Genomic DNA, 144,179 nt, shown 5'->3' on the forward strand with positions numbered 1-144,179 from the left:
CCGAGTCAACACAACTTTTCCAACACAGCTATCCCGGCCATGTATAGCTATGTTCGCGAAAAGGTTGCTGACTCGCTGAGCCATTCAGTGAGCAGACATGTACGTTTAACCACAGACATCTGGAGCTGTAATTACTGGCAAGGGCAGTATATGTCCATTACTGCTCAGTGGGTAAATGTAATATGGCCGGCGGACCCCCAGCAACTTGCCCAGGGAAGGGCGATGACACCACCCCTTTGTCACAGCAGGGTTCCTGTGTCGCGGTCCTCCTCTACCTCCTCCAGTAGGTCCAAAAACTCCTCAACCGCCAGTGTTCCTCCCTTGTACCACATGGGCGTAGCACGGAGGTGTCAAGCTGTGCTGCACCTAGCCTGCCTGGGTGAAAGGAGACACACAGGGGAAGAGCTGCACTGCCTGCTTGAGACGGAAATCCTCTCGTGGCTGACTCCACACCATCTTAAAGTTGGGACGGTGGTGAGTGACAATGGGAGCAACATTCTCTCACATTACCTCCTCTCGAGGAGGTATGAGGCATGCCCCGTGTATGGCACATGTTTTAAACCTAATAGATACACACTTTCTAAAGTCTTCATCCCATTTACAGACTGTGCTGTCAATGGCTCGAAAGCTGTATAACCATTTCAGCCATTCAAGTCGCTCTCACAACATCCTCCTCGACCTGCAGAGGAGAAATGGTCTGCCCAACCATTGTCTCAATTACGATGTAGCCACGTGGTGGAACTCCACCCTCCACATGCTGGACATCTATGAGCAGAGGAAGGCCTTGACTGATTTCCTCTTGATGCAGGCGGACACGGCGACTCCCCTGTGTAACCTGGAGCTCGGGCAGTGGCAGCTAATGCGTGACACCTGCGGCTCGCTACAACCCCTTGAGGAGGCCACCTTTCTGGTCAGTGGGCAAGACACAGGAACGAGCGCCATCATACCAATGCTTCATGTACTGGAGCTGATGCTGATGTGACTCAGTGGCGAGGGGGAAGAGGTCTTGCCACTGTCGCAGAATGGGTCGCTGGAGAAAGACTTGGCGGAAGAGGAGGAGGAGGAGGACCTGAACGCACAGGAACTCTTAGAGGAGACAGGTGGAGGAGAAGGAGATAAGCCTTCCTGCCAGACCAGAGGGGGGCCAGAGGAGGATATGCAGGGCTATGAGGAGGATGAGGAGGATGGAGGCAGTACCCATTGGCAGTATGCTGTGGAGACGGAGGCGGGGACTCCTTCCCACTCCCTGGTGGAAATGGCTAAGCGCTTGTTGATATGCTTTCGAGCTGACCCACGCTTGCAAAGGATTAATCAACGAGACGAGTTCTGGCTGGCCACACTACTGGACCCACGGTATCGCAACAAGCTGAGTGAACTCATTCACCCTTCCCAATGGGAGAAAAAAAATGAATTATTATAGAGAGGATCTGGGTGCACAGTTAGTGGCAGCCTTTGGAATGCGGCGCTCTCATTCACGCCATTCCCACCAGGGCCACACCAGCAGCTGCCTCCTTCACATCCTCCTCTAGCAGCTTGGGTTGCATGAGCAGCGGCACCAGTCTGAGCCTGATGTCCATGATGCACGCTTTCATGCAGCCACAGGCCGGGGTAACAGGAGCACCCGCACAGCAGCAGGACATGGCGGCACACCTCAAACTGCAAGTCCAAGGGTTTTTGTACTGTCACCTAACGTGCCGGAACCCCTGGACTACTGGGTGGGAAAATTAGATGTCTGGCCACAACTCGCTGAATTTGCTTTGGACATACTCTCCTGTCCGGCCAGCAGTGTGTCATCCGAGTGAGTTTTCAGCGCAGCAGGTCATATTGTCAGTCCCAGGAGAAACAGATTGTCCTATGATAGTGTGGAATGTCTGACTTTCATCAAAACGCCACATGGATAGATAAGGACTTTGTCACACCTGCTCCTGATACCACAGAGTAGGATTTGGTCGTGTTGTCACCAAGATTTAGGACCTTTTCTGCATCTATTATGGTCTATATGTGAACTAGACCTTACTGGTAATTCCACCATTCCTGCTGCCCTGCTATCTCTCGCCTGTCCATGGACCTCATTATTCTGCTTCTGCTGCTCATGTCACCCCATTACAACTTCTACTCCTGCCCTGGCCTCCATATTTGCTACTGCTGGGCCTTCACTGGCCTCCATATTGGCTACTGCTGGGCCTTCATTGGCCTCCATATTGTCTACTGCTGGGCCTTCACTGGCCTCCATATTGGCTACTGCTGGGCCTTAACTGGCATTCAGGTTGACTACTGGTGTGCCTGCCCTTGCCTCCATGTTGGCTACTGCTGGGCCTTAACTGGCATCCAGTTGACTACTGGTGTGCCTGCCCTTGCCTCCTTGTTGGCAACTGCTGGGCCTTCACTGGCCTCCATATTGGCTGCTACTGGGCCTTCACTAGCCTCCATATTGGCTACTGCTGGGCCTTCACTGGCCTCAATGTTGGCTCCTGGCGCTCCTGCCCTGGCCTCCATGTTTTCTACTGCCGCTCCTGCCCTGGCCTCCATGTTGGCTACTGCCGCTCCTGCCCTGGCTTCCATCTTGGCTACTGCTGGGCCTTCACTGGCCTCCATATTGGCTACTGCTGGGCCTTCACTGGCCTCCATATTGGCTACTGCTGGGCCTTCACTGGCCTCCATGTTGGCTACTGCTAAGCCTTAACTGGCATCCAGGTTGACTACTGGTGTGCCTGCCCTTGCCTCCATGTTGGCTACTGCTGGGCCTTAACTGGCATCCAGGTTAACAACTGGTGTGCCTGCCCTTGCCTCCTTGTTGGCTACTGCTGGGCCTTCACTGGCATCCATGTTGACTACTGCTGTGCCTGCCCTTGCCTCCATGTTGACTACTGCTGCTCCTGTACTGGCCTCCATGTTGGCTACTGTTGCTCCTGCCTTGCCTCCATATTGGCTACTGTTACTCCTGCCTGGCCTCCATGTTGACTACTGTTGCTCCTGCCCTTGGCTCAATGTTGGCTACTGCTGGACCTTAACTGGCATCCATGTTGACTACTGCTGTGCCTGCCCTTGCCTCCTTGTTGGCTACTGCTAAGCCTTAACTGGCATCCAGGTTGACTACTGGTGTGCCTGCCCTTGCCTCCATGTTGGCTACTGCTGGGCCTTAACTGGCATCCAGGTTGACTACTGGTGTGCCTTCCCTTGCCTCCATGTTGACTACTGCTGGGCCTTAACTGGCATCCAGGTTGACTACTGGTGTGCCTGCCCTTGCCTCCTTATTGGCTACTGCTGGGCCTTCACTGGCATCCATGTTGACTACTGCTGTGCCTGCCCTTGCCTCCATGTTGACTAATGCTGCTCCTGTACTGGCCTCCATGTTGGCTACTGTTGCTCCTGCCTGGCTTCCATGTTGACTACTGTTGCTCCTGCCCTTGGCTCCATGTTGGCTACTGCTGGGCCTTAACTGGCCTCCATGTTGACTACTGTTGCTGATGCCTGTACTCCATGTTAACTACTGCTGCTCCGGTACTGGCCTTAAATGACTATTGCTGGACCTCCACTGGCCTCCAATGACTACTGCTGCCCCTTCACTGCATTTGTGACTTTTTTCCTGCATAGACCCTGTAATGGTGAATTTCCTGCATAGACCCTGTAATGGTGAATATTGAAGTCTAAAAAAAAAATTGACTTTGAGATATCAAAAAGATAATGATGTTACTGACATGTAGAGCCCTAAATGTAACCAAATACATTTCCCCCGTAACATATAGATGCTTTAAACTATGAAATCTGAAGAAATCCGAAACTTGGTTGAACCGAACCTTCCGAAAAAAATCCGGAAGTCTGGTCGGAACGAACTTTTGAAAAGTTCACTCATCTCTATCTGAGAGCACAAGTCTCAATAAAACGAAAGCTGCTATATTCTATAGCAGGGGTAGGGAACGTTGGCTCTCCAGCTGTTGAAAAACTACAACTCCCATCATGCCTGGACAGCCAACAGCTGGAGAGCCCAGGTTCCCTACCTCTGCTATAGAATATAGCAGCTTTCATTTAATTGAGACCAGTGCTCTCAGGCCACATGTTGTAATCTGGCGGATCGGTCTCTTTTACGGAGGTTATCTGCTGCGTCATGTACACTGCTATTTTGCGGAGTCTGAATACTTAATTGCCATCTATTATTGCATCCAATCGAGCTGAATAAGTTGAAAAGAGCTAAGTTTTTGCTTGTCTTCTCTGACTATTGGAAGAGTGTATGATTTCTACAAATTTTATGTAGTAGCAGTTATAAAGTATTGATTCGGTGCCTCTGCATGGTTCTTTGGGCATTGACCTTTGTTATCTTCCTGCTAGATACATTGATGGGTGTTGCTGTGTTTGGAATAGACAATGAATTGACCAATCAATGACCCTGTCATTCCCTAGCTATTGGAAAAGTGTACGATCAGAGCCGCAGGATAAGCCCATCTAACCTGGGGTAGTGAGCCTTGTACATCATTGATCTAGGTGCACATGGATGAATCGGATAGAATTGAATTTTGATATCATCCTGTTCGGTAAGCTGAGAGTGCTGCTTTGTTTCACCGGCTGTGATTCCTGATCACCTGGTAACCTCACCTCCCAACAATCCAATAAATAAAGACATTGACTGCTCGCAGCTGGGCTGATTGGTCACAGCCGCCTTTTATTAAGAAATCAACTTAGAATTTCCTACAGCTTTACAGTTTCTAATAGATTCTAAAAAGCTACAATGTTAAAGGGGTAGTTTACAAAAAAAAAAATTTTTCCTTCAAATCAACTGGTCTCAGAAAGTGCCAGAGATTTGTAACTTACATCTATTAAATAAAAATCTCCAGACTTCCAGTACTTATCAGCTGCTGTATGCCTCACAAGAAGTTCTATTATTTCCAGTCTGGACAGCAGGAGAGGTTTTCTATGGGGATTTGCTACTGCTCTGGACAGTTCCTGTCATGGAGAGAGGAGGCAGCAGAGAGCACTGTGACAGACTGGAGAGAATACATCACTTCCTACAGGACATACAGCAGCTGATAAGTACTGGAAGACTGGAGATTTTTTTTTAATAGAAGTAAATTACAATTACAATTCTCTGGCACTTTCCAGCACCAGTTGATTTGAAAGAAAAAAAAATTGCGTCCAACCCCTTTAACTTTTTAGTACCGACACAGGCAAATTACTTAAAGGGAACATGTCAGGATAAAAATGCTTTCTAAGGTATCGGCATCATGTTATAGAGCAAAAGAAGCAGATTGATATATATCTTTATGGAAAAGGATTTGGTATATCTTGTAATTTATTCATTGAAATCTCTGATCTTTCCATGCTGAGGAGTCCAGTGAGTGATCCTATCATTGAGTGACACCGCCCACTGGACTCCTTAAAACAGGATGATCAGGGATTTTAATCACCAAGTTTCAAGTTATACTGAGTCTTTTCCTACAAAGATATATATCAATCTGCTCAGTTCTTTCTGCTCTTTCATATGGTAGTGAATCGCGATAGATTAGATGGCATTCTCTTGGCGACAGATTCCCTTTAAAACAACATGTGGCATCCCATGGTTCTAGGTTGTGCAGTGACTGGAGGCTGTTTCAGCATTACTGAGATGATGGGGATAGTAGTTCCCTGTTGTCATGTTTGAGTTCTTTATGGTCACAGTGGATTGGTTTATCCGCTACAACCAAGTTTATGCTCCTGTTCTGTTGTCCTGCTATTTGTTAAAGGGGTACTCTGGCGAAAAGCTTTTTCCCAGTAATTGAAACACATTACAAAGTTATATAACTTTATAATATGCCTCAATCACCTATCTGCCCCCCCCCCCCCCCTTCCTTACTTTTCTCCCCTCAATCAACCACCAGGAATTTTGTGACAATGACATCATCAAGAGGGAGGCGGGTCTAAGCCCTGTTAGGCCAGCCTCCCTTTGTCAGATGACTCAGGTTGCTCAGCTTAATTGGCTGAACAAGCTGTAGGCCATCTAACAGTTCTACAGAGTCAGTTAGACATCACAGGAGACAAAGTGCATCATGGGAAAGCCCAAACCAGGAAGTAAAGAAAAAAGGAAGACACCAACTGGAGCTTCAGTTCAGTTTTTTTTTTTAATCAGCACCGGAGTTGTCCTTTAATCCTCTGTTGTGTGTCTGTCCTGTGTCTATTTTGCCCAATTATTAAGAGCAGGTGGCAGCAAAGAGCAGCCTATTGTGAAATTTGATTGGAAGAAGGAAGTAGGGTTAGAGAACAGAGTGACAATATAGTGTGAGAGTGAGAAGGTAGACAGGGAACGTGCAGTGGGCACAAAAAGTTGTTGCAGAGGGACCCATTGTGAGTGTGTAGCAAGCAGAGTCCTGTTAAGAGCTGTAGGCCCTGGGTGTGCAAGAGTGCATGTGTGTTATAGTGCTGACCTATGATTGGCAGATCAAAAAGAGAAGAGCCACCATTCTAAGTGATCCTGTTCTGGTACTGTGTCACGGTCAAGACAGTCATGTGTTAGGAGCATGTGTGCTGCAGAGAGTGGTATTATAAGAGCAGTAGCCATTCTAAGGACTTTGAAGCATTCTGCACTTTGAGCAGTTATACCTTCCACCCCCCACATGTTGTTTAGTTCTTGGAGCTGAGCCAGCTGCAATAGGTGGAAGTGGGAACTGTAAGGGAGTCCTGGGGTCCGGGAAGATGGCAGTCCACAACCTCTGTCCCTTCCTACTTGCCCCCCAGGCTAACCCTAGGGCAGCAACTGGGCGATAGTCCCTAGCCTAACTGGGAATACGGGGTGGTAGACAGCACTGGAGCTGCTGCTAATTGCTAATATTCTAGATTCTGACCTCATATTACAGCCAAGGCTTGTGAGACATAGCTTATATCCTTGGGGATTCCATAATATACAGCAGGCCTTTAAACACTGGGATCTATAGAGGTGGCCCTGTGATGACCTACTACACCAGGTCATATGGATGTCAGGCATAGCCCCCTTCAGATGGGCGTTCTGCATGCTGGATGTTCCTGATTTCTGGTTGGACCATTGCACCAACTTTGCATTATTGTATTGTACAAAATTTAATAAAAAAGTTACTTTGCAACACTGTATTCTGCTTCTGCTCTTTTTCAAACTTTTTACAGAGAATTTTTTTTTTAACGGTATACAACTCTATGACACTAACCTAGCTCATTAAACAACAAGAAACAGCAATAACCAGGTTAAGGGGGCACAGCCTGGACAGCTGAGGACATCGAGCAGTATTTACCCCTACTGACAGTCCTGTCAGCCAGGAATAAATGGGCACAACCTTTGTATAGTGTGAGCAGAGTACATCATTTAGCTGCTACTGGCTTTGGTGGAGAGACTCATTGGCGGTGGTATTCTGGGCCTAAAATAAGCACTGCCAGACAATACTTATAATGGGGAATAAACTGCATCCTATAATGGCCTTCGAAGGAGTTTAAAACAGCATGATCCATATTCCATAAAATACTCACATACAAGCATAGTCTCTGGAGACAGCAAAATGACCATTAAGTAAGGGAAGGTGATACGAGTAAAAAAAAACTATGGTAGTGTTCCATTAACCTTTCTTATGCGAGTAATGCAGAAGGTAAAAAAATATATATATATATATATTTTTTTTTTTATAACTGAACAACTGGACTGCTGTTATGGGAATTGTAAATCATCATGCTGAAAAATCCCTTTTAGTGTATGAGGGCAGTGAGAACACGGGGACGTGAGTCTGCTTGACCAAGCAGCACGTGTTATTCAGCATTCCTGTCTTTATCGTGGAACACACCGATCCAAATACTGAACAGTTTGTGCTGCTTTTCAATGAGCCAGGGAAAAAGAGAGGAAAAAAAATATAGAGATGACAATGAAATCATTTCTTGTGGCTCTTTGCTTGTTCTGTAAGACTTAACAGGTCATAACATTGACCCTCTCTCTGACCCGGTGTCTTTCAGCTCATTGACAAGCGATAACAAAGTCAATGTCTCAGCAGAGCTGGGTTAATGACACGATTGCTATACCCGCTGCAGAAGTCCACCGTGTACAATGGAAAATCATCCTTCTTTCTTGGTCCACATCATAAGTGATTGTAAAGCATACAGTATACAAACAATATGTATAATCAAAGAGCCTTCTGGACCTTTGTTCTATTTTTATGGAGTAAAAGTTCATGTTAGTTTTAAAGAAATCTATAAAACTAAAAGACTTTCACCAAAACATCCACCTCAAAGCTCCAACCTTTCTGTGGTTAGAAATTAAAGGGAACCTGGCACCCGGGGCAGAGCACGCCCGACCCTCCGGTAGAGCCCCCTATACTAACCCGCTCCAATGGGTAAGCACTGATTTCTTTCCTATGGACGTCATAATCATCTTTTCTTATTTATATATTGAGCGCACATACCGTCAGGCGGATATTTCTCCGGGGCAGGACCAGCTTTAGGAGTGGGACCGGCAGAAGCAGGTAAGTATCTGGGCTCTACTTGGCAGTAGAGCGGGCTCTGCCCTGGGTGCTGGGCTAACAGGTTCCCTTAGACGACCCAGGGCGTAACTATACGTCCTGGGTGTTTCTCCGGCTATGAAGCTCCGGAGCGCGCTTCATAGCAGGTGGGGTCATTAACCCCTTAAACGCTGCGGTGTTTAAGCGTAAGTGACAGGGGGAGTCACTTACCGATCGCAGTCACAATGCGGGGGTCCCGATCGTTAAAACGGACCGCCGTAGGTCTCTCACCTGCCTCCGTGCGGTCCGATCGGCGATCTGCTGCACTAAGCCTGCACAGGTAGGCTCAATGAGCAGATCGCCGATAACACTGATCAATGCTATGCCTATGGCATAGCAATGATCAGTGTAAAAATCAAAGTACTGGATGTAAAAGTCACCCAAAGGGACTTCAAATGTGTAAAAAAAAAAAAAAAAGTTAAAAACACTATCACACTACCCCAAAACCCCTCCCCCAATAAAAGTCTAAATCCCCCTCTTTCCCATTATATAAATAAAACATATAAAAATAAATAAATAAATAAACATATAATATACCGTAGCGTGCGTAATTGTCCGATCTATTAAAATATAACAAGCGTCATTGCGAACGGTAAACGGTGTACACGAAAAGAGGGAAAAAGTGCGCGGATTACCGATTTTATGTTACATTATATATAAAAAAAATTAATAAAAAGTGATCAAAACGTCCGATCTTCCCAAATATGGTATTAATAAAAACTAGACATCATGGCGGAAAAAAATGACACCCCATACAGCCTCATAGGTGAAAAAATAAAACTGTTATAAGCGTCACAATAGGGCTATTTTATTTATAAATAATTGCCAAAAAAAAGGATTTCATTTAAAAAAAAAATATATATATATATATAACATTAGAGAATCTGTGGGCCACCCAAACAATCCAGCGATCACCTGGGGAGCCCCCCTCCCCCCTGCAGCTCCCCATGCCCCCCCCCCCCCCCCCCCCCCCCCGCTCGCTTGCTCCTTCTAATCGCCCTGTGTAAATGGGGCTTTAGTATTTGGATAGAGGTTAAGTGTTAGATAACCCCCTTAAAAGACAGATCAAGATTATTTTGGAGCTCCGTATCCTTTTCCCCCTTCAAAAGGCTATTTATAAAATTAACCCTACAGCACCTTTGAGCATAGCCACTGTGCTTAATCACTCATAATACGGATTACCTATCACTTGGAGTTAGCAAATCTTGCTTATATTCACATCCATCAACATAAACCTCATACCAATGGCATTGCTATTAAGACAGAACACAAATTCTTCAAACTCCTTAATGGTCCTCACCATAAAACAAAGGCATGATCAATACATTTTGCTCAGAGAAGGTTATGATGGGGACTTTTTTTTAAATCTTTCTGAAAATACAACACATAAGAAATAGAAACCTGGAAACAGGTATGCATATATTTGGGTTCCTTAGGGCATCTGTGCTTTTATTAGCTGAATAAGTTAGCAAAAAATAAAAAAATGTGTTTTAAGGCTATGTTCAAACTAAGGGATCATCGAAAAAAGGAGGCAGTCTGTTAATATTGACAGACTGATCGTAACATAACGATCATAATCATAGATGTAGGACGGCACCTTCCCGCAGTGGGAACATAACCTAAACATAAGTTGAGAAGGGGAATCATCACATACTGTAGGTCTGAGAGAAGCACTTAGTTTTTGCAGCCATCAAACCCCAGTGAAGCGAATGTACCACTAGGTACATTACATTAACCCCTAGACGACCTTGAGGGTACAAGTACGCCATGGAAGTCTGTCCCCAGACGACCATGGGTGTACCTGTTTGCTCTGACCTATGAAGCGCGTTTCGGAGCGGAGCAGCGAGCAGCCGGCACCTCATCGTTAATGACAGGCTGCAGCGACCGTGCTGCAGCGTCATTAACCCCTAAACGGCGTGACCGCGGCTCTTAAGTGTAAGTGACAGGGGAATTCCCCTGTCAATTAACGATCGGAACCCCCGATCGGAACCGGACCACCAGAGGTCTCTCAGGCAGGCTCAATGAGCAGAACACCTATCACACTGATCAAGGCTATGCCTATGGCACAGCAATTATCAGTATATGAAATGAAACGAATGTATGTAAAAGTCCCCCAAAGAGACTTAAAATGTGTAAAAAAAAAAAAAAAAAGTAAAAAACATTTTTACACTACCCCAAAGTCCCTCCCCAAATAAAAGTTTAAATCATCCCCCTTTCCCATTACATAAGTAAAACATATAAAAAATAAATAAACATAATCTACCGTAGCATGCGTAATTGTCCGATCTATTAAAATATAACAAGCGTCATCACTAACGGCGAACGGTGTAAAAGAAAAGAGCGAAAAAAGTGCCAGGTTTTTTGTTACATTATATATAAAAAAAAGTTCATAAAAAGTGATAAAAACGTCCGATCTTCACAAATATGGTTTTACTAAAAAATAGAGATCATGGTGGAAAAAAATGACACCCCATAAAATAAAACTGTTATAAGTGTCACAATAGGCCCATTTTATTAATAATTAATTGCAAAAAAAAAAAAGGATTATATTAAAAAAAATATATATATAACATTAGAGAATCTGTGTAAACCTGCATGTGATTGTGTCGGACTGACCTATAGAATAATAGTATCATGTCGCTTTTACCGTATAGTGCATTACGTAGACACAGGAACCCCCCAAACGTTACCACTTTTTTTTTACGATTTCACCAATTTATATCTTCAGAAATAATAATTTTTGGATTCCATCATACATGTTACGGTAGAATGAAAGACGCCATTACAAAGTACAACTACTCCTGTAAAAAAAAACAAGCCCCCACATGGCCCTGTAGATAGAAAACTGAAAGTGCTAGAGCTCTTAGAAGGGGAGGAGGAAAAAACGAAAACGCAAAAATCTAAATTTGCATGGTCCACTGGGTCATTTTGGGCTTGGTCCTCAAAGGGTTAACAGATCATGCCCCTGCATGGGGATGCCAGGGGCGCTGTCCTTTTTTTGAACCACCGCCAGTTCCCGAGTACGGCACCACTCTATTCCCAAGCACCGGCCCTCCCCAGATGATCTACCCTCTCCCCGTGATGCGGCCCCATTGATTCTTATGGAGCCGCGTCACAGAGGGGAGGGGGTTTCATTACACAAGAGGCCTTTGCAACTGGGGCCTGCTATCTAAGTGCCATTATGCAGCCATTTTGGTATACATTGCCTGTCAGCATAAAGCTAACAAGTACAATACTCTACTACAGTACAAATTATAGCATATAGAATGAGATAATAGTTAAAAAGAAAGAAAACCTGAGCAATAAGGCCCAAATTGGCTTTGTCACTAAGGAGTTAAGTTCTATTGGATGTGAGTTAGAACATTCTCTATCTTTGTCTGACCCAGATTTTCAACTCCAGCGGAACTAGTTTTTTCCATTGAGGATTTTGGCCCAGATTGATATAAAATCTGTGTGTAAAATAGAAACTGGTGTAAACTGCCCATAGCAACCAATCACACCGTAGCGTTCCCTTCTGGTAAAATGAAAGCTGAACATTGATTGGTTGTTATGGGCAATTTACACTAGTTTTTTGTGCGCATTGAGGAATTTAAAAGAATCTGCATGAAGGGGTTGTCCAGGCTTAAAAAACATGGCTGCTTACTTGCTGTCCTCAGTTTGAGTGTGGTTTTGCAGATCAGTTCCATTGAAGTGAATAAAGCTAAATTGCAATACCAAATAAATCATAGCTGATTGCACTGAAAGAGCCTGTTCTTGTGTTAGGTGTCTGTAATTCGGGCAACATGAAGCTCCTGACAGGTTACCTTTAAACTAAGTTGGCTGGCAAAAATTATGTTCTAAGTTTGGCATTTGCACACAGATATAGTGTAAAGATGGAAACAAGTATTTCCATGAAAAAATGGGCTTCGTTGTGGCATTATATATCACCATCAGCTCTTCCCTTGTGGACACCACCATCATTTCTTATATTGGGGACACCACCATCACTTCTTATCTTGAGGACACCACAGTCATTTCTTATCTTGGGGACACCGCCGTCATTGCTTATCTTTGGGACACCACCGTCATTGCTTATCTTGGGGACACCACTATAAGTTCTTATCTTGGGAACATCACCTTCATTCCTCATCTTGGGGAAACCACCATCACTTGTTATCTTGGGGACACCACCATCATTCCTTATCTTAGGGACATCACTGTAATTTCTTATCTTGGGAACACCACCATAAGTTCTTATCTTGGGGACATCACCGTCATTCCTTATCTTGGGGTCACCACCACCAGATCTTATCTTGGGGAGACCACCATCAGTTCTTATCTTTGGGACACCACTGTCAGTTCTTATCTTGGGGACACAACCATCATTCCTTATCTTGGAGACACCACCATCACTTCTTATCTTGGGGACTTAACCATCATTCTTAATCTTGGAGACACCACCATCACTTCTTATCTTGGGGACACCACCATCATTCCTTATCTTGGAGACATCATTGTCATTCCTAACCTGGTGGATACCACCGTCATTTCTTATCTTGGGTACACCACCATGATTCCTTATCTTGGTGACATCACCTTCATTCCTTATCTTAGGGGCATCACTGTAATTTCTTATCTTGGGAACACCACCATAAGTTCTTATCTTGGGGACATCACCGTCATTCCTTATCTTGGGGTCACCACCACCAGATCTTATATTGGGGAGACCACCATCAGTTCTTATCTTTGGGACACCACCATCACTTCTTATCTTGGGGACACCACTATCATTCCTTACCTTGGAGACATCATTGTCATTCCTAACCTGGTGGATACCACCGTCATTTCTTATCTAGGGTACACCACCATGATTCCTTATCTTGGTGACATCACCGTCATTCCTTATCTTGGGGAGACCACCATCAGTTCTTATCTTTGGGACACCAACGTCAGTTCTTATCTTGGGGACACAACCATCATTCCTTATCTTGGAGACACCACCATTACTTCTTATCTTGGGGACTTAACCATCATTCTTAATCTTGGAGACACCACCATCACTTCTTATCTTGGGGACACCACCATCATTCCTTATCTTGGAGACATCATTGTCATTCCTAACCTGGTGGATACCACCGTCATTTCTTATCTAGGGTACACCACAATGATTCCTTATCTTGGTGACATCACCCTCATTCCTTATCTTGGGGACACCACCCTCAGTTCTTATCTTTGGGACACCACCCTCAGTTCTTATCTTGGGGACATCCCCATCATTCCTTATCTTGGAGGCATCACTGTCATTCCTTATCTTGGGGACACCACCATCAGCTTTTATCTTGGGGACACCACCATCATTCTTTATCTGGACACCGCTCGCTGTCATGCCTTATTTTCCGCCCCAATGGAAAACAATTATATTTGTTGTTGTATATCCTATTTAAATATTCATAAACTAGAATTTCCATTCGGTTAACAAGAGGTTAGGCAGGGTGATGATGAGTGCAGACTTGGCTCCTCACTGTATTACTAAGGAAGGCTAAGAGGAGCCAGAATTCTGCTGTCAGTCCCTCAGCTGCTGTGGAAAAGTGTATCGCACATCATCTGCTCTACTTATTCGGCTATAGGTTACACTTGGGTACAGCAGGAAATGCCCCTGGCAGTAACTGTAATCCCTTCTGCTTCATCTTACTCTTTTCCATTCTTGCAGGCAATGAAAGGCAAAAGGTCTGCGTCTGACAAATATTATCCATTCTTTTCTTCGATCCAAGGGTGTGCAGATGTGATAGCTTGATGTAAGCCGTGAAGCGGCCGAGGCATCCTTTTTCTGCTCTAAGACAGACCCTGCTGTTCTCGACAGACCCACAGCTGGTTCCCCTCCCACCTCCCTCGTAAAAATAGATTCCCAGGCACAGTCAGTATGGCAAAAGCAGCTGCAGCTATTCACTGTCAGGCTTCATCAATAACCAGAGGTAGCTCTGGGCATCAACAAAGTGAGAGGACTAATGTGGAACACCTACAGTAACCACGTGGACTAGCACTCACCATTTTGCCTAGCGTAGAACATTGTAAATACCATTGTAATCATGATGAAAATCCCGAGGCAGATTTATGAGGATTGTCATAGGCGGGTTCTGGCGACATGTAAACTCTCCCATTATTTTGGGTGATATATGTAACATATTAAAATGTTTCAAAGCTTATGATGAAAATCTCTAATAATACAGCCTTAAATAAAACAGGTACAAATGGTGTAACAGGACATGAGTGCACTCCGATTTTGTAAGAAACCCAACAACATGAATGTCATGGCCACAAAAACACACATGTAAAAATTGCTGTTATTAAATTTTTGTCCCACCATGATCTCACCTTTTGTTGTTATTTTGCTGGGGTGGCAATTGTTACAAAAGTGACAAAAAAATCATCCTACCAAATTGATTGTCAACATTAAATTAACTTCTTAACCTAATGGTGCATTTACACAGAAAGATTTATCTGACAGATTTTGGAAGCCAAAGCCAGGAATGGATTTGAAAAGAAGAGAAATCTCAATCTTTCCTTTATGACCTGTTCCCTGTTTATAGTCTGTTCCTGGCTTTGGCTTCAAAGATCTGACAGATAAATCTTTCTGTGTAAACGCACCAATAGAGAGTCGGGTGTTACTTCATTTTAAACAGAACATGACAAAAAGTCATCAAGTGCAACCAGCTGATATTTCTTTATTCTGGGGCTTAATAGCTTATCATCATCATACTTTATGGCAGGTCACTAGAATATGCTATAATAAAACCTCCTTTGCATTTGCGAGGGAGACACCTTCTTCTGCATGAATGTTCACTTTTTGGCCCTCACCACTGGAATTTTATACTACTGTATGTACCTCTATTGCTGCTGCCTTGGGACTGATTCCGACCCCAGCCCCACCCCCTCTCTTTCTCCTTTTCCCTTCTTGTTCCTCTTCCCCCTCCTTCTCTTCCCCCAAGCTTCCTCTTCCCTTTTTTTACCGTCTTTCCAAATGGACCTTAACCCCTTAAGGACGGGGCCAACTTGCATTTTTGCACTTCCGTTTTTCCCCCCTTGTGCCATAGCACTTGCAATTTTTACATAGAGACCCACATGAGCCCTTATTTTTTGCGCAACTAATTGTAATTTTGCAATGACAGGCTGAATTTTTTCATAAAGTACACTGCGAAACAAAAAAAAAATTCAATGTGTGGTGAAATTGAAAAAACAAACAAACCGCATTTCTTTTATTTAGGGGGTATGTGTTTTTGCACCATTCACCCTGGGGTAAAACTGACTTGTTATATATGTTCCTCAAGTCGTTACGATTAAAACGATATGTAACATGTATAACTTTTATTTTATTTGTTGGCTTGTAAAAAATTCAAACCATTGTTAACAAATACATGTTGCTCCCTTCCCAGGCTTATAGCGCTTTTATTCTTGGGTCTATGGGACTGTGTAAGGTGTCATTTTTTGCGCCATGATGTGTTCTTTCTATTGGTACCTTGACTGCTCATATGCGACTTTTTGATCGCTTTTTGTTACAATTTTTCTGGATTTGATGCGACCAAAAAATGAGCAAATTTGCATTTTGGGATTTTTTTGTGCTGACACCGTACGAGATCAGGAATGTGATTAATTAATAGTTTGGGCGATCTTGCACGCGGCGATAGCAAATATGTTTATTTATTTATTTATGTTTATTTATAACATGGGAAAAGGGGGGTGACTTCTAGTATAAGCACTCTGATCTCTCATTGATCTATGCTGTATATAGTATTACAGCATAGATCGATGAGATAGGCACTGAATTGCTTTCAGCTGCTGCAGCCGAAAGCAACTGTTTGCTGAGTCGGGATCAGCGCCATTACGGCGTAGACCCCGGCAGGTAACTGACATGGAGATCGCTCCTCCGGGACAACGTTCCAGAGGTGGCTGGGCAGGGGAGCCAGTACACATCTCTCTACTTATCCAAGCTCTGAGATCCAAGGAGCCCTTTCCATTAGAGCAGTGAGGGAGTAAGGATCCTAATACACCAATGGGTTATCTGACAGATTTTATTGAGCCAAAGGCGGGAATAAATTTGAAAAGAGGAGAATTTTCAGTCTTTCCTTTGTTACCTGTTCTCTGCTTATAGTCCATTCCTGGCTTTGGCTCAAAAAAATCTGTCAGATAATCTTTTGGTGTAATAGGGCCTAAGTCATCAGCACAGCCACTACTCCTAATACTCCGAATACAAAGAATTGGTCAGGAATAGAGATGAGCGAACCGGGTTCGGGTTCGAGTCGATCCAAACCCGAACGTTCGGTATTTGATTAGCGGTGGCTGCTGAACTTGGATATTGCTCTAAGGTTGCCTAGAAAACATGGATACAGCCAATGACTATATCCATGATTTCCACATAGCCTTAGGGCTTTATCCAACTTCAGCAGCCACCGCTAATCAAATGCTGAAAGTTTGGGTTCGGATCGACTCGAGCATGCTCCAGGTTTGCTCATCTTTAGGCTTGGTTCACACTACATATATTTCAGTCAGTATTGTGGTCCTCATATTGCAACCAAAACCAGGAGTGGATTAAAAACACAGAAAGGATCTGTTCACACAATGTTGAAATTGAGTGGATGGCCGCCATTTAATGGCAAATATTTGCGGTTATTTTAAAACAACGCTGTTATATTGAAATAATGGCCGTTATTTACTGTTATATGGCGGCCATCCACTCAATTTCAACATTGTGTGAACAGAGCCTTTCTGTGTTTTTAATCCACTCCTGGTTTTGGTTGCAATATGAGGACCACAATACTGACTGAAATATATGTAGTGTGAACTCAGCCCTAGTCAGGAACCTAGACAACAGCTGTAAACAGACAGCTCAGAGTGCCTGGCAGGGAGAATACCCCTTCAAAGTGATACTGTCATCACCCTTACTCTTACTTTATTTCATCGATGGAGAGTGTCACCTAGGTAGGGCTTCATGGCAGTTGGATGGAATGAAGAGATTTTAAAGCAGAAAGAAGATGCAGACAAGTGTTATACAGGTATACGTATATCAAATGTGCCACATCTAAGCTTGTGGGTGGTGCGGGGGAACCACACATAGAGTAAAGGGGGGTGACAGTATCACTTTAAATGCAGACTGTATATATCAACCTAAGTATACAGTATAGTATCAACCAAACATTCACCGGAATATTAACTTTTGATCTGGGCAACCTACAGATTTCAGTTATTTAGTTTTATTACTTATTAGGGAAATGTGCCACAAATTGATGTAAGTTTTCAAATGTAATTTAGAAATCATTGAAAAACTGTGCCATTTTAATATGAATGGTGGCAATCTCTGTGCAGCTCTGAGAAATATGTTGGTGCCATATAAGCAACAAGATATAACTACATCTTCATGATTTCTGCAAACATTTTGTATTACCTTTTTTTTGGACACTGACTGCACAGATAAGTTCTTCCGTACACAACACCAATAGATATCAGCATTGCAAATGCATGGGTTTAATAGGGTTCAATAATCCCTGGTATTTTCAGACTCTCAGCACAAACGCTAGCATAGCAAAATTATAATAGCCAAGTGGGTAAAATATTGACATGGCACCTTCACAAAAATCAATTTTACAGTCTGTCGAGGGAAAAATAGCAATGTGTGGCACATGTCCATTGACTATTCCTAATCCTTTCAATAGTTTAGACATATTCTAAAATACAAAATAAACATATTAGATGTCAACAATAATTTTCTGTTTCTAAACAACAAATAATATTTGTGTCAGAGTCAGGCACACTACTGTGTTGTTGCTTAGGATATTAGCCATTAGGGTATGTTCACACTTAGCAAAACAGGCTAAATTCCGCAGCGGAGCTCCCTGTCGCAGAATCCTGCCTGCCTCAGTATCACACAGTGTGTCTATGGAATGGCTCGTGCGTCTCTGCTCCCACCGCTCTACTCCAGAGAACGATGGAAGTGGAGGCATGCCAGACATCGGATAGAGCTACGCCGTGGAGTTCCACCTGTTTTGTTCAGTGTGAATAATCCCTTATAGATTGTATACATTGGTGGATAATCTTTAGTTAACCTAAGTAGCTATATTACATTGATAATGCCCCACAAATTATATCTAATATAATTTTAGCTAAAAGCTAAAGCTAATATCAGGCTCTCCTCCTCCACCGTGATGAGTTTGTCCATAAGATGGCCGACATGGAGGAGCATGTGACCATGCCCCACTCTCCAGTGTCCACTATAGGCATATACAGGCTCAGTAATAGACACTGGGAGGTGGGGCATGGTCACATTACTATAAATACAAACAAATACAATTCATATTGTTACACTATAGCTTGCAAATCTGAACGGTCATTCAGACCTAATGGGCCCAATGCATTAGTACGGAGGATGAATTCCATTATTTTTTTTAACAACAATCGGTGTCTATCCCCTCCAGTCCTGGGGTTATCCATTCACTGCAGTCCCATAAATTTCACTACAGAGATGTCTCTACCATGCTTTTCATGAATATGTTGTATATGTTTCCCGTCCTTATAGAACGTAGATGCTCTGCAAAATGTATATACATTGGTCTTATAGTTTTTCCCACGTAAAATGAGCCACAACCATATATTATCTCACATAATACACCAGATAAGCAGAACTTTCCAGTCTAGAGAGCAGGAAAGGGTTTATATGGGGATTTGCTACTGTTCTGGACAGTTCCTGACATGGACAGAGATGGCAGCAGAGAGCGCTGTGTCAGACTGGAAAGAAAACACCACTTCCTGCAGGACAGACAGCAGCTGATAAGTATTGGAAGACTAGATTTTTTTTAATATAAGTAAATCACAAATCTCTGGCACTTTCTGACACTTTTTTTGTTGTTGAAGTGCCCCTTTAAGGCGTTAAATGTGTTGGTATGCTTTATAGCAGCAGCATAACGGTGATCATATTATTTTCTTAGTTAATGCATGTACGCATCATAGCTGTCGTAATGAGATGAATATGAACAATGAAATCAATATTCTTGCATGCATGATAACCAGAAATGAAATCAATTATATATGCATATTCTTGCAGGTCTAATACCATCCTAATAACGTTTAACAGAGCTTCAGAAAGCCCGGCATACCCCTTAATGGCTATTGCTGGTATAAAATAAAGTACCATATGTTTAAAAGAGGAAAAACATGTTTTTGTGTAGTATTTGTTTGTGCTCCTTATAGAGTAATATATTCAACTAATTAGGCTGTTTGATTCGTGCCTGATTTCAGTTGTGTTAGGTGCGCTTACATATACTGTAGGCTCATTCTCCACATAGGCCAGATGTTACACATAGTGAACAGAATCTCACAAAATACCATTCACACTGCATGGTGTTAGTGCACGCCGAATGCCCGACACCACATGTTGTTGTTGTACCATAGCAATTTTTTTCCAGGTATGTTTGGGGTAGTAGCGGACTTTCTTTTATGCCCCCCTTGACAGGTCTGAATGGGACCTTATTGTTTCTATAAGGATGTTAATAACATTTGCATAGACGCGGAACATCACTTATACAAAAAGATTAAAATAAGGCAACTAAGGATGAGGGGAGATCAACACTCTCTATACAGCAGGGGAAAGATTCTAAGGTTTTCCTCTTTCATATGGGCAGAAAGTGAAGTTAAAGGAGTAGTCTGGTTAAGAAAAGTGTTTTCAAATTAACTGGTGTCAGAAAGATATGTAGATTAATAAATTCTTCTGGTTTAAAATCTCCAGTCTGCGAGTACTTATCAGCTGCTGTATGTCCTGCAGGGAGTGGTGTATTCACTCCAGTTTTACATGGTGCTCTCTGCTGCCACCTCTGTCCTTGACAGGAACTGTTCAAAGCAGGAAAGGTTTTCTATGGGGATTTGCTACTGCTTTGGATAGTTCTTTCATGGATAGAGGTGGCAGCAGAGAGCACTGTGTCAGACTGAAGAGAATGCACAACTTCCTGCAGGACACACGGCAGCTGATAAGACTTGAGATTTTTAAATAGAAGTCAACAACAAATTTGTATATCTTTCTTACATCTGTTAGTTTGAAATCAGTTTTCCCCCTGGACTATCCCTTTAAAGTGAGTGTGTCATCAGAAAATGACTTAAAGTGTCTCTGTCATTTACATTTTTTTTTTTTGGCAGAAATCAATAGTACAGGCGATTTTAAGAAACTTTGTAATGGGTTTATTAGCTGAAAAGGCATTTTTAGCATGAAAAAGCAGTTTGAAGCTCTCCTCCCTGGCTTCATGACTTTCTATGGAGAGGGGAGGGGTGGAGGGAGATGAGGCACCAAAACAGGACAACAAAGAGTTAATTTACAGCTACATCACCGGGCTATCTCATCTGAAGTCAGCACTGACCTCTCTGACCTCTGAATACTGGCTTTCATACAGCTCCCACTGTGTAATCCTTTGTTCTCTGCTCTCTGCTGACGACTAATCTCCCTCCTCCCCCCTCCCCTCTCCATAGATTACACAGGGCACGACTAAAGTAAAAGAGTCGAGATTTCCTGATAATGAGCAGTAAATGAGAGAGAGGAGGGAGGGGGGGAGGGTACCTGGGGAAAGTCTTTTTGAATGTAGAAAATGGTATATTTGTCTAATAAACCCAATTACAAAGTTTCTTAAAATCGCCTGTACTATTGATTTCTGCCAAAAAAACAAACAAACAAAAAAAAAAAACAACATAACAGTGACACTTTAAACATATATATATTTTTGTTAGTAACTTTTTGGGACTTTTCCATCTTACTATCTATTTTGCAGTTTTCAATCTCACCACTGGGTCTAAGACTAAGCTAAGATTTCCTGTTGTGTCTGTGGTTATAAGAGGAGGCTGCCATGAAGTGATCTCTACAGCATTAAAGGGTTTAACCAATGCTAAAAAAACATGGCCACTTTTCCCCCTCTCTTGTCTCCAGTTGGGGTGGGGTTTTGAAACTCAGTTCCATTGAAATAAATGGAGCTTAATTGCAAACTGCCCCTGAACTGGAGACAAGAGAGGGGGGAAAGTGGCCCCTTTATCCAGTGCTACAAAAACATGGCCACTTTTCCCCCTCTCTTGTCTCCAGATTGGGTGAGGTTTGATAATCGGTCCCATTGAAGTAAATGGAGCTTAATTGCAAAGGACACCTGAACAGCAGACAAGAGTGGGGCAAAAGTGGCCCCAGTGTTTTTGTAGCCCGTATAACCCCTTTAGGGTATATTCACACGAACGGGCTCGCAGCGAGATTCTCGCTGCTAGCCCGGCAGGTCCTGGCAGTTCCCATATACTACATACTTGCTGCGGTCTAAACGACCGCAGCGAGTATGTAATTCTGCCGCCCTTAACCCCTTCTGCTCCCGCCCGGCTCCCCCGCTGTAAGCATACTTTACCTGTCCTCGCTGCACGGGTCCGGCGTCCTGCTCTCCCGTCCAGCCAATCAGTGGCTGCGGCTGGGCAACAGACTGATTGGCCGGACGGGAGAGCAGGACGCTGGACCCGTGCAGCAAGGACAGGTAAAGTATGCTTACAGCGGGGGAGCCGGGCGGGAGCAGAAGGGGTTAAGGGCGGCAGAATTACATACTCGCTGCGGTCGTTTAGACCGCAGCAAGTATGTAGTGTATGGGAACTGCCAGGACCTGCCTGTTCGTGTGAATATACCCTTAAAGTGACATTTGACCACCAGTAGATAGAGGTTCAGGCAAAATGGCAGCAACCAAGAACAACTTAAAATATCTGACTCTAATCAGTAAAAGAAAATCTAGGCAACACATTCCCTTTAAGTGTCATTCTTACAAGACTATTCGTAAATGTGCCACGGTGTAGACAACGTAGAACATCAGGACATGCAGAATCTCTGGCGTATATAAAGGACAGCCATGTGTCTTTTTTCAACCGTATTAACTATGTAACTATGTATATCACATATTTTACTTATAAAAAATTCACTCCGTAGGCAAATTCTAAGTGAAGAACAAAAAAAAGTAACATATTCCTACCAATAAGTCACTAATGCGGAATTGTTAACCTCTAAAGCTTTACCTTGAGTATAGGGACAATTAACATGATGCTCAGATGCTGACATTACTGCCTATGTCTCCCCCAAATGTAGTCTCTTCCGTCTGCCAGCTAAAAAATAATCCCCAGCATTAAGGTCCCCTGCAGAGCGAGGATTTTATCTAAGCATCTCCCAGGGTTTGGAAGCGATATCCTCCGTCACACACAGCGTTAGCAAAGTGAATACGCTCACTTAGGTCATTCACTGCTATTTATACCTGTTCCATGTAACTCTTTAAACGGAGGATGCCTCACATTTAAAAGGGTAAAGTATAGGCTGTCATAGAGACAAAAGCCAGAAAACTGCCTATACCTAAGGAATGGCAATCTCTTAAGCCTCCAAAATTAGATCATACACCACCGAATCTCCTATGTGGTAATATATTGCAGATGTAGGGATCGATCTTTAGATTACGTTTATGATGATGAAAGACCCGCTGCAGCATTGGTCGGAATTACTTGCATATAGATAATTCTCTCATATATTCCTATTTTATCCGCTCTGATTATATTATGCATTTCCCTAAGGAATTCTTTTGGAAAATTAAAACTATTTATTTCAGTAATACAGGCACAGACAGAAATAAAAAAAATATATAATATTCTCACAAACCGAGGGTAAAAAGCTCTATATACTAATAGGTTGAAGTTCAGACTAAAAATTTTATTGAAGACCACCATAATTAATGATAAGTTACTATGCCTTCTAGATGAGGTGCTTTTTTTCGAGGAGTCACTATATTTGCCATGGTAAATTGGTAGGGAATATAAGGTTGACTATAGGGCACTGGAAAACACAATTCTGGATGGCACTCTGGAAAAGAGGGTGGTGCACGCAGTAGCACAGTTCAAAAGTAGATCTCGGCACTCACCAATAAATGCTCAAAGGTTTATTCGGAAATTCACATATCCATTACAGCCACAGGACGTTTCGGGGCCAGCCTTTCTCAACTGTTAAGAAAGGCGGACGTTGAAACGTCCTGTGTCTGTAATGAATATGTTAATTTCTGAATAAACCTTTGAGCATTTATTGGTGAGTGCTGAGATCTACTTTTGGACTACAGGGCAATGACTACCCTATCTATACAGTCTAACATTCCTTTTTTAATCATTCCATTTACTTTTGTTATAGGTTATGGTTAAATCCTTATACCAGGAAATGCTACGTACAACTGGTCATTGACTCGTACCATGTATTTAGAACATATCCAATGCGGTACAGATTCCGACCCTATAAATAGTAGTGTAAGTAATATGGTTTATATGGCGTCAGGCTTCATTGAAAGGTTATATTTTAAATTATAAATAACCCCTTTTTTAGGCTAATTATATTCTGCTTGGATCTTGCTACCATTCTGGTCCTAAATATACTATGATGCATAATGGAACATAAGGGCCCAGATTTGTCAAGTTGCTTAAAACTTACACTGCTTGGTTTTTCCAACAGCAACCAATCATAAGTCACGGTATAGCTTAATGATCTGTGGTTAAATGAAACTTGATTGAGTCAGGTGTGATGTTGGTCACTCTATATGCAATATCTATGATATTGTTACATGTGCAATATGGCTGTATAGTATATAGACATTATGGCTAACATTGTACTGTACATGTATGGTTGAAAGTGTTGCAAAGCCATTAGATGCCCTGTGGCACTGATTTGGTTGCATGACAACTACAAATGCCAGATTATTTGCTATTATGCTTATGCCTATGTGCCTAATATATCATCATCATCATGGTAATGTCATAAAAAGGTGGGGCCCTGACTTTTTTCCATAACTAGCCAGATTTAAACTAGGGAGTAACAGCCTGACCTTACCAGGATGAGTAGAGCCATTTACATGGGTCCTCCCCATCCTAATAATGCCAGCCTGTTACTGCCCCAGACAGAAACAGACTAACATTTTTGATGATCTGCCCCTACCAGTATCTGACTCATCTCAGTACCTCAGGTCTTCTTTCTTTAAAAAGAAAGAAAAACAGTTAATACAAAAAAAAAACATGCTTATAGTACCTCTTCCTGGGAAAGTCTGTTGCAGTGCACAGTTGACTGCAAGCCAATGCTGTATACGGGGTGTCGAGCAGGGCAGTTTCTAGGCCATTTTGGCTACAGGGCGACTTTGAAAAAAGTGCCCCCCCCCTTCCTATTGATAACGGCTGATTGAGGTCCAGGAGGGGGGGGAGCTATCAATCACTGCTGAGTGAGGTATAAGGCCTGGGTGAGACACAGACTGCAGAGCGCCCCTATCTGGAACATGTGTCCTGGATTCCTGGGAGGGATGATGCTGACGGACACTTACAGAAGGAACCAGTGAGAAGAGACCTGCTCCCATCCATCCTGTATCAGTCACTACAGCTTCCTTGAATAACAACTACAACTCTCAGAATGCCCTACATTTACAGTATGAAGCTCTTAGGGTATGCTGGGAGTTATAGTTTGTGAGGGGACAACACCTTAAGGTGTCTGTTCATTTGTACTTCAACTTCAGCTGTTGTAGTTGGAGGGTCCCGGGTGCATTGGTTTATTATGCTTTATGCCTGCAAACAGGTGTAAATCATGGCGGAAATCTACACCTGTTTCAGAGCAGGCGCAGGTCCCTCTGAATTTACTAAAGCAGGGTTCACACAGGAGAGATTTATCTGACAGATTTTCTACGCCAAATCTAGGAGTGGATTTGAAAAGAGGAGAAATCTCAATCTTTCCTTTATGACCTGATCTCTGTTTATAGTCTGTTACTGGATTTGGCTTCAAAAATCTTCCAGATAAAATCACTGTGTAAACGCACCCTTAGGGTGCCTAAACACACACTGAATCCGCTGCGGATCCAGTGCCAGTTCATCCCTGAATACATACTTGCAGTTGGATTGCATGTATGTAAGTTAACCCCCCGCCGGCCGGAGCATACATCATCTCCTCCCCGCTCCGGCTTGATTTGGGGGTTCTTGGCTGGATGTCCCATTTAGCCAATCAGTGGCATGCAGTGGGGCAGCGCACTTATTGGAACTCCCAAAGCAAGCCGGAGGGGGGAGGAGATGATGTATGCTCCAGCCGCCCGGGGGTTTACTTACATACTCGCAGCGGGATGTATACTCATAGGGATGAACTGGCACTGGATCCGCAGCAGATTTCCCTGCAAATTTACAGTGTGAAATCTGCTGCGGACCCGGTGTGTGTGAAGACACCCTTAGGCTATGTTCACATGTAGCAAAAGTGGCGAAATGCCACCAGCCTCCCTGTCATAATGACAGTCTATGGGTGGCTCATGCGCCTCCTCTCTTTGCGCTGAAGAATGAACACTTTTGCTATATGTGAACATAGCCTTAGGAAGTTCATTCCCAGATGGCTATATAACAGGACCAGGTGAGCAAACTCCTGCTTGTTTGCTGACTGAATCTTTTGGACGACCATATAAACTACTGTGACTGGTTGCAGATAGCAATGCATTTAAATAGCTGATCGAACGATACAGCAGCCTGGTTGCACAAAACTGCATAATGGGCCATGTAAAGGGTTCCTTCCTATAGTAATATGGGCCTGCACTGTGACTATCACCTCTCTACCTATAGTAATATGGGCCTGTACTGTGACTATCACCTCTCTACCTATAGTAATATGGGCCTGCACTGTGACTATCACCTCTCTACCTATAGTAATATGGGCCTGCGCTGTGACTATCACCTCTCTACCTATAGTAATATGGGCCTGCACTGTGACTATCACCTCTCTACCTATAGTAATATGGGCCTGCACTGTGACTATCACCTCTCTACCTATAGTAATATGGGCCTGCACTGTGACTATCACCTCTCTTCCTATAGTAATATGGGCCTGTACTGTGACTATCACCTCTTTACCTATAGTAATATGGGCCTGCACTGTGACTATAGCCTCTCTACCTATAGTAATATGGGCCTGCACTGTGACTATCACCTCTCTACCTATAGTAATATGGGCCTGCACTGTGACTATCACCTCTCTACCTATAGTAATATGGGCCTGCACTGTGACTATCACCTCTCTACCTATAGTAGTATGGGCCTGCACTGTGACTATCACCTCTCTACCTATAGTAATATGGGCCTGCACTGTGACTATCACCTCTCTACCTATAGTAATATGGGCCTGCACTGTGACTATCACCTCTCTACCTATAGTAATATGGGCCTGCACTGTGACTATCACCTCTCTACCTATAGTAATATGGGCCTGTACTGTGACTATCACCTCTCTACCTATAGTAATATGGGCCTGCACTGTGACTATCACCTCTCTACCTATAGTAATATGGGCCTGCACTGTGACTATCACCTCTCTTCCTATAGTAATATGGGCCTGTACTGTGACTATCACCTCTCTACCTATAGTAATATGGGCCTGCACTGTGACTATCACTTCTCTGGCTCTTTCAGTTTCTCCTCATCAGACACTTATTTATTGCAGCACAGAGATAGGTGTAACCCTTACATTGCCTTCACAGGTAACTGATTCAAGGCAGGGAAAGGGTTAATTTCTCAGCAGTAACTACAAGTGTCTGATAAGGAGAAAGAGGAGACTCCAGAGAATGAAGCTGCCTGTTGCTCCCCCCTCCCATACAGGACAGACACTGAACTGCTGATTCTCTTCAGTGACCGCCCCTCCCAGCCCCCAGCTCAGCTATAATACAAGACAAGAGAGCAGGACTTACACTGATGCTGCTCTTCTGCTGTTTGCCGGCCGGGTCGGGGGAGGAAATGATCGCACATGGGAGCTGCTGCCTGTTTGCTGAATCAGCAGTAGAGCCGCAGGGGAGCGTCAGGAAGTCTGTTCTGCCTCCACTCTCTACTACCCTGCGGTGACAGGCCACAAAGAGAGCCCTCCCAGGAGCCAGGTGCCATGTGTGGGGGCGCACTGAGCTCACTGCCCTGGGCACAGACAATGTCGGCCACTGCTACTAGGTGAGGTGGTGGAGGGCGCCCCCTAGCTGTCAGCGCCCTGTGCAGTAGTCCGCCCTGCACGGTGCTAGAAACGGCCCTGGTGTCGAGATAGGGAATTCTAGTGACAGTAAAAGAGGGATGCATAGGCATCCCTAGTTTGCTTCATACAGTGTGTGACAGGGACTGCATGGGTCAGGCGCAGTTCACCCAGCCTAGGGAATCTACAGTACACAGCGCTACCCAAAGTGCGTATAGATGTGTACAGCGCCTATGCTAAACAGGTCTCACTGACGCATCACAGTAATAAATTGTAGCATCAACGTGACGTTTTTTACACTGGCTACATCTGTATATGCACTGCAGCTAATACTATATAGTTCACGGACAATGACATAATAAGCATCATGTTTGACGCCATCACAGTTGAACTGCATGTGCTCATTCAAATTACAATGGCCTTAGGTCTTTCCTGGACCAGTAACTAGGAACATACAGTGTCACAGACTCAATCTGTGGCCCATGTGAATGGTTGGTATATCTGACCAATCGGCATGGGCAAACTCTTGTAGGATTGAAGTGCCTGCATTTATTGCTGTCTACAAAGTGATTCACTACTTCTAGCTGCCATTTCTCACTTTAAAGGCTGGGTCCACACTACGTATATTTCAGTCAGTATTGTGGTCCTCATATTGCAACCAAAACCAGGAGTGGATTAAAAACACAGAAAGGATCTGTTCACACAATGTTGAAATTGAGTGGATGGCCGCCATATAACAGTAAATAACGGCCATTATTTCAATATAACAACCGTTGTTTTAAAATAACAGCAAATATTTGTCATTAAATGGCGGCCATCCACTCAATTTCAACATTGTGTGAACAGAGCCTTTCTGTGTTTTCAATCCACTCCTGGTTTTGGTTGCAATATGAGGACCACAATACTGACTGAAATATTCGTAGTGTGAACCCAGCCTTTATATGTAAGGACTTGCTTTACTTGTATGTTAGCTTTTTTTTTCTTTTTAAATATTAAATCTTTATTTCTTATTTTGGGTTGACTTTTGACTTTACAACTAATTACTAGTTTTCCAAAGAGTTAGGGTTAGAAAATACAATTGTACCAACAAACAATGTGCACCCTGGAACCAATAATATTCTAACTAGCAGATTGGCTCCTTCTAACTGTGGCTTTCAGTAGAGGCAAAACTGTTTATTCAGCAATGCAGACTACTTGTGTATGGAGTATAAGGCCGGGTTCACACAATGTATAACAGTGGCTGTTCTGTGACACGGCCAGTGAAGTCAGTGACTTTCACTTCTTTTGATTTGGAATGCTGGTGCATTCGGGTGTGCCTGCATTCCAATCAATAGCGGCCACAAAAAACTTGACAGGGGGTAGCCCAGACCATTTCTTACCTTACTGTTCACCTCCCCTCACCCCTTCTGCTGGACCAACCCCCACATCCCCAAATAAGACACGGAAGCCTGCTTGGAAAAAATTGGCCACAGCATCCATTTTATTAACACAAATTAACATACAAAATAAACAATAATATATACCAAATATTAAAACTAACTATAGATATATATATATATATATATATATATATATATAGACATATATACATATCCAACCACAAAATAAGTATTGTTAGATACATATATACATATCCTGAACCTTTAAACGTGCAGGGTCCTTGGGGCTCCAATTTCCCAACCAATCTGCTCCCCCGTCAATTTAACCTCCAGCTACCGGCTCAAAGGCCCCTACCCTCTAAAGAAAGTCCAGCAAATGGCTGAATTAACCATTATCTATAACTCCGCTCCCCGTGACACCACACTGGCAGGAGCCCAGAACTTCCCCTGATGATACCAGTACATCAGAGGATTGCTACCCATGTACCCCCAAGTCAGTATATGAGACCAACCCCAAGGACCTTCCACACCCGCCACCACGAGCATACCTTGAGACCTCAAGTATGTGAGCCCCCCACCAGGGCCCGCTCGATTCCTTCCTGAACCGCCATCGCCCATAAATCAGTCCCCACCGCATTGAGGTGGACACTATCCCCCAGCCAGAAGTTGCCCTGCCCGTCCTCCAAATCCAGATGCCGCACCACCACACCGCCATTTCTGGCTAAAAACCCTCCAATCGCCCTGTTGACTTTAACCCGGGCCTTATTCAAACGTTCAACAGACCGAGCCTTCCTCCAGCACCGCCTCGGCACAATGTCTGACCATACCACACGCACCTGCGGCCACGCAACCCACAAGCGCAGGATATCGTAGCAGATATCCCGGATCAATTCCCTGAAAGGGCGCCCCCCCAAATCATTGCCCCCCACATGCAACACAAGCACGTCGGGGGCCCTATCCAACCCCACATACCGCTGGAAGTCTGGCAACACCTGATTCCACAGCATGCCACCCTTGCCCAACCACCGGAGCACCACCACATTTCTGGGGAAGCCGAGCTGGCGACCATCCGGCCTAACCTCCGCCCTCTGGCTCCCCGAACCACGTATGAATGGCCCAAAATCCACACTAAAAAGGGGGAACCTGTAACGAGAAGAAAAAACAACATGCCCCACGTCACCAAACAAGAAGCGAAGCCCAAACAAACTTAAACCAATTGCGGGCGCACATATGATCTATAACGCCCCGACTCCCAGCGCCCGATGCGCCAAACAACCTCAGCACTGAGGCCCCAGCTCGCTGCCTCTGTCGCCGCCCCAATCCTGAAAGAATGAGGTGCAAACGCAGACCCGTCTAAACCCAAAGAAACCAAAACACTTCCGGAAAACACGCCCCATGGCCACTTCCTTGTCTAACTTTTCTTGAACCACCCGCGGATGCAAATACGCCGATTTCAAATTGCGCAACAAGAAAGGCACCTCATAAGGAGGGGCCGGGATGACAAAACCACAACTAAAACCTTTGAACAACAACAACGCCTTCCCCCTATCCGGGAACCTGTCTAGAAACGGCCGCATCGCGCCCACCCTCACCGGCGTCACCCCCATGACAAGAACCACCGCCACCTCGCCCCTTGCCTTTTCTAAAACATCGCGCCGTGCCGTGTGAGGTTCCCCCACAAGTCCCGCAGACATGTTTGAATTTACAGGCGCCACCATATTTGCACTGGCCCTCGTTAAAGAGCCAGCACAAACCGGACTTGCCGCTCCCCGTTTGCGAGGCCTGCTCGGACGATCCTGCGTAGCCGGCCGAGCCGGCCCTCCCCTGAAAGGGCCGGCCATAACGCGCTGAACCCATCACCCACAACCACAGGCCAATATCTTTCTGATCCCAGCGTATACTGGGCCTGACCGCTTTACGCTGACGAAACTGTTCGTCGTAGCGGAGCCAAAATTGGCCCCTATAAACACGATGAGCTTCTTCAATAGAGTCCAGGTAGCAAAACAAGGCCGAGCAGTTTTGCGGCGCCCTCTCACCGACCACGCTGGCCAAGATTGCAAACGCCTGGAGCCAATTGGAGAAGGTCTGAGGAATAAGACGCCACCGGCGCTTCTCCTCTTCCTCCTTCTTACTCTCAAAACGCTTGCCTTTATCAAGATTGAATTTATCCAACGGGAGAAGGGAGAAAATTTCTCGTCCCGACCAATCTTATCCCTCACCTCCTGCTTCAAGTAGGCCCCCAACGGCCCCTCAAAGCACACGTACACCTCACTGCGTGCCCAATCGTCCATCCGCGCCCAATCCACCTCCCTATCTTTATCCGTCTGCACCGCAACAGCCACACCCCCTGGACCCCCTGCCTCCTCCACTACCGGGCCCCCCCGCCGATATACCCGCATCCGTCCATGCCGCCGGCGACGAAGGACCCCCCACAGGCCCCCTGCCCCCTCCAGCTAAAAACGTCCTGAAGCTACTAAACAAATCTTGCCACATTGCGCTATCGCAGGGCGCACCCCTCTCCCCAACCCCCCCAGAGCCAGCTAGCGCAGGGACCCTATCCCCCACCCCCCCTCTAACCATGTCCGACATAGAAGACACTACAAGCGATAACTCACCAGGCTGCCCGGGCGCTGTGTTCCCGCCAGCCGGAAGTCCAGGATCTCCCTGACGACTGCCTTCACTCATCGCTGCGCCGTCATCCACCTCTCGTGCAGAAGGAGCAGAACGGGCTGGCTGCTGCAGGACCAGAACTGATGTACAGGAGCAGGGGCCCCCGAGCCCCCCGCCACCACGACACTCCTGGGCCCGCTAGGACCCGGCAGCTCCCAGGAAGGGAACGCGACAGCGACAGTGCTGGGGCCAACATCGCTGCGCCCGGCCCGGACCGTGGACCGGCGCGAACCACCGGGGTGTCCCCCTACGGGGGGCGGACGACAGGTTTCTCCCCCGACCAGAACATCGCCAGGGAAGCCAGCCGCAGCCACAGAGACAGGATGATAGGAGGGGGGAGGGGAGCCACGGGCCCGCAGCCTCCCCCGCTCCGCAGAACCCGTCCTGTCCCGGAAGCTGCTGCTGCTGCACCACACTCTCCTCACTGCTCTCTCCTCCCGAGTGTTGTCATGAGGAGAGAGCCAGTTACTTAAATAACCTCTGTCCCCTCGCCAAACCCCTCCCCTAGCAACTCCCGCTCTGCACTCACCAGCTACCACCTTAACCCCCTCATGGCTGGACACCCCGTCATGGCGGCTTACCACTCACGGGGGTCGCGTGCAGCCTTTCTGACTTGTCAATTTTCTATGCAGCCGCATGAAATCCCGGCCAGAGTGTATACAGAGTGTATACACTCTGGCCGAGATTCCTTAGGACACAATGTTATTTTAATTTTCAATAAATAGCAGCTGGTGTTGCAACAGCTGTATTTATTGTAAATTTACCTTGTGTGAACTTAGCCTATGGCTGGGTTCACACTACGTTTTTGCAAAGCATTTTTTTCATCTATTTTTGCGTACGTTAAAAAACTGATGCGTTTTGATACGCTTTCTTTATAATGAGAGTCAATGGAAAAACGGATCAAAATGGATGCACACAAACACATCCATTTTCCATCTGTTTTTTCCATCAGTTTTTTGCAAAAACAGATAAAAAAAAAATGCATTGCAAAAATGTAGTGTGAACCCAGCCTAACCGTGCTAATATAGCCTCTGCTGATAACAATAGCCCTACAGGAAGAAGTAAGGGGTACCTCAGCAGAATGAACTGCGAGTCTGTCTTTGTCATAAAACCAGAGAGGGAAAAAATATGTTGTGAGAATGATCTCTGAGAGCTAGCAATATATATATAGGTGGGTTACTTATATACTGCAGAATCTGTCGAGGTAGTCACGAGCATAAAGGCCCATTCACGGGAGCGGATAATAATCAGTTTTATTCAAATGCAAATGAGTGACCGTGCACAGTAATTGCTTGCAACTGGAGCACGAACGATAGATCCCTATAAGTAATTGTGAGAACATAAAATAATTATTGGTCTTTATGACACTATATGGCTGGTTTCACTCTGCTATATACAGTGTACAGCAGGATACGCATAACACAAGCATTCATAGACCCCCTATATATACAGGCCAAAATTGTGTCATTTTGTCTTCTGTTTGGGATATATGCATTGGCGTCTGCTGAATGGAAGAGTGTGGACCTCTGTGCTATTCTATTGAGCTGGATACAGCAAAGGGACATATATTGTGCAGTATAAGTCCTTTACTATGGGAGCCATTCTATAACAGATGCAACCAAGGGGCAGTGTGAAACTTGAAGAGACCAAGAGGCTCTTAGTTTTATCTGGAGTCCCCTTACTAACATATATGTGTCCTGCATTATCTTTGTGTTAGTGCATACTTATGGTAGAGTCCTCAGACTACGTTACTGCATTAGGTGCTGTGCTTACATTGGTATTGCCAGTACTAGGTACCTTTACGCGTACTTACAGTGTCATGTGCATCATAGCCATCACAGTGTTATGGTTGGTTAATTGATGCATTGTGTGGGTTACACTTTATTTTCTCCAAAAGGAATGAGATATCCCTTGCACTATAATAGCACTGGTGGAAAAATTTATAATGACACGTTCATCTTCAAAAGCGAGGAAGCAGCATCAATAAACCTTTATCTAGCATAGATTCTGGTGTTAAAAAAAAATAGATGTAAGACCTTCTAATATGTGCCCATAAATCCCAATACTTGAGATTGAAATGTATGGCTATGAAATATATGTTCAGGTGCAGGAATTGCAGTTGCAAGACCCCCCATGAGGAAAGGACATCCTCTAAGGATGGTAATAAACCCAGCAGGACAAAGCTGCCACTTCCCTATGTATCCTGCTATAACGCATGGCTATTCTGAGAGGTTTTGGGAAGTCTGCTTCACCCAGCACAGGGACCTGGGACCTCATACTACCCTTATAGGATGGGTATCCTGACACTGTAGGGAATTAGGTGGTCAAATACGGCTAAAAGTGACCCACACCCACCTAGCTGCCACAACACTACCAAAGCTACCCCGGCGAACAACAACCCTGACTGCTTTGCTGCACCACCACTGCTGCTGGGACAGTTACCGGGATAACTATTTGCTGGGAATGCTTTTTAAAATAGGGAGAGTCCTGGTGAGTCCGGACTGTTGGCGACTATGATACAGTATAACTGTAGTCATACATACAATGTATAAGCTGTACATTTCAAGTATATAAGATGTCTGGAATACAGACAGACACAGCATGAAAAAAACGTGCCTGCGAGCAGAAATATGCCCTCCCTTCACCAATTCATAACATCCTACAAGCAGATGCTTTCTTGGCTGCCCATTGATCTGAGCACATAGCTAAAGATGAAAAACAGGGTTAAAGAAAACAGTGGCTTACAAATTCTTCTGATATAACCAACAGGGATTTGTAGGCCTGTAACCTAAAGACATTACTGGCCTGCCGTGCTGAGAAACAGATCCACAATCATAGAGGAAACGCAACGTACAGGAGTCGGACAGTGTCAACTTATATCTTACAGCTATTTCTCAGCAATGATGAATACTACAGGTTACTACATACTCCAACATGGCGTCTTCTGATAAGTAGATGACGCAAATTTTTTTTTTAGAGTTACATTTTTTTGTCAACAAGTGGAACAGATCTATGCAACGGACCCGTAAGAATTTCAATGGAAAGGTGGGACTGCAAGACGAGAATACAAAACAACGAGGCGAGCGGATTTATCAATATATCTTCATATATTCAAAGATATTAAATACTCTTCATACTCTTCCTTTGCATACTAAATAGAAAATCAATGAAAGCACTTAGCAATTCAATTTCCTTATAACAAAAGCAAATACCATTACTTCTTTCAAGAGCCTTATATGAGACTTGTCATAATTAAAGAAGGTCGCATATTATATAGAGAACAATCGTCCCTAATCTCCAGGGATATTGCAAGGTTTTGCCTCTCTCTCAGGAACTTTTGTCCCTGGAAAGGAAGTGTCCTTGTTATCTTCGCGCTGACAAAAGGCATAAAAATATTCGTCTTTTCTATATGTTAAATTTAATTCTTGCCACTCGTATATATGTTCTTTTAGACTTCTTTTTATGTTAATGTGCATTGAGCAGGAGTATTAGAAATACAAACAAGGGTTTTTTTTTTATAATCGTATACATATTGTAGCTTGGAGTGGTTTGTGTGTTTGTCACGCTACATGTTTGCAGTGAGGAGGAATCTGAATGGAGCAGTTGAGTGGTTGGATATGTTGCTCTATTCAGTGTCTGTGAGGCTGATGGAAACAGCCAAGTGCTTTACTCGTCACTTTCCGTCAGCCCCATGGACTTTGCATGAAGTGGCAGTTCCATTCAAAGTCTTTTGGCCGCGGAGACCACAAACGAGCGCCAATCAGGATGATGGCCAATGGTTTGCAGTGCCTTTACACGGCACAAGAAATTGAGAGGCCCGGTTGCACAAACAATCCTTGTATCATTCGTGCAGCCCCTGAAATGTACATATATGTGCTATCAGTGCTGCTAGCGATACAGCATCCGGGTCGTCAATCTTCAGGCAGTCGGCGGTATCTTTAGGCCCTGCCTCCTCCAGAATAATTGACAGAACAAGATACAGCATTAGCTGGACTGGAGGAATGGAAACCTGAGTACTGGATCACAAGCAGCACTGATGGTAAGTATACACCGCTGCTTGTAATCTGGAAACTGACAGTATGGATATTGTATATACATATCTGTGCTGTCAGTTTCCTTTTATCGTTATGGGCTTTACATAACCTTGTTTACACAGGGAGATGTGCGGCCGACAGCAATACATTTTATAACCTGCTCAAAAGACCCAATCAGCCTAGGATCAGATGATCGCTGTCACTTTTACATGAGATGATTATCAGCTATAGGAACTTTTCTATTAACGCTCCTGGCCAATAATCGACTCGTGTAAAAGACCCTTTACTGAGGGATCCAAAGAGATTCGCTTTCTGCCCGAGCTGCGGTGACATTTTTAAGTCCGGCGCAGAAAACGTTGGACTTAATAAATGTCCCCCATAGGGTAGATTTATCAAACATGGTGTAAAGTGAGACTGGCTCAGTTGCCCCTAGCAACCAATCAGATTCCACCTTTCATTTTCCAAAGAGTCTGTAAGGAATGAAAGGTGGAATCTGATTGATTGCTAGGGGCAACTGAGCCAGTTTCACTTTACACCATGTTTGATAAATCTCCCCCATAGAGGACATTTATCATTGTGTTTGCATAACTTTTTTTTATTTGGCTAATAAAGAGATTTTGTGCACTTCATAAATATCTGTGCAAGACTCATTAAGGGTTTGCACTATTTTACATCAGTTTCCAATGCCTGCACCTTTTTTCATTGTTTGCAAGGGGGAAGGGGGGTTGGTCTATTAGCCACGCTGTTTTAGGCTAGGTTCACACTGTTTTTTCAATTAGTTTTTTTTTTCCATCCGTTCTTTGCAAAATGAATACGAAAAAAGGAAGCGTCTGTGTGCCTCTGTGTTGATCTGTTTTTCCATAATAACTTCCATAATAATAATAAAAAAAAACGGATTAAAAATGCATCCATTTTTTAGCGTACACAAAAAACGTAATTGACCGCATTTTTGTGTACGCTAAATAATGCGTTTTTTTGTTTGCAAAAAAGGATGCAAAAAACGCAGTGTGAACCCAGCCTTAGGCATAAATTGTGCAACATGTATCAAGGCACTTGTGTCTAATGATGATTTTTGTGCAACAAGCATACAATTTTGTGCAACCCATAAAAATTTCCTCCTGCTCAAAAAAAATAGTCCAGATGATGCACCGATAAAAGAAAAAAAAAAAAAAAAAAAGATCTACGCACTTTTCAACAAATTAGAGAAAAAGTGAGAAAACCAGTGAAGTGATAACATTATGACATGGAGGGATATAGTCTGGCCTAGGCTATTTTACACCCACTGGTATAGAATATATCCCCTGGAGTATACTGTAGCCTGCGCTAGAACTGAGAAAAACAGTGACATGATAACTTGGAGGGATATAGTCTGGCCTAGACTGTTTTTCAACACCAAATATAGAGTTTATCCCCCTGGGTATATTGTGGCCTGGCCTAGACTGTCCCCAGGTTTATAGTATGGCCTAGGCTATATTACACACCTGGATATGAAAATATATCCCCTGAGGTATACTGTGGCCTGAGCCAGAGGTGAAAAAAGTAACAGTGAAGTAGTAACATTATGGCCCGGAAAGATATAGCATGGCCTAAGCTTTTTTTACACCCCCAGGTATAGAGTTTATCCCCTGGGGTATATTGTGGCCTGGGCTACACTGTCCCCAGGTTTATAGTATGGCCTAGGCTATATTACACCCCTGGGTATGAAAATATATGCCCTGGTGTATACTGTTGCCTGGGCCAGGGGTGAGAAAACCAGTGAAGTAATAACATTATGGCGTGGAGAGATATAGCATGGCCTAGGCTGTTTTACACCCCCAGGTATAGAGTTTATCCCCCGCGATATACTGTGGCCTGGTTCGACATTAGATAGATATTTTCTGGCCTGGATGGCCTAGGCTATGTTACACCCCGGGGTATAGTTTGGCCTAGGCTATTTTACTTATTGGGGTATACTCTGGCCTAAGCCATTTTATACCCCGGGGTATATTCTGGCCTGGAGGGGTATAGTTTGGCCTAGGCTATTTTATACCCCAGGGTATACTCTAGCCTAGGCCAAACTATACCCGGGTATAATCTGGACAGGGGTTAATCTGGCCTGCTACACCGGGTCAGCAACGTCGTGCGGCAAAAGTACAAAATCAAGATCCAAAAGAGTAGTCAAAGTCAGGCGATAAGGTCAGGGTGCAAAACAGGGAAGTCAGGAAACAAAGCCAAAGGTCAGAAATACACAGACAATAGCAGAGGTAAAAGCTGTAGCAGAGTATAACTCAAGAGCCAGCATGAGACTGCTGGAGTGTCAGACTATTTATCATGGATCAGTAGCCTGGTCCAGAGCCTCATTGGCAGAGGCACCTGTCAGTCAAAATAAACACAACACCAAACAGCTGAAGGAACCCATAAGCAGAGTAACACCTTCATTGCCAGAAACCTGACAGGCAAAGCGGGTGGGGCAGAAAACACAAAGACAGCAAGGTTCAGGAATCAGCGCCTTCTTTGCTGCACAACCTGAACCGACGAGCGAAGAGGCACAATCCTGACATAAATTTACAGATTTTGTGGCGAATTTGTCCATGCCCTAAAATTATGCCACATGGGAATTTACCTCTTTTAGGAGCAGTTGGTGGAGGTTATAGAGAGTATATAAGGTATAGAGATGAAATGCACTTGCAGAGGACAGTGGTATAGATGTGACTGGAACATCAGAGGAACATTGGGGTATACTCAGGGCCGTATTAACCACTAGGCTCCCAGGTTTAGTGCCTAGGGCAGCAGCAGCTATTAATACGGCCCTGGGTATACTGTACATGTGCAGTAGATGACTGGTTGGTCTCCTAATTTCTCTATAAATACATGGAGACACATATTCCATATTCCATGTCACTCTACCTTGTATCTGGGGACTAATGTGCAGCCTTGTTGTTTAATGCATCATTGGTTCTAGGGCCCTTCATGGCAATATTATTATTATTATTATTATTAAGTATATAAGACTCCCTTATGGATAACAGTTGTCCTCTCTTTGAGCATTTGAGGTAGTGCCATGTGCTACTCCTCCACAACCTTTCCTAAGTATAATAAGTATAGCCTTCCACAACTCGCAGTGGCTCTAGGCAGCTGCCCAAACTGCCCACAGTATAGTGCACCTTGGTCTTACAGGGGTGTATTATAGAAGCATGGGCTTTCAGTGTACAGCTGTACTCTCTCCTAGAAGCAATACTGCAATCTTGTATGCCATTAATCATGTCAGTGAGATCTCATAATATTAAAGAAAAAAACCTGCATGTGTCTTTGTGTATGGCATACAATTCTGCGTAAGTCGTATTATAGATCCATAATCCATGTAATATGTAATATGGCTCTGTGCATTAGACGTGACAATTAGTTTTTTTCTTTCTTAATTGAACTCATCAAACCACATTATCTGGTTGTATCTCTGACATCACACACACTGTCTGAGAGATACTGGAGGCTGTATTCCTCCACAGCCGACCTTAGGCCCCAGTATGGATTAGATATATGAAAGCTGTACGAGCAGTAATACAATAATATATTTATATGGCATCTGCCTCGTAAAGTGGACCCTATGCATGCATCAAAATACTATTTCAGACAAGCCTTTGATCATGGTATCTCAGCCCCAGCATCTTTGGACGTTCCTTTCATCTGCACTTAGTATTGTAAATAAGTATGAAAAAAATATTTGTGAAAATATGTTTGGTAGTCAGACACATCTTTACACAATTCATTGTAAACTATGTGTGTGTGTGTGTGTGTGTGTGTGTGTGTATTGTAAATAGTTTTTTCTCAGGGAAGAGGGTATTGCCAAAAACCATTCCCTATGAAGAATAGGCCAAATTGCACATTATACAGTACAGTTGAAACAAAGGTATATGTCTATCAAGTTTAACCAAGGGTGCGGAGGAGATGTGGATTAAGGAGTAGTGTTTGGGTAACTTTAGAATTTCTTTCCCATATTGACCCACCCAGCTTATGTAAGAAAGCATGAGGCATAAGTCAATCTGCCCTAAAAATAATAATAATAAAAAACTCTTGATTTTGATTGGTGATCAGATTGAATCAATAACTAAAACAAGGATATTACACTTTTATGTACATTAAGTGTTAAAGGGGTACTTTTTCATAATAAATTTTATTTCTCTTTCAAATCAACTGTTGTCTGAAAGTGCCAGAGATTTGTAATTTACTTCTATTAAAAAATGTCCAGTCTTCCAGTTCTTAATAGCTGCTGTATGTCCTGCAGGAAGTGGTGTATTCTTTCCAGTCTGGGAAGCAGAAGAGGTTTTCTATGGGATTTGCTGCTGCTCTAGACAGTTCCTGTCACAGACAGAGGTGGCAGCAGAGAACACTGTGTCAGACTAGAAAGAATACACCACTTCTTATAGGAAATAAAACAGCTGATAAGTACTGGAAGACAAGATTTTTTTTAAATATAAGTAAATTACAAATCTCCAACACTTTCTGGCACCAGTTAATTTAAAAGAAACTGTAAGCTGTCTTTTACTGGACCTATTCCACGACCAGATGATCGTTGAGCGAGGGCTGCAAGGACATTGTTACCGATGTCCTTGCAGCCCTGTCAGCATCATACATTACCTGTCCAGGCTTCTTCTCCACGCTGTCTTAATCCCCGGGTCCCGCACGCTCTATCTTCAGAATGGCCGGTCAGCTGACAGGCCACACTCAGCCAATCACAGGCCGCGGTGGTCCCGGCCTGTGATTGGCTGAGCACTCCGTCAGCTGACCGGCCATTCTGAAGATAGAGCGTGCAGGACCCAGGGATGAAGACAGCGCGGAGAAGAAGCCTGGACAGGTAATGTATGATGCTGCTGCTTGTCAAATCGCCGGTCACCCGCCGCGCACCGCTATTCAACCGTAGCAATGCGCAGTGGGGGAATGATGATTTTAGGTCTGGCCCTAAATGAACGATCAGCTGATGACACGATCACCGGCTGATCGTTCTCTCTATTTCACCGAACAATAATCGGCCGAATCGGGCCAAATGGGATTATCGTTACTGTGGAATAGGACCCTAATAGTCATTGCTGCCCCCTTCCTACAAACTGTTTAACTGTTCTGTTTCCTCTTCCTACCACATCTATATTTCTGGTGACTACGTAGCCCACTCCTTTGGCAAATACATACAGTGTATCCAAAAATGTATGGGAGCCAGATTGTACAAAGTCTGGGATGGGGGTCTGGACTGCATGGGGAAGACGAAAGTAAAGTGAACAACTTAGAGCAAAGAAGATGTCACTGTGAGTCACTGGATGTAACTGCACTGTAATCACTTATATGGTCTGCAGAGCTTGTGTCTTTTATATGGTCTTTATATGGGGGTAATGTTAGTCTGTCTATTGTGATTTATATTCAGTAACTGTATGGTAGTTACACTTAGAAAAATTATACAATGGGTATTGCTATTTGTACAGCACATATACGTATTTAGTTTTTCATTGACATATCCGTATAAGCAGCTGTTCTATGCAAAGTTGCGCAATTTTTGGGTACACATAACTTTTAGATTAAAGGGACTGAAAGAGATCAATTTCATTGTTTTTATCTAATAGTTATTACTCAGTTACAGCACAAATAGCGTATGGTGAAACCAGATAGCTATAGTTGCAATAAACATCTGTCAAACATCTGCTACGTCTAAAATATCTTCTGTGCTACCGTCTAGGAGGGAAAAAAATTATATGCATAGCTCAAAGCCTAACAATACAAGTCCTTTCAATCTTAAAAAATCTTCATTTTTGCACCCTATGAAGTCCAAGCATTGTCCAGTCTGTGGATAGTTTAGAAGTATCAGACTATGGTTGTCCTGCTGAAAAAATACAAAGCAGAATTGTGTTTTTTTTGCCTGTTAGGTCACCTTTCACCTAGTTTTTGCATAATTATTCAGTTTCCAGAAAAACGAAATAACTACATAAGCGCTAATGGTAAAATAAACAGTGTGACAAATAAACCACTTACTTTGCCAACAACAGCCAGTAACACCTACAAAAGCTTTCCTGTCGCCATAACACATCCGAGTGTGATAACATTGTCTTTTCCGCCTATGTCCATATAATATATAACTTGTACTTAAATTTACTGGCCCCTCGATGAAAGACTTTGCTATTCACGCGGTTCACAGACCATGAACACTTCTTCTTCACTTCAGACATGTAACCTTTCAAGGGAAAGCCCTGCTTTTATCTTGCCCCAGTACAGCGTATCTGGGTTTGCTTATCTGGAATCCCCATGCCCATCCTCAATCATTCTGAAGGGAGAGATGATCTTATGTTTGCCTTCTTCTAACAAAGATACATTGCTTGATTTTATTGTCCTCTTTCGCAGCCTCCTTCAGCCATTCTGGCAAGTGCCATCTATCTAATCATCTGCCCTAAAAGAGAGAATTGTGAAATTGTTTTGTCCCAAAGAGGAAATCAATTGGTTTTGAGTGGTCTCTTTGAACTCTTTGAAGGAGAGCAATGGCAGGAGTCCGCAGCTTTTTTTTTCTCTATTTCAGTGACCCGTGATCATGTGGTGAAGGGTCTTTGGCTCTGTATACTAGAGAAAACAGTATCCTGCCTCTTGCAGTCTTCTGATGTTTTCCAATGCTCAGTGTGATTTCCTTCTACTGACGTTCTGAGTTAATAGGATCAGCGCTAGCAACAATGTATGACCACAGAAGAAAGGCTAAGAGTAGAATGCATTTTCAGTCATCAGAGATTTCCGCAACATACTGTTATTTAACATTTTGTAAAGTTTACTGTAATGGGCTATGGCAATCATTTTTAGACAAAATGGAAGAGAGAGTCATAAACAAAAGTTCTGTAACATTTTTAACTCTTCATCTACATTCGGGTATATACAGATTCAGTCAGAGGTAACGGGGCACCCAGTAGAGGATGGCACAAAGTTTTGCTGTCTTTTATGTCTCCCCGTGCTTCTCCAGTGCTGGAATGCCGCTCCAGGACCCCCGCTGGTCTCTGGGATCTCCTGCAGAGCCAACGTCATGACCCAATCGATGGCCCGTCTGATCAGCCAGTCAGTGACTGAGGTGGAACACCGCTGCACTCACTGACTGGCAATCCATCAGCCAGGACGAGGATTGCCCCTTAGTGGTGACGTCATCAGAACACGGAGCTTGTGAATTGGTGCTTCGCGGGCGTGGGGAGAGGTAAGTAATTATTGTTTATTATGTTCTACCCTGCCCCTCCCAGCTGTGAAATTTTTTAAATATCAGACTTCTCTTTAATCCTTGCACTGTTCCAGGTAAGTATAGCAGTGGTGTCCTCCCTGCTCATGAGAATAAATCCCAGGTCATCTCCACAAACCTCCCTGCCTATCAATACACATATTAATGACACAATCGTAGCCGTCCAGGAAAAGCAGTGTGAGAGTGTGAGTTCTCCCTGATAATTATTTGTAGTGTACAGAGAAGCACACACAGCTGTCACGGCCGCAGCGGCGTCCCGTGTTCCGGGCCACCGCCGCGACCTCCTCCTGCCTCATGCAGCCGCCGGGGTCCTTGTGCAGGGACCCGGCGCTGCTGCTAGTTCGGCCCCTGGGGGCGCCTCACCTCTCCTCCGCTCCTGTCTCTGTCTGTGCCGGCCGGCGCGCGCGTCCCCGACTCCTAGGGCGCGCGCGCGCCGGCTGTCTCAGATTTAAAGGGGCAGTGAGCTCCTAATTGGTCCACATGTCAATCACTCCCCTATAAGTTCCAGCCCTGCCCCACTACAGGTGTTGGAGCCTCTACATGCTTCCCATAGCGTTTGGCCCAGCCCCCTGTTGTTCCTGATTCCTATCCGCTACCTGGTCCCAAGTCCTTGTTCCTGATACCTATCCGCTACCTAGTCCCTAGTCCTTGTTCCTGGTTCCTGCTCCCCTGTCACTCCATTGCTCCTGTGTTCATCCTGTCACCTGCGGTTACGTCTACAGACCTCTGCCGGCACGATTTCCTGCCTACTGCTCCTGCCACGCCTCGCCTGCCGTCACTAGCAACCAAGCCAGGGGTAGCGACCTGGGGGTCGCCTGCCGCAGCAAGTCCATCCCGCCTTGCGGCGGGCTCTGGTGAAAACCAGCGGCCCCTTAGAATCCGCTCCCTGGTGAGGTTAGTGCCATCGCTGGTGACGGTCCAGTGGATCCACTACTCCAGGCGTTACAACAGCACACTGACCAACACAACAATAGCTGGTGTAGTGGGTTTGGTCCTGTGACCGTGGGGGTTGCAGGGCTATTCTGAGGCCCCCCCTCCCCTGTTGTCGCTTGCTCTGTGGGGTTGGCGGTCGCTGACCGACACAGTGTTGGTTTAGTAGGGATTCATGTGGGCCAGAATATCTGCACGTGCAATATGGTTTGATAAAATTATATACCAACATTTTGGCGTTGGTTTTTAAATGTAGCTGAGAGGCATTAGTGTCAGTCATGGGTGTGAGGTGCAGCGCTCCTTTTTCTCTAGTTTTGTACAACACCAATAGCTCAGCTGTGTACAGTTTTATGATAATACACCGAAGCATTACAGATATTTGTGACTCCCAGGCAGGAGTGCTACATGCAGTTTAATACCTGAGGGTACTATCCAAGCAAACAAGAATTAATAGTATTGTTAGTACCTTAGTGTATGTCTGTCATGACTCTAATAGGGACTCAGATGGGTGTATTAAAGGAGATGGCTGGTACCAACATTTTTTTCAAAAGAGCCTCCCCGGTTCCAGCGCTTGGGTCCGCTGTCTGCCCCTCCGGTTCCCAGTCCCCTGGTCGCTTCCTGGTCTGAGTGGAGACGGTTACGAAATGTGTCAGCCCACTCAGCAGCTGAGGTGGGTCCCTGCTTAGACCAGGAAGCAGCCGGGGGATCGGGAACCGGACCCCAAAGCTGGAGCCGGGGAGGTAGATGAATGTAGGTAGGTTCAGCCACCTCCTCCCCAGCTCTTTTAAAAAGAATGTAAGGGGGCCGGACCTCTCCTTAAATGTAGACACAGCATACATCTATTAAGGGAATTTTATGCACTTCAATTCATTTTATTAAAAGTGATATTTTGGTTTGTATATTTGCACTACCATACGGGGGTAGTGGTGTAATAAAAATATGTTTTTTATCTCCTACTTGGATTTCCCACTTCTTTAGGGTGTCTGAGGAGATTCGGACATCTGTTAAAGAGACAAGACAATAAGGATGTGCCCAGGTGCCCAAGCGTGTAGTGACGTCTGATGCCCGGCGGGACCTCCTATAATCCCTGGATGAGCCATGCACTGTACAGACTGCCCCTTATCCAGGAACGCCTCTGAGAGTGTCTACATGTGAACCTGAAGGAGTTACTTACTAAGGTGCCATAGATAGCACCCTGTGCTGGGACATCACATAAAGGGTTAAGAAAGCAGATTTTTTTTTTATCATCCTATAAGAGCCATAACTGTTTCAATTCTTCCATTGATGTAGCTGTTTGATGGCTTCTTTATTGTGTATGATGGTTTCCCTACTGTGTATGATGGCTTCTTTATTGTGAAACAGATGTACATGATGAAGTTTTATAACATCCAGAAGAATGGAAAAAAAATAGCAATTTTGTCATCGGTCTTTATAATATTTTTTTACGCGGATCATCACGTGGTATAAATAACATATTTTATGGGTTGTTACAACTCTGAAAATATGAAATATACACATATTCTTTATTCTTTTTTTACTGATCTTATACTTGTTTTTTAATGTTTTATTCCTTTTGCCCAAAAAAGAGCTTTTTATAAATAATGTTTTTTATGTGGCCACATAAAACTAAAAAAATGTTTTAACTCTCACTAGAGACTTCTACGTATAAAGATAATAAATTAAAATTATCCTGTATTACAATGGTATTATGTCTATTATTGTTACACTAAAAAGACTTCAATTAACCGCTCAGAAGTTCCCAGACCAGCATTGAGCAATCTAACATGTAAATCCAGCATTTTCTCTAGCCAGAAAATCTGCACATTGTACAGACTGTTTCTCAGCTCAGCTTCTCACTCATACCCCATCCATCTCCCCCTCCATAGACTTTCATGGGCAATGCAAACTCATCTTTACCCTGCTTCAGTGTACTGTAGACAACGTTCCCTTGATAGTGAACGGATAGGGGGGGGGGGGGGGGGCGGGAGGGGTCAGCCTTGTGAGTGCAGAAGGAAGCTCTCCTTTGTCTAGTAAAATCTATTACTGACTTTTTTTTTATATTCACTTGCACTATTGATTTCTGCAAAGTTGCCCTTTAAGGGGTTAAGGAGAAAAAATTCTTGTACAAACTTTTTTTTTTTTCCTTTTTTCACGATAACCCCCAAATCTTTCACAACATATCCAGCCTTGTATTGAGATGCTGGAATGTGTCCTCATGCAGCGCTTTGAAAATAAGAAAGATCTAACGGAAGATAAATATAGATATTCAGGGAAAGTCTACACACTTGAAAGATGTGCAATGATAAAGGACATTCATATGAAAAAAGCATATTCACTGTTCTCCTTAAGAGTCACATTTCTATGAAGGAAGAAGAAGAAGGATAGTACTAAGACGCCAGAATGTTAGAAAATATGCTTGACTAACTTGCTGTGTCAATTGCATTGATGGATGCTTGTATTTTTAAATAAAGGACAAATGTTTCACTGTCCCCTTCTTGAAATGCAACATGAAGTGTAATTCTAGGCTTTATTTTACAAACTTTAAGGCTATGTTCACAAGCTATATAAATAACGGCTGTTCCCCGTGAATGGCCGTTGTTAAAGACTACCTACGGCCGAAATTAATGAACATGATCATTAATTCTAGCCATAGGTAGCATTAAACAACAGCCATTCACGGGGAACGGCCGTTGTGTATATAGATGTATTTGGTGTACTATGTTGAACTCAGTTCTAGTAATGATTTGCTAACCCTGGATCCTGATTTTGGTCCTCGCTACTGTCTGGGCTCCTTACTAGAGATGAGCGAACCGGGTTCGGGTTCGAGTCCATCCGAACCCGAACGATTGGCATTTGATTAGCGGTGGCTGCTGAACTTGGATGAAGCTCTAAGGTTGTCTGGAAAACATGGATACAGCCAATGACTATATCCATGTTTTCCACATAGCCTTAGGGCTTTATCCAACTTCAGCAGCCACCGCTAATCAAATGCCAAAAGTTCGGGTTCGGATGGACTCCAGCATGCTCTAGGTTCCATCATCTCTATTCCTTACCTTGACCTGCTTTACAGTATGGTTCTCATTTTGTCCTGGTTGTGTCCTTTTGGTTCTGACCCATTCACTTGTCGATTTTGTGATTTGTGGCTTATCCGTTCCCGACTGCTGACTACTCTATCCTGACAGGTATTGCAGCTAGGGGCTGTCTCCTACCTGGGGTCTGCCGCCTAGGGCAGTATATCCAAGTAGGCAGGGACATTTAGGGCTCACTGTTCCCCTGAGGACGTGGCACTTGTATAGTGGGTTCTTTTTTCCTAAGTGCATTATTTTACATTTTGATACATTGAACTCCAGTTTCCATTGTTTGAACCACGTATCTGGTAAGATAAATCATTTTCCATATTAATGACACCTACAGAGACCTCAACTCTATTGCATGATTTTGTGTCTCTGGCAAATAGACAATCCTTACTGACCAATCCTCTTCCTATGTCTCTTACAAGCATATAGTCAAAGATATCAAAGACATTAGTCTGATATGGTTGACCTCAGTAAAGCCATGCTGGTTTGGATCCATCAAGCTTTAGATTTTCAGGTGATCGATTCTCTTTTTTCTTAAAAGAGTTTTTATCATTTTATCATTTTTGAGCTAACAGGCCGCTCAACCAATCACTGGCCGGGACCGCTGCACCCAGTGATTGGCTGAGCAGCCTGTCAGCTGAGACAAGCCGCTCTGAAGCTAAAGCGCTCGGGACCCAGGGAGAAGACCGCAAGAGGAGCCCTGCAGCTTGGATAGGTAATGTATAAAGTTAAGCAAGGGCTGCAAGGACATCGGTATCAATGTCCCTGCAGCCCTTGTTAAACAGAATTATAATTGCAAGCTCTATCCAGCCATGAGCCTGTTTACAACCCTTTTTCCTACTGGAAGGTCCACAATAAAATACAAAAATTACGTATTTTTTTCTCCCTAAAGTAAGCATATCAATATCTGCAGTGTATGAACCCAGTCAGATGATGGGCATCTAACATACATGCATTAGACTTTACGATAAATACCCATAATTTGTATGTTAGCAAATAGCTATAACCTTAATTACCTAATGTTTAATAAACGCCTAGCTTTTACATATACATTAATTATAAGGTGTACCCATCCATCATTCCTACCAGTTGTGATGTGCTTTGTTATACAAATCTCCAGTATAATGACAGCCCCATTCAGTATTAGTGGGACAATAAATGGCATCGTTGAGTATTATGTTAATAAGTTCTAACTATAAAATAAGTATGTAAATGAAAAGTATAATGTATATTTTAAGTATGTATGTAAATGAAGCTATAGATGTCAACACTTAATATTATTAATTTTTATTAGTGTCTAGACATTAAAACGTCTATGAGATTAGGTGGTGATTGATTCAAATTATTTCTGAGACTATAGTGTTTAAAGGGAACCTGTTGAACAAGCAGTCTGATCTGCCAACAAGTTATAGAGCAGGAGGAGCTGAACAGATTGATAAATATTATTAAAGGAAAAGATTGAGTGCAACTCAAGCATGTTCAAGTCCAGTTGTGCAGCATTTGATTACTAGTGGCTAAAGAAGTTGGATGCAGCCTTAGGGTCTCCGGGAAAACATGGCCTATGGCCTATGGCTGTATCCATGGTTTCCAGGCAGCCTTAGGGTGGCATCCAACTTCAGCCATGAGTTGCACTCATCTCTTCTTATAATGCATTGATTGATATCTCTGCTTAAAGAGGTTGTCCAACATTTTTTTTCTTCTTAAAAAAGGGAATAATTTGTAATCTGTCGCCTTTACCTTAGTTGTTTCCTCCAACCTTTTCTTGCCTCTGTGAACACTTGTCTGAAAATTGCACGTGGGCATTCACAATCCATCTGCTGCGGATCCAGTGCCCGTTCATCCCAATGAGAATACATACTCGCAGCGGGATTGACCTCCCCCCGCATGTATGTAAGTTAACCTCCAGTCTGCCAGAGCATACATTACCTGCTCCGCATATCCGGCTTGCTTCGGGGGCTTTCGGCTGGATGTCCCACTCGAGGCAGCGGTGAGGCAGCGCACTGAATGGCTGAACAGAACGAGCAGACTCTGGAAACCCCCGAAGCAAACCGGATTGCGGAGCAGGTAATGTATGCTCCGGTCTCCTGGAGGCTTTACTTACGTACACGCAGCAGAATGTCAATCCCGCTGTGAGTATGTATTCTCTTTGGGATGAATGGGCACCGGATCCGCAGCGGATTTGGTGTGTGTGAAGGCACCCTAAAAGTTGCTTTTAAGGACATCTACATCACCTTACGAACGGACCCCAGGACAGATCTTGGATTAAAAGCAGCTATCCGAAGGTACAAGCAGTTGGGGGGGAGCAAATTGTGGGTACAGAGTCGCTTTAAAAGCTTTGTTACTGGATTTGCTTTGGAGGTGACATTTGGCAATGTCTTAAGATAGTGTTGTGATTGTGTTTTTGAACCACATGACAGTTATAGGTAGCCTAAGTTTGCTCATGAGAACATGTTAAAAATAAAGCGCGTCCAATAGTAAGCCGAACATCAAAGAACCTGCTGCTCATGGAATCCCTAGCGATCAGCGGCTATTGTTATGGAAAGCAGGAGAATGTAGTATGACATGGTGTCTCTAGGACAATACATGGTCGCACACAGTCCTCCAGGGAGAGAGCAGAGAAAGCAGTTTGCAGTGGCCATCCAGTTCAGCTAATAGAAAGGGGCACAGTTTGGCAATCTGTTGTCCAGGGATTTTCTTCTTACTTAATCTGGGACAGGAAATAGGTACATTAACATTCTAAAGGGTTAAATTAGGTTCAGGAGGGAAGGGTTTTTAAATAAGAAATTGAACACAAGAACAAGGGGACACAATCTGAGGTAAGAAGATTACAAAGCGAGAAAATATTGCTGAAAGAATAATAGATGATTGGAACAAACTTCCAGCAGATGCAACTGGTAAATCCATAGGAAGTGATTGTAAGGGCCCTATTACACCAACAGATTATCTGACAGATAAATAGATGGATGGATGGATGGATGGATAGATAGATAGATAAAAAAATCTGTCAGATAATCTGTTGGTGTAATAGGGCACTAAACCTGCATGGGATCTATCTATCTATCTATCTATGCTAGGGGCGTATTAGCTTAACCCTAGGCCCCGGGCTGTCCACCAAGCATGGGCCCCCCATCCCACTTTAACTGTGGCAGCATTAACCGGGTGTTCATAGTACAAGATAAATAATGTCATGATGCCATGATTTGTGGAAATTTGCAGTAAAAAAGCAGCATTTTTTGGCAAATCATGGCAGAACTGTAGCCAAGAGACAATATACTACTGAAAGTATAAGTCTTTTTGGGTGGCCATGGGCCCCCCAGGAGCTCAGGGCCCTGGGCTAGCGCCCGAAACGGACCTATTATAATCCGCTACTCTATCTATCTATTTATCTATCTCCTATCTATCTATCTATCTATCTATCTATCTATCTATCTATCTATCTATCTATCTATCTATCTTTCTATCATCTATTTCCTATCTAATCTATCTATTATCTATTTCCTATCTATTCTATCTATCTACCTAATAGTAGAAAATCCGCAGCACTCCGTGGTAAAGTGAAAAATTAATGTGGTTTATTACACACAGTGCAGCAATTCCATCAAGACACTCTCTTGCTGCACTGTATGTAATAAACCACGTTTTTTTTTTCACTTTACCACGGAGTGCTGCGGATTTTCTACTATTATATACTACAGTCTAGTCGAGACCTGGATCTGCTGGCACCATACCTTACATCAAGGAAGTGCTGCTTTGTTTTCTGCTACTATCTATCTATCTATCTATCTATCTCCTATCTATCTCCTATCTATCTATCTATCTATCTATCTATCTGCGATGCCCTGACCCGTGAGGGCCACTCCGCAGTGCAGGTGTTACTAGCAGGCAGAAACCGGGCAGCTGCAGGGTATAGAGTTGTCACGGTACTGGCACGAGGGTGGCACAGCTGTAGGCCGGTCTGCGGTTCTATGCGGGATACTGGGCATGCAATTCTTCGCTGTACCTAGTCGGGGCACCAGATAAGGGCCACCAATGCCAGGGTTCAGTAACAGCGGTGGTTACAAGTTTATTGTAACTGAAGTAACTGATAGCAACAGTCTCTTCCGGATGCAACCGGGTATATAGCAGGTTTAAACAGACAGAGCAAAGATGGCGCTGCATAGGCTTAGGTGAAGCGTGCCGGATGATGGGAGTAGTAGTGATAGAGGAATAGTGAGGCTGGGTGGATTATAATACTTGCGGTGAATATCTTGAGTTCATGAGGAGATTGAGAACAGGAACGACACCCAGATGAGAGGATACTCCAGGCACTGGAGCAGGCGGACAGCCAGGAACTGTCACAGCAGAGCACCAGCCACTCTTCTAAAGGTGAAGAGGGCCGCAGGAACACATCTGTCCTCTCTGAGGTAGAGGGCAGAACTCACACAGACATCCAGGCCCGCTTCTGCCATGAGGCGGAATGAGTATTTTGCAGACCTGCAGGGGGCGGCATGCCCGGCTGATAATCTGGCGGACCGGGCAAATTCCCGCTGGGCCGCCCAGATTATCAATTGTAGGGCCGCCTGCCGGGCCCCTCCAGAACATACACTACCACCCCCACCTCCCTGGAACACCCAGGGTCCGCGGCCACTGGAGCTCTTTAAGGCGGATCTGCCCCTTTAAAAGCAGGGGGCTCCGCTACCACTAGCTGTTCTAACCAGTCCACTGAGCTTCCGGGACAGGTCACCTGATGCACGCCGGCCCCGTAAGCTCACAGCTCCAGCCCCGCACGCCGCACCTCTACCGCGGTCCTGTGCGGTCAGCTGTTACATGTATGCCACCGAGCAGGAGAATAGAGAGGTGCGGCACGCAGGGCTGGAGCTGTGAGCTTACGGGGCCGGCGTGCATCAGGTGACCTGTCCGGAAGCTCAGTGGACTGGTTAGAACAGCTAGTGGTAGCGGAGCCCCCTGCTTTTAAAGGGGCAGATTCGCCTTGAAGAGCTCCGGCGGCCGCGGCCCCTGGGTGTTCCAGGAAGGTGGGGGCTGGTAGTGTATGTTGGTGGCGGGCTTTCTGCGGGCCCGCGCGCGCGGGGGGGGGGGGAGGTGAGGTTTGCCTCAGGCGGCACAGACCCCAGAATCGGCCCTGCAGACATCCTATCCCCTTTGTGGCAGGGAATAGACTGACTTGCAAGAGGAAGTCACATGGTAACCCCTGGCCAAAGCTCGACGGCCATTGTAGGAACCATGGTTACGGGGCACGGTCACGTGATCACCAGCCTTTGCATACCACTGCACATAGTTATGCACACAAGATATACACATGAACCTGAGAGTAATAGGGATTACACAGTAAACAGTTGCAGTGCATATAGTTTCCAGGACAGGCATGGCTATAGCAATAAAAGTAACTTAAAGTGAGAAACTGACAGCATGTTCTGGGACACTGCATATCTATCTATCTATCTATCTATCTATCTATCTAAGATTTAAAAAAATAAAGCAAATAATGGACCAGATAGTCTTGGTTTGTCTATGTTTCTATGTATGACGTACTGTAAGTACAAGCTGATTAGTTAGACTTACCTAATGTTTAGAATGTATTCTTTCACAGCCCTGAATGCCAGTATAATCTCCTGGCTGTTGATCTGTCCTGGAAAGATGAAGCATCTATTCCATATGCTAGGTAGAATGAAAACTGCTATTGGACTATGTTACTTGGCTGCTAGAATCTGTCTGTTACTAATTTATACAAAGTAGCAAATCCTTTTGTTCTGGACAGTGACAAATCATTAACATTCTTTTTTTAGATATGGTCCAGAAATGGGACCCAGTCATCACCCATAATGTACACATGGAGACTCATTATTCTTATATTTACTTATTGGGCCTATAATTCCCTGTAATGAGTTTCTATGAGTTATAATGAGTTGGATTACTTATACAGAGTGGATAAAAAATGATGGGTACCAAACAACTGCATAGGAAAACATGATTAAAGAGACACTATGCCTAAATATACTATATATATATATATATATATATATATATATATATATATTTGTTATTTTCCAAATGGATTTTATTATTTTCTGCATCCAGGCCGGTCATAGGCTGGAAGAGTTCCAAAAGAACGCTTGCTCCTATAAACAGCGGTGGTCAGTATAGGAAATATAATTCCAGCTACATTACATCATTTTACAATGACTACCTCCCTGCGGGATACTAATAGGACACCAATGATCCTGGGGCTTGGTAAATGTTAATGTATAAATACCTCATTTTTATGTAATTTAGGCCCATGACGTTTAGTTTCCTACTGACATTTTTTCACCCGTAGGGGAGTTTAGTTGCGTGCACTCACCAGAAGGTAGCGGCACATTGCTGATACAGTTACAGGCTTGAAAAGATTTGTAGATAGCAATAATGTAGAAATTTTTAAATAATGACACATAATAGAGGGCAGAAAGCCTTTAGAGCATATATATATATATATATATATATATATATATTTACCTCTCTGCGATCCACCAGTGTCCTAATGTGGTGTCACCAATGTCCGCCACTGGCTGCATCCTTGCTACTTTCGAGAGATGGGACAGCCCGCCGTCAGTGATTGGCTATCTCTGAGGCCTACTAAGAGTGCCTTTACACTGACAGATTTTTGAAGCCAAAGCCAGGAACAGACTGAACCATGAAGCACCTTAAAGGGATAGCATGCTGACTCCTAGGATTCAGAAGAAGAAATGCTCATCCTGCGCCCCCTGTAGGCTGGGAGGAGCTGTCTCAGGTCTCACTTCAGCTTTCACTTTTCCTCATGTGTGGCGCGCCAGGGACACACAGCTCCCTACTGCCTAACTTTTCAGCCTGGGGGAGGGGCCTGGGCCCTGCAGAGTTCCGCAGAGGGGAGATCAATACACACAAGAACTAAGCAGACCCCAGCAATAGAAACAGAGGTGGGGAGGGGGAGATTGCCAGACGGGCCCCCCTGGGTGGCGACCGCTGCAACCCTGGTAGCTACGCCACTGCATGTGCCAATGTTAAGGTGTCCAGGCTTCCTAGGAACCCTTATGCGATCATCCTATGCCTTAAGTCTGCTTTGGCCCATTATGTTTGCCTTCTTTAGCACTAATCTAGCTTGGTGTCGCATTGTACAGCTATCACCAAAAAAATGGGTTGAAAGGGTTATCCAGCATTAGAAAAACATCTTCCCCTTTCTTTTAGAGACGGCACTGCTCTTGTTTCCAGCTTAATTTACAAACCCCACCTGAAGTAGAGACAAGAGTGGTGCTGTCTCTGGAAGAAAGTGGCCATGTTTTTCTAATGCTGGATAACCCCTTTAAATACAGGCATTGTAGAGCAGTTTTGAACTTGACATGTATGGCCTTTCAGAAGGTAAAGTGTCCTAGTTCTTAAAAAGTAGGAGACCTCAGTCTATCGATTATGTCTGAACTCCACCTGCTTCGGCCAGTGTTTATTCTGATGGCAATATCTATCTGCTGCCTTTATACAGCAAGTGAATGTCTTTAGTAGCTTTAACATACTGTATATCAGAAAGTACAATAAAACAGTTTGTGGTCATTCAGATGTTTTAGTGGCCAAAAAATATATACATATTATTATGAGATTTTATATTTTTGAAGTGTAAAGGCACTGGCAGCATGCATGTGGTATGTACAGTGTACTGGGAATGCTGCCAGTCTTATTGGCAAACATGAGAGGGCAGCTGGTGAAGTTTCCTCTGAGAATAGTGCCCATTCAAAGCAAAGTTTTAATCTAAAGTGAATGTGCTTTAACCTGTTCAATGCAAATATGCTAAGCACTAATGCCATTGATTTGTGTGCTATTTACTAGTCTATTCAATGTATGCTCTACTGTAATGTCTTTACTTAATAGACAAGTCTATGACAACTATGTGTATCTATTATAAAGAGGCCCTATGTAGGGATGAGTTAACCGAACCGTTAGGAACCAGTTTAGTTACGAATAGAGATGAGCGAACCTGGAGCATGCTCGAGTCGATCCGAACCCGAACTTTCGGCATTTGATTAGCGGTGGCTGCTGAAGTTGGATAAAGCCCTAAGGCTATGTGGAAAACATGGATATAGTCATTGGCTGTATCCATGTTTTCCAGACAACCTTAGAGCTTTATCCAAGTTCAGCAGCCCCAGCTAATCAAATACCTAACGTTCGGGTTCGGATCGACTCGAACCCAAACCCGGTGCGCTCATCTCTAGTTACGAACTTTGGAAAAAGTTCCAAACCGAACTTTGAAAAAGTTTGTTACGAATCTGGTAAAAATAACTACAGTGACGCAAAATTGTACTTTTTTCACAGAATAGACCAGGATACAAGGGATTATTACTACTATAATCCCTTGTATCCTGGTTTTCTGTGAATATCAAGATGTGTGACGTCACCCCTGTTAGGTTGAGACCTTAAATTAGTCTCCTCAGATATACCTGGGTGCTGCGTAATCAAAAATGTAATGTGACAGCTGTCTGTAAGTATTAACCAAAACACATGAAAGCAACTTTAGTGTTCAAGCTTATCGAATTTATTAAGGGAAAATCAGTTCATATCTTTACAATCAGGTTCAAAAAATAGGAGAACATTGTTTCGCCACAACAACAAAAAGTAAAAAAAAAAGTCCCTTCAGCTGTCATATGACTGCACAGTTGTGTAGAAAAATGTTGGCGACTCATTGGGTATCTTGGTGTCCAAGACCGTGCACCCCAGTGCTGATGTCTGGTCCTTTAATTATGGGCAAGGGCAGTACATGTCTGTTACTGCCCATTGGGTCAACATTCCCTCAGTAGACCACCAGAAAGTTAGCCCACTCTTGCCACTGTCACTTTCCTGGTGCTTTAGGTGGCCAGTTCTGAAAAAGTTCTGCCTCCACCAGCTTGCAACCATCCACCGCTTTGACTGCAGTCCAACCTGCCCCGGTGTCTTACCAACAATGTCAGTCCCACCGCTCTCAGACTGTCCTCCATTTTGTGAGCCTGGGTGAACGAAGCCACAGTGGGCAGGAGCTCCTCCGGACCATCAGGTAGGAGATATATGAATGGCTGAGCCAAGACAACTAACGGTGGGAAGTGTTGTAGCCCACAAAGGAAGGAACCTTTTCTCTGCAGTGCAGCAGGGAGTCATACACTTTGTATGGCACATGTGATAAACCTCATAATACACAGGTTTCTTCGAACATGTCGTGCCAATTGTTGATCTCTTTTGAGGACGCCACTCTGTGAGCAGGCATCAACAAGATCATCCCACTCATCTGTGTTCTTAAAAGTGCGGTGAACAACATCATCAGCGAGGAATCCCAGGCCACCACTCCAAGGCTGAACATCCTCCTTCTCCATGAATAGTCTGTTCGCAATCATACTGGCCTGGGTGCAATCAGGTACTGCCTCCTCCTCCTCCTCCTCAAATAGTCTGTTCTCAATCATACTGGGCTGGGTGCAATCAAGTGGTGCCGCCTCCTCCAATAGTCTCTTTTCAACCATACTGGGCTGTTTGCAATCAAGTGCTACTGCCTCCTCCCCCTCCTCCACACTGGGTCCAATTCAGTACTATTACTGCTGCTGGTTCCACTGTCAAATGTCTGTTTTCCACCCTACTCAGTCCAAAGAACTTTGTGTTCTATGTCCCATGTAATCACTTACACCTTGGCTAAATTTTTTTCACTATTTTTGCACTTTGATTTTTTTTTCACTTTTTTCATTGTAATAGCAACTGCAACTAAACAAAACTATACCCTATCAGACTCTCGCTATTGTAGCTGCAATTATCAGCCGTTATTGCAAGGTTCGTTTTAGGTTGGTTTTTTAAAAGTTCACTCATCCCTAGCCCTATAGCAATGTTTTTCCATGTTTCATACCAAATACAAAGAATTACATCAAAGAATGACCAACTGTTAAAATCAAGTTTTTATGTGAAACACTTTTTTTGTGGGTTTAGGGTGATTTCTTTTTTAATTTTTAATATGTATATTTAACAATAATCCTAAAATCTTCCAGCTTTTATTCTCACCAGTAATCCTATGCTATCATCTATTTTTTCGGTGATGATAAGGAGGAGGCTTTTGGAACATGATCTGAACAGAATTAAAGTGAAGGTTAAAATATTTTCAATATTTTTACCAATTTGTACTTCTTTATAATGCTAGTGACCCGTAAAGTGAAGCATACCAGTCCCTCCTGCAGTAACCCCCCCCCCCCCCCCCCCCCTCCTTGCATTGTTCTGGAAAGTTAAAAACTCAACATGGCCATTGGACCCACTAGCAGCTGCGTATGCGACAAAACTTGGAATTGTTAATGCTCTCATTTCCAAAGAGAACAGTGAATGTGACATTTACATCACCCATCAGGGCTGTTTCCAAGCTTTTCCAGACTTCTTAATGACAAATGTGTCTGAAAATGCAGTTTTTCATTCCCTGTCCTCGTAGTACTTTGTTTGGTGTTAACATTTGGTGAAAACACTTAGTAAAATAACATAATCTCTACTTCTACTTTAATTTTTTTTTAGTGTTATAGCAGCCCAGGAAACAAAACCTTTTGCTATTATTTGGCCTTATATAATTAAATATTTGTATTTCATGTGTATTTTACAATTCTGAGAACAGTCTACTAGAGATGATCAAAAAGGCTAATTCAAGTTCACAATTTTCTTGAGTATCGGTGTACTCGAAAGTAGGGCTGGGCGATATACCGGAAAAATACCGATACCGTCTCTGGTGTCGGTTAACCGACTTCAAGTTCGGCAAGACGGTATCTGCGGTATTTCTATGTCCCTGTCTAAACTGTAAGAGCTGAAAGACGACAGCGTGTCAGAGCACCCAGCTAACTTCCTGGCACATCTTAACAGAGCGCCCGCAGTGCGGCTCAGCCCAGCCCCGCATGGCCCTGCGTGTCATCCCCACGCGCTCCCAGCATGGCCTGGTGTGTCATCCGATCCCCGCCCCCACGCCACGGCCCGGCGTATCAACTCCACTCGCCCGCTCTCCGCACAGCCCGGCGTGTCAGAGCGCCCCCCCCCCCCTGCATCCAGCACGGCCCGGAATGGCCCCGCGTACGCTCAAAGCACGGCCCACCGTGTTAGAGCGCCACAGTATCACAGGGTCACAGGCGCCCATGTGCCGCTGACGGCTGCCCGACACTGAGCTCAGAACCTGGGGAGCACAAAGCCCCAAGGGTCCCCAACAAGAAATAGAAGCATGGAGTGGTAAGTGACAGAAGTGCTCTGAGCTGCACTGTGTGAAGGGTCCCTTGTTGTACAAGGGAGCAATGCTCTGCAGGCTGTGCTCAGACTACAACTCCCAGCATTCACTGGAAGACCTGCGCCCACTGCTGCTGAGATTTGCATTGAACCCAGTGAAATACAATCCCCAGCATTCATTAGGATCCCTGCTAAGAGTTGTAGAGGTCCACAAGTTGCACATCATGAACTATCTGACTATCTATCTATCTATCTAACAAAACTTCAGAATTCGCGGCACCTCCGTATCGTGAAAAACGTGTTGTTTATTTCATATCAAAAAGTTTTTTACAAACTAATGCTGCAACGTTGTAAAAGACTTTTTGATATGAAATAATCAACACGTTTTTCACGATACGGAGGTGCCGCGAATTCTGAAGTTTTGTTTGAAAAAAGGACGTGGTTCCAGTCCTTGTTGCGAGCACTCCATCACCCTACCTGAGAGTGCACTCCATTCTGCTGTTTATCTATCTATCTATCTATCTATCTCTGAGAACCCTGCTGCTGATAGTTGTAATTGGCCACAAGCTGCACATCTTAAATGAACTGTCTATCATGAAAGAGAGTTGAACTACAACTCCTAGCATTCACTGGGAGCCCTGCTGAGAATTGCAATAGGCCACAAGTTTCAAATTTCTATTAAATATATCTATCTGACTAGACTATCATGCCAGCTGATTACTATGACTCCCAGCATTCACCATGAGCATTGCTGAGAGTCGCAGTGGGCCATGCCCCCTGTATAGTCCCACACCCCTATCCCTGTGTGCCCCCTGTATAGTCCCACACCCCTATCCCCATATACCCCTGTATCTATTCGTCCTGCACTGTGTACATAGCTATATACCTGTGTATACATGTCCTGTAGTGACTGTATACCTGTATATACACGCTCAGGTCTCTGCTGATACCCCCTAATAATGACAAATAATGACAATAGACTAAATGGCCCAGCCTTGTGCTGTTGCTCAGTGAGTTACTTTATTATTTTTACTCTATTGAAACAAAATACCCCCAGATTGGCACAGTCAAGTAGGTGTGGCTTGCAAAAGAGATGTGACTTACAATGGGGGCGTGCCATAATTATCGTTTAATTATCGTTACCGTGGCTACATGTACGATAAACCGCAATATTATTTTAGGCCAATATCGCCCAGCCCTACTCGAAAGTACTCAACAGAGTACCGCATGGTGCTCTATCAAAACAAAAGCCTCCTCTCTCCGCATGTTTGTTGGCTTTAATTAGTGAATAAACATTCAGGGAAGGGGCTGAAACATCCTGCTATGCCACAGCCATGTTGGCTGCAAGCATAGCAGTGATTGGCTGTCTGCATCAGGTGACCTGAGTGTATATAGAGCCAGGTCTCTTGATGCTTGATTCACTTGAAGTCTGTTAGCTGACAGGGTGAGTTACTGGAGCAGAGCAAGTGTAGGGCTTAGATTATATGGCTTTTCAGGACTAGTTAATCAAAAGATAGGAATGTCTTGGCCCTACTAGTTAGGTGATTGTTCTGCCATCTGATGGTATGGTGACACCACTAGCTGTTAGTCCTTACGTTAGCCTAACAGCAGGGGTGATTCTAGCCTCTCTGCTGCCCGAGGCGAACTATAGAATGACGCCCCCCCCCCCCCCCGTCAATCCGCCCACATTATAATCCACTACTGCCCCCCCCACTGCTGTCCCCAATAAACATAATGTTTGGTCCCTTGCTGCACAGAGGATGTCAGGAGAGGAGGGGGCTGACTTTATAGGAGAGGTCCCAGCAGCACAGAGGATGTCAGGAGAGGAGGGGGCTAATCCTATAGGAGAGGTCCCAGCAGCACAGAGGATGTCAGGAGATGAGGGTGCTAATCCTATAGGAGAGGTCCCAGCAGCACAGAGGATGTCAGGAGAGGAGGGTGCTAATCCTATAGGAGAAGTCCCAGCAGCACAGAGGATGTCAGGAGAGGAGGGTACTGATCTTTTAGGAGATGGTCCCCCTCTTCCCCCCTTATAGATGGTCCCCCTCTTCCCCCCCTTATAGATGGTCCCCCTCCCCCCCTTATACATGGTCCCCCTCTCCCCCCTCCCTTATAGATGGTCCCCCTCTTCCCTCTCCCCCTCCCTTATAGATGGTCACCCTCCCCCCCTTATACATGGTCCCCCTCTTCCCCCCCCTTATAGACGGTCCCCCTCCCTTATAGATGGTCCCCCCCTTATAGATGGTCCCCCTCTTTCCCCCCTCCCTTATAGATGGCCCCCCCTTATAGATGGTCCCCCTCTTTCCCCCCTCCCTTATAGATGGTCCCCCTCTTCCCCCCCCCCTTATAGATGGTCCCCTTCCCCCCCCCTATAGATGGTCCCCCTCTTCCCTCTCCCCTCTCCCCCTCCCTTATAGATGGCCCCCCCCCTTATAGATCGTCCCCCTCCCTTATAGATGGTCCCCCTCTTTCCCCCCTCCCTTATAGATGGTCCCCTTCCCCCCCCTATAGATAGTCCCCCTCTTCCCTCTCCCCCTCCCTTATAGATGGCCCCCCCCCCTTATAGATGGCCCCCCCTTATAGATGGTCCCCCTCTTTCCCCCCTCCCTTATAGATGGCCCCCCCCTTATAGATGGTCCCCCTCTTTCCCCCCTCCCTTATAGATGGTCCCCTTCCCCCCCCTATAGATGGTCCCCCTCTTCCCTCTCCCTTATAGATGGTCCCCCCCCCTTATAGATCGTCCCCCTCCCTTATAGATGGTCCCCCTCTTTCCCCCCTCCCTTATAGATGGTCCCCTTCCCCCCCCTATAGATAGTCCCCCTCTTCCCTCTCCCCCTCCCTTATAGATGGTCCCCCTCTTTCCCCCCTCCCTTATAGATGGTCCCCTTCTCCCCCCTATAGATAGTCCCCCTCTTCCCTCTCCCCCTCCCTTATAGATGGTTTCCCCTTATAGATCGTCCCCCTCTTTCCCCCCTCCCTTATAGATCGTCCCCCTCTTTCCCCCCTCCCTTATAGATGGTCCCCCTCTCCCCCCCTGCACAGCAGATAAAACAAAAAACAGCACACAACTCACCTGCCCTCCGTTCCCCCGTCGAGCCTCTCTGGTCTTGTCCCGGGTGATGCGCGGCTGCCGGAGGTGTCCCGTCCTGTCCCCGGCAGCGCGCGCATCACAGATCTCCCCATGCGCCTGCGGCTGTGACTTCCGGCGCACGGGGATCTCTCTGATGCGCGCGCTGCCAGGGACAGGATGGGACACCTCCGGCAGCCGCGCATCACCCGGGGGACTAAGGCTGCATTCCCACGTTCCGTGATCCTGACGGATCACGGACGTGGAATGCATGTACCGGAGTCCCCCCGCCCCCGGGCAGTATCTGTAATGAGATGCTGGGAGCGGGGGGGACTGTATTCATAAGCGCCGCGCTGTAGTAACAGCACCGCGCGGCTGATTTAGTACAGCGCGGCGCTTATGAATACAGTCCCCCCCGCTCACAGCATCTCATTACAGATACTGCCCGGGGGCGGGGGGGCTCCAGTACATGGTACAGTCAGTGGCGGATTATAATGTGGGCGGCCGCCGAACCGCTCATATTATAATCTGCCACTGAATGCCGCCCCCATGGTGACAGCTAGTGGCGCCGCCTGAGGCAGACGATTCAGGTCGCCTCATGATTGCGGCGCCCCTGCCTAACAGTAAGGCAAAAATCCACTAGACCATCTGGCACTCACCAATAAGTAGACTTAAAAAAACTTTATTCCGTAAAAGCAAGGAACAGGAAGCTGACTATGACCTTTCCACGCTAATTGTGAGCGTGAAATACCAGAAGATGTTGTGGGAGTAATTCAAAGAGGTGTCGTAGAGCTAAAGTTAGGAAATTTTGCAAGTTTAATGCCAGAAAGTGTTGTAGCAGTAATTCTAGAAGCTAAGTAATGTTAGGCGGTGTTGTAAGGGTAGTACCAGGAGGTGTTGCAGGAGTAATGCCAAGAGTTGTTATAGGAGTTACGTTGGGAGGTCTTTTCAGGATTAATTCCAGCAGGTGTTGTAGAAGTAATTCCAGGAGGTGTTGCAGGAGTAATTCCAGGAGGTGTTGTAGAAGTAATTCCAGGAGGTGTTGTAGAAGTAATTCCAGGAGGTGTTGTAGAAGTAATTCCAGGAGGTGTTGCAGGAGTAATGCCAAGAGGTGTTGTAGGAGTAACGTTGGGAGGTCTTTCAGGAGTAATTCCAGGAGGTGTTGTAGGAGTAATTCCAGGAGGTGTTGTAGCAGTAATTCTAGAAGCTAAGTAATGTTAGGCGGTGTTGTAAGGGTAGTACCAGGAGGTGTTGCAGGAGTAATGCCAAGAGGTGTTATAGGAGTTACGTTGGGAGGTCTTTTCAGGATTAATTCCAGCAGGTGTTGTAGAAGTAATTCCAGGAGGTGTTGTAGAAGTAATTCCAGGAGGTGTTGTAGAAGTAATTCCAGGAGGTGTTGCAGGAGTAATGCCAAGAGGTGTTGTAGGAGTAACGTTGGGAGGTCTTTCAGGAGTAATTCCAGGAGGTGTTGTAGGAGTAATTCCAGGAGGTGTTGTAGCAGTAATTCTAGAAGCTAAGTAATGTTAGGCGGTGTTGTAAGGGTAGTACCAGGAGGTGTTGCAGGAGTAATGCCAAGAGGTGTTATAGGAGTTACGTTGGGAGGTCTTTTCAGGATTAATTCCAGCAGGTGTTGTAGAAGTAATTCCAGGAGGTGTTGTAGAAGTAATTCCAGGAGGTGTTGTAGAAGTAATTCCAGGAGGTGTTGTAGAAGTAATTCCAGGAGGTGTTGCAGGAGTAATGCCAAGAGGTGTTGTAGGAGTAACGTTGGGAGGTCTTTCAGGAGTAATTCCAGGAGGTGTTGTAGGAGTAATTCCAGGAGGTGTTGTAGCAGTAATTCTAGAAGCTAAGTAATGTTAGGCGGTGTTGTAAGGGTAGTACCAGGAGGTGTTGCAGGAGTAATGCCAAGAGGTGTTATAGGAGTTACGTTGGGAGGTCTTTTCAGGATTAATTCCAGCAGGTGTTGTAGAAGTAATTCCAGGAGGTGTTGTAGAAGTAATTCCAGGAGGTGTTGTAGAAGTAATTCCAGGAGGTGTTGTAGAAGTAATTCCAGGAGGTGTTGCAGGAGTAATGCCAAGAGGTGTTGTAGGAGTAACGTTGGGAGGTCTTTCAGGAGTAATTCCAGGAGGTGTTGTAGGAGTAATTCCAGGAGGTGTTGTAGCAGTAATTCTAGAAGCTAAGTAATGTTAGGCGGTGTTGTAAGGGTAGTACCAGGAGGTGTTGCAGGAGTAATGCCAAGAGGTGTTATAGGAGTTACGTTGGGAGGTCTTTTCAGGATTAATTCCAGCAGGTGTTGTAGAAGTAATTCCAGGAGGTGTTGTAGAAGTAATTCCAGGAGGTGTTGTAGAAGTAATTCCAGGAGGTGTTGCAGGAGTAATGCCAAGAGGTGTTGTAGGAGTAACGTTGGGAGGTCTTTCAGGAGTAATTCCAGGAGGTGTTGTAGCAGTAATTCTAGAAGCTAAGTAATGTTAGGCGGTGTTGTAAGGGTAGTACCAGGAGGTGTTGCAGGAGTAATGCCAAGAGGTGTTATAGGAGTTACGTTGGGAGGTCTTTTCAGGATTAATTCCAGCAGGTGTTGTAGAAGTAATTCCAGGAGGTGTTGTAGAAGTAATTCCAGGAGGTGTTGTAGAAGTAATTCAGGAGTAATTCCAGGAGGTGTTGTAGGAGTAATTCCAGGAGGTGTTGTAGCAGTAATTCTAGAAGCTAAGTAATGTTAGGCGGTGTTGTAAGGGTAGTACCAGGAGGTGTTGCAGGAGTAATGCCAAGAGGTGTTATAGGAGTTACGTTGGGAGGTCTTTTCAGGATTAATTCCAGCAGGTGTTGTAGAAGTAATTCCAGGAGGTGTTGTAGAAGTAATTCCAGGAGGTGTTGTAGAAGTAATTCCAGGAGGTGTTGTAGAAGTAATTCCAGGAGGTGTTGCAGGAGTAATGCCAAGAGGTGTTGTAGGAGTAACGTTGGGAGGTCTTTCAGGAGTAATTCCAGGAGGTCTTGTAGGAGTAATTCCTGGAGGTGTTGTAGGAGTAATTCCAGAAGGTGTTGTAGGAGTAGAAGTATATGTCTCGGCCTACGTCGTCAAGTGTTAAGCTGAAAGGGAAAAGAGTGAACTTAAAAGTGTACAAACACCAAATACAGTCAGCAAAGGTATAGTTTTTTTTTTTATCTTCTTATGCCCTAACAGGTGACATCTCACATGGAGCTGACAGATTCCCTTTAAGAATAACCAATATGTACTCTATGCACGGTTCTCTGGTTGTGTTTTTTGTTTGTTTTTTGTTTCCTGTATCCCCTAAAGACACATTTATGGCCCTATTACATTGGCAGAAAACTGCCCGTTACGAGCGCCGTTTGGCTAGAGTATATAGCATCCAAGTTGGCGCTCATAAGAAGAACCACTTGTCAGGTTGAACAGCTGCATGAATGATAGTTCGATTGTTTGTACGGCCATTCACTTTCATGATTGTCACAGCACATCCACTGATTACACTGGCAGATTACACAGCAAACAATGCCCTGCATGAATTATATGATCAGACAAAGAGCAAGTGATGGCATGTTCTTTGGCTGATCGCAGTGCTGACAACAGTGAGCGATCAATGACAATGAATGTGTCCAATAATCGGACTGTGTAAAAGAGCCTTTAGGCATAGTTACAGCTATGGCCGGGATTTATCAGGAAAATAAGATGGTGAAATTGTGATATTTAGGATTAATGCACAGATCAGTGTGTTGTTATTTCCATTGAATACATTATTATGGATGTACTGTATATTGGATCTGTGCACCATTGTACAGGCTCTGCCATCCAAGATTCTAGGGCCAAATAAAGTGTACAAAGCAACTAAGGAAGAATTTAACTTTGGCTTAAAGTGAACCAATCTGCATGATTGTGCTTATATGGTTCCCAGAATCATAATATATAGCTACTGTGCAGCCCGCGGCACATCCCAGCCACGCCTGCAGCAGTAACTTTATTAAGGAGAAAAAGTACTTTTATGCTGCTCTTCGAGGTCAGGATAGGGGCGGCAACTAGTCATCTGGGCTGGAAGCCACCCATGACAAACAGGCCTCTCTGCCTATCAATTATCCCCGCACTGCACGCCAACAGAGAGCAGAGAGTGGTGACTAGTCATGGGAGGCTCCCCGCACAGATGACTAGTTGCTGCCCCTCTCCCTGGCTTGCGCGGCAGAATAAAAGTACTTTTTCTCCTTAATCAAGCTACTGCTGTAGCCGCGCTGGTACATGCCACAATCTGCACAGTAGCTGTATACTATGATTCTGGAAACCATTTCAGCACAGTCATGCTGATTGGTTCCTTTTAACTAAAGTGCTGCCCCTCTCACCCATGCTGGTGCTCATTTACACTACACTACTCCTGTGCATAGGTGTAAATTGTAGTATATTCGACACAGGGCAGAGCACAACCCCTTTGTGCTATTCAGCTCCCCCTTCTTGGCCAGCTCAATGCATAGCCTAGTCTTCTATAGCCATAGTTTTCTTAAATTCCCCTCAAACTGTCTATGATTCCATATTGTTGAACCGTGTACTCCAAGGTGGGGGTTCAAGAAAAGAGTATCTGTTGTCAGGGAGGCAGGGACAAGACAAAACAGTGAGCCCTGATGCTGAACCCACCAACTGTCCCTACCTACTTGCCTCAAACAGTCCTAGGCGGACGTGGACAACCAAGAAGACGTTCCCTGTACTAGATACGTGCACACAGAACAAGACAGACAAACAAAACACAATATCTGCAAGGTAGGTCAGAACCAAATGGGCAGCGTAGTACAAAATCAGGTAACAATCCGAAAGTCAAAAATTCAAGCAAGAGGTCAGGTAACAAAGTCGAGAAGGCAGAGGGAATTAGGACGGGGATCGCAGGAATAGACAGGAGGAGCTGGGACCAGGGTATGAAACCTAATAGCCAGCGCTAAAAGACTGGCTTCAGCTTTCTTTTATGATGACCAAAAGCCCGGTCCGGATCCACATTGGACCCATGCTCTGATCTTCCAGGTTCCAGACAGATAGAGAAGAACATTAATCAAACAGACTTGCTCAGCTGCGGCAATCAAGGCTGGGAGAGTTCAGTAGTAGCTCTTGCATTGCCAGAAGCTGAGAAGTAATCGAGTGTGTCACACAGAAGCAAAAACCAGGCCCAGTTCACACCAGGCTACTGCCCATTCCTGACATCTGTACACTAGTTTTTCACTAAATCCCTGCCTCTTTGTCCCAGACACACTCCCAGACAGACTCTTGATAAATCCGGTGAATCTGAGGCCTCAGGAATCTACACCATCTCTGGGATGGTGTAAGGGTCCTATTAGACGAAGCGATTTTTAACGATAACAATCCCAAACATGATTGCTTATGGTTAATTTAAAATCGTTCACCATTTTACACAGAATAATAATTGTTACTACAATCCAGTAAATGTTTACTCCAGAATGGACGATGTGGAATTACACTGAACGAATAGTGAACGAATGCGGAATTACAGCGAACAATTTTGGAATTGCATCAAACGATTGTCAAACGATTAACAATGATTTTAGGGTCAGATCTAAACAAAAGATCAATGACACATAAACAATTTTTCAATCGTTGCCTGCATTTACTCAGGATACTTATCGTTTAAATACAAACGATTTAACGATTTTCCGCACGATAATCGTCCCGTGTAATAAGGCCCTAAATATTCACCATGATTTACACGTGATTTTGGCCTTCCTCAGCCACTTGCTATGCCCCCCCCTTCCGTCTGCCCACCAGGCGAGCAGGATATAGATCGGGAAAAATTTAACTAATTTTAACTTTATTAATATATTTATTTTTAATAAATTATTAAAAAATGTTCTTACTTTACATTTTTTGGCTGCTAAAAATATCACAAAGCAATCCGGCCTTATTATGTAGTATAGTACATTAGGCTTTTGGGAGGGTGAACAGTTCTCCCTTACCATGAAATGCTGCTTCACGGATTATGCTGAGCGAATGTTAAAACCCTTCGCAGAGACAGGCTCATCGCTTACTGAAGCCCTGTGAGTCTGGATCCAGGCTGAGCTCTGTGAAATGCTGCAGGCTGCAGGTCAGATTTCTTTTGTGCAAAGAAAGGAGCAGGTGGTGATGCAATTGGAATAGGAATGTCATGGTTCATATACTATTTTTGCAGAAATCTTAGCTTTCTTTTGACGTGACGATTGTAAAAAAAATAAATATATAAAATAAATAAATACATGACTAAAGTTAGCCCATAGTATTTCACGCAGCAAGAGATCCATACATAGTGCATTTTTCTCTTTCTAGCACCAAGCTTTGATAGTTGTTGCCCTTTCCTTTCCTAGTCTAACGTCAATCCAGTATAAGGCTATGTTCACACTTTGTATGAGACTCGCCGTTCTGTGACCTCAGAAAAGATCCTCCCTGCCGGTACTGCAGTACCAGCCGGATGATCTGTAGCGTCGCTGAATTCGTGCGCGCCTGCATCCGAATTCCCCACTGCTCACAAGGGAGTGTGCAGCCGGAGCCACATGCTCCATTGTGTGAACTGACAGGGTTTTCTGCGGCCGCTATTCAATGAATTGCGACCACAGAAAAGTGACATGTCAGTTTCTCACGGCACCACTAAGGATCCCAGCTGGAGTGTATACTATGGGCCACATGTATCATCCTGCGAACTGATGATTTTCGGCGGAAAGTGCCGATTTGCGTATTTTTATACACAAATGGCCGATTTGCGAATAAAATATTCGCAAATCGGCACTTTCCGCCGAGTACGCCAGGGGGGCGGAAAGGGGGCTTGTAGTGGGCGGAACGGAGGGCGCGGACTCAGAGTCCGCGCGATTTACCATCCGTTCCGCCCAAATATACACCGAAAACCTACTCCAGTCCTCAGCTGGCGTAGGTTTTCGGCGGTGCGCACCGGCGCGCACGGGATTTATGTAGAGGCAGTCCGCCTCTACATAAATCTCCGTAGCGCCGGAGCTGCGGGGGCATTTTTAAGTCCGGCGTAAAAAATGCCGGACTTAATAAATGCCCCCCTATGTGTATACACTCCGGTCGGGATTCCTTCAGCACAACATAAGTTTCGTACTAATCACGGCTGTTGCAACAACGTTATGTGAACATAGCCTATTAATGTGGTGTCATTGTCTAACACGTGGTTTGAAGTATGTTGTGAAGGGATGAAAAAAAGGGTTATGCTTTTTTTTCCTTTTAAAATCAAGAATTGTATCCCCATATAGTCATATTGTTACTAAATGCCATGAAGCTAATGGACAAGCCAGCACTGGACATCATCCACCCAGAAAGTGACTTGAGTGCTTAACCCAGATCCATAAACCAGATGCAAATCACAGAGGTCTGGTCAAGTATAAGCTTTTTTTGCCACCACTCAAAGTGCAATGTGTTTGCACACTTTTATAACACCTCTATATCTACCTCTTTACAAGCTCTCCATCCATAGTGCCCCAAATGAAAATAATGCTTCTTTTGCAGTCCATGAAGTATTAGTTCTCTAAATAGAACCCTTGTACAGTAGTTACATCCCAATAGTGCCCACAAGGTTACCCCAAAACTTCCCCATATGGTTTGGGGCACTATTAGTTACCCCCTAATAGTAGTTGGCCCCAATATTGCCCTACAATAGTCCCCTTATTAGTCCCCCCAAGCAGTAGGTTATGCCATATTAATGCATCATATAGTAGATAATACCCTGATTAGGGCTTCACATAGTACTTTATCCCCCAATAAATCGCCATATAATAGTTATTCCCCTTATTGTGTACACATAGTAGTTAATCCCCCCAATAGTGCCCAATATTTAAGTTAATCCCCTACTTGTGCCCCTTATACATTACCCCCCCAATAGTGCCCAATATGGAAGTTAATCCCCTACTTGTGCCCCTTATACATTATCCCCCCAATAGTGCCCAATATGGAAGTTAATCCCCTACATGTGCCCCTTATACATTATCCCCAATAGTTCCCCATATACTAGTAAATCCCCCCAATAGTGCCACCATTAGTAAATGGTAGTTTGCCCCAAAAGTGAACCCTCCCAATGTGTTCATAACCTTTCTGTGTTTTCAATCCACTCCTGGTGTTGGTTGAAAATACTGACCAAAATACTGAGCAAAAATACTGTGTGTAAACATAGCCTAAGGTTGTATCCATGTTTTCCTGGACTCCCTAGGGCTGCATCCAACTTCTTCCACCACCCATATTCAAATGCGGAACGATTGGACTTGAGCATCCTCGAGTTGTGCTCATCTCGATAAATAAGGTTAATTAATTTGAAATACTTATGATATGTAATTATCTATCTTCCAAGAAATTAAAAAAACAAAAACACAGATCACTCTCAGAATATTCTGCGAAATCAGAAGTATTTGTTATCTATACTTTCTAATAAATGTTGTTTTTTTTTCCTGGAAAACATTAGGCTGGATACATAATGCTTAAATAGAATGCTCCTAGGAGACAGTGGGGATGACCAGAGAAAAAATCTGACGCTCATTGCATTCTCTTCTTCGCTAAGCATCCGCATAGTTTGCCTCATAGATTTGCTGTCCTGGTGCCAGAGTAAGTCATTAAAACTAAAATGATACAAAGCACCCTGTTTCCATGAAATGTTTCACCTGCTGAGAAGCAGCCTGAATTCTTGCCAAAAGTGAAATAGGCAAAATGATTTGCTCATCTCAAATTCTAAGTAATTAGAACTCAAGCTGTTTTGAGTATGGGATTTATTCCACCTTTTATTGTTCCTTTGTACATGGTATGCAGCCTGCACTTATCCCACCAGCCAATCCTTCTTGCATTGTCACAGAAGCCAATGACTGTTATATAACAAAACACATCCAGCAACAGAGGGGAAAATCTACATTTCGGTTTCTGTTGTGGACATCGGAGTGTATAATCTCAATGATGAAAAAAGACAATCCTGTACATAAAAAAAAAAAAAAAAAAGAACACCATAAAAAATATAAACACCAACCACCATCTGAGGTTTGTACTAAAAGTAAAGCCATGTTACTTACTGTAAATGGATATCCTGTACATCATATTAGTGGAAACGCTCGAGTTTGTCTTAAACCAAAAACTCTGCATCTGATTATCAGTGGCTGAAGAAGTTGGATGCAATCCTAGGAAGTCCTGGAAAACATGGATACAGCCTATGGCATGATTCATTATGGTGCCAGGAGCTCCAAAGCTATTTAAATATTTAGTCTGCTGTTCTGACACAGCGTGTTAGAACATTAGCGCAAAACACAAATATTTGAACAGTTCCAGGGTTCCCGGCATCATAATGAATGATGATGTTGGGAGCTCCGAAATGTGGTCTCCAGTATACTGTTCATGCACTAACCATATATTGAGGATGTGTGAAAGGTGACCTAGTCAATTCATCACTGATAGATTGTTTAAGATGTGGCGTTTAAGTGTAAGTGACAGGAGCAGTTCCTGTCACTTACCGATTGGGACCCACACAGCGTGCCTGCGGGGGTCCCGATCGTATGGCCTGCGTCTCTTACCTTCCTCTATGCAGTCAGATATTTAGATTCCTTTTAATTTAAAATACCTAGTAAAAACCACAACAGTAGAATTATTGTACTGTTTTGCTAGAACTGATACATATGCACGTGTATATGTAAGTGCAAATCTATATGTTTGGCTATGTATAGACAGAGAGACACAGTAATACCATGGAAATATAACAAACATATATACGTGTATATGTAAGTGCAAATCTATATGTTTGGCTATGTATAGACAGAGAGACACAGTAATACCATGGAAATATAACAAACATATATACGTGTATATGTAAGTGCAAATCTATATGTTTGGCTATGTATAGACAGAGAGACACAGTAATACCATGGAAATATAACAAACATATACACATGTATATGTAAGTGCAAATCTATATGTTTGGCTATGTATAGACAGAGAGACACAGTAATACCATGGAAATATAACAAACATATACACATGTATATGTAAGTGCAAATCTATATGTTTGGCTATGTATAGACAGAGAGACACTGTAATACCATGGAAATATAACAAAAAGAAGGGTGACAGATACAGTAATAGGAGGGACAAGGAAGCAAGAGAGAATGGAGAAACATCTCCTTCCATTTTTCTATATTTGTAGTGGTGAGAGGGTGATTGAAGACAGACCCCTATAGCTTCTATAATGGCTCCCTCCCTATGGCTGAAGCTTCCAGTCCCTAATTATAATTGAAAGGGCATCTCTAGGGGACATAATGCTGCTCTAACCAATAAATGCTGTGCAGCAAAAAAGAGAAGATGAACATTTATGAGGATATATAATTTTGTCTGGAGATGTGTTTTAGTAAAAAAATGAAACTATTAAAGTTAACCTTTACTTGTATATTGGGGAATTGCATTTACAATAATTTCCTAATATACACATATTAGTCAAATTGTTCCATCTGTAAGTTTAAAAAAAATTATTACTTATACATCGGCTTGAATGTCATTTTTTGTTAAGTGACACTTTTTAATGATCCAAAGACATGATATAGAACGGTCAGACGGCAGTGACTGGATGCTCATCTTGTGGTTTCGGGAATAACCTTTTCAAAACAAGACCTGATGGACTGAAATTATATACCCAGGCAATGTCTTAGTGAGATGTGAGTTTTACAGCTCATAAACAGGCTCATTCTAGTTACAATCTACAATGTCTTCTCATGGTGCGTCTGATTTTGTATCAGACAATGGGTGCGGAACCGATGAGCCAATTAGATGGTTCTTTTTTGGTCCATTTTTGAAAGTGTTATCTATGTAGCCCACCTGTGTTTACCTCCTGTACAGGGATCTGGACTTTGCTTAAGATGGCTTCCAGGTTGCTACCCCTGAGGGTGGTCCTGGTGTGGATCGTGGCTCGCACGGCAGATCATAAGACACTAGTGCGATGCACCGAACCAGCGGTTCAGAGGAGCAATCGAGTGCAGACTTGTCAGGTTAGCGCTCGCTTGCTCCTTGTTTCCCGCTTGCTGACGGCGCTATTAGACGTGCCTACAGCGAGCAGGTAAGAGTAGGGGGAGGGGGCTGCCCGGGCAATTGTTGCATCACCGGGAGATGTCTGGAGACTTTTTCCACAACATAGTATAGCCAACGCCATACAGAAAATATCTACAGTAACGAGAAATGATTTATTACAGGACAAAACAGAAACCACAAAAAAGAGGAGACTAAACAAGGAAATAGAGCAGAAGGTAACATTTACTACAACAATATAATCACATAAAAATATTATAAATAAACATCTACTAATTTTATGGCAGGACGAAAAACTATACAACACAACTAAGATGGGAGAGTAGTTTCCAGAAGAGCCCCTACTAGGGATGGTCCGAACCTGCCGAGGTTCGGGTTCGTATAAACCCAAATGCTCGGCATCAGATTCCCGCTGTCTACCCGTTCAGTGCAGCGGGTGGATACAGCGGGAGGACCACCTGGAAAACTGGGATACAGCCTAGGGTTATGGCTGTATCCCAGTTTTCCAGGCGTCCTCCCGCTGTATCCACCCTCTCCACGGAGCAGACAGCGGGAATCATTGCCGAGAGTTCGGGTTCGTACGAACCCGAACCGAACCAGGTTCGGACCATCCGTAGCCCCTACCCTGGGATCATCCTTATCCCCCTCTTTATATCTTAGTCAACAAAGTAAAAATACTACATGACTAGAACTAAAAGGTTTGTACAAGTGTGGCCACCCTAGATGCATAATATGCACACATATGCTCAAAACTAAAGAATTTAAATCATGTGTGAACGGTAGTGTATATAAGGTGAACAGCTACATTAACTGTAATGCCTCCTATGTAGTCTATTTTGGATTGCAACAATCAGTACGTGGGTTGTACTACGAATAGTTTAAAAACTAGAATTCGGCGACACATTTCAGACAGCAAAGGGGAAACATTCAATGTCTCATCATCATTATCCGAACACTTTAGAAAAGTACATAGAGGTGAAGTTGGATCACTTAGAGTAATGGGCATAGAAAAAATTTGAAAAACCAAGAAGAGGTGGTTCCCATAGAAGACAGTTGTTGAGTAGGGAATCCTTTTGGATATTCAGACTGTCTACACCGCAAGGTTTAAATGCAAGACACAACCTAATTCTCACCTGCTAATTTGATCATGCGTTTCCCGAGCGTTTCTTATGCGTCTATAATTAAACTTTAAAGATTTTCATTATGAATTTATTACATTATGATATTATGAATTTCTTATTAATTTTGGCATATTATAATGTGTTTCTCAAATCTTGTGGACTTGTATGCTTCCCATGTCTTGTTGTTCCGACTCATGTTTTCAATCATGTGTTTGATATTTGATTTTAATTGTCTAATAATGTGATCTAGTGTTCACACCCCATAAGAATGGGAGTGGATGGTGGTCTTTGTCAGACCAAGTTGTGAACAAGGCGTGTGCCAACGCCGAAATGCGTCAACAGTTGTTTTATTTCTGGTGATTTATGGATTTATAATAAAGATTTTTGGATACGAAGCCAGAAGTGGTCCTGTGGTGCTGGACTTACACAACAAATAATGAACATAACCCAATGCTTATTATTTATGACCTGCTTTTGCAAAATATGGGTCCCCCCCCCCTATTTTCACTCAAATTGAAGATCATATTTAGCTTTTATTGTACAATGTGTGTGAACCTAACCTAACAATGACATAAAGTACCACACATGTGGTACTCACCCTCCAGCCACAAGCCACCAAAAAGAATGCCATCAAATCTAATCCGCTATTTTTACTATTTCTAGAATAAAATATAACTATCCAAGCAGAGGTTTCTGCGTATGTCATAGAACTTGTAATATAAAGTCTAAATAATTGTTGAAAATCTCATAAAATTGATCAACACTCAATCAACAATGGATGGAAAACAACAGTTTAAAGCCATAAAGTAACATTATGTGCCTTTTAATTACAATGCTTTACTTTAATGTAAAAAAAAAAATTTGTTGGGAAAGCTCTTGGGATTAAAGCTTACCTGCCAGAAGCTCCGGCGTCCCATTGTTTAGCTGTTATTAACCTTATCCCATAACTCAGGGTCTGAAGCCTAGCGACCTGCCTCGGGGAAACACTTATGTAAAGTAATGGGAGCTTAGCACATTCTAAAGACCATCACTGGGAGTTTCGACTGCGTTCCGTTACTTCTACAGAATTAATACGACATTACCATATTATTTATTCCTACTTCACCACATTAGCAATAAACACTGTATGTTTTCCTAGTAATTGGCACAGAACACTGCTTATATATATCTCCGGTTTTAACAAGGTACTGGATGTGAGAGAATTAATAGCTAAAGCTACCGATATGATCTGAAGCTGGAGGGTGAGAGGCCGTTGGGAAAATACGAGATGCAGCACATTTTAAAGAAAAGTTGGTAACTTAAGTGATCGCGTGGCACCGTCTCATGAATACATTGATGAAAGTTGAAGTCACACTGTTATAATGAATACAATTCTTACATTCGTCTTTCTGATTTTGCAGTCCTTTGGTGGTTGTCACTTTATTAAATTAACGTTAAAGTAGACTAATCCCGGTATTATCAAGGTATGTTGACTATTAGTAACAAATGCTAATTCAAGGGAAGGAAGGAGTTGATGTTCATTGTATTAACTATTTCTAATGTGCATCTTCTAATACTACACTATATACAGCATGATACATGGTAGTAGAGGAGAGAGTGGGAAATGTTATTTCAAAGTTTTTAACACATTAATATTGCAAAGCATTATTATGTTTTTTTCCCTAAACAGAAAATAAGAGCTGGAAGCCAATTTATCTGTTCTGTTTGTGATGATCAGGCTGGGCCATTGTAGCTCAACTCCATATGAAATGAATGGGAGCTGCAATACCCCATTATGGCCACTACACAATTTATGGCGCTGTCTGCTTCTGACTCCATTCACTGTGCATATGCTGGAGCCACAGCTTTGCCAAACAGCTGATTGGAAGGGTGCTTGGTGTATTAAGTCACTGATCAGATATTGATAGCCTGATAGATAAAGGGTTAGAGGGGTATTTCGGGAAAAATGTAATTTTCCACTACCCTTATACCCGTTTTTCTCTTTGTGCTTCCAGAATGTACAGAGACGCTTTTATCCTCTGGTACAAGGAGTCAAAGAGGCACTCCTGAGCTCCCGATCTGCTCTCCCCCTCCCTATTTGATTGACACCTGAAAGTCCCAAGTACCTGGAGTCCCAAGCAGGGTCAGGTATGATAGGGGGGTTAAGCAGGTGTAACATCTTGCTGCACTTCAGGAGCTCAGGAAAGCTTCTTTGACTTCTTACTACATAATAAATGCATTTTCTATATTGTGGAAGGTCAGACAGATATATGAAAAGTACCATGTGTCTCTATGACCTAACAGCTATGTAACAGTGCCAGCAGTTTGGAATGTAATTTGCAGCTGACAGATTCCTTTAAAGTGACACGGTCACCCCCTTTTGTGCATTCTGACATCTCTACACAGGTGTAAAGGGTAAATTTATAGGTTTTCATACCTTATTTTATATTATACGTCATGGTGCTTGTTCAAGTAAAAAGTCATCTTTTATCAACTGCAGATTGTGTTAAGTGGGCGGGGCCTCATGGCATTAGCGCCACTTAGCTCCACCCACAACACCACCTTTGGCCCCACCCCCTCACCAGCCATTGGAACAGGCCTAAAGGTCTAGACTGCACCCCCTCTAGGTCGGCCCACCAATTGCCGCCAAGGAGGCGGGGGCCAATGGTGGCGTTGTGGGCAGGGCTAAGTGGCGCTAATGCCGTGAGGCCCCGCCCACTTAACACAATCTGCAGTTCATAAAAGATTACTTTTTACTTGAACAAGCGCCATGACGTATGATATAAAATAAGGTGTGAAAACTGCTAAATTTACCCTTTACACCTGTGTAGAGATGTCAGAATGCACAAAAGGGGGTGACAGTGTCACAGTGTAAATTCACACGGACGTATCCGCAGCACATTTCATGCTGCAAAATCCACTGCGGATACCTTCCCTGTCACGTCCGTGTGAATTTACCCTAAGGGGAGCTTTTCCCAGTATATTTTAGTTTTTTAGTCACAGCCAGAATTGCATCCTGCAAGAAAGAAGAATATACGTCATTCCTTTATATTTCCTGTTCTTTTTTAAACCAATTCTGGTTTTAGCTAAATAAATTGGATGAAAACAGGCGCAAAAAAGTATGTGAGCCCCTCCCCCCCCTCCCTATGTGAGCCCCTCCCCCCCCTCCCTATGTGAGCCCCTCCCCCCCCTCCCTATTGAACAACTATACAGTCTACCGTTGTATGAGACTGTATGTATGTAGTTATAAATGACATGTTATTTGGCCTCTCATTCAAATGAAACATTAACTGATACTTAATGATACTGTTAACCCTTTAACTTCTAAGTCTTTTTAAGTGCTTACAATAAAATACATAAAAAATAAAAAATAAATAAAAAAACACCTAAACTTACTGGATGCACCTGTAAAATATGCAATTTATTCAATACAAAAATCTCTTATGGCCATGAAAGATCTTTTCCAGCGGCAGACATGCCTGTGCATGGGAAACCGCATGCAATATTCCAAACAGCTGCTGGATGAATCAAAGTCTTCTGATGTGGGAGGGGAATCTACTTGGCTGAGATCAGCAGTGCCTGGTCAGCTGGAGCATGGAGGCAGCTCACGGCAGGAGAAAAGATTGCTTTTGGATACAATTACCAATAGGCCACAGGAAATTTTATATGATAAAATAAAATCAAAATGCTAATATTGCTAGAAAAAAAATGAGATATATGAGATAGATAGATGATAGGAGATAGATGATAGTTAAATAGATGAGATAGATAGACAGACAGACAGATAGATAGGAGATAGATAGATAGATAGATAGATAGATAGATAGATAGATAGATAGATAGATAGATAGATAGATAGACAGACAAATAGTGTGCAGTTTGCACCATACGGATGCGATGGAGCCTCTGAAATAGGATACTCCATATATTTCTTATTTTATTGGGTGGTGAGTGGTAGGATCCTCTTTATATAGAACCTACAAGCAAGGATGTAGGGAATGAAACCAAGAATCATATAATGGAAGTGAAAATAAGCACAAAGTACTCCTGTTTGAGGTGGTTAAAAGTATGTATACATTAAAAGGGTTATCCAGAGAACAGAAAAGTTCTACCTCTTCTGCATCATCGGGATGTTCACTCATCACTAATTGTGGGCAGGGATCAGTAGCTGCCCAATGTTACGGACAGCTATTGGACATAATGTGCGGGTGTGGTTTCATCTGCATGCAATTCCCGGAACATGCTCCTGTCCCCCTCCTGTCTGCAGAAGTTATCAGCATGGATGGGCAGCTAAGAGGCAGTGGAGCATCAGAGAGCACAAGAGGTAGGACCTCCTTTAACATGCACAAGAAAGAGGCTGTAACCTTGTCAATGATCAACCTTTATTTCCAGGGCAGCGCTGTACATATTATTTCCATTTCACTTGATTTCCAGACATTTAAAATGATGTCCCTGGGATACTTTATAGGATTCTCAATACATACAGTACATGGAGATGAGCCGTTGATCCAAACAAATGACATGTCAGTCAAGGAGTCTGGACATTGTTATAATAAAACAAAAATTGTTAAACATTAAAAGAAGGGATTTAAAAAAAAAAAAAAAACAACAACTTGATATATTACATATAAGTAGGGATGGTCTGAACTCGCCGAGGTTCGGATAAACCCGAACGCTTGGCATCGGATATGGTTATGGCTATGGTTATGGCTGTATCCCATTTTTCCAGGCGTTCCTCCCGCTGTATTCGCCCGCTGCACGGAGCGGGCAGACAGCGGGAATCATTACCGAGGGTTCGGGTTCGTACGAACCCGATCCGAACTCGGTTCGGACCATCCCTACATATAAGCTAAAGAAAGATTCTGAATTTACTGTGCAATCTGGCTAACAGTGACCATCAACCGCTTGGTGACCCACCCTACATGTAACATGTCATAGCAGCATGGGAACCAATTACCATATTTTGATGTCTTCTGCTCTCAACCTCCTCCTCCCCCCTCCCTTCCAAGATAGCTCATATTTACAAGTCCCTATGTGCAACTTTGTAATGCAGGAAGGATAATCATGGTGTATTCGTTGGCAACCTAACCTCAGATTGCCCTCCCAGCATTACAAAGAAGCTACAAAGTTGCAGATAGGGACTTGTTCACATTAGCAGTTTAGTAAGGTAGGGGGGAGATGGAGAAAAAATCTTGAGAAAGAGGGCATGTTCCTCGAAACCTCGCAGACGTTTGGACATTATCCACTCAGCCTATCTGTGATGTGCAGCTGGTGTCTCTAATTGTGGACTGAGATCCATTGGCCTTGTGTGGGTAAAGTTAGAATCCGTCCCTCTCACGCACATTGGGGGAGATTTATGAAAGGGTGTAAATATACACCTGGTGTAAACTGCCCACAACAACCAATCACAGCTCAGCTTTTAGCTCTGGTAAAATATAAGAAGAGCTGTGATTGGTTGCTGTGGGCAGTTTACACCAGGTGTATATTTACACTCTTTCATAAATCTCCCCCATTGTCTTCAGCGCACCGTGGTGATGTATATGTATATGATATTGTAAAAAGATTTGCATATTCAGATAAAGTATCATCAAAGAATGACAGTGTTGTGCATTTATTGAGGGGAAGGAGGGAAGGATTCAACATATATTTATATATTTTACCTAGCCGGATAACCCCTTTAAGACAATTGTAATATATATATATATATATATATATATATATATATATATATGTGTATATAATTTTTTTTTTTTTTATTATTATTATTTTTTTTATATTTTGTAGTAGTAGTGGTAGCAGTATACAGGATGTAGTATAATCGCATTCATTTGTGTTACTATATAGTTCTGATCGCTTTACCTATATATGATCTTGAATGAGTACAGATTTTGCCAGTGTTGTCAGTTTTGTTTGACTCTTAATTCTTTATTTTCTTTAGAGAATCTTTTGAAAGTCTGTAATGTGAAAATGCCACTTTGAGGTATACTCTAGGTATCACAATGTCTTATTATTTGCATTCTTTCAGATAATTTGAATATGGTGTCAAATAAAATAGCCTTCTTATCTTTTCTTTCTCTCCGAGCACACATCTTGAGGTTTTTATTTTCTCTTCTGGCTTACAAACATGAAGCGCAATCTGATGGCTCTCCAAGGAAGTTTGTCTGTTGAATCAATATGCTAAGTGGAAAGAAATTTAAAGAGCAAACTGTGGGAGGAGGCTAATATAATTTCTAGAGAATAAGCTAGCTATGCTTTTCCAGACTGTAGGTTGCCAGACTTTTGTAGGTCTCCTGACATAGACCCTGCTTCCCAACCATTGCCTTAGGCAAACACTAGCAGCTCAGTAGGTAATTGACAGTCTGGGGCCAAAATATACACACGTGTTAACAACAAGGACATGGAACGTAGGGGACAAGTTGTTAGATCGCCATCTCATGGTGCTCAGTGGATTCTAGGTACAGAGTGTGACTGCATGCAGTTTTACTCCTGGGAACACGTCCATGTATAATGAGCATGTTGCTCCATCAGAGAATGTCAAAAGTATCAACATCATTTCTTACATCATTGCAAATCTTTATCTCTACATTGAGCAGTTTATATTTCAAAAACATGTTGTGGTATGGCGTCTTAGGCCACTGCGTTTTCAGCATACGTTTAACGGATCCGTTTTTTTAACGGACAAAAAAATAGTGTCAGCAGCGTTTTTGTGTCTGTCAAAAGAAAAACGGATCCGTTTTGATCCGTTTTTTTTTATAATGGAAGTCAATGGAAAAACGGATCAAAACGGATGCACACAAATGCATCAATTTTTTGCAATCCGTTTTTCATCCGTTTTTTTGCAAAAAAACGGATTACTAAAACGCAGTGTAAACCCAGCCTTATGTGTTAATTAAGTTTATATAAAATGTTTAATTATTTATGCTGTAATAACGTTCTAAAGTATGTTCATTTTATCCTATTGCTATCTTTTTAGTTTTTTAATCAACTAATTTATATTCAAAAAATGTTTTTATATAATAATAATAACAGTTGACAAAAATATTGCTGTACTTTAGAGAAAAGTAGGTTCTTTATAAAACAAATGTCCACTAGTGCAGTGGCCCGGGTTGATGGGACAGGTATTGAACCTAATGGTGGGCTCTTGTGTTTTGGGGGCTACACCCACCCCTGGACACACGGCAACCAGACATTGGTTAGAACTAATGTGAGGTGCAGAGTGTAGGTGCAGGTGCGGCGATAGAGATGACAGAGTCCCACTTTAAACAACACTCAACTTTACTTAAGGCCCTATTACACAGAAAGATTATCCGGCGTATTCAGCCGATATCGGCCATTACGGGCAATATTCGTTCTGGGTAGCATGTTGGAACAAACTACAAACGACTCATACAGTAAAAATCTGCTGCCGTTGTAGACCACCGCTATCCCCTATGGGCTGCCCGGGCAGACCCCCCCCCCCCCCCCCCCACAGCTCTCCGACCCCCCCAGTACTCATCCGCTCGCGGCGGCTAATAGCGCTCGTTTGCTCCTCTAGCCGCCCCGTGTAATAGGGAACTAAGAAAAGGTATCTTTAGTGCAAGTGTAGTAACAAACAGTGTCAAGTACTTGCAAAAAGTGCAAAAATCAAAAATAGCAAATAGAAACTGATCCAAGATGAGTTGATAGAGGAAGATAACAGTAGCAGGTATCAGGAACTGGATAGAAGGGTCCTTGCCTAATTTACTGATTACTCTGCTGGGATGTGATGAAGCTAAATAGTGTCTTGAGAAAGTCCTCGTACTCACGTATAGATGAATCTCGGTTATTTTATCTGACCACCTTCTGCCCCTCAGTGTCGGGTTTCCGTCCTAATGGGGTAGTACATGTCCCAAGTCTTTGTCACTGGGTGGAGCTAACTTGTAGTATCCAGTCGGGAACCCCCGAAGCAAGCCGGAGCGTGGAGCAGGTACAGTATACAGCAGTTACTCTGCTGGGATGTGATGAAGCTAAACAGTGTCTTGAGAAAGTCCTCGTACCCATTAATAGATGAATCTCAGTTATTTCATCTGACCTTCTGCCCCTCAGTGTCGGGTTTCTGTCCTAATGGGGTAGTACGAGTCCCAGGTCTTTGTCACTGGGTGGAACTAACTTGTATTATCCAGTCGGTAACAGCCAAAGCAAGCCAGAGCATGGAGCAGGTACAGTATGCTCCAGCTGGCGGGGGGTTAACAGGCCTGTCAGTTACATACTCGCAGCGGGATGTCAATTTTGCCCAGAAACCCTTTAATTATATTTCTGCCGAGTATTCTCTCATATAATAATGTTTCAATACGACAAAAACTCATAGAATATGATGCATAACTCTGTCTATCCTTCACAGCCCAATATCAATGCATCATTACAAAGTCCTGTACTAGGAAGGCCAATACTTGGTAATGAGATTTTGTGAGCAGGGCTTCAGATGCCAGAACAGAGAACTGCTAATTTTTGAGCTGAGGCCTTGTGATGGTTATAGAAGATACCGGAAAACACTTGTATCTCCGCCACCAATCCTTACTGCTTTTTTCTTTGGCGCTGCCTACTTTGTTAGTGCAGTGTTAGTTAATGAAATCCGCCATTACATTAGATAATTGTGTGTTTTTATGAGTCACATTTATAAGAATAATAATCTTTAGAATATGAAATTGCTTATAATTCTTTTTTTTCAAACCTTCATTAAAAATGAAACAACTGAGCTATGGACATAATAAGAAGGTATATTGTTCTCGTGTGAAAGCCTTGACGCTTATTGAATGTTTTCACGGTCATAGGATTGCTATTCTTTTCCTCACGGCCATTTTGATATAAGCCACTGTTTTCTCTATTTTTATACAGCTAGTATAAAGCAAAGTATATTGGAATTGTGGATACTTCCTACTGTACTGACAGCGAGCCATTTTTTGGATTCTGTAATAAGCTATTCACTGAGCTCAAATAACCTTTCTGATAACTGCTTGTTCAGGATGGGCACTTTTGTGTTAGGCTATGTTCCCACACGGTATTTTTTGGTCTGTATTTTGCAACCAAAACCAGGAGTGGATTGAAAACACTGAAAGACTTTTGGGGAGATTTATCAAACATGGTGTAAAGTGAAACTGGCTCAGTTGCCCCTAGCAACCAATCAGATTCCACCTTTCATTTTCCAAAGAGTCTGTGAGGAATGAAAGGTGGAACCTGATTGGTTGCTAGGGGCAACTGAGCCAGTTTCACTTTACACCATGTTTGATAAATCCCCCCCCCCCCCAGTGTTCACACACTATTTAAATTGAGTGAATGGCAAATAATTACCATGGTTTTAAAATAATGGCAATTATTTGCCATTAAATGACAGCCATCTACTCAATTTCAACAGAATTTCTGTGTTTCCAATCCACTCCTGGTTTTGGTTAAAAAATACTGATCAAAAATACTGTGTGGGAACATAGCCTTAAAGTGGATTTGCTTTACCCCTTTAATTAAAGGAAAACTATCAGCAGGTAGCTGCTTAACCTACTCTTACCATCTATGGTCTTCTCACACTCTTAAGTGCTGCCATTTATGTAAAATCCAATGCTCTAAAGATATGTCAACTTACTCAGGAGCATTGGGGGAGTTCCTCTGCCCACCAGAGCACTATTCAGTCCGCCCGCCACCTCCAATGCTTACGACTCCAGGCGCATATTCCAGACTGCCTGCTTATGCATATGCATAAATAGGCATGAATCGTGCTCTGGGGCGCTGAGTGCTTTTGCAGATTTTTATAGCATTGAATATTACAGAAAAGGCGACACTTAAAAATGTCAAAAAACAGACGACGGTAAGAAGAGTTAGGTAGCAATCAGGAACTGTATGCATGAACCTGCTGATAGTTTCCCTTTAAAAAGATTTTCCGAGCATTATAAAATTACCTGTTTAGGTGAGCCACGGCTCTGACGTAGTGGTGGTGTTGGGTTAATGCAGCTCACTTTAGTGGGAGCTGAGCTGCAGTAACCTGATACCACCAATACACAATAAATGGCACATGAATTCTGACCTGTCAATTGTGCACATGCACACAGCTTACAGCTCACTCAAACAGCTGATCGATGGGGGTTCCGAGTGTTGGTAACAGACATGGATGGGATATCCTTATGGTGCGTTTACACGTAACGATTATCTTGCAAATTTGCGCGATAACGATCGAATTCGAACGATAATCGTACGTGTAAACGCAGCTAACGATCAAACGACGAACGAGAAATCGTTCATTTTGATCTTTCAACATGTTCTCAAATCATCGTTCGTCGTTCACAAAAAATTCACAGATCGTTCCATGTAAACAGTCGTACGATATATCGTACCGTCTAAACGCTGATCGTTACTCCGACATCGTATGATCGGGCCAATTATCGTTTCGTGTAAACGCACCATTAGGATAGACCATCAGTGTATAATGCTACACTATCACTGGTTGGAAGAGAACTGGGCTGAAGGTGATCAGTATATATTTTCTTTTTCTTAGCCTGACGCTGTTCTAAACAACAAAAGAATGACCACTACCAAATATATTACATTGAACTAACACTCTTATACATGTTCTAGCTACCCAGATTGTCACAAAAAAAACTGCTACAATTTTGAGGATTTTGGAAAAAGTAGTAGTATGTTTTATAGTTACAAGCTCTGCAAGAAAAGTTAAGTAACACTTGCTTTATTAATGCATTGAGTTTCCTTATTCATGGCTATGACTGTACCATGCAAGTCAGAGGTGTAACTTGAATGTCACACACAGGGCCCCTTAACTATAAAGCTTCATTTATTGTATCCTGGTATTGGTAGAATGGACAGCACTGAAAAAATGGGTGGTGGTGCACGTGTTGGAAAGGTCCAGAAGCAAGTAGATAGAAAATCCGGCACTCTCCAGATATATTATGCTTATTTATTCAAGTGCAGCATACATAACAGGTACAGTAAGGACATGTTTCGGCCAAGCATGGCCTTCATCAGCTGATGAAGGCCATGCTTGGCTGAAACGTGTCCTTAATTCTTTATTAATGATATTGAGAATGGAATTAACAGCAATGTTTCTATCTTTGCCGATGACACCAAGCTTTGTAGTACAGTACAGTCTATGGAGGATCTGCAGATGTTACAGGATGACTTAGACACTGAGTGTTTGGGCGTCCACTTGGCAAATGAGGTTCAATGTGGATAAATGTAAAGTTATGCACCTGGGTACTAATAACCCGCATGCATCATATGTCCTGGGGGGAGTTACTCTGGGAGAGTCACTGATGGAGAAGGATCTGGGTATACTTGTAGATAATAGGCTAGAGAACAGCACACAATGTCAGTCAGCGGCTTCTAAGGCCAGCAGGATATTGTCATGCATTAAAACAGGCATGGACTCTCGGGACAGGGATATAATATTACCGCTTTATAAAGCTTTGGTGCGGCCTCATCTGGAGTATGCTGTCCAGTTTTGGAACCCGATTCATAAAAAGGACGTTCTAGAGCTGGAGAGGGTACAAAGACGGGCAACTAAACTAATAAGGGGAATGGAGCATCTTAGTTATGAGGAGAGATTAAAAGAATTAAATCTGTTTAGTCTGGAGAAGAGAGGTTTAAGGGGAGATATGATTAACCCCTTAGGGACCAAGCCTATTTTGACCTTAATGACCAGGCTCCTTTTTCAAAATCTGACCTGTCTCACTTTATGCGCTTATAGCTCAGTGATGCTTTAACGTATGCTAGCGATTCTGAGATTGTTTTTTCCTAACATATGGTTCTTTATGTTAGTGGCAAAATTTGGCCACTGTCTTGTGTGTTTTTTGTGAAAAACATCAAAATATCATGAAAAATTTTAAAAATTTGCACTTTACGAACTTTGAAATTCTTTGCTTCTAAAAAAAGAAAGTCATATCACATAAACTAGTTAGTAAGTCACATTATCAATATGTCCTCTTTATTCTGGCTTCATTTCGTAAACATATTTCACTTTTTTAATGTGTTACGGGGCTTGGAAGTGTATCAGCAAATTATGAAATTTTCATAAAATTTCCCAAACTGATTTTTTTAGGGTCCAGTTCTTTTTTTAAGTTGATTTAGGAGGCTTATATACTGGAAACCCCCATAAGTGACCCCATTTTGGAAACTAGACACCTTAAATAATTAATCTAGGGGTGTAATAAGCATTTTAACCCTACAAGGGCTGGAGGAAAGTATTCACAATTAGGCCGGAAAAAAATTGAAAATAGAAATTTTCCAATAATATATTTGTTAAGATTAAAGTATCTCATTTTCATAATAAAAATGCACCCCACATTTTGTAACGCAGGTTCTCCTGAGTACAATGGTACCCCATATGTGGGCGTAAACCACTGTATGGGCACACAGCGGGGCTTAGAAGGGAAGGAGCGCCAATTAGCATTTCCAGTTCAGATGTTGCTGAAGAAGTTTCTGAGCGCCAGGTGCAGAATAACCCCCCCCCCCAAAAGTCACCCCATTTTGGAAAGTACACTCCTCAAAGAATACATCTTGGGTGACCATTTTGACCCCACAGGTATTAGAGGAAAGTATTCAAAAGAAGACAGTAAAAATGAAAAAATAGAATTTTTCCAATAATATGTTTGTTTAGTTTGAAATTTCTCAATTTCAAGAGGAACAGGGATGAAAGCTCACCCCAAAATATATAACGCAGGTTCTCCTGAGTATAACGGTACCCCATACGTGGGCATAAACCACTGTATGGGCACACAGCAGGGCTCAGAAGGAAGGTAGCACCAATTAGCATTTCAGTGCAGATTTTTCTGAAGAAGTTTCTGAGCGCCAGGTGCGTTTGCAGTGCCCCTGTAGTGCCAGCAGAATAAAAAAAAAAAAAAAAAAGTCACCCCATTTAGGAAAGTACACCCCTAAAAGAATTAATCTTGGGGTGTGGTGAACATTTTGACCTCACAGGTATTATAGGAAAGTATTCAAAAGAAGACAGTAAAAATGAAAAAATTTAATTTTTCCAACAATATGTTTGTTTAGTTTGAAATTTCTCAATTTCACGAGGAACAGGGGAAAAAAAGCACCCCAACATTTGTAACACAGGTTTCCCTGAGTAGAACGGTACCCCAGACGTGGGCATAAACCACTGTATGGGCACACAGCAGGGCTCAGAAGGAAGGGAGCGCCAATTAGCATTTTCCATGCATGATTTTTCTGAAGAAGTTTCTGAGCGCCAGGTGCGTTTGCAGCGCCCCTGTAGTGTCAGCAGAATAGAAACCCCCCAAAGTCACCCCATTTAGTAAAGTACACCCCTCAAAGAATTCATATTGGGGTGTGGTGAGCATTTTGACCCCACAGGTATTAGAGGAAAGTATTCAAAACTAGACCGTAAAAATGAAAAAAATTGGATTTTTTCTAATAATATGTTTATTTAGTTTGAAATTTCTCAATTTCACAAGGAAGAGGGGAGAAAACTCACCCCAATATATGTAACGCAGGTTCTCCTGAGTAGAACGGTACCCCATATGGGGGCATAAACCACTGTATGGGCCACCGCTGTAGTGTCCGCAGAATAGAACCCCCCCAAAAGTCACCCCATTTTGGAAAGTACACCCCACAAAGAATACATCTTGGGGTGCAGTGAGCATTTTGACCCCACAGGTATTGGAGGAAAGTATTCAAAACTAGACCGTAAAAATGAAAAAAAATTAATTTTGTGGGCATAAACCACTGTATGGGCACACAGCAGGGCTCAGAAGGGAAGGAGTGTCATTTTAGTTTCAGGCAATATGTGAGTGTTTACTGTCACACAGCCGGGCTCAGAAGGAAGGGAGCGCCAATTAGCATTTTCAGTGCATGATTTTGCTGAAGAAGTTTCTGAGCGCTAAGTGCATTTGCAGTTCCCCTGTAGTGTCCGCAGAATAGAACCCCCCCCCAAAAGTCACCCCATTTTGAAAAGTACACCCCACAAAGAATACATCTTGGGGTGCAGTGAGCATTTTGACCCCACAGGTATTGGAGGAAAGTATTCAAAACTAGACCGTAAAAATAAAAAAAATTTAATTTTTCCAATAATATGTTGATTTAGTTTGAAATTTCTCAATTTCACAAGGAAGAGGGGAGAAAACTTACCCCAATATATGTAACGCAGGTTCTCCTGAGTAGAATGGTACCCCATATTTGGGCATAAACCACTGTATGGGCACACAGCAGGGCTCAGAAGGAAGGGAGCGGCAAGTAGCATTTTCAGTGCATGATTTTTCTGAAGAAGTTTCTGAGCGCCAGGTGTGTTTGCAGTGCCCCTGTTTTGTATGCAGAATAGAACCCCCCCAAAAGTCACCCCATTTAGGAAAGTGCACCCCTCAAAGAATTCATCTTGGGGTGTGGTGAGAATTTTGACCCCACAGGTATTGGAGGAAAGTATTTAAAACTAAACAGTAAAAAAGAAAAAAATTTAATTTTTCCAATAACATGTTTGTTTAGTTTAAAATTTTTCAACTTCACTAGCAACAGGGGAGAAAAAGCACCCCAACATTTGTAACGGAGCTTCTCCTGAGTACAAAGGTACCCCATATGTGGGCATAAACCCCACTGTATGGGCACACAGCAGGGCTCAGAAGGGAAGGAGTGTCATTTTAGTTTCAGGCAATATGTGAGTGTTTACTGGCTATCTGGGGTGGTAATGGACAATCTCGGGGTGTTTACTGGCTATCTGAGGTTGCGACAGGCAATCTGGTGTGGTTATGGGAAATCTGGGGTGGTTACGAGCAGTCTGTGCCAATCTGGGGTGGTTACAGGCAATCTGGGGTGGTTACGGGCAATCTGGGGTGGCAACGGGAAATCTGGGGGTGTTTACTGGCTATCTGGGGGTGTTCACTGGCTATCTGGGGTGGAGATGGGCAATCTGGGGGTGGTGACGGGCAATCTTGGGGTGTCGACGGGCAATCTGGGGAGGTGACGGGCTGTCTGCGATGGTTGCGGGCTGTCTGCGATGGTTATGGGCTGTCTGCGATGGTTACGGGCTTTCTGCGATGGTTACGGGCTGTCTGCGATGGTTACGGGCAATCTGGGTGGTTACGGGCAATCTGGGTGGTTACGGGCAATCTGGGGTGGTTACAGGTAATCTGGGGTGTTTACGGGTAATCTGGGGTGGTTACGGGTAATCTGGCGTGGTTACAGGTAATCTGGGGTGGTTACAGGTAATCCAGGGTGGTTACGGGTAATCCAGGGCACTTGACTTTGGTGACGGGTAAAAAAGTGCCGGCACCATTTGGAACAAGCGATCAGTGGTATATAGTATATACCGCTGATCGCTTGTACTGGGACCACACCGGGTGGTCCCCGATCATTGCCCCATGCTCTCTGCCACCTCTGGTGGTGGAGAGAATTGAGCTTTGATCATTTTTAGAAATTCCATCACTGTGAACAGAGTCTGTCCACAGTGATGGTGGCGGCCATCTTGGATCAGATGGCCGCCCAGGGAGGGGAGGGTCAGTGACCAAGTCACTAGGGTTAATTCTGGGGACAGGGGGGGGCATGTTTTCATCTCCTCTCACTGTGGATTCATGGTGAGAAGAGATGAAAGCGTTCAGCTGCGCTGGCAATGCCCGTTACCGGTGGCCGCCGTTATACTGTTAATAATGTCGATCGCCGGTGAGGGGACTGGCCAGGACTGAGCCCACACTCTGCCCCGACTTCTCAGCGACCTCCGGTAGCTGAGAGGAGGGGGCTGCGGGCATTACCAGCGCCGCTGCACTATTCTGCACCATCGCCATAAAGAGCTGATGGCAGCAGAATAGAGCCCATTAGTGATCGCCGTAAAAATCCGTATCGTTGGTCACTAATAACATAATACATGTATTCTCTGGGTCACTACGGTTACAGCGATACCACATTTGTGTAGTTTTTTTTAAAATATTATCACTTTGGCGCAATCTTCCTAGCAAAACCCCCACAAAAACTGTCGCCGCATTGCAAGATCCATAGCATTCTTATCTTTTGCGCGACAGAGCTGGTTTGGGGCTTATTTTTTGCGGGAAGATCTGTTGTTTCAATTGATACTAAGTTTTATATGTATAAGACCTTTTGATCTCTTTTATGACGTATTTTCTAAAGTGGATTGATAAAATACAGCTATTCTGGTATATTTTTTTTAATTTTTTTTTACAGCGTGTGTCGTGCGGTACAATTATTGATATAGTTTTATAGATTGGGTCGTTACGAACGTAATGATACCAAATATGTATAGGATTTGTGTTTTTGATCACTTTTATGTCACGTTTTATTGGGTATAGGGAATGTAGTGCATCTTTATTATTGGGGGGGGCTGGGGGGGCTGTGTTGTGTTTGGTGCACATTTTTTTTCACTTTTTTTTACTTTTACACTAGTGTACATTACTGTACACTAGTGTAAAATACTTAGATCACTGATACAATACGTTGCAGTACCTGATGTACTGCAATGTATTGTATCATGCCTCATGCTGAGAGGCAATAGCCACAGCTACCCCTGTCAGCATGAAGCATCTCCATGGTGACCCCGGGGACCTTCATGGAGACATCGGAGGACCGGACGGCGCCGCGGGACATCGCGATAACGTAAGTGACCCACGGCGCCGACCGGAATCGGTTAGATGCCGCTGTCATGGTTTGACAGTGGCATTTAACGGGTTAAACTGCCCGGAGCGAAGAATCCTCCGCTCCGGGCAGTTTCAGGGGGGGTCAGCTGTCACACTGACCGCTGATCCCCCGCTCTGCTGACGCCGCAAGGTGGCAATTCATTACAATGCGTACGCCGTTAAAAGACATACGCATCGGAATAAAGCCTATTAGTGGCCGCCGTGAAAAGGCAGCACGGCGGTCACTAAGGGGTTAATTTATTTAAATATATAAATGGCCCCCTACAAGAAATGGGGAAATATTAGGTAAAAACCCCCTCAAAGGACAAGGGGGCACTGCCTCCTCCTGGAGGAAAAAAGGTTCAACCTCCGGAGGCGACAAGCCTTCTTTACAAATGAGAACTGTGAATCTGTGGAACAGTCTACCACAGGATCTGGTCACAACAAAAACAGTAGAGGGCTCCAAAACCGGCCTAGACAAGTTCTTAGACCAAAATAATATAAATGCATATGTATAGAACCTATTACCCCTCCCTCTTCCCTGTATCCATCCCCTCCTTGGTTGAACTTGATGGACATGTGTCTTTTTTCAACCGTATTAACTATGTAACTATAATATATGCGGAGAGTGACGGCTCTTCTATCTACCTCATTTATTGTATTGACCTCCTCATATGAGGAAGAGAGTCGTTCTGGGTCCCCTCATGTAACCGCACCCCCTGGATCCCCACGCCAGGTCCGTAGCTAGGGGGGGGGGGGGGCAGCTGCCCCGGGCGCTGAGACCAGGGGGGGCGCCATCACAGAGAGCAGAGAGAGAAGGATCCCAGTGGATGAGGCAGCCTGGAAGCGTCCTGCCCTCTATCAGTGTGGGGAGACAGGAGACGATTTTTACTTCATCAAAAGAGGTATTTCCCATACTGTATTGTCTCCTGACTGCTGTTTAGCTATAATTTGTGCAAAACTGCAGCGTTTTTACCGCGATTTTGCGCAAATCAGGGCTAAACAGCAGCCAGGAGACAGTACAGGAAAGAGATGGTGAAGGACCTTGACATGTGACTATGATGTCACCGCAGGTCCTATATGTACACTGCACTATGGAGGAGGAAGAAGAAAGAAAATACCGGTGTGTTGGAAGGGGAGGACAAACAGGGGTGCACAGTGTCGGGAGGGGGGTAAAGATTGCCCAGTGTGGAGTGAGGAGGGGGGCAGGAGGTACAGAGTGACACCAATCTGGGATGGGGGGAGACACATAAAAGAGTTGGGGCCCAGTGTTTATTTAGGGATCTGGTCTGGTTGCACATTATTCTATACTTAACCCCTTAATAACTGCCCTCTCCAAATATATATCACATTTATATAAACCTTACCTACTATCTGCAGGGGTAGGGAACCTTGGCTCTCCAGCTGTTGCAGAACTACAACTCCCATCATGTCTGGACAGCCAAAGTTTTAGCTTTGTCCATGTATGATGGGAGTTGTAGTTTTGCAACAGCTGGAGAGCCAAGGTTCCCTACGCCAATCTATAAAGCACCTGTATCTGTATATACAGTGACCATGATACAAGAGTCATTTTTCTAAATTATTTTAATTTTGAATTTTGTTGATGGATTACCTTACTAGAGGTATTGCTGCTGTTGTCTCCGCTGCTGAGTGGAGTTGATCGAACATCGGGAAATCTTAGGTTCTATAGAACTCGAACATTCATGAACCTGCCACATTAGATTGCTGATGCCTTCCCGATCCGTGGGGAAGCAGGAGACTGCCCTAGGTAATAGGCTGAATCCTGGAATTCCAGTCAGTATCTAGGCACTCTCCTCCTTCCCCACGGACCGGGAAGACATTAGCAATCTAATGCGGCAGGTTCGTGAGTGTTTGAGTTCAATCGAACCTAGGATTTCCTGAGGTTTAATCGACTCTACTGCTGAGCGTACCTGTGCATTAGGAGACCGCACCACAGAATCACATTACACTGGGTGTCACACTGGAGATAGATCAGGAAGCTTCGCCTCCTAATTCACAGGTACAGACAGCAGGGAGCGGAGACAACGGCGCCTCCTCAGGTACAGACAGCAGGGAGCGAAGACAACCACGCCTCCGTTAAGGTGCTTAGGGACCAAATTTTAAATGGGAAAAATCGAAGTACTTTAAAAAATGCTGATTGAGCCCAGAGCTGCCTGATAATCATTCTTCATAAAAACATTCCAGGTACACAGTAAATATGACATTATCTATCCCATATTGTGAACACCACACTAGTGCTGCCAGGAGAGATGAGCGAATCGCGAATCTAAACTTGAATCTTTGCCCTGGGTGCAGGAGACCCTAGCTACACCTCTGCCCTATGCTATACTTCTCATTTAAGTTTAAGTACATTTCCTCCTAAAAATAAAAAACAAATCTAGTTTTCTTTCTAAAATTTATTTAGGAATTATTTAGGAAGTATTCTGTTCAGAATAGCCATAGAAATAACAATAAATGTGTAAATTTTGGCAAACAAAGAAGATATGCCACATGCCAAGAGGACTACAGTATGTTATAAAAGTATCCTTGGTGAAAGAGTTTTACAAGATACTTCTATTAAATGTGAAATTATACATAAATGCATTGTACGATCGAGAGCAACCACATGCGAAAACTCAGTGTAACAAAAAACATCAAAGTAATCTTCATTCCAATTGTCGGATGATTGTTTTGGAAACATTCTGCAATAAGAATCAGTGATTGACTAGCAGATCTAACCTGTTTCATCGAAAGGAATGGATTCATTTGACATTGATGTATTCTGTATCAGAGAAGGATATTTCCAGTGCATTAAGTAGTAATAATGTCCGCTTCTAGTTTATTCTAATATCTCCAAATAGTGACAGTAGTTTGCAGGGGAGTCATCATAGGCAACTTCCCCATTTAGTGACAACTAGAAATTTAGAGCTAAGAAATGGAGTAACTAAAGGTAAAGCTCTTTTTAGGAAAAAAAAAAGATGTATATGGCTAGAAGTTGTTACGTTTTTGTTAGAGAACATAGACTGTACACTTTGTTGTATAGCATACAGTATACTGCACTATATTTAAAGGAGAAGTCTCGCCATTTTTAAAATCTGGCAGGGGCAGGTAGAATTTGATCAGAAGTAGGAACTCACCTCTTCCCACGCATGCGGTAAGAGGCAGGACCGGCCTTGGGACCCCGCCAGGCTCTGGGATCTCTGGGGTGTACATCTCACAACCCGGCTGATGGACAACGCCATTCCAGTCACTGGTTGGCTGAGTGGCCAGTCCATCAGCACTTTCCTCCGAGTCATGACACCGCTCCTGTTACATGGGGCAATGGCAGCAGATCATTGTCAGGCTGATCATTAGCGTTTCAGCCTGTTGAAAGACAATGGATGAGGTCATCACTACTTGGCGGAAAATGCCTTTCCGGGGGGGGGGGGGACTCGAGGCTGGTCCAGCCACTCACCGTGGGCATGGGGAGAGGTAAGTTCCTACTCCTATTCAAATTTCCCCCTGCCTCTGTCAGCTGCCAGATTGAAAAAATGGCCGGACTTCTCCTTTAATAGGAACTACTGTATATTGTGAAGAAGAACAAACTGGATTCCTTCAGCTCACGTAAAATCATTCAATTTTTATTTCAGTAATTCATTAAAACGACAGCCGACGCGTTTCGGGCCTAACCTGGCCCTTAATCATGGCATCTAAATAATAATGTTACAAGACAAACATAGTATTGGTGTATGTACATACAAGGTGGTTAAAAACTACACATAACAAGATATTAGTAACAGAAAAAGAATGGACAAAAAACATGCTGCTGTGTGTATATCTGATGCTTAAACCATGATATGTCCTGCCTGTATATGAGGCTATATATAAGACAACCACACTCCAAACAATTTACGTGGTATGGCATGGGCTCAACAGCAGTATAAATGAAGTAATACTCAATACAACATAGAGAAGAACTCTGTCCAATTATATGAAAGACATATGACACACTCTCATTAAATACCTTTGGTCTGTGCAATCACTAGGAAGGGAGGATAGTCTCTACCATATTTAGAAAGTCCCCAAGAAACAGGGAGTCTCTGTAATAGACAAAGGAAGTGGACATATGATGTAAACATAAAACAATGGTACCTAGTATGCAGTGAGAGTTATGGATCCTATATAAAACAGTTTATATAGAGGGAAGCATTTGTAATGCCACTCACCTATGGGACCAAGACAACAGGGGAAGCGCAGGTGGCGCTGCATAGAATCTCAGCGTGTGAGGCGGATAGGTCTGCGTCCGAATTAATACCCGGCAAGACCGGAAGTGACGACAAGCGTCACATCCGGTTAGTGGAACGCAAAATGCGTGTCACCGAGAATCGCAAATCTAGATGGATTACCAGTGGTGCGTCACATCCGGTTGGTGGAACGCAATGTGCGTGTCACCCAGAATCACAGATCTGGATGGGTTTGCCAGATACTAAGCTCATGGGACTCGATGCGTTCCAGCTTGGAGCGCATCACTAACGAATCTAAACCCTAAATGAAAACAAAAATCTAAACCAAATCTAAACCAGAAAAAGGGGGAATATTAAAGTGGATAAATAGATCTGGGTGCATGATGGATATTAGACTGCGGTGTAAGTTGACTGGTGATAGAAGAAGGCAGTGCAGAAATAGCAGCAGGCGCATAAATGTGTAAGGCACGAAAAATGATATGATTACCCGCTTATTAGTATGTTGTCTACCTGTCCTTCATAAAAAAAAAAAAAAAAAAACTACTGTATATTGCCTTTTATAAAATTAAAAGCAGTATCGCCTAATAAAAATTTATGTCAATCAGACATGTATAAAATCTCATTGAGACACAAAAAGTGTAATTATAGTTAAATTAATCATAGCTAAATATGAAATAGACTATATGGTGGGTGTGAAAACATGTATCTTCTGAAAACCATGATCTACCAAGGATCAAGCCAGCAGGTCTAGAAATGAGCTGACTGTATAATATACTGAATGTATATATACAAATGTATTGCTAGATCCCATCTGACATCACGTATGCTTTGTAATTATGGGCCTAATAAATGGAGTAATAGATGGATCTTAAGCTGTGGTATATGTACCCCAGGGGTGTCTCTTTCGCACTGTGCTCATGCTGTGCTTTTAATAGGAAGCATTGTGCATGATCATAGTTTTGAAGATTTATAGATGTAATTTTTTTTTAACAGGGGGCAACTGGCACATTATTGTTGAAGAACAGTCTATACAAACAGATTCACTCATTGCATTTCGACAAGGACTACACTTAAACTTCACTAGTGTGATCCCGGCCAAAGAAAGAAAAAGCACACAACATTTATGCAATTGTCTTGGTCCTGACCTGATTAAGTGTTATGTGCTTGTTGTTAGAAGGTCCAATTAGCAGATTTGTAATAGAACACTAAAATTGTTGGTCGGTAACTAAAGTTACAGAGACAGAAAAAGACCACCTGGTCCATCTAGTCTGCCCTTATATTATTATGTAAGGATAGATATATGTTTATCCCAGGCATCTTCCCATTTAGTTACTGTGGATTTACCAACCACATTTGTTGAAAGTTTGTTCCAAGCATCTACTACTCTTTCAGTAAAATAATATTTTCTCATGTTGCTCCTGATTAGGAATGGTCCAAACCTGCCGAGGTTCGGGTTCGTACGAACCTGAACTATCGGCAATGATTCCCGCTGTCTTCCACCTCCGTGGAGAGGCTATGGCTGTATCCCAGTTTTCCAGGCGGTCCTCCGGCTGTATCCACCCTCTCCACAGAGGGAATCATTGCCGAGAGTTCAGGTTCGTACGAACCCGAACCTCGGCAGGTTCGGACCATCCCTACTCCTGATCTTGCCCTCAACTAAACTCAAACTGTGATCATCCAGCCCAGGTCTTAGTATATATGAGCAGAAAATGTCACCAATATACCTAATTGTTTTATAACTAACAATATTAAAGCCCTTATTCCACGGGCCGACTCAGAGGAGCAAACAAGCTCTGTCAGCGCTCGTTTGCTCCTCATTCTCTGCTTGTTGCCGCCGCTATTCCACGTGTCGGCAGCGAGTGGGTGAGTGCGGGGCCGCGGGGAGATGTGGCTGGGGGGGCTGCCTGGGTGATCGCTAGATCGTCCGGGCAGCCCATAGAGGATAGCGGCAGTCTGCTGCCGCCGCTCCTATCCCGCGGAGCGACGGCAGCAGATTGATGCTATCACAGTCACTTGTTTTTCAACATGTTTGAAAAACAAGCGACACAACGATCAGCCGACATGAACAATGTTGGCTGATCGTTGCCCTCTATGTCACAGGAAGATTATTGGCCAATATGGCCTATAATCGTTCCGTGGAATAGGGCCTTTACTTGACCAAATAGTGTGGATGTGGTAAATATGTACATACTACAAAAATAAAGACACGACTGTCAAAAAAGTTTGATAGCCAAATGAATGTTACTGGGTGTAGTAAGTTAATCTGTCTCTCCCCAACTTTATCCTTTAGTATCTAAAACTTGGGTCTATGATGAGCTCTACCATTTGACCGCCTAAGCTGAGAGCTTTGAATACTGGTCGATAGAGATGAGCGAAGTGAATCAAGATTCACTGCAAATCGTGCTGTCAATCTGCTTTGTTCTGGGAAACGAATTCCCGCCGATTTGTTAAGGAAATTTGTAAAAAACTAAAATGAACCATAATCCCTAGCTAGCACCCGTCCAATCAGCTGCAGGCCCCTCTGTGATGTCAGCACCTCCCTCTCTATGTAAGGTAGTTTAGTAACGGAGGTGGCCAGTCGGCTGTATATGGAGGAGAGAGCAGGATGGCAGCAGGCAGTTACAGCAGAGCAGGGAGAGACTAACAGAGCGATATAGGGACAGAGAGGAGAGGAATGGCGGAAATTGGATGAGTGACTGGCTGATTGATATTTTTTTAAATTTTATTTTCCGATTTTCAACACTTTTACAACAACGTGCTTTAACAAATTCGCCCTTTTCTAACAGTACCAGTATTGTAGCTACTATAATTTTGACTGTTTTAATTAAATTCGCTATGATTCGATTAGCGAATGTTCGCGAGTTTGACCGAAAATTTGTGAAGCTTGCAAAACGACTTTCCGTCTGCTTTGCTCATCTCTACTTTTAGGATTCATTGTTAAACAAGTCTAGGTGCTGGAAATGCAGAAGACTGCAAACACAACTACAGTCACCTGACATAATTCCATGTAACCTCTACCAAAGTGTTAAAAGAACACAATATAAGACAAATGACATACAATATCTTTGATCAATTCTTTAATAGGTTAACAAGACTTTATTAGGCATACTCCTAAATACATTTTAGTGCTCAGACTTCTCCTAGACTATGCATGCCTCTAGTGATTGATGCCATCATGAATATACTTCATAACTAATTCCTTTAAAATCATTGAGAACTTTAAAAGAAATTTAATTTTGAGAGACAGCTGTCACCAAAGTATCATATAAATCTTATTATATTTTTAACATCATATAGAACAGTATACGTGCAGTGCTTTATCAAGATGTTCAGGACTTTTGCTGTTTTGTTAACAGGGTGTTATGAACCGTAGTATGAACAGTAACATGGACAAGTGAGCCCTGGATGGCACCCCACCTGTGTCCCTGCGTGCTTACCGCAGACTGCCCTACATAGCAGCGGGTAACTGGACAATGGTCCCTACACTGAATAGGTGGTACACAGGGGCATAGCTGGGAGAATGGCTGCCTGCTCCGTTAGTCCACTGTATTTAACTATAAGGGCCCATTAGGAGCCCCTATGGTCAAATACATAGGTGCAGAAGAAGACTACCTGCTGCTTAACCCCTTATGTACTGCAGTGTGTAAGTGACCCAAAGTTAACTTACATGCTGCAACACAAAAAAGGATTAAAAAGCAAAAGAAAGGAGATTTCTGCTTCACTGCTCATGCACTGATAACCCTTGACCTCTGCAGGAGCTCAAGAGAACAGAGGTTAGGGGTTATCAGAGCAGTAGAACAGAGATTTCCTTTTCTTCTGCTTTTCAACCTTTTTTTGTGTTGCAGCATGTAAGTGATTTTTGGGTCACTTACACACTGCAGTACATAAGCGGTTAAGACACAGTGAGGCTCTTATCTTTTCTGAGCATCCCCGGGGCCCCCCTCCGACCCGGGCCCCATAGCCGCTGCCTGGCCTGCCTCTATGGTAGCTACACCACTGGTAGTACACAAGACAACCCAAGACAGACAGGAACACAATAAATCCAGTCCAGCGGTCTAGGTTATACACTGAAAGGTAGCAGAGGTACTGAATCGCTAGACCAGAAACTTAGTCAAAGTCAGGCAGGATAGTCAAGACAGTCAGCAAACAAAGGGTAACAGGAGAATAGCTAGGATCAAAAACCAGAAGTCCAACCAGAATATAATGAATTATAACACTTGCTTAATGGGAGATCAGGGGTCTGGTTCAGGATTGGATTGGCCCAGCCCCTGATCTCCAGCCACGGACACCTGACCACAGCATACACCGAAGGTAAACCTGTCAGTCACAGAACAACTAACACAATTATGAAGACACAAGGAGAACACAGCAGGTAAAGACAAGAGAAAAGGAGAAGGTTGAGACAACAGAAAAGAAAACACAAAATAAACACAATATCACAGTTAAAGGCGGTCTCGGTCAGAACTTACGAACCGAGGACTACAACAAGGTTCCAACAGGTACAGTCTTAACACTGGGGTTTCAGCTATTTGTTTAAAATATTCTAAAATATTTATAGTTATATAATTATACTTTATATTTACTATTACCTTTTACTATTTCTGGTCCTGTAACAAACATCATCTCTTCAACTTTTCTAAGACCAGGTTTTGTTGGTAATTTATGCTATACGGGATAGCCAGATATCTCTAGCCTGTTGCCACGGGGTGTCTCCATGATGGGGAGAGCACCACACCACCCTCATAAATAGCCCCTTAAGTCCCACTCGGTTGTGAGTATTGGAACATAAATAGGGAAATACCAGGGTGGCCCCTTTTGGTCAATGTCTAACTCAAGGTACGAGTATCGCGATCATGACAAGGACTTGCCAAGGCAGGCCTCCATCCACAGACAGACGTTTCAGGGTTTTTGCCCCTTGTCAGTGTGGAGTAGGATTCTGGCTTGTTGGAGCAATGACAAATCAACCAACAAAACACACTAATCACTGAACTCAAGGAGAACAGTGAAAAAAACTCCAATGAAGTACTCAATCAAGAGTCTCCACTGATGCCCCCAAAAATTTACATATGCATATCAAGAGTCTGTGGAGTCTCGGTTGCGAGTCTCAAAACACGGGATAGCCAGATATCTCTAGCCTGTTGCCACGGGGCGCCTCCATGATGGGGAGAGCACCACACCACCCTGATTGAGTACTTCATTGGAGTTTTTTTTCACTGTTCTCCTTGAGTTCAGTGATTAGTGTGTTGTGTTGGTTGATTTGTCATTGCCCCAACTAGCCAGAATCCTACTCCACACTGACGAGGGGCAAAAATAAAGAAACGGCTGTCTGGATGGAAGCCTGCCTTGGCAAGTCCTTGTCATGATCGCAATAATCGTACCTTGAGTTAGACATTGACAAAAAGGGGCCACCCTGGTATTTCCCTATTTATGTTCCAATACTCGCAACCGAGTGGGACTTAAGGGGTTATTTATCAGGGTGGTGTGGTGCTCTCCCCATCATGGAGGCACTCCGTGGCAACAGGCTAGAGATATCTGGCTATCCCGTGTTTTGAGACTCGCAACCGAGACTCCACGGACTCTTGTTTTGCATATGTAAATTTTTGGGGGCATCAGTGGAGACTCTTGATTGAGTACTTCATTGGAGTTTTTTTCACTGTTCTCCTTGAGTTCAGTGATTAGTGTGTTTTGTTGGTTAATTTATGCTAGCATGATATTTCAAGCTTGTTTTAGGTTTCCCTTCTTTATTCCTTTCGTCTTTATACACCCTGCCACAGGTAAAGTCAAGCAACCCTCTTTACTTCCACCACAATGCCTTGCAGCAGGTAGTCTGTTCTTTGGGTAATGGGTTATACAGTCTTTAAAAAATATTTAGTATTAAGGCCAAAATGTTCGCCCTTTGGCACCAATGTATTATTTATTATTCTACCTAAATCATCCATGTGTTTTCTCTTGACATCTGTGGCTTGCGAGGTCACATCAAAATGGAAAAAGAAAAAGCAATACATATTTTATCCAGTTTTACATTAGAAAATTTAGCAATTTCAGTTAGCACGAGCTGGCATAGAGAACCCATTGTAGAGGCAGTAGACACAATAGAAAGAAGTCTGATTTCCCGAGGTATTGTATTCCAGAGAGCTGGACCAGCCCAAGGAAATGGGAGGAAGGGCTTTGGATTATAAAGGTTGTTGCTTGTAAGTCACCGGCAGAATGTAGAGAGGTAGACAGGGAAGAGATGTAGGAAGGTGCAACATAGATTATAGTTAATTCTTTTACTATTGTATATAAATACTATTTTCCTCTGGATGCTTTCATGTGGAGATTGAAAAATGTCAATTTTTTAAATATTAGGATACATATCTGTTTATCCCAGGCAGGTTTACATTCACTTTCTATGAATTTACCTACCACATCTGCTGCAAGTTTGTTCTACGTATTTACTACTCTTTCAGTAAAGTAATATTGTCTCATGTTGCTTCTGATCTTTCCCCCAACTAACCTCTCACTGTGTCCTTTTGTTCTTGTCTACAGTTTGTTATGTAAAACACTTCCCTCCTGAACTGGTTTTAACCATACTATACAGATTTAGGGGTTCCGTCATTATGAAAACTAGGTGCATTATGGGAAATTAAACATTTCAAATGGGCAAGCATTTCTGAATATATACTGCTTGACAGATATAGGCTTACCAATTCCCTGTATGCCTGCATTGTTTTGTGTTACGTCCGCAGTTTGCACCACAGGCCACAGCCGCACTACTGCTCCCAGTGCGCCCGCCCTGTGTACCTCATTTTGTACTGGGAGAAGGCTCTCTGCTGCAGCCACAGTCCACACTGTCGGCCACAGCTGCACACATACCCCTCTGTTCCCTGCTCGGGTGTCTGGTTCCTCTGTCTCCTCCTTAGGCACCTGGCAGCTTTCCCCTCCTTCCACTGTGTCCCATTCTGTGCTCCCTGGCCCAGCGGACATGCCTCTGCCTCTTAGGGCGGGTGCGTCTGCGCCAGTTCTGCTACAATAAAAGGGCCAGTGCACATTTATTTGGTGCAGGCCCAAAACGTCTAGTATTTAACCCAGCCTCTTCTTATCTACTCTGCCAGATTCTTAGTGCCTCTATTCAGAAAGCATTCCCTTGCCAGTTGATCAGTCCTTTGCCCAGTTCCCTGATCTTGTTCTGCCTGCCGCCTGCCCTGACCTGTCTGCCTGTCCCTGACTACACACCTGTCTTACATTCCTGTACCTTGTGTGACCACGGTTGCCTCCACAAGCAAGTCGGGCAAAGAGTGGCGACCTGGGGGGGTCGCCTGCCAAAGCAGGTCCTTCCACCCATGAAAACCAGTGGCCCTTTACATTATGCTTTCTGGTGTGGTTTATATAATTGCTTGCGCTCGTTCAGTGAATCCACTATCTTAGGTCATTACAGGGGTAAGATCTGACACCATTCATGCCTCATTTTCTTTTTCTGGGGACACAACCCACACTTTTCATGAGGTTTTTGTTTTCCCCGCATTTTCCATAACACAGAACCACCGTACCCCACTTTGCCATTCATTTCTTTCATGACCACGTCCATAAGTGGAGACATACATTGGACGGCTGTACTGAGAACCACTCTCAGCAGGCACACAGTCCTTGTTCTAATATGTAATTTGGGTTCCCTTATTGGTAACATCCAGGTTGTTACCCTTGGCAACATGAAACCTCTCACTTCCAGCTACATTGGATGGGACTGTATGAGTGACACTCGGCTCAGACATTGACTGACAGTTCTCACTACCTCTCACTTTAGACAGGGCAACATACAGACTGCATTCACTTTCAGTCTCCAAAGTGAAAGTCTTCACACCAGCTCCTTCATGCACATTTTCCCCCAAATTTACTTCACCATTTATATGAGCCTCAGCAACTTCAAGACTCCGTGTAAGAGGCACTAGCTCCTCAACCTGACCTTCTCTGGCCACCATCTCATCATCTGCTACTTGTGGCATGTTCAAAGCCACAGGAACAGCTTCTGGGACCTGACAAAGCAGAGATTCTATAACAATAAGTGGTTCCACTACTGTGTGACCACCACTAACCTCACTGGATGCCACTACTGTGTGACCACCACTAACCTCACTGGATGCCACTACTGTGTGACCACCACTAACCTCACTGGATGCTACTACTGTGTGACCACTACTAACCTCACTGGATGCCACTACTGTGTGACCACTACTAACCTCACTGGATGCTACTACTGTGTGACCACTACTAACCTCACTGGATGCTACTACTGTGTGACCACTACTAACCTCACTGGATGCTACTACTGTGTGACCACTACTAACCTCACTGGTAGCTACTACTGTGTGACCACCACTAACCTCACTGGATGCTACTACTGTGTGACCACTACTAACCTCACTGGATGCTACTACTGTGTGACCACCACTAACCTCACTGGATGCTACTACTGTGTGACCACCACTAACCTCACTGGATGCTACTACTGTGTGACCACCACTAACCTCACTGGATGCTACTACTGTGTGAGCACCACTAACCTCACTGGATGCATCACTCGGGTCTATCTGGCTCTGCAGTGTAACACAGTCATCCACACCAGACTTACTGTCATAGACATAGGGGGCGCTCTCAGACAAGCCACGTGCATACGGCTTCCTACCAGGCCAAACACATCTGGCTATCTTCATGCAATATTTCTGTCTACAACCATGTTCACACTGGTCACTTTTTACCCTTTTATTTCTGTGATACCTTTTGGGCAGCAGGCTAGCACAGCTGTTGTAGGAACATAGTTTAGGTGTGAGAATACACAACACATTTTCACTATGTTTCCTAACCACATGCATTCTCACTGCATCACTTTGGGAAAAACGTGCCCCACAAACCCAGCATACATACCGCTTACTGCCACAGTCACTTCTCACATGCTGTTTGACTTTGTAGGTCACTCTCCTGGCATAATGGGAACCCATAGGCTTGTCAACAGTCTGCTTACCCTCCTTTTTATCATCTGCAGCTATAGCAGATATCTGGTTGCCACTAGCAACCACATTGGCCTCACTTGACTCAGTAACGGCCACCAAGGTCTCTGTACTGCTTTCAACCACAGCACATGCATCCCATGCAATACTCTGGTCCTTACACACAATGACCTCTAGGGGCAGCACAGCACATTCATCACATGCAATCTTCTCGTCATTACACATCATGACCTTTAGGGGCACACTAGAGCTAATCCCTTCTGCTGCTTTTTCTGCTTTAGAAGTTAGTTCACACTCTGCATTCACTGGAACTAACTCTGTAGCACACCCATCATTTACCTGCTTAGGTTGTGGGACATAGTTATGGGTTAAATGCATGTTAGGCAGCAAATCTGACATTACCTTACTACTATCACATAACTGCGGGGTGACATTACTGCTATCACATAACTGCGGGGTGACATTACTGCTGTCACATAACTGCTGGGTGACATTTTCAATAAACATTGCATGCAATACATTATCATTAAGTTCATCTGACTTTTCAAGTCCATGTTCAGACTGTGCAATAATCTCATCAGACATCAGGATGGTCTTGTCAGCCACAGGATTCTTCTCCTCACTTGGTAGCATTGCTGAACATTTGGACTTATTTTGGTCACAGTTCACACAGTAAGACAGTGAGGCTCCACCCACTGGTAACTCTGGGACTTTTGTATATGGTTCTCCTGGCTCCTCCCCCTTAGGCAGTGGTACAGTACACTTTACTGGGGACTCTCCCTCCCACAACTGCCAGAAATAAGGAAAGTCTCTGCCAAGTATGAACTCCACCTCAAGGTCCGCGCAGACCTCCAGCACATGATTTACTGTCCCATAACAGGTTTTAAAGTCAATTAGAATAGTCTTACCATAAGGCTCTGGTCGACTCTTCACAAACAGTATAATATCCGGGTGGACCCTGGACACCTCCTGGCAACAATCCAGGTCAACCAGCAGTGGGATTCCACCCACCAGCAATTCACAGGTTTTTGGTTTAAATTTCTCTGATCTCCTGACCAGAGGACAGTAAGATGCACAGACACCCGCTCCCATGCACCTCCAACATGGCGCTCTCTGCTCAGTGACTGCCACTTGCTCTTGGGGTTGGTTGCTCTTAGCAACAACATCATGGCGCCTCTGCAAAAGTGACTTTTTAACACTTGGGCACTGGGCAAAAGCACATCCAATTACACAACAGTCCATTCTCATACATCTCAAGCCTGGCTCTGGCTGGTTGGCTTTAGGGACGGCCCCCTCACGCTTTTTATCTGGAGAATCAGACCAGGATGCAACTGGGACCTTGGTACAGCAACCACTGGGCTTGGACCCCTGTGCTTTCTGGTTAGCAGCCCCCTGCAGTGCAGTGCGGGGTGTAGCAGTACATGCACTTTGTACAGGAGCTTGCTTATCCAATGTCCTTTGCAGTTGGGCCTCAACAGCCTCCCGCTCTGCTTCAAACTGCGCAAGGTTATAACCCATTTGTTTGGCCATGTCTTCACGGCGCTGTATGTCCCATATGCGTCTGACATAGTCCTCTGCTAGACCCATGGCAATTATATTCTTTATGCAGCAGAAACACCAGCTTCAAACATAAGCAAAACTGGCCTTATCCAGACAAGACAGTCTCTGTATGTCTCTCTCCACAGCAACACAGTCTCTGTATGTCTCTCTCCACAGAGACTCAATCTCTCAAGGCTTCTGGCCCTTTAAATCCAGCTGAAACACAGTCTCTGTATATCTCTTGCTCCACAGAGACACAACCTCTTATAAGGCTTCAGGCTCTTTAAATCCAGCCACAAACTTCATGTGCCATTTTTCTGCCCACAGCAATCCTCCACCATATGTGACAATCTGGGGGTTACTCACTCGCTGGGATCGCCATCTTGTGGGCCTGAGACGGTTGGCACATCACAAATTGCAGTCCAGTCAGTGCTGTATGCTTTATACTGACCTCAGTCAGCTTTATTTATCCGTTCAAAAAACACACATATATATATATATATGGGGTACACCCAGTTGTCACTAGGTCTGTGCTGCCTTAAAGAAGGCACTCAAAGTGCCTATTGTGCTCATTGTCTATTGTAGCCATCTGCAGATTGCGGCCTTGTACGTGATCGTTCATTTACTTCCCATACAGTCCTCTGGCATCACTCAGTCAGACACAGAACAGCTTAAAATGTCTGTTTTTCTGTGCAATCCATCACCTTGACCTAAAATATTTTTTCTTTAGTTTCATACTGAAATAAAAAAAATAAAATAAAAGCAACAGTATGATTCCTGTATTAGTGTCAGACTAAAACACACATTAAAAATGTAATATTCAATAAATGTAGCTGGCAGGCATGCTGTAGGTCAGCCTCACGGGTGTACCTAATAATTCTGGCTGGCATAGCAAAGAGGGGGCACTCTCACCCTTTACACAAATAAGTATATCTATAAAATGGTATACTTTGTATCTGTGACATCGAAATTCTAGTAATACTATGAAATGAAGCGATTTTAGAGCAGAAAGAAGACACAGACAGTTTTTATACAGGTATTCATCAAATAGATGGTGCGGAGAACCACACGTAAAGTAAGGTGGGGGTGAAGTGACAATATCACTTTAAGTGATTAACAAAAAAATCTTAGAAATTGCACAGACTGTGGTTTGGACAGTGACGATTTAAAGGAGAAGTCCAGCAGTCTGGCAGTGGGCAGGGGCAGGGAGGAATTTAATCAGGAGTAGGAACTTACCTCTCCCCGTGCCCGTGGTGAGCAACGAGACTGGCCTCGGCACACCTTTCAGGCTACGGGATCTTCGGCACTGGCACGTCACAACCCAGCTGACGGACTGGCCGCTTAGCAAGTCAGTGATTGGGGTGGGATGCCGCTCCAGTCACTGATTGGCTGAGCGGCCAGTCCATCAGTGGAATCTGATTAGTTGCTAGGGGCAACTGAGCCAGTTTCACTTTACACCATGTTTGATAAATCTCCCCTATAGTGCCTCTATGGGAGCAAAGATTAATACAAGGCACTGTATGACACATCAGTCTAAAGAACTCTGCTTGTATCCTCTGGCATGGTGTACACCTACTCGTGTGTACAATATATGATGGCATTTTTCCCTTATATGATGAAATTTGGTTAAATAATGCAGCAAAAATAATAATAACATTGCTTTTTTAAATTTAATAATGACAGACTGCAAATCTCCACCCAGGATGTTCATACGAAAAAATCAGTGTGAGCTAAGTAAATTACTCAGTGCCTCACAAAGTCTTTCCTTTATGACATAGCCCTGATTGACAATGAATAAATTAATAATCAATTAGTACAATTCACTGTTTATAATCTGACAGGTTCTGCTACTGCAAGTGCTTCTTTGATACATATACAGATGTCAAATGCTAAATTCCAAAATTGTCAAGATGGTGAAGAAGGTGCCACTGTTTAACATATGTCAAGAGAGCATGTTGTGGCTGGGCTGATTGTACTGGACATAATTATTCCACCTCCTTCGACCTCACACTTCCCAGGAAATAGATCTGCTGTTTGAACAGATGTCTAAGCAGGAAGTGCTGTGGCATCTGTTGTGTCTAGATATAGGTAAGAGTGATGCGAAAGCTTATGGACCATGGCCAAGTTCAAACCTACTGTGGAACACCATAACATCGTCTGATTCCTCGTTTCCATCTGGTGACATCAGGTAGAATGGCTTAATAGTGAAAATAAATTGAGACTTTAGACAAAGTGTGAAAGCTGTATACATTCTACTTTATTCTGTAGAGAAATTAATTGTACACAGTCGTATGCTGGAATGAGGCTTTAACTCACATAGGCTTAACAGCTGTTTGTCAAAAAGTTAATATTATCAATCATTTGATGGGTCACTATACTATTTCAGACTATGAATGTGTCCCTTAGTCAACATTTCCGTCAAAATATGTAAATACAAGTAATAAAGCAGTGAGAAGTTTTACAGGCCACACCTCTTTGACTCTTTACACAGTGGATCAAAGTTTATCTTTGGGTGTACAAGCTACAGAGGACCAATAAGCTAGCAGCATTACTGAGTGAAACAATTTCTATGAAACTGTGTTAGTGATTTTTCGGACAGATTTTCTTTAAATGGTTTGTCCAAGCTTAGAAAAACATGTCTGCTTTCTTTTAGAAACAGCACTTCTCCTGTTCTCTAGATGGGTGAGGGGTTTGGCAGCTCCGTTCTATAGAAGTGAATGAAGCTGAATTGTAATATCACAAACAACCTGGGGGCAGAGGTGGAGATGTTTTTGCAAGAAAGTAGCTGTTCTTTCTCTAATCTTGGATATCCCCTTGAAGTACAATCTTCTCACTTAACACTTTACAATCCATGGGTCCAGAAAACGAAATTATGGACTGCTCTCTGTATGATCCTCACACTTTATTGTCTGCTTGTGTGCAACAGAAATATAGAGAACAGGACCTTTGCAGTTCTACCAATAAGTAACACAGTGGCTCTATAGCTTCACAGGACTTAAAAAAAAACATGGAAGTGGTATTATTGGTAATAACAATTCATATATCTTAACAAACACTAAAATTCCTAAAAGTTAAAAACTTGAACGTGTGAACACACATTTCTGCACACTCATATCCAGAATATTTTTGGAGATGTTGATCATTAGTGATAATAATCCTTCCAAGATACATTCATTAGTTAGGTTATTCCAGGCCCGGACTGACATTAAGCCTGGTCCAGCAGATTTCAAGTGGGCCGCTGGACTGCATGGTGATCTTATCTTGTCTAGCAGTGGCCTTCGGCCCATGTGGCTGCCCAAGTCAAGATGTATTATGATTAGCATGATGCATCATCAATGGACCCTGCAGTTACCTGTCCTATTTGAAAGCTGCAGTGCAACCATCCAGAAAAGAAGTTGGTCAGTCCAGGCAGAGGCAGGCCAGTCAATCATTTTTTTTTTTTTTTTGAGAATAACATACAGTCTATATGGTCTGTGCAGAACCTAACCTTTACAGTACCATGCAAAATAGGTATGAGTGGGTGATTTGCAACATAAAGGTTAGGTTTGCAGTCACTGCAGTAGATGTTGATTCACTACAAAGATGGGGGACCAGACACTTCAATGGATGTTGCACTATTAAGATTGGGAGTTGCACTAAATGTTGCATTGTAGAGAAGTTGATGTGATCAAAATAAACGTGATCACCACCACTGGTGTATTAGCATGTTGGGGGCTTTATAACATAGCACAGTCGAATATGTGGACAGCTGAGATTTCTGTGCCAGAACTAGTTTTCAGTCCCAGTCCGGTCCTACCTCCTAATGTAGTGTTGAATTTTGTTGATTTATGGTTTCATTAAATGACTGTGTTACGTTATTTATATAATTTTCTTTAAACTCATGCATGTGCTGCCGATAGTGTACGGATACAGCTAAATCTTTACTTCCTTACCATATTATAATGCCTACAGGGTGTGATATATTTCCAACTCCGCCAACCTTACACCCCCAGGTCCTGAACTTGTAAGTGGATAAAGAGGGTGACATAGCCAGGAGATGTCAGAATGTGCCTGGCAGACGGGAAAAATTAAATGGACAATGGCTTAAAATTATAGGGTAAATTAACTGTGAAGGGTGACATAATTGGAAGGCTCTTGGGATCAATTAACAAAGAAGCAAAAGAGAAGGTAAATTAACTGGGGCTTAGAGGCAAGAGGCTAAATTAGCTTGGGGAGTGCAAGGACTGGGATATTTATTGGACAGAGCTAACAGAGTTAATAAAGCTCATTTATGAAATGTACAACATAAGCGGCATTTGTTTTGCACAGATGTGTCTAATCGTCCACTTATACCGTGGTATGGGTGTTCTTTAACCCTTTGAGGACCAGGCCCAAAATGACCCAGTGGACCGTGCAAATTTTGAGCTTAGTGTTTTCATTTTTCCCTCCTCCCCTTCTAAGAGCTCTAGCACTTTCAGTTTTCTATCTACAAGCCATGTAAGTGCTTGTTTTTTACAGGAATAGTTGTACTTTGTAATTTTACCATAACATGTATGATGGAATCCCAAATATATTATTTATGACGATATAAATTGGTGAAATCGTAAAAAAGAATGCAATATGGTAACGTTTGGGGGGTTCTTGTGTCTACGTAATACACTATATGGTAACAGCGACATGATACTATTATTCTATAGGTCAGCCTGAACACAACCATATGCAGGTTACATAGATTCTCTAATGTTATATATATATTTTTTAATGAAATCCTTTTTTTTGGCAATTAATTATTAATAAAATAGCCCTATTGTGACGTTTATAACGGTTTTATTTTTTCACTTAAGGCGCTGTATGGGGTGTCATTTTTTCCGCCATGATCTCTAGTTTTTATTAATGCCATATTTGTGAAGAGCGGACGTTTTGATCACTTTTTATAGATTTTTTTAAATATATAATGTAACATAAAATCGGTAATCCGCGCACTTTTTTCCCTCTTTTCGTGTACGCCGTTCGCAATGACGCTTGTTATATTTTAATAGATCGGACAATTACGCACGCTACGGTATATTATATGTTTATCTATTTATTTATTTTTATATGTTTTATTTATATAATGGGATAGGGGGGGTTATTTCAACTTTCATTGGGGGAGGGGTTTGGGGGTAGTGTAATAGTGTTTTGAACATTTGAAGTCCCTTTGGGGGACTTTTACATACACTAGTTTGATTGCTCACACTGTACAATGCTATGCCATAGGCATAGTATTGATCAGTGTTATCGGCGATCTGCTCATTGAGCCTGCCTGTGCAGGCTTAGTGCAGCAGATCGCCGATCGGACCGCACGGAGGCAGGTGAGAGACCTCTGGCGGTCCGTTTCAGTCACACTGCGGGGGTCCCGATCGGTAAGTGACAGGGGACTCCCCCTGTCACTTACGCTTAAACGCCGCGGCCGCGCCGTGCAGCGTGTCATTACCGGTGAGGTCCCGGCTGCTCACTGCAGCCGGCCCCCACCTGCTATGAAGCGCGCTCCGCTCCGGAGCGCGCTTCATAGCGGGAGAACCACCCAGAACGTACAGTTACGTCCAGGGTCGTCTGGTGACAGACTTCCATGACGTAACTCTACGCCCTGGGTCGTCTAGGGGTTAAGGTAAAGTTGCCTGAAACCAACACACTTTTCACAGTCACTCTCCATCATTTGTTTATGCTCCTGCTGTGCTGTGACATACATAGAGATATAGAAGTAACCAAACACATTATGAAACATTATGACGTTTTCAGAGGACTGAGCTATACTTTACGTAAAACGAGAGGAAAATGGAGGTAACTATAACCATAAATAAAGGCCTTAAAAATATGATCTGATGATCCTGTTTGACTAATATAAAAATATTATTGTGGCAAATATTTAATATAGTACAATAGTAAGCTTTCAAGAGGTGGAACAAGAACAGCAAATGTTGGGTAAGTAATACCTTGTAAGATTTATTGTGAGGATAGAATAAAATAAAATATTATATATTACATAGAGATATAGTATATAAGTATAACAAAGAAATACATAAGATAATGCAATCATGTAATAAACATACAATCGTACATAGCAATAGACAAACATATGCAAATTAAAATAATGGTAGGTTAAAATAATTGAAAAAATGGTCAATTGTATAGAGCCAAACTATGAAGTCTTTTAGAGCTTACTGTATATGCAGGGCCCTTGCATCGGAAAGGTAAAGTGAATGTGTTACAAATATTCAATATGTAATCAGTAAAGTATTTTTCGATGCTTTCGCTTTGGCTGTCGAGGCATGATGGGAAATGCAGTTTTGTAACAGCTGGAGGGCTGAAGGTTGCCCATCCCTGCCCTAGATGATCATCACGCTGGACCACTGGCACCCAGCACCATACATTTACTTTGTAGATTGGAAAAGGGTTCAGGTTAGTTGAAGCAGAAGTCCGTCCATTTTTAAAATCTGGCAGCTGGCAGGGGGGAAATTCATTGAAAGTATGAACTTACTTCCCCCCCGCCTGCAGTGAACAGCAGGACTGGCCCCGGGACCCCGCTGGGCTCCGTGATCTCCGTCGCTGACACATCACAACGCGGCTGATGGACTGACTGCTCAGCTCAGCTAGACAGTGACTAGGGCGGAACACCACTCCAGTCACTGATTGGCTGAGTGGTCAGTCCATCAACCTAGAGGAAAATACCTTCCAGCGGGGGTCTGAAGGTTGGTCCAGCCGCTCACCGTGGGAACAGAGAGAGGTCGGTTCCTAATTGTAATCAAATTCGCTCCCGCCCCTGCCAGATGTCGAATTTTAAAAATGGACAGACTTCTCCTTTAAACTACCTAATGAAAATAATTAGTTTTTTAAAATAAATGTAAAATTAAAATGTCCAATTATGTATGGTACTGATTTAACATATGACAAAACCTACAGCAATTTCTAAATGTAAATTGTGCAGATAAATTAAGATATACATTTTTTACTAATTGCTTAATGTTTTACTTACAACTGAAGCATGCTTGAGTCTGATCGTCCAAACGGCTGCATCCAACTTCTTTAGCCATGCTTGAGTTGCGCACATCAATATTGTTAATGTAATTTCAGCTGGAGAATATGGTGGTTTAGTTGACACCTCCTGCTAAAAAGTTGTTATTGAAAGTTTATTTCAAAACCCAGTCCATGTTTCCTAACTTTATTGTCCTTCAGAAAATACCTTGGCAAGCATGTGCCCTTTCCACCTAATGTCATGTCTAGGTGGCTCATAGACCTCATCCATCAGCTTGGCATGGCCCATTGCATAATTGTTAAACACCTGCTAGCAATGCGGGTGGTCATGCATATATAATAATTAATGCTTCTGCTTTTGCAATGTCCATTATTAACCCCTTACAGAACCACTCATTTTTTGTCTTAAATGATTAAAAAGAGCCAAGATAATGTCCAGTGTGCACAATTTTATTTAGATTACTTAAGCTGAAAGGTAAAAAAAAAAATAGGTAGTAGCCTGAGAAGGATATGGTAGATATGCCAGTATATTTCCACCTTATTCCAGTTCCTAACCCAATGTCAGTATCAGAGCAGAAGACAGTCGATTTCCTCACCTCATATTTCCAGCACTTGGCAGTTCCATTCTATGAGATTGAATGATCTCCAGCCTCCTGACTGAATGATTGGCTCCTAGCTATTTCCACTTCACAATAAGAGCACTTACAACTAACCAAGAACTTATTGCAGGGCAGAAATGGCAGAAATGTAATAAAGAGATTTATTGGAAGGATAGTATCCTATGAATGGTGCAATCTTGAAAGTCAACACTTTCAGGCATCATACTCATTGTCGATTTTTGGAAGATTATCTAATTTTATGTAACTGACAAAAAAGGTTATCTTAGGACTAACTAGGGAAGACACAGACAGTGGGGTCCCAGATGATGAACCTGTCCCAGCTGTCCCTACCTACTTGCCGCACTCTGCCCTAAGTGGCAGCGGGCAACTGGGTGGCGTTCCCTGTACTGTAGCAAGTGGTAACACAAAACGAGACAAGACAAAACACACACAATAAAAGGGGGTACGGGAGGCAAAGGTACAAAATCGGTATCCGGAAGAGAAGTCAAGCCAAAGGTCAAAATACACAGAATAGTCAAGTCACAAAATGCTAGATCACAGAGGCACTAGGAAACTGGGCTCTATCACAGGAAAAGATCATGATACAAATGCAGGTACTTATAGAGCCTGTAGTCCCAGCCCCAGGCTTGATTGGGGCTGAGTCTCCAGGTCCTGCCCAGGTGCTGACAGCTAACTGGTGAGTAAGCTGTTAGTTAACAATCAGTGAACACACACTATACCTAATGCTGATCAACCAGGGAGAGAATACTTGCCACTGCTACAATAAGGAATAGCAGAGCAGAACAGAAACATGAGAAGCATTCTGGCTGCTATGAATGACAAGCCTAACACACGGCCCGAGTCCTAACAGGTTGTGGCCAAAATGGAGCTTCATCCAACTGGAAGTTTCTCCTTGTCGGTCATTGCAAGACACTAAGAATCCTGGGACGACTACAATTGTGTTGTTTACTGCACTTTTAACTTTGACATTTATGACATGCTTATTTCTTTCCAACTAATTAGTCTTCTTGGTGACGTTGGTTAGATGTAGGGCTTAATTTTAAAAGTTAGGTAGACGACTAGCTAACAGACACCTAAAAGTCAGGAATAGTTATCTCACAGTGTGACACCAAAAAAACAACAATATTGCATAAAATATACCTGTATTATATGGTGTACTGACACCGATAGTGGTACAGTTTACTGGCACTGGTATACAGCTAGTTACACAGTTGTATATCATACTAAGAGTTTGTATTATTGTAGTACGCAGTTGGATTACTAGCATTAATTCACAACCATCAAAAAAGTACTTTCAGGACTAGTAATATCCTTGTATGACACAGAAAAAAAAAGCCTCTGCCATACAGTATAATATACCAGTATTAGATGGTCTACTCAGTCTGATAGTGGTCCAATCAAGTGGTGCACAGTGAGTATACGCAGTAGGTGTAAACACAGTTTTGTATTGGAGTACGCAGTAGGAGTACTAGCATTAATCCACAAGTCCACGAGTAATATCCCTGTGTGACACAGAAAAACAAGGACACAGTTGTATACTGTGCTACAGTTTGCGTTACTGGAGTAAATTTTTTCCACTTTAATCTGTGTATTATTGCGAGCCTATAAAAGTGGCGTAGTACACTGGCCTGGGAGTCTTTGATTCTGCATGCTCCCCCTGCTGCTCCCCTTCCATTTCCCTGGTGTTTCCATCACTTTCTTACCACCTAAAGAAAATGCCTGTATCTCCCTTTAGAGAAACAGATCACTGATCTCAGGGAGACCAAAAAAAGATAACACTGTCGGCTGCTGATTAACCCCTTAAGGACAGAGCCTGAAATGGCCTTAATGACAGAGACAAATTTTATGAAAATGACCTGTGTCACTTTTGTCATTAATAACTTCGGGATGCTTTTACCTATCCGGCTGATTCTGAGATTGTTTTCTCGTGACAAATTGTACTTTACATTTCTGGTAAATTGGAGTCGATATTTATAACGAATATTTATGAAAAAACTCCAAATAACGTGAAAAATTGTGAAAAAATGCATTTTTCCAACTTTGAAACTTTTTTGCGTATACAGAAAGTGGATATACCACATAAATTATATATTAAATAGCATTAGCAACATGTCTACTTTATGTTAGCAGCATTTATTAAACGATCTTTCATTTTTTTTAGACAATAGAAAGCTTAAAACATTAGCTGCAAATTTCCAAATTTTCAGTAAAATTTCAAAATCAGATATTTTTAGGGACCTGTTCAGGTTTAAAGTGTATTTGAGGGGCCTGTATGTTAGAAAGCCCCACAAAGCACCCCATTTCAGAAACTGCACCTCCCAAACTCTACAAAAGCACATCCAGAAAGTGTTTTAACCCTTTAGGAGAGTCACAGAAATAAAAGCTAAGTGTGTAAGAAATTTGAAAATTTCTATTTTCTGTGCAGAGATTTTATTGTAATCCAATATTTTTCATATTTATAAACTTATTACCAGAGAAATTCACCCCAATATTGATTGCCCCGTTTCTGCAGTTTATAGAAATACCCCATATGTGGTCCTATTGCGCTGTTTGACACAACCACAAGCCTCAGATACAAAGGAGCGCCTAGTGAATTTCAATGGCTCCGTTATATTTGGTCATTTCTGACTGTACCACTTCAGGTTGGCAGAGGCTCTGGGATGCCAAAACCTAAAAAGCACCCCTAAAAGGGACACCATTTAGAAAACTAGACCCCTCAAGGAATGTAACAAGGGGTGCGGTGAGCATCTGGACCCCACAGGTGCTTCACAGATTTTCAGAACAATGTGGCATGAAAAAAGAAAAATTTATTTTTTACACTATAACGTTCTAGCCTTCAATTTTTCATTTTCACAATGGGATAAAAAAAAAAAAAACACAAAGCGTGTAGCGCAGTTTCTCCCGAGTACAGAAATACCCCACATGTGGACATAAAGTGCCAAGCGGGCGCAGGACGAGCCTCCAAAGGGAAGGAGCGCCAATTGGCCTTTGCAAGCTGGATTTTACTGGAATGGATTTCAAGGGCCATGTCGTATTTACAGAGCCCTCGTGCTGCCAAGACACTTGAAACCCCCCACAAGTGACCCCATTCTGGAAACTACACCCCTTAAGGAATCTAACAAGGGGTACAGTGAGCATATGAACCCCACTGGTGACGGGCACAAATGTGGAACAATGTTACGTGAAAGGGAAATTTTCCATTTTTTCACTTTCACGGCACAAATGTGCCCGTCATCAAGGGGTCCATATCCTCACTGCACCCCTTGTTAGATTCCTTGAGGGGTGTAGTTTCCAGAATGGGGTCACTTGTGGGGGGTTTCCAGTGTTTTGGCAGCACAAGGGCTCTGTAAATGCGACATGGCGTTCATCATCCATTCTGGCCGAATCCAGCCTCCAAAATCCAAATGGTGCTCTTTCCCTTCGAAGGGTTGCCCTGCGCCCACATGGCGCTTTATGTCCACATGTGGGGTATTTACGGACTCGGGGGAAATTGCTCTACACATTTTGTGTTTTTTTCTCTTTTAAGCCCTTGTGAAAATGAAAAATTTAAGGCTATACCAACATTGTAGTGTGAAAAATGTAATATTTCATTTTCACGCCACATTGTTCCACATTTGTGCCCGTCACCAGTGGGGTCCATATGTTCACTACACCCCTTGTTACATTCCCTAAGCGGTGTAGTTTCCATAATGGGGTCACTTGTGGGGGGTTTCAACGGTCTTGGCAACACAGGGGCCTTTTAAATGCAACATGGCCCTCGAAATCCATTCCATTCCAAATCCAGCCTCCAAAAACCAAATGGTGCTCCTTCCCTTTGGAGGCTTACCCTGCACCCGCATGGCCCTTTATGTCCACATGTTGGGTATTTTCGTACTCAGGGGAAATTGCTCTACACATTTTGTGTTTTTTTTTCATCTTTTAACTCCTTGTGAAAATGAAAAAATCAAGACAAGATCAATGATTTAGTGTAAAAATTAAGCATTTGTTACTCTAAATGTTGGTCCAGCCTTGATTTTTCCCATTTCCACAAGAAGTTAAAAAAGAAAATGAACACAAAACGTGTAGAGTACTTTCCCCTGAGTACGAAAATACCCCTCATGTCAGCATAAAGTGCCATATGGGCACAGGGCAAGTCACCAAAGGGACAGAGTGCCATTTAGAGGCTGGAATGGAGGATGGAGGCTATGTCGCAATTACAAAGCTCCTGTGCTGCCAGAACAGTAGAAACCCCCCACAAGTGACCCCATTATGGAAACTACACCCCATAAGGAATCTAACAAGGGGTGCAGTGAGCATATGGACCCCACTAGTGACGGGCAAATTTGTCGAACATGTGCCAGGAAAATAAAAAATACAATTTTTTTCATTTTCACGTCCCAAATGTGGCCGTCACCAGGGGGCCATATCCCTTCTGCCCCCCTTGTTAGATTCCTTATGGGGTGTAGTTTCCAGAATGGGGTCACTTGTGGGGTGTTTCTACTGTCCTGGCCGCACAGAGGCTTTGTAATTGCATCATGGCATCCTCTAATGGGAATGGCGGCCATACCTATTTAGCTGGGGAAAAGGGACAATTCTAATTTATTTGGGGGTATTAGGCCAATTATTAGTTTATAAGGTTGAAAATGACAGGTGTCCATCAAATTCAACCTGTGTTGATCCAGAGGAAGGCAAAAAAAAACACCTCCGTGAGGCAGACGACAGTAGCTTCATCACTGGGAAAAAATTCCTTCCCGACTCCATAATGGCGATCAGAATAATCCCCGGATCAACGTGACCCCTGAAATAGGAATAAGGGACAGAATTTAGATAATGTAGAACCCCAATGACGTGTGGTGCACCTTGAAGCGATACAGTATGCAGAGGCCGGGGGGATCAGGACAGGTGGCACACTGGAAAATGGTGTCCTTTCTGATCCCCCTGTTACGCCACACTGTGCACTTCTTCTGGGGTCTCCTATTTTCCAGTGTGGGGGACGTCACCTTGAAAATGTTGTCCTGGTGCGATACGGGGTCCTTCATATCCAGAAGCGCTGGGTCCGCTCCATGGCTACTAAATATTAGGGCTCTAATTACTGCCTCTGATATTTTCGGATTGTGCCGCAAGCTACAGTAGCTCAGGCAGCGAGGGACCAGAGGAGGGGGTGCTGGTATAAAAGTTATCCCCGTACAGGTGGTAACCTTTATCCAGCAGTGGGAATATCAGTTCCCAAATGATCTTCCCACTAACTCCGAGGATGGGGGGGGGGGGTATGCAGGATTCGGGTGTCCCTTCCTACATACACTCTAAGGGTACGTGCACACTGCGGAATCGCGACAGATATCCCTTCACGCATTCCGCAGCTGGCACCCACCGGCAGACTGATGCAGGCATGTGTCTCCGTCCGTGTCATGGACTTCATTCTATGCATGGGCGGATTCCGCTCTCCGACCAATGTGTTCATTCTTTGGATGGACGATGGAATCCGCCCGTGCATAGAATAAAGTGTATGACATGGGTGGAGACACACGCCTGCATCGGTCTGCCGGTGGGTGCCAGCAGGGCCGTCTTACCCATTGGGCATGGTAGGCGGCTGCCCGGGGACCCTTGCGTCCTAGGGGGCCCCTGCCCGCTGTGACAGCGGGCAGGGGCCCCCTAGGACGCAAGGGTCCCCAGGCTGCCGCCTCCCATGCCCAATTGGTAAGACTGCCCTGCGCGCGCCCCCTTCCCCTTCTCTTGCGACCGCAAGCACTTTCTTGCTTGCAATCGCAAGAGGAAATCCGGCCCCGGCTGCTGCGTCGCTCCCTGGGGGATTCTCCGGGAGCGCACGCATCAGGAACCTCAGTGCGCGTCGCTGGGGTTTCCTGTACCGGAAGTCCCGGCCTGGGCGCACACTGAGCTTCCGGATGTGTGCGCTCCCTGAGAATCCCCCGGGGAGCGACGCATCAGCCGGGGCAGAAGAGGAGAGGAAGCAGCGACGGGGGAGCGCTGGTAGGTGAGTTGGGTGTTTGTTTTTTTTTATCTGCTGTGCAGGGGGCCATCTATAAGGGGGGAATACGGGGGAGCCATCTATAAGGGGGGAATACGGGGGAGCCATCTATAGGGGGGGATACAGGGGGAGCCATCTATAAGGGGGAAATACGGGGGAGCCATCTATAGGGGGGATACAGGGGGGAGCCATCTATAGGGGGGATACAGGGGGGGAGCCATCTATAGGGGGGATACAGGGGGGAGCCATCTATAAGGGGGTGATACAGGGGGAGCCATCTATAGGGGGGATACAGGGGGGAGCCACCTATAGGGGGATACAGGGGGAGCCATCTATAGGGGGGGATACAGGGGGAGCCATCTATAAGGGGGGAATACGGGGGAGCCATCCATAGGGGGGAGCCATCTATAGGGGGGATACAGGGGGGAGCCATCTATAGGGGGGGATACAGGGGGAGCCATCTATAGGGGGGATACAGGGGGAGCCATCTATAGGGGGGATACAGGGGGGAGCCATCTATAGGGGGGGATACAGGGGGAGCCATCTATAGGGGGGATACAGGGGGAGCCATCTATAAGGGGGGAATACGGGGGAGCCATCTATAGGGGGGGATACAGGGGGAGCCATCTATAAGGGGGGAATACGGGGGAGCCATCTATAGGGGGGATACAGGGGGGAGCCATCTATAGGGGGGGATACAGGGGGAGCCATCTATAGGGGGGGATACAGGGGGAGCCATCTATAAGGGGGGAATACGGGGGCGCCATCTATAGGGGGGATACAGGGGGGAGCCATCTATAGGGGGGATACAGGGGGGAGCCACCTATAGGGGGGGAATAAGGGGGAGACATCTATAGGGGGGGATACGGGGGGAGCCATCTATAGGGGGGGGGTACGGGTTGGGAACCATCTATAGGGGGGATACAGGGGGGAGCCATCTATAGGGGTTGATACAGGGGGGAGCCATCTATAGGGGGGGTACAGGGGGAGCCATCTATAGGGGGGGATACAGGGGGGAGCCATCTATAGGGGGGGATACAGGGGGAGCCATCTATAGGGGGGATACAGGGGGAGCCATCTATAGGGGGGGATAAAGGGGGGAGCCATATACAGGGGGGAGCCATCTATAGGGGGGGATACAGGGGGGAGCCATCTATAGGGGGGGATACAGGGGGGAGCCATCTATAGGGGGGGATACAGGGGGGAGCCATCTATAGGGGGGAGCCATCTATAGGGGGGGATACAGGGGGGAGCCATCTATAGGGGGGAGCCATCTATAGGGGGGATACAGGGGGAGCCATCTATAGGGGGGGATACAGGGGGGAGCCATCTATAGGGGGAATACAGGGGGGAGCCATCTATAGAGGGGGATACAGGGGGGAGCCATCTATAGGGGGGATACAGGGGGGAGCCATCTATAGGGGGGGATACAGGGGGGAGCCATCTATAGGGGGGGATACAGGGGGGAGCCATCTATACGAGAGGGGGGGGATACAGGGGGGAGCCATCTATAGGGGGGGATACAGGGGGGAGCCATCTATACAAGGGGGGGATACAGGGGGGAGCCATCTATAAGGGGGGATACAGGTGGGAGCCATCTATATTAGGGGGGGGGATACAGGGGGGAGCCATCTATAGGGGGGGATACAGGGGGGAGCCATCTATACAAGGGGGGGGGGGGTAACAGGGGGGAGCCATCTATACAAGGGGGGGGGGTAACAGGGGGGAGCCATCTATAAGGGGGGAATACGAGGGAGCCATCTATAAGGGGGTAATACAGGGGGAGCTATCTATAAGGGGCCAATACAGATGTGCAGTGTGTAGAGAGATGAGGATGGTGACAGAGTGTGGAGCCTAATATGTCTGTCTGGCAGATTCTGTGGATTCGTGGCTCGGAGAAGTTCTCATAACGGCACAGGGCAAATGGAAAAGAAGATGAAAAGGGAAGAACTCCGATCAGAGAAGACGTCTCATGTGAGTCACTTGATGTATCTGCACTGTAATGTATATGGTGTACAGAACCTGTGTAGAGCTGGGTACCTCTATATGACTGGATGAGGTGATAGTGATCTGTGTACAGTGGATTAGTCAGTAGCAGTGGTGGTGTTAGTCAGTATGCGGTGGTAATATTTGTTGCTTGTTATCTGGCATATATATAGAGAAGGGCAAAACAACATGTCTTATATAGACAGAGGGGCAAACAACATGACTATTATATTATATATGAACCATGTTGTTTCCCTATATTCTGTATAGATGAGACATGTTGCACTGGTGTGACAATAAACCCTGCAGATTGCTGTTGGAAGTGCTGTCTCCATTGCGTTTTTTGGATACTTTGAAGCCAACCTGGTCTGGTTTGGTGCGGCACGCACGCACGGTTATTTTTTGTTTTTGCGCTGCTGAAAGACTGTATTGTGAATTAAAGTTTATGTTAACAATAATTAGTATTTTTTATTGTACGTAATTGTACTGGCTAGGGGCGGGGTTGCAAAGATGGGGGGGGTTTTGATGGCGGCGCCCGCGGGGGGTGGGGCCCAATTCGCACCTCTGCCCAGGGGCCCATAATGCTGTTAAGACGGCCCTGGGTGCCAGCTGCAGAATGCACAAAGGGTTATCCTTTGCCATTCCGCACTGTGCACGTACCCTAAATCTGTAAGTGTACCCTGAGGTACTCCCACAGAGTTTGTAGAATTTCACGCCATACCGTCATCTCTTATTGGGACGGTACTGGCGGAAAAGACGTGTCTGGGGGGCAGCGTACGCTACGCTACCCCCAGACATGTCACTGGATGATGAGGATGATGAGGATGAATGGAGGAACGAAGGATCCCCCCATTCATCCTCACTGGCTGTTTCGGTGTCTGAGGCAATAATAACGTATGCGTCCGACACCGAAAACACCCTGGGGGCCATCTTTATACAGGGATTAGTATATGGGGTATGTAAATGTGTTCTGGTGTAGTGTAAAACTTTATTTTGTGTAGTGTGGTGTAATGTAGTGTTTTTTTACGTTTTTTTTTACAGTAAGAAAAAATATACCTACGCCAAAAAAGAAGCTGCTGATAAATGCCACACTTATGTGCAGCACTTATCAGCAGACAGTGGCGGTAGGATATAGGGGGGAAAAACGCCCCTACGCCAAAAAGGAGGAGTTGCTGATCAGCACTCAGCGGCGTTAGGGCGAATAAAAAGAAAAAAAAAACTTGGAAAAGAAAACCAAAAAAAACAAAACTTTTTACCCCAAAGCAAATGATCAGTGTATAATATACACTGATCAGCCGCTAGGGGGCAGTAGAATGGAGCTGGCGGAGATGGCCGAAGATGGGGGCGACGGAAAAGCCCGAAGAGCCGAAGATTCCCGACGAAGACCGAACGAACCCGGAAGTGGCGGCGACGAGGAGAAGAGGACGCGCGGGACCGCGAATCTTCATTCCGGAGGCCAGGATCAGGTGAGTATGGTACACCTGCACCACACACACCTGTTCTGCACCCCTCAGCTACCTAGCTGAGGGGTTCAGAACTCGGCCGGACACTTTTTAACTGTTAGATCGCCGTGATGGGCCGGCTGGTACTGGCCGGCCTATCACGGCGATCGTGGAGGTGGCACCGGCGCCATCTTTGTTGGGGACACTAATGGCGATTGGTGCTGTCCCGGACAGCACCAATCGCCATTGCTTTCTGGGTCACCGGGTCAGCGATGACCCGGAAAGCTGTATTCAGCTGCTATCGGCTGATCTGTATTGATCAGCCGATAGCAGCGATCGTCGGCACGCGATCTGCCGACAAGCAGAGATGGCCTGCTATTCATTATAGCAGGCCATCTTCCCTGATCGCTGTACCAGGCTGCGAGGGCGTAAATTTACGCCCGATGTCGTTAAGGGGTTAAAGCGCTGGGAAACACGAATATGCAAAACAAGAGTTATGGATGGGTCCTACCCGGAGGGATATCTGGCTAGTCCTGTGTTTTTAGACTCATAAATGAGGTTCCATGCGCTCTTGTTTTGTATCTCCCTTTGACTATAATGGGGTTTGTTACTCAAATCGAGCACTTGAGTATTAAAAAATACCTGCCATAAATAACAAACATTTAAGCATCTTAGTACTCGCTCATCTCTAATAGTTAATAGTAACAGCACTACAGTTTATCTAGAGCTCTAAAGAAGATAATACCCATGCCCTTGTGGTCTAGCACCGTGCATCAGAAACTGCGAGGCGGGCTTCAACAATGAGGCACCTCTTCATTTGTTGGTGAGAGCAGTATTCAAAAAATTGACTGCATACTACACAACCCTTTCAACACCTTTATTGTTAGAATGATTTCAACATACCGTGTTTCCTCTACTGATGCTGAGTCTCAGGCATTTTTGCCACTATTCACACATATACCTCTAATGCAGCAGACCTTGTATGTGATGGGAACATAACCTTGTGAAATTGTTATGTACATTGTTCTCATTTAACTGAACCATATATTTATTTGGTCTATGGTACATTATAAAAATAGGTTGTAATATTAAAAGTATTTTTTTTATTTGTTGAGAACTATTCTGCATGTCTTAAATGTCAGAACTATTTACTCTCCAAATAAAAGGTATCAACTGTGAAAAGCAATCCCATAATACACAACCTTTCAATAAATAAACCTCCCTCCTGATATGCTTCTTACCACGCCGGTAGGTGTATTACCTGTTTATTTAATGTGAAGCTCTGTGGTATGGTTGTTCAACCATGACCTTTTGATACTGAGGACATGGGTTGAACTCTGACCCCCTATTTGTATTTGCTGCTTATTTTTTGCATTTGTTTCCCTTTTAGCGGCTTCTGGGTAAGGTTTGCATAAGATCTCCCTTCTAATAGAGAATAGAAGCTGGGGATGGAGAAACAGACTGATACAGCAGACTGCTGTTTAGGATACAATATTGTGCAATATTACTGTATAATATTTGTCTGTCCTCCATGAATATTAAGAATCATTGCTGTCATTATTATTAGCATGTGCATAGCATCTTAAATTGCTAACAGTGAAATGCATATAATCATTGTCAAGTAGCATTGTACATGATATTCATAATAATAAATGAATATAATTTAATAAAGTACCAAACTCTCTCTATTTGAAAAAGCACAAAAATTTTGTAGGATACAGAATGTATCATAAATCAGATACATGTACCTGAATGCCGGTTACACGGAACAATATTCAGCACCATGGACAGAGGAATGACCTGAAAATCTAATATTAGCATTGCATGTTCATCATTTTCTTCCATGTCTTCATGCAACATAAATACTGTATCTAGTACAGGAGAGTAACTAGAAATGGCTGGGCTCCATAGCTAACTTTTAATTGGGGCCCCCCTTCCTTCCCCACTAAGCCGCCAAGTGTAGTCATAACTGCATATTGGCAACCGCTGGTCAGAAGTGCATGCAGTTAAAGGGGCATTTGCAGAATCTGGGAGTCTGCTTGGCCACCTGGTGCTTTAAATGAAGACAACTGAGGGGGCCCAGTGTATTGCAGAAGCGGGCCACTGGGCACCCTGATGCAGTGGGCACCATAGCAGCCGCTATGGCTGTTTCAGTGGTAGTTGCACCCCTGATCTAGTACTAGGGAGGTGAACCTTGTGTCAGTTACAGGTATAAAGCCTTCAATATTGCAGCAATAGATGTAATTAGCTAGATCAGAGGGCAGATCAGATTTTCTAATTTTGTAAAAAAAATATTATCTTCAGTTGTCCTGGTGGTACTGTATAATAATGAACTGGTAGACTAAACTCACCCTGTTGTCTCACAAATACGACCCTGAGCACACATTAGTAGTATAGTACACATACGTCAAAGGGATTCTAAAATGGTAGAGGATGATTTTTTTTAAATTTAAAGTCTAGGGAAGTCCGTCGGATTATAAAATCTGTCAGCTGGCAGGGGGGAAATTGATTACAATCATTACCTGGCTGGGACCGGCTGCGGGACCCCTGCCAGAATCCGGGATCCCCGGTGCTAACATGTCACAACCCAGCTGATGGACCAGCTGCTCAGCCAGTCAGTGTCTGGGGGAGGATGCTGCTCCAGTCACTGATTGGCTGAGCGGCTGGTCCATCAGCCGGGACAGGCCTTTTGTCCCGAATGGTGATGTCATCAAAACTTGGAGAAAAATATCTTCCAGCAGGAGTTCTGAGGCCGGTCCCGCCACTCACCACAGGCACAGGGGAAGTAAGTTAGTACTTTGAAATTCCCCCGCTGGCTGCTGGATTTTATAATTGGTCGAGATTCTCCTTTAAGAATTTAAAAGATAACCCAATGTAATTGATAATTAAACTATCGGAACATAGATTCAAGTTTAGTAGGTATATGAAACAGTAAAAAAGTTCCTACTCAAAATTAATTTTTCAAAAATAAAGTTGTTGTGTTTTTGTTTTACCTTGGAAATACAAGGGAAAAGCTTTTTACAGTACCTAAGGGCAATGATGAGCTATTTCCTTCTATTAATCCTCAAAATAGTCAAGTGTCCAGACATTTTCCACCCAGATGCAAGAAATAGGTAATTACGTTGTATTTTGTCACGGTAGGGAATCACCGTTCAGTTGGAAAATATTCCATTACGGGAAATGGTCCAGGTACAGTTCATAGACTGATGAGCAAACAGGGAAGGAATAAAATATTGTTTAATCACCTTCCCATGTACCTGGCAACACAAATTAATTATAATAATCAAAATATACTTATGTGTCATTCAGTTATTTTCTTAGACTTCAGCGGAACAGCATAAAAAAAAATAGCCTTAACCAACACCGTACTCATGCTTGTAATACAAAATTCTTAACGGTTATCATCTTGTGTTCATTCAGTAAATTGGGTTTTTAACTTACGCCGTTTACTGTGTAAGACCAGGAATGTGGTAATTAAATAGTCTAGGAAATTCCACATGTGGCCATATCAAATACAGTGGTACCTTGGTTTAAGAGTAACTTGGTTTAAGAGCATTTTGGTTTAAGAGCTCACAGTTTTTCAAAATTGTGACTTGGTTTAAGAGCATTGCTTTGGTTTAAGAGCTCCCTGTACTGGGTGGGAGCGCGAGTGGGGGAGGGGCATGGTCTGTATAGCGGGGTCTACAGCACTGTACTCTGGCCCAGGAAGTCTCCCTCATCTTCCAAATCATGGCAGATCCACTTCTGGCTGGGGATTGCATCAAGGGACAGGACTGTGGAGGTAATCTCTTCATAGCTGTCACCCCTCTCTCCCCGGACAGAGAGTGCTGCATGTTTGTGCCCACATCTGCCCCCTGCAGTCTCTGTCAGCCCTTGTGTTTCCCATCCTCTCCATTACTGTACAATTGTCTGTATTTCTATGATTTCTTATGGGAAAATTTGCTTTGGTTTAAGAGTGGATTTGGATTACAAGCACGGACCCGGAACGAATTATGCTCGTAATCCAAGGCACCACTGTAGGTTTATTTTTTATATATAAAAGGGGGGGGGGGATTTCAGCTGTTTTCATGGGATGGATACTTAAAAAAAAATGTAAACACTTTTATATGAGCAATATCTACTTACTGCTAGTGATGAGCGAATAGTGAAATATTCGAATATTCGATATTCCTACGAATATCTCCCGAATATTCGAATATTTGATTGAATATTCGATCCCATTAAAGTCTATGGGAACAAGTATTAGATTATTGAAAAACATCAATTTGACCACTTGGAGGTAAAAACCGGAAGCTGGGGGATTTGAACGCTTATCGAAAAGTTATCAAATATTCTGCGAACTATTCGATAATATTCGATAGATCGAATACCTGGCTATTAGCAGTGGCCCCCGGCAGCTGAAAGCAGCCGAGAGTCACTGTGTATGAAGCAGGCTCGTGGAATTTAGGGGTTCAAAAGGGTCCCTGGCATCACTTCTATACCTCCTGCAAGATAGTGTTAGAAAGGTCTGTTTCGTTTTGATTCATGAATTCTTAGTTTTATGGTGCAGTGTTTTAAAATATATGGTATGATTTATTCCTAGGCATAACATTTTGTGCCCTAATGTAAAGTACTTATTAGTGTGTATACTATTAGGTCAGCTTTCCTTAAAATATTTATTTTCATTTCAATTCCATAAAATGACATCTACAGCCAATTGTAGAAAAAAAATTACATAGGATTAAAAATCATAGTAAAAATGGGTATTCACTGGATACACACTGACCCTTATTCATAGCTACAAATACACCATGCCCCTACATATAAATTAATTAAATATCGTATCCCATATAAGCATTAATTGCATACTGTGCCCATAAATAAGGATGAATGATATATTGTGCCCTAAAATACAGATGAAATATATACTGTACCACCATACAGATAAATTATATACTGTACCCCCACATAGAGACGACTTACATACTGTACCCCACATACAGATGAATTATACACTGTGCCCCCACAAAAGCATTAATTATTTACTGCGCCCTCACACACCATATACTGTGCCCTCATTGTCAGGCTATACTATACTCACCTGCCTCATATTGGCTTCTGTGCACTCCTCACCTAGTCAGGCCTGCCAGATGGATGCAGACACAGTCAGTGTAAGCATGCTGTCTACATCCGGCGTGCAGTGTTGAGCGGTGGTGTCGGGAGCCCTAATGTTGCTGGCCAATGGTAAAGCCTACAACTTTTGTGCCAATAGGCCCCGAGGAGTCACTGTCATTTGAAGAATTGGAGATTTCTGCACTTTATACTGTTTTGCAAAAATAAAGTACTGTGTCCTTAAGAGTGTCACACACAGTGGGGGATCACCGGGTTGATTACGATACATGGCCGCTTACAGGGGGACATATGACAGCTGATAGGAAACAACTGGTAATTCACTTGTCGATGTTACATGGCAGGAGCCTAAGATGGTGTCGGTCTCCTCACAGAGATAAGGAGCGAAAAAGTAAACTGGCAATACCTCTTTTCTATGTGCTTGTGCTTTGATGCTACAGTTAACCCCTGTTAGGCCGATGCCTCTCACTATGCCCTTCTATATGGGTGCTCCATGGATACCTTGTTACTGTAGAGACCATAACACTCTCACAAGCTTCAGAGAGCAGGTGATGTCCATGTTCTAAATGTATCCTTTATCCCAAGAGCAAAAAAAAGAGATGTTGCTGGGACCATTAGAGGGTGTCCGGGTCCCAGTCTGAGAAAAAAAGACAGTTGAGGATATATTTGATAAATTACAGACTGAATTTGGAGCAAGTTCCCTGACAGAGACCTGGTGTTCTTCTTCAGGTGTCGTAACCGTGATCCAGGCTTCACAGAACTCACCATCAGATGCTGTTGCCCAGATATGTGAGCACATGGACACAAGGACTGTGACAGACAAGGCAAGTCACTTCAGGTCATATTGTTGTATGTATGGACACTCTGCTAATGCCTGCTTCCAGTTAAACTACAACTCCCCAGGGGTGAAGGCCACCCCTCAGAAAGAAGGAAGAAGGGTCCACCTTAAGAACGGAACAAGGCCTCCAGGTAAATCTTGTGCTGCTCAAGAATAACAGTCCATCTCAATGGGGTACCCTTTGAGGCCCTTGTTGACACTGGGTCTCAAATGACTGCCTTTCTGGAAAGTGCATATGAGAAGCACTGAGACTTATCTGATTTACTATGCCCACCCCCTTCCAGTTCCCTAGCTTAATAACATTGGAGGTTATGGCCACCAAACCCCACATGAAGGCAAATAGGAGCCTACAGGCCAGATTAACCAGTCTGGAGAAATCTGCAGAGTGCATGTACAGCATGTGATTCAGCACCTGTATGACTACAGCCTCACATGGAAATTATAAAATGGTGTAGAGCATGTCCTGGCATTGGAGGAGAAGATTAATACAGAGCAACCATTAATATGGAGCAACTAACAACTGCAAGTGAAGGCTGCCAGGAGTTTAGTGACTGTGTCTCAGGGACGAGTACAGATTCAATGTTGGTGATAGTCCAGCTACATTTACCAAGTTCAGCACTGTAGCGAAACCTTTAAAGTGTCACTGTTGTTTCATTTTTTATTTTATTTTTTGGCTGAAATCAATAGTCCAGGAGATTTTAAGAAACTTTGTAATTGGGTTTATTAGGCAAATATGCCATTATCTGCATTCAAAAAGACTTTTCCCAGCCTCCCCCCCCCTCTCATCCACTGTTCATTATCAGGAAATGTCAACTCTTTTACATCAGACGTGCCCTGTCTGTTCTATGGAGAGGGGAAAGGGAGGTTAGTCGGCAGCAGAGAGCAGAGAACAAAGGATAACACAGCGGAAACTGTGTGAAAGCAGATATTCAGAGATCAGAGAGGTCAGTGCTGACCTCAGAGGACATAGGCTGGTAATGTAGCTGTAAATTAACTCTGTGTTGTCCTGTTTTGGTGCCTCATCTCCCTCAACCCCTCCCCTCTTCATAGAGAACAATAAAGACAGGAGGGAGAGCTTCAAACTGCTTTTTTAATTATAAAAATGCATTTTTCGGCTAATAACCCTATTACAAAGGTTCTTAAAACCGCCTTTACTATTGATTTCAGCAAAAAAAGGTAAATAACAGTGACACTTTAACTGTGATGAAGCAATCACCTGTCATCAGGCTGAACAACGGTATACTGCAGATTAACAGGCAGGGAACCAGTTAGGGCATTTAACTTTTAACTGGTTTGCAAAACCAGCAGTTATTTTAAAGGAGAAGTCCAGCAAAACCTTTTATTAAAGTATTGTATTGCCCCTCAAAAGCTATACAAATCACCAATATACACTTATTACGGGAAATGCTTATAAAGTGTTTATTTCCCTGCACTTACTACTGCATTAAGGCTTCACTTCCTGGATAACATGGTGATGTCACTTCCTGGATAACATGGTGATGTCACGACCCAACTCCCAGAGCTGTGCGAGCTGTGGCTGCTGGAGAGGATGATGGCAGAGGGATGCTCAGTGTCCCTCCAGTGCCCTGTGTCCCTTAGTGTCCCCCTGCCATCATCCTCTCCAGCAGCAACAGCCCGCACAGCTCTGGGAGTCGGGTCGTGACATCACCATGTTATCCAGGAAGTGACATCACCATTTTTTCCAGGAAGTGAAGCCTTGATGCAGTCATAAGTGCAGGGAAAAAAGAACTTTATAAACATTTCCCGTAATAAGTGTATATTGGGGATTTGTAACTTTTGGAGGGCAATAGAATACTTTAATAAAAAGTTTTGCAGGACTTCTCCTTTAAACGGTTCCCCCAAACCAGAGTGAAACAGCTGAATGCCAATGATCGCCAAGGTGTATGTTCTTAGGACAAGGGTTACTTTGATGCCTTTCATAAAGTATGTGTATTACTCCTTTTAATAGTTAAGGTTATAGATATAAAATGTGTTTTAGGTCATGCTTAATTAAAATATCTACAGTACAGGGAATCTGTCACTAGGTTTATGCTGCCTTAAATGAGGGCAGCATAAACTAGGGACAGAAATGCTGAAAGATCGGTGTATTACTTACATCATGCTGTGCAGTTGTTCTCCTAGTATGCAGGAGAATAGGTTTCTTATCAAACCTCTCCCCCCGCCCACAGCTGCTGATTGACAGTTGACTACCGATATTGAGCATGGATAGATAACCGCCAATCAGCAGCTGGTAGGCGGATTTTCCTGCTTCTCATGAATATTGAGGACTACTGGGCTCGCACACATAATGGGGAGGACCATTGTCCATGTTATTCAGGAAGATATCTCCGAATCAGCTGTACAGAACAATGTAAGTGATGCATCATTTTGTTCAGCTTGTCTGTGACTATTTTATACTACCCTGAGATAGGATAGTAAAAAAAAAGGTGGCTCCCAGCTCTGTAAAAAATGTATATAACTTTATTGAGCGTGCATCTTAAAATAACAAACAGGCTAAAAACATCAGCGCCGACGCGTTGCGAGGTTACACCTCTTAATCATGGCAATTAAATCAATGTAATGATATCCTTTTATAGGCAAGATGCAGATCTCCATATCTCGGACCGCCTCTCGGGCGTCACCTGTCCGAAATGGAGGTCACATGACTTACTTACAGAGGTAGGGGGGAAAACATAAACTGGATCATGTATACAAAAATAAAAAACAATACATTTAATTTATATTGTATAGATCAGATTTCAAGTTTAGACCTTTCGGGTAACGAGTATCTAAATACAAAATCCAGTAAGCCTCCCTTTTTCTTAAAATCTGTACCCAGTCACCTCCTTGTGATGGTTAATTAACCCTTTCTAGGGCACAGATAGAGAGGCCCGTTGTATCCCCTCCATGACACTCACTGAAATGTCTGGATAGTCCTGAAACAGATTTGTTAGTGCATAGCGCACTGTGTGCACGGATGTCAGCTATGTGTTCACTAAAGCGTGTCTTTAACATCCTTTTAGTTGACCTAACATATTGTAACTTGCACAATGTGCATTCTGCCACATAGATGACATAAGTGGTGGCACAATTAATAAAGGATTTTATGTTGAATACATGTCCCGTACTATATGAAGTTATTGAAAGTTGTTTTTTATTTATAAATTTACAAAGAGGACATCTTTGTCCTCCACATTTGTAAAAACCTATTGTAGTAAGCCAGTTCATGTTGTTTCTGGGGTCATTAATAGTATTAAGGTTACTTGGGGACAATATATTACCTAGGGTTTTACCCCTTTTGGCCACACATCTCACTCCTGTAGAGAGTATTTTTTCACATTTACGATCTTGAAAAAGCATGGGGACATATTTTTTTATGATATTACTTATTTCTCCAAATTGAGGACTATACTGTATGTTGTTGAGAATGTGAGTTGGTTGTCCCTAAATTTATGGACACCACTCGCATTCTGCTCACTATTATTTGTGTTGGTCTTACGTACTTCTCTGTCTTCCAAATGGTATGATCTGTCATGTGACTCTGCCACTCTGACTCGTGCTCTTTCAATGACGGGAGTACTATATCCCCTTGTTTTAAGCATATAGTCCTCAATTTGGAGAAATAAGTAATATCTTAAAAAAATATGTCCCCATGCTTTTTCAAGATCGTAAATGTGAAAAAATACTCTCTACAGGAGTAAGATGTGTGGCCTAAAGGGGTCAAACCCTAGGTAATATATTGTCCCCAAGTAACCTTAATACTATTAATGCCCCCAGAAACAACATGAACTGGCTTACTACAATAGGTTTTTACAAATGTGGAGGACAAAGATGTCCTCTTTGTAAATTTATAAATAAAAAACAACTTTTAATAACTTCATATAGTACGGGACATGTATTCAACATAAAATCCTTTATTAATTGTGCCACCACTTATGTCATCTATGTGGCAGAATGCACATTGTGCAAGTTACAATATGTTGGGTCAACTAAAAGGATGTTAAAGACACGCTTTAGTGAACACATAGCTGACATCTGTGCACACAGTGCGCTGTGCACTAACAAATCTGTTTCAGGACTATCCAGACATTTCAGTGAGTGTCATGGAGGGGATATAACGGGCTTCTCTATCTGTGCCCTAGAAAGGGTTAATTAACCATCACGAGGAGCTGACTGGGTACTGGGTGCTGCAACTAATATCCCCATTGAATTACTATACGGAGTTTTGAAATTTGATTCACTATGACTTCACAAACACCACTGGACAACGCAGAACGCCGCAAAAAAATAGCGGATGTGTTCTCCGGAGGTGCAACCAATCAATCCACCGATGATATGAGAAAAAGTATCTGGAGTTTTGAAAAAAACAAAATTAAACAATTGAAAATATGGTGGCATATTATGACGTTATAAGAGTATGCTGAGAGAAAAATGATCCCCCGTGGCCTACGTGTTAGAAAACCACCTAACACACAAGAAGGGGAAAGTTGTCACGGAGTGGAACAACGCTTTATCCGTATGCTCATTTACACTAATGGACATTATTGTCTCCAAAGGAGAAACTAAACTGGAAGTCCTGGACAGAACAATAAAAGAAATGGAGGACATATTACAACAATTTAAAGAGAAACAAGATTATGAGAATCTTATGTCTGAAACAAATAAAAACCTGAGGGAGTTTAAAAACTCAATAATTGAAACTAAAAAAGCTAAATTTTTGCGGGACTCTAAGGATTACTCGCTTGATATGGTATATACATGGTGGGAGGAAAGAAGAAAACAAAGGACTCTACAATCTATTTTTAAAAAAACCTTCACAAGAAAAAACGCATAAGAACGTCTCGTTTGATACAACAGACGCAGAAACGTCAGACACACAAACTGACTATTCAGAGCCGGATGATTCACCTCCACCTGTCCACCATCATGGTTTACCTAAACGGAGAAAATCCAGGGGGCGAGGTCGCTCTAATTATGTTCAGCAGGATCCTCCAAATACCCGTTCCCGAGTTCAAGCAACAAAAGTTTTTCCAAAAAACGCACCAAACCTCACCAGCGGGCGGGGAGAAAACATCGGGCGCGGAAATCCATTCGGGAGATGGAGATACTAAAGACTAGCGAATCATTGGATGTCTATAACTTCTCTGCCTCCATTCTACAGGATGATCACATTAAGGTACTGTCTCGTGGCTTAAATTTTGTTCCTGTTAAGACTTTTGATCTCTACAATACTTTGCAGGACGTTAATAAATTCATGCGTCTTCTAACAATGAAAAAACACTTTTTAGGGAATGAAGATAAAGACGTGGACATTTATGATGATGAGGAGGTTACTGGGATGTCTTCTGGTGATGTGAATAATTTGAATGAAATTGGTCAAGATCCTGTACCCTTGTCTATGCCTTTTTGTGAACAAATGTCTGTTTTAACATTATTGGATTTAAAAGCACAAGGTTTCCATGAACAGAACACAGTTAGAAGCTGGCAGCACTCTGCTATTCCCAACCCAGACTTTTATCCAGTGAACTCTAGAGCACCAATTATGGACATTGTCCAAAATAAAATAGAGGAGGAACTTACTGCTCTTAGAAATAAGTCTGGTTTGGCTAATAGCGGGGATAACCTATCTAAAGGTGAAAGGCAAGCATTATATGAACTTACACACAACCCTAATATTGTTATACGCAGGTCAGACAAGGGTGGGTCTGTGGTAGTATTAGATCATGGCTTGTATGTAAGAGAAATTGAAAAAATTCTATCAGATCCTGCTACCTATAAAGAATTGGCCTCTAACCCAACTACCATCATAACTAAGAAACTTACAAATATAGTGGATACAGGAGTAGAACTAGGTATTCTAAACCCCAAACAACAATGTTATCTCATCCCTGAATACCCTGTCATAGCTATCTTTCATGCACTCCCGAAGACGCACAAGGGGGTTTTCCCCCCTCCATTTCGCCCTATTGTGGCAGGCATTGGATCTCTTTTAGAGCGCCTTTGCAAATGGGCAGATGAATACCTTCAACCACTAGCTAAAAGAACCATAGGTTTTATTAGAGATAGTAAAAGCCTGTTGGCAGCAATTGAACATCTACCACGTATGGAGGGAGGGGCATGGCTTTCATGTGATGTGGTCGCTCTTTACCCGAGCATACCACATAAAATTGCTATAGTGGCCCTAAAATATCACCTATATAAATATAGCAATTATGACAGAACATTGTGTGACTATCTAATATTGGTGGTGGAATTCTTGCTCACAAACAATTTTTTTTCTTTTGGAGATGTTTTTTTTCTACAGACTAATGGTTGTCCGATGGGTGCATGCTTCTCGCCTTCACTAGCCAACATATTTATGGCTTATTGGGAGGAGGTCGTCTTGTTCAGTACCTGTAATCCGTACAGACAATGTATTCTCTGGTACGGTAGGTTCATAGACGACCTCCTCCTGGTTTGGCATGGAGGCGAGAAGCATGCACTGGACTTTGTAAAATACATTAATGGTAACACTCTAAATTTAAAATTTACTCACCAATTTGATTTGAGGTCCATTGCGTTTTTGGACCTAAAATTGTGTCTGAACAACGGACAGATCACTACTTGCCTGTATAGGAAGCCCACATCTGGCAATGGTGTATTACAGGCAAGTAGCAGTCACCCTAGTCATGTCACTAGAAACCTGCCGGTGGGGGAGTTCATTAGAACTCGCAGAAACTGTTCCACAGATGCCAATTATGAGGAAGCGGCCAAGAAACTCACCGCCAGGCTTAAAACAAGGGGATATAGTACTCCCGTCATTGAAAGAGCACGACGGGTGGCAGAGTCACATGACAGATCATACCATTTGGAAGACAGAGAAGTACGTAAGACCAACACAAATAATAGTGAGCAGAATGCAAGTGATGTCCATAAATTTAGGGACAACCAACTCACATTCTCAACAACATACAGTATAGTCCTCAATTTGGAGAAATAAGTAATATCATAAAAAAATATGTCCCCATGCTTTTTCAAGATCGTAAATGTGAAAAAATACTCTCTACAGGAGTGAGATGTGTGGCCAAAAGGGGTAAAACCCTAGGTAATATATTGTCCCCAAGTAACCTTAATACTATTAATGACCCCAGAAACAACATGAACTGGCTTACTACAATAGGTTTTTACAAATGTGGAGGACAAAGATGTCCTCTTTGTAAATTTATAAATAAAAAACAACTTTCAATAACTTTATATAGTACGGGACATGTATTCAACATAAAATCCTTTATTAATTGTGCCACCACTTATGTCATCTATGTGGCAGAATGCACATTGTGCAAGTTACAATATGTTGGGTCAACTAAAAGGATGTTACAGACACGCTTTAGTGAACACATAGCTGACATCCGTGCACACAGTGCGCTATGCACTAACAAATCTGTTTCAGGACTATCCAGACATTTCAGTGAGTGTCATGGAGGGGATACAACGGGCTTCTCTATCTGTGCCCTAGAAAGGGTTAATTAACCATCACGAGGAGGTGACTGGGTACAGATTTTAAGAAAAAGGGAGGCTTACTGGATTTTGTATTTAGATACTCGTTACCCGAAAGGTCTAAACTTGAAATCTGATCTATACAATATAAATTAAATGTATTGTTTTTTATTTTTGTATACATGATCCAGTTTATGTTTTCCCCCCTACCTCTGTAAGTCATGTGACCTCCATTTCGGACAGGTGACGCCCGAGAGGCGGTCCGAGATATGGAGATCTGCATCTTACCTATAAAAGGATATCATTACATTGATTTAATTGCCATGATTAAGAGGTGTAACCTCGCAATGCGTCGGCGCTGATGTTTTTAGCCTGTTTGTTATTTTAAGATGCACGCTCAATAAAGTTATATACATTTTTTACGGAGCTGGGAGCCACCTTTTTCTTTACTGAAGTCTACATACGGGAGACGGCCCGCAATACTGCTCCACGCGCTCCAGACCTGGGGAATTACAGCGGCACACATATACTGCATTTTGGTGAGCTGACTTTCCTTTTGCTCATTTGAGATAGGATAGCCTAAACCTACTGACAGAGTCTCTTTAATAGTGGAAAAAAGGCATTAGAAAAGAAGAGGAGCAGATTAATACTATTTCAAAATGACAAAAATCTGTCTGCTTTTAAAAAGTGCTATTGCCCTGAGATGCTTTAGAATATTTCTTAGGAAATCCATAATAACTAGTTTGAGCCCATTGCACAGAAGGTTTTTATTTTATAATGCCTTTAGTAAATGTAAAAAAAAATTATTTTTTTTCCCTTTAAATGCCAAGGAGTACTTTTTCTTAGCGGACCTCAAGGCACAGTTATTAAATTAGCTTTTGATATCAACAGTCATAGCAGTTAGAAGAGAGCAAAAGGTTGTGTGTTTCCATCTATAAATGCCAGTCAGTGGAGTCTTAAGGTTACAAACCCACTTGCTGGATCTGCAGCGAGTCTCCATGCTGCGTTTTTGCAGCGAGACTCGCTGCAGATCCCGGCCCTATACTTTTAGGTTACAAACCCACTTGCCGGATCTGCAGCGAGTCTCCATGCTGCGTTTTTGCAGCGAGACTCGCTGCGGATCCTGTCCCTATACTTTTAATGGCAGACAAACACGCAGCAGGGATGTACATCCCTGCTGTGAGTTTGTCTGCAGCCCACCCCATTAACCCCCCGGCCGCCGGAGCTGATACTTCACCTGATCCCGGCTCCGGCGGTTCCCGATGTCTTCAGCAAGCCGGAGCGGGGACCAGGTGAAGTATATGCCCCGGCCGCCCGATCGCCGCCCCCCGCAGCCCCGGCCGCCCGATCGCCCCCCCCGTAGCCCCGGCCGCCCGATCGCCCCCCCGCAGCCCCGATCGCACACACGCCCCCCCGCAGCCCAGGCCGCCCGATGGCCCCCCCCCCCCGCAGCCCCGGCCGCCCGATCGCCCCCCCCCCCCCCCCGCAGCCCCGGCCGCCCAATCGCCCCCCCGCAGCCCCGGCCGCCCAATCGCCCCCCCGCAGCCCCGGCCGCCCGATCGCCCCCCCGCAGCCCCGGCCGCCCGATCGCCCCCCCGCAGCCCCGATCGCACACACGCCCCCCCGCAGCCCCGGCCGCCCGATCGCCCCCCACCGCAGCTGCGGGGGGGCGATCGGGCGGCCGGGGCTGCGGGGGGGGGCGGCCGGGGCTGCGGGGGGGCGATCGGGCGGCCGGGGCTGCGGGCGGCTGGCTGGAGCATATACTTCACCTGGTCCCCGCTCCGGCTTGCTGAAGACATCGGGAACCGCCGGAGCCGGGATCAGGTGAAGTATCAGCTCCGGCGGCCGGGGGGTTAATGGGGCGGGCTGCAGACAAACTCGCAGCAGGGATGTACATCCCTGCTGCGTGTTTGTCTGCCATTAAAAGTATAGGGCCGGGATCTGCAGCGAGTCTCGCTGCAAAAACGCAGCATGGAGACTCGCTGCAGACCCGCCAAGTGGGTTTGTAACCTAAGGCTGAATAAATACATGGAAGACAGAAGACAGGTTCAAAGGTTATGCCAAGAGATTCTGGGTTTGGTTATGAATTTTTTGAAGTCTTTGTAGGCTATATATTTGTTAGATGAACAGAATGGCCACAGAATGGCCAGTGTTATACCACGTGTAAACATGGCCATAGGCTGTATCCAAGTTTCCCTGGCACCCTAGGGCACATTCAAACTTTTCCCTATGTCTCTTCTCCCTGTGAGTTGAATGCTGAATGTTTAGATCCAACCATATGGCCAATCCCAAACACTTTTCTAAAGTTCCCTAAACACTTCTCAGTATTAGGAGTTAACAAACCCTTACACAAAACATAGGTGTGTACAGTATATAGTATACATTTGGATAGCAATTATTCATGTAGAGGCGACTGGACATGATCTTGGGGTGACTGCGGTCAAATATTTTCAGAGAATGAGGGGCTGTCAATAACAAGCCCATATTTGCTCTTTGGAGGACCTCTCAATCTTCACATTAAAGAAGCCTTCACACAAACCGGATCCACAGCAGATCCGCAGCAGATTTGATGCTGAGTTCAGTTATTTAGATCAAATCAGCTGCGGATCTGCTGCAGATCCGCAGTATAAAATCCGCTGCGATACGGTGTGTGTGCAGCTACCCTGAAAAGGAATTTCTTTCTATTTGAGCGGATGATCTACGACTAGCTCAAGGGAGTATCCTCTTCCTGGACTGGTGGGAGGAATCCTTGTTAGTGAAGAAAATATCAGATTCCCTGGGGGCATAGGCCTGTGGGCCCATTATATTGACAATATATTTGTCATGTTGCATGGCACCAGAGCAGGATTTGCTGAAGGCTACAGCCGCTAATTCTCTTCTGGCCTGGGAAAGCCGACAACATTTGCACATGAGATGTAATTGTTCCCCAAACACGGAATTTAAGAGACAGATCAGATGATCTAAGAACCAGACTCTTATCCAGAGAGAACACTGACAATATTTTTCAGCAAGCATTTTGGTTGTTATCTGCATGCATCATGCATCATATAATGAGGGATGCTGAGTCATCAGGTCTGGATACAAATCCGAATGACATTCATCCTTATTAGCATGAAAAAGAGAATACGGAGAAGGCACTCACCATAAAAACATTCTTCTTTATTTAATCCAAGGCAAAGAAACAGGCCGAGTGTGTAGCAGTCGTCGGGGACGCCATGCAATTAGTGAAGGAGTGTAACAGCCGTTTTGGCTGAAACGGCTGTTACACTCTTTCAGTAATTGCATGGTGTCCCTGCCGAATGCTACACGCTCTGCCTGTTTTAATGCCTTGTATTAAATTAAGAAGAATGTTTTTATGGTGAGTGCCTTCTCCATATTTTCTTTTTCATGGATTTAAAGTTTGCATACTGCACTTTCATTGAAGAGCACCCCTATTACTGCTTGCCTTTGTCTGTCTGAAGTGTCAGATTCAAGGTTGTACCGAATTCAATGGAGTACTTAACTGCCAGTCTCCTGTTTCTCTCCCCACTCATTCATCCTTATTTGAATACATTCTCATTTGAATACATTCTCATACCTACCTACCTGGAGCCCACAAAGTTTATGATGCATTGTAGGAGCCACTGCCTACTGCAATCATATCTGCAGCAGCATTGGATGGATGAGACCATTCCTATTTGATATATGACTTACTAAAGTGACTGTGCAGTATATATTTACAGGTGTTGTGGCCTCTAAATGAGGTTGATGGGGGGTTTTGATGGCTTCAGATTCATACTCAGGTTGGAAAAACTACTTTAACAGAGTGTCAGGTTGCAGTTCCTAAATGTAGTCAGTGATTGGCAGGAAGATGCAGTGATAAGGCAAAGGAGGGTAGATCCCTCCTAACTAACAAAATATGCAGAAGACCAAGAGAAGAAAGCCTGTACAGCCATAGACTTAAAGGGGTTATCCAGCGCTACAAAAACATGGCCACTTTCCCCCTACTGTTGTCTCCAGTTTGGGTGGGGTTTTGAAACTCTGTTCCATTGAAGTAAATGGAGCTTAATTGCAAACTGCACCTGAACTGGAGACAACAGTAGGGGAAAAAGTGGCCATGTTTTTGTAGCGCTGGATAACCCCTTTAAACACTTTTACTCAGGCTACCAAAAGCCATCCTTAGAGGCAGAAGCATACTATATACAGGGTAGAACTATATAATAAGGGCCCGTGCACAAGCCGCTTGAAATTTCTGCCTCGATTGCTCTGTGTGCACGGATTCTGGGGTAAGCTCCTAAAACCTACCCTAATGGTGGCTGCCATTCTACGGGAGTTTCAGAAAAGTTATCACTGTGTACCACGTTATAGTTACTCCTTACTGCATGTATATATTGATGCATTATCACATGAAATTATTCATTTTTATAACAATATTTCTTGACATATTGACATACGACAGTAATAAATTATACATTTCTGGATTGTACAATGTTAGAATTACAAAGTGATTTGTTACAAATCTGCCACAGTCTCTACCAACATGGTATTTAGGAAATAATAAATCCATTTATTCTCAGTGGGGGAAAAGGCCGATCATCACAGGTGATAGAAGCTGTAGGATGGCTTTATATAAAGCTCCTATAGTAATAATGGGATAAGATATGTCTATCAGATGATGACATCACCAGGGCTCTATGACATAATAATGGCAGCTATTGTTATGTCACCCTAGTAATAGGACCTTTATGTGACGGACTGTCAGATCCAACCAGTAGTGACATACACTGCGACGGATATAGTTCTCTGAAGCTATACTGCTAGTTTATTAATTATTTATTCTGTTTTTTACCTCTTAACCATGGGTAAGAGGTACAAGCTGTACTTTCCTGAGGAGGCTGATAGCATTGCTACAGGTAGGAAACTTGTCACACACAGGGACGCCGCCATCCTGGCAAGTGGGTCTTAGTCTTGGTATAAGAGTCTATGGAAATCTATTAGAAACAGATGAGTATCAACAATTCTTTTTGTACTTCCTACATTTTAGTTGATTCAAGAGGAAAGAAGAGGCCATTGGTGGCCGTAGTGAAGGACATTGTGGAGTGGACAGTGATACAGAACTCAAGAGGAAACAACTGCTTCAGATGCAAAGTGCAGCCGCACATAGTCCTCAAGTAAGTATCTACAGGATTTACAGACATATTACTGTCCTATGTCCACTACCTCATCCGCACACTAGCAGGTGTCTTGGAGAGGGGAGATTTATCAAGCAGTCTTACAGTAACAATGGCCGCTGTTGCCCATAGCAACCAATCACAGCTCAGCTTACAAATATTCATGAGCCCTGGTAAAATGAAAGCTGCGCTGTGATTGGTTGTTGTGGGCAGCAGAGGACATTCCCGCTGTAAGACGGCTTAATAAGTCTCCTCCAATGTCTCTAGAAAAAGTCACATCCATATTTTAATTTTCTTTCTTATGATTTTCAGATCCTCTAAGAAAAGAAATAATACTTGGATCTTAGAGCAACAAAAAAATAAAAAACCTGTGTGGACGATAATCCGGAATAGATACCCGGAGAAGCTGATTCTTAAACAGATGGATCCAGAACCTCCCATTATCCTCAAGTAAGTGTTATCCTATTGGGAAATAACAACTATCCGCTATTTCTTGTATTCTATCATTGTGCATGACCAGAATATATTGCTAAATTACTAAGTCCCTGTTTTTCTCCCCATAGACTCAGACGAGTGGACTAGAGAAGCCACTAAATGAAGAGAATGAGGCCTGGGCTAAGCGTGACAGACAGTTCTCTTCATGGACACCAACCTACCGGACATTCCCTGATGGGGGTTGTAGCTCACCTCTGACTCCACGAATAAGCAGGATTCACCAGTGATCTGAATCTTACACTGACTTCAAGGATGGCATGTGGTCAATGCTGAAGTTCAACACTTTACAACTAAGTGCTAAAGAACATAGACAACATTAGTGCTGTGTTAGGTCAGGGAGCCACAGCTTATAATAAACATTGACCTGGTATGATCACTGATCTTTATTAACTTCTTAAGGAAACCGGGGGTTTTAGCCTTGTGGACGCAGCCAATGTTCATTATTGTTTTTTCCTCCTCACCTTCTTAGAGACATAACTCTTTTATAATTTAAATTGCTGACATCGCTGATGGTGAGTGCAGGGGTGTAGCTAATGTCTCATGGGCCCTGATGCAAGAGGTGAACTTGCCCCCCCCCCCCCCAAACGCAGTGCCACGTGGCTCCAAGACCGCAGACTGACCACCACCCCACAGGCAGAAATTTCACAATTTAGCAAAGGTGGCACATACACGGTTACTTTATGGCTGACTGAGGCGAAAACTGAAACCCACTTTATGTCTAACTTACAGTTATCAAATAATAGAAGAAAACCAGGAACAAATACTCTCACTGTACATAAACCAAGGAATGACATGATGCACCCCCCGTCCCCTTTATACTGGGAAAAAATACGCTCACTATATATATACCATCACACCAAGGAGCTGCAAGGAAGAAGCAGTGTGTGTATTACGGCTTAGAGCAGTGTTGCCTAACCTTTTCCACCTTGGGGCACCCCTTCCCGATGTTCTACAACACACAAAAACATCATTCAGTGACTCACAGGTGGCGTCACTTTCCCTTTTCTATTCAGCCCAGACCACCATAATGATTTGTTCCAGCTACAATTCATCTCTTCTGAATCTGCCAGACAAACATCTAAAGGCCCTATTCCACCAACAGATCTGACGACAGATTATCTGCCAAAGATTTGAAGCCAAACCCAGGAACAGACTATAAACAGAGAACAGGTCATAAAGGAAAGACTGGATTTCTCCTCTTTCCAAATCCACTCCTGGGTTTGGCTTCAAATCTTTGGCAGATAATCTGTCGCCAGATCTGTTGGTGAAATAGGGCCTTTAGGCCCATGCTTTACCTTTATCTTCCTTCCCTTTTTACCTCCTATAGGGTTCCATACAGTAATAATTCCACTTTTTGGTGTCATGTTCACTAAAGTGAGTAGAAGAGTTACCCCCAGTATATAGGATCCCCTGCAGTGTTCCCCATATAGTAATATTGTCCCCTGATTCTAGGTGAAATACACTAAGTTACCATGACGCAATAGCACAGTATACTACACTATTGAGTCCGGATAAATTAGTATATATCAACTGTAAGGGATTAGGTAGCAGGTTAGTCGTCTCCTGGGTAGACAGGCACACACAGAACCCTGGAGTTCATACAACCTTAGACCTTGACCTTAGACTGTTTTATTTAGAGATTGTGGTACAGAAATAAAACAACACAAACAAAATCCTATGCCTGTCCAGCACTAACTAAACAGCAGGATACCTCACTAACAAGGTGCCAGCCTAATACCAGGCACCAAACATAACAGAAATTGTATGTACAACTTGTATGGCTCTCACAGGTTCTTAGCAGATGACCTGTTCCCAGGCTGAGAGCCAAGGTCTGTCTGCACTCCTGGCCTTTTATAAAGCTTGCACACCTGAAGACTGACTGGTTAATCAGAGAGCCCAAGACCTGGACTGTCTGGATGGAGTGGGGCCCACCCTCACTTCCTACTCCAGCAGCACAGGCCCTAATAACTGGTTTTGTTCAGACCTGATCTGCAGAAACCACAGATCTCCGGACACTCTATTTTCCTGGTTACTTTTTTCTATATCTCAGACATGATAAATCTTGGGCATACATACACCCCATCTACTATTTCTCGAGACACTTTGTCACACAACGGAAAGTGGCCCACATTGACTAGATTAAAGAAGTGAATGGGGCCTGCTGCACTAGACTGCACTGTAAGTCAGCATCTCTTTGGTGGTGGGGTGCTGAAAGTGTACCTGTCATCAAAAAAAAGTTTTCACACATAGAGACATGTGATAGAGACATATAAAAAGTTTTGATCGGTCCAGGTCTGAGTGTTCATACCCGTACTGATCAGGAGAACGACTGGGGAGAGGACCACAGCTGCAGCGCTGTCCACTCTCGCTCTGTGTTAGAAATAAAAGAGTCCAGATCATAGTGTAAGTCTATGGAGCTCGACTCTTTTTTTTATAACATAGAGTAAAGTGTGGACACCACTGCAACATGGTCTTCTCCTGATCGGTATGAATGTGAACCCCCAGACCCAGACCGATCAAAACTTTTGACATACTATATCTATGATGTGTCAAAAGTTTTTTTTATAATGACAGTGACACGTGAAGGATAGCTATGATGTGCTGCCCTCACATGTGTATTATGGGTTAGGGACACAATATACACCGCTCTATCTTCTCTGGCTGCTTCTGTCTCCTTAGGCTAGGTTTACACTGCGTTTTCAGCATCCGTTTAACGGATCCGTTTTTTTAACGTCCAGAAAAATAGGGTCAGCAACGTTTTTTGGTCCGTTTTGGTCCGTCAAAAAAAACGGATCCGTTTTTTTTATAATGGAAGTCAATGGAAAAACGGATGCACACAAATTAATCCGTCTTTTGCAATCCGTTTTTCATGCGTTTTTTGCAAAAAACGCATGCGTTAAACGGATGCTGAAAACGCAGTGTGAACCTAGCCTTATCTGTGGCTTTTATTACAGCAAGGCAGGCCTTTTTAAAGGGGCTATCAAGCGGGAAATGTATAGATTTATTTTATTTCACACACCCCCCAGATCAACTGGTTTCATAATTGCAAAAAAAAAAAAAAAAAAAAAGGATTTCATAAAAAAATAAATAAAACATTAAAGAATCTGTGTAAACCTGCATAAGTGCATTGTGTTCAGACTGACCTATAGAATAATAATGTCATGCCACTTTTACGATATAGTCCATTACGTAGACACAGGAACCCCCCAAAAGTTGCCATATTGCATTCTTTTTTACAATTTTATTTCACCAATTTATATCTTCATAAATATCATTTTGGGGCTTCCATCATACATTTTATGGTAGAATGAAAGGCGCCATTACAAAGCACACCTATTCCTGAAAAAAACAAGCCCCCACATGGCCTTGTAGATAGTAAACTGAAAGTTCTAGAGTCTTTGAAGAGGAAAAAACGAAAACGCAAAAATGAAAATTGGCGCCGTCCACTGGATCATTTTGGGCTTGGTCCTCAAAGGGGGTTATCCAGCAGGAAATGTATATATTGCCCCCCCCCACCCCCCCAGTTCAACTGGTTTCATAAAGTTATATACTGTAGATCTCTAAGTAACTTCTAACCTGCAGGAAGTGGTGTTTTCTTTTC

This window comes from Dendropsophus ebraccatus, chromosome 11 (assembly GCF_027789765.1).
Source record: "Dendropsophus ebraccatus isolate aDenEbr1 chromosome 11, aDenEbr1.pat, whole genome shotgun sequence".
NCBI classification, from domain to species: Eukaryota; Metazoa; Chordata; class Amphibia; order Anura; family Hylidae; genus Dendropsophus; species Dendropsophus ebraccatus.